General features: G+C 34.4%; 3 protein-coding genes across 3 annotated transcripts; 1 reads left to right on the top strand and 2 right to left on the bottom strand.

Moving 5' to 3' along the window:
- The first annotated feature begins 4594 nt into the window (after positions 1-4594).
- On the top strand, positions 4595-20684 carry LOC123662650 (Krueppel homolog 2). Its single transcript, XM_045597460.1, has 6 exons — positions 4595-4755; positions 5336-5520; positions 9172-9239; positions 10156-10289; positions 18504-18725; positions 20047-20684. The coding sequence occupies exons 1-6, from the start codon at positions 4595-4597 to the stop codon at positions 20048-20050; spliced, it is 774 nt and encodes a 257-aa protein (XP_045453416.1). The 3' UTR covers positions 20051-20684.
- A 5415-nt stretch (positions 20685-26099) lies between these two features.
- On the bottom strand, positions 26100-30128 carry LOC123662863 (40S ribosomal protein S3). Its single transcript, XM_045597648.1, has 4 exons — positions 30030-30128; positions 29421-29724; positions 28199-28419; positions 26100-26301 (listed from the first exon to the last, which is right to left on the bottom strand). The coding sequence occupies exons 1-4, from the start codon at positions 30060-30062 to the stop codon at positions 26128-26130; spliced, it is 732 nt and encodes a 243-aa protein (XP_045453604.1). The 5' UTR covers positions 30063-30128; the 3' UTR covers positions 26100-26127.
- Positions 30129-35158: 5030 nt separating this feature from the next.
- On the bottom strand, positions 35159-119646 carry LOC123663038 (neurobeachin-like). The gene is made up of 16 exons (XM_045597779.1): positions 119590-119646; positions 116710-116827; positions 110885-110987; positions 63152-63267; positions 53222-53334; positions 52124-52264; positions 43556-43675; positions 43018-43237; positions 42563-42873; positions 41972-42095; positions 41039-41197; positions 40678-40807; positions 40010-40143; positions 39187-39383; positions 35874-36025; positions 35159-35461 (listed from the first exon to the last, which is right to left on the bottom strand). The coding sequence occupies exons 1-16, from the start codon at positions 119644-119646 to the stop codon at positions 35371-35373; spliced, it is 2286 nt and encodes a 761-aa protein (XP_045453735.1). The 3' UTR covers positions 35159-35370.
- Positions 119647-123099: the final 3453 nt, after the last annotated feature.

Raw genomic sequence — 123099 nt, 5'->3', positions numbered from 1 at the left:
AAACAGACGGAGCTACAACAAAAGATAAGCAACTAGCTTGGCACAACTTAGAATACAATTCGTAAACGACATTCTCACCAAGAACTGCCGAAAACTTGCAGTCTTGCTATAAAATACCAAAAAGTTAAAGTAAAAAAAATGAACTCCAACGAAAAAATGGCCATCAATATACTTCAGCGAAACCTTTTCAAAAATTCGTCTCCTCGTAATGAGTTGAACAAATCACTTTGAACGAAGACTCTTCGAAAGAAAAACGGCGTTTCCAAATACTGTAGGATTTCTTCGTCATCATCTGATAACAAATCGTGCTCATGGTCCAAAGGAAAATCCATTTTTTTCGTAAGACAACAGAAAGAAACAAACAAATAAACAATAATGTCGCGTAGGTATTCACAAATGATGGTTCACAAAATCGAGATTTTATTACGCTAAACCGACTCTGGTGCCGATTTAAGTTTGACGTTTATTTGAATCGAGATTTAAGCTAAATCGATGACGTGCAAGACATTGAATCTGATTTAAGAGCCATTTCACAATTTTACGCTCTGCAAGTTTAGGTAAATTTGGTCGCATCGCGCGAGTCGTACGAGCCGCGCGATCTTTGTGCTAGTACGTATAGTGTGACAACCAAAAGAACATCGTGATCATTTTCTGATGTATAATAAAAATTATAACTATGGTATAAAATGTTTTTTACTTAATTAATTTGTTAAAAATTTCAAGTATGTTATATAACAACAGTCAATAACTTTAAAATAAAATTAAAAAAATCAATTTTATGAAACAATTTTTTAAAATTGATTTAGTTTTTTCAGTTTACGAATGAATGTAATATTTACGATATGAATAAAAAAGCATTTAATGACATCGACACCGAAAAAACATATTAATTAACAAATAACAAGACAAACAGATTGAAATGCCTATTTGTATTGATAGTGTGAGAAAAGAAAATTAAATTATACATTTGTTTACAGAAATTATCATTATATTATTTTACAGTCATTTTCGTAATATGTTTATTTTATTTATATTTTATTATGAAAGTATCAAATGCGTTTTATCCGCTATAACAACAGGCGCTTGGCGCGTGTGAGCGAAAGAGACGGCTGCGCAGAATTTGGCGTGGACCTTACCTCTAAGAGCGCTAGCGCTCGACTGATTTACCGGGCTTGATGCGTGGCAATATATACTATCTTTTTATTATTTAATATAAAATGTATTAAAAATAATTACATCTTTTAATTATTTTTTTTGTATTCCTTAATGATGTAAGTTTACTTTGATGAAGATAGTTCGTTAAAATTTCTTAGTTTTTTAAGAGAAATATCGCTTTTAAAATTGTACTTATTTGGAAAATATTCGTAACTTTAAATTTTTTTTATCGTTTAATAGAGATACAAATGGAATAAAAATCTATGATAGTGGACAACAAAATTATATTCCACATATTATGATATTTTTTTAAAATGGTTTCAACGTAGAGGTTATTGAAAAGTAGGACTTCAAAGTATACATTGTGACCGTTTACCCAGGGAGGAGGCTGATGAAAAGGTTAATAATTTTATACACATAATATAAATCAAAATTCTGATCTGACTATGGACTACAACAAAGGTTGCTCTATTATATTTCAAGAATATAAATTACATTATTGCATCCAACACTGAGATTAACGACGTCAAAATATTACAATTTCGCGGATTGTTACCGATTTTTGTGAAATGGCTCTTAAGACAAGCTTTAATGGTTAAAATTACAAATAAGTTTTTAAGCATAAAATAATTGTATTGTCAAAAATATTTTTGACAATACAATATACAATAGCATATGCTTACAGACTGGTAAATTATATAAGTATATGATTCAGTTTGTAACATCCCACTGCTGGGAATAGGCCTTTTTTCCCATGGAGGAGTAGGATAGGAGCTTGATTCTCAAAGCTGTTCTACTACGGGTTGGCGGGTGTGATAAAAGTATTTCCTCTCGACCAGGCTACGTGCTTTATGGACGCTCCCTAATGAATTATGACTCATTGCTTCTGTTGATTTTTTTTTAATTCCCATATTACCACTATTAGGTGTAAATTAGGTTCCTGTTTTGTAATGTTACTTTAAACAGCATAGGTCATAGCAATGTTTCCATTCTAATGTATGAAAGTAACATTGTTTGTTTTATGTAAATATTTACGCGCTCCGACATATTACTAAATAAATATTTTCTTTATTTAAAATGTATCGAGTGAATTTGTTAAAGTCAAATACATGCAGCTTAAAAAATTCTTACGTTTTGTGAAACTACACTTTTCTGAGCAATTTTATTAAATTCTCATTCCATAAAAACCATCTAAAAAGCATAAGAAGAACATAAAATACCCGAAATGTTACCATCGTTCCCGAGTTTTGCGTTTTGCGACACATTTAGTGAATAATTTCTTTTTTATTATATAACTAGGTCGGCAAACAAGCGTACGGCTCACCCGATGGTAAGCGATTACCATAGCTTATAGACGCCTGCAACACTGGAAGCATCGCAAGCGGGTTGTCGACCGTAACCCCAATCGCCCCAGGAGCTTATTCACCACAGGAACACAACACTGCTTGAAAACAGTGTTATTTAGCTGTGATCTTCTGTAAGGTCGAGGTCTACCCCAGTCGGGCTGCTCCATATTTTGAGCAGGAAATTTCTTGCTGTGCCCTACCTAAGTTGAAAAAAAAAACTATTTTTATAGATTTATTGTACCGTCGGCCAAGAAAGTGGTGTACCACCACTCTAAGGTTGAATGCCGCTTTCAGATTCATAGGTGATAAAGATTAGTTTCGCTTGCAGATCGATCTGACGACTTCTATTGCCGTCTTTATCTGATTATTGATGACGATATTATTTAAACTTAATAGGGTTTAAAATGTCATGTATAATAACGACGTATGAATACTTATCAAATAGGTTTACGTCATTATTAACGGTCTCTTTCAGTAATATCTTTTAATAACGAACCTTGTTGTAATTTTCGATGACCAGGAAACTATATCGTAACTGGTACACCACTTTCTTGGCCGACCGTACATTGCGTCCCGGTTTATCCGCATAATTTCTTATCTAATTGGATATTTTGGTAAAATATAACTTGTTTTTGTGCTATTTTTAGATCTTCAACCATATACGTAACAAGTTTCACCCAAAACCATGCATCAGCTTTGCCGTGACTGAGTATCAAATATCTAACCAAATTTTTGCGTTAAAAAAAAGCAGTAAGATATTAATTTACTACAATATCTAGACTTTTTGTTGTAATTTAAGCGTCGCGTACATTCATACGGATATCAAAAATCAAGTTTTGTATGAACCATATAAAGTAAATAGGTAAAGTTAACATACAAGCGTTATGTTGCGAAATCTCAGTGTTATCTTTTCATAAATCTTTATCTTACATCAGATGTATTATTATTTGCATTACGATTTAATAGACAGAGAACATAAGTACTTGGGACACTGAAATTTCTTTTAATTTTAACCGATTGCTCTAAATATATTACAAGAGTTTTATTGTTTTTTATTTTCATTAATTCGTTGTCTGTTTGTCATCACTACATAGTATAAAACAAAGTCGCCTTCTCTGTCCCTATATCCCTATGATATTTATGCTTAAATCTTTAAAACTACGCAACGGATTTTGATGCGGTTTTTTTTAATAGATAGAGTGATTAAAGAGGAAGGTTTATATGTATAATAACATCCATTAAATAGTGGAGAAATACTGTTATTTTTGAGGTTTCTAAAGTGATGTCGTAAATAATTAAATTTTTTCCGCTTACATTTCAAACGCAGGCTTAACCCTACGAGATTTATCAAAATAATGTACTAAGTATTGTACGCATTGAAAAGGTTTACAAAAAACTCCGCTATGGTATATGTCTATGCCTTATGGATATCCAACAATAACATTTTTTTGTTATTTACTTTTTACGACAAATAATGGCTAATTTTCGAAGCGATTTTAACCAATACAGCATTAATCCTTATCTAATTAAATACCTTAAATACATTGTTGATTTAATATAGATCTATATGGCCCTTTACAGCATATGATTTAAATGAATATTTTCGAAGATATTACAGATTAAAAAATTGCGAGACGTAACGTTTGCGGCGATTCCGGCCGGCTTTTACAGTAATGAATAAATCAAAAGTACTGGATCGATTTTAATCATTTTTTCAGTGAATGACGTGGGCTATAATTATATTTTATACCCGTGCGAAGCCGGAGCGGGTCGCTAGTTAATTAATAAAACAATGTGAAGAAATTTCTTGACACTAAATGGTTTAAGTTAATTTATAAGAAAATTAACGAAAAATACAAAATACGTTAATTAAACGAAAGTCAAAGGCGTTCTTATCACCTTTAGTGATTTGGTTTAGACTAAATTTCTAGAAAGGAAACATCGGTGACATAACAAGACATGATAGGCTGACGGTGCTAAATATCTTTAGAACCTTTAAAGTAATCAGAATGAATTTAGTTTTTTTTTTTGCAACACAAGAGTAGGTTTTCCATTCGTGTGATATTTACGTCATGATTGGATTGTTTTAGAAAATGGCTGACTCAAACCCACAAGCAGGAGACACAGGCCCGCCAAAGGGCATCCCAGCTCTGAAAGCGCATGTCATAGCAAACAAAGTGGACGTAGCGCTTTGGGGAATACGTCTTCTCACAGTTTTGTTTACCATCGGCTATGTCATACCCATATTCAACAAGTAAGTGCTTATTTAGTTTCCACTAGTTGTATTTTTCAGTTCAAATGCACTTAATTTTATATTAAACGTTTTTTTTTGCCAATTAAATTATTTCGTTTTCAAAATTATCATAATTGCTTTTATATAGAGGAACGTTATTCTCAAGAGATCAGTTTTTTTTTCTATTGAAAAAGCATATCTGTATTAAAATGTATCATATGGTAACTTTTTATTTTGTCTCAATGATATTCGATCTAAAATACTGTGACAGGTCTTCGACCTGTTACATATTGTATGAGTTAAAAGTTTTATTTTAACGATTGAAGTTCAGTTGTTGTACTCAGAAAACTGTTCGTGCTGCTTACGAACCGTTAAATTTTGAGCTGAATTTGATTACATAATTTGATTTAGAATGACTTTATTCTAATTTTACCTTCTAAAAAAATATTTATGCTATATTGGTACTATTTGAAACCGTTATAACAAAGGACCAAATATAAGTTTAACTGTTCGTTACTAAAACAAACCGTTATATAAATATAGCAACGGTATAAGTGTTCAAAACAGAAATATATTCGTCACGACTTCATTCCTCATCCAGCCCAGCATCAGCGTTCTTCAAAGCCTTACTGGCGAATGCCGCAACTTCAGCGCTTAGACTGCACCAACGCATCCCGGCGAGGGAGATCGCTCTCTCACGGGAGTTCCTCAACCGATTTTTCCTAGAGGACAGCGCGCACTACCTCTTCTACTCGCTGATATTCATGAACGTGGCGCCTAACTTATGTATCCTTTTTATTTATTTCGACAAACAGTTAATAAACGTCTCACACTCAACGGTCCACATTAGGATTTACTCCTATATCGGGGACCGGAAAGACAATACACAAACGCCCAGAACACGGCAAACATCTGTAGGGTCAATACAAACCGTGTAGTTTTAGCTACTTTTTGCTATTTACCTTTTCTTTATCGAAAATATGTTAACAATATTCAAGTAGTAATTAAAATACTCCCCTAACCTGGCAAGATAAGTTCTAATCCCACTCTTTTTTTTTTGTTTTTGCAATATGATTTTGACAAAGTAACAACTTCGTTAATAATAATTATATTTGCATGCGTTCATTTTTAGTAAATATTCTAGCGTGGCTGCTTCAATAGTCGAAATACACGTAATACCGGTTGAAGCATTGCATTGACGAGCATATCGACTGTCCTCGAAACTAATTATTTGTAGCAAATTTACTTTCTTTTTCACATAATCACATACAACACTATTGTAGCAGTTTATAATTTTATCATATATATGAATACGCTAAAGTTAAGATGTTTGCCTCCCTTTTTAGAAAAAAAACCTCACAATTAATTCACGTAAATTATATATCATTTTACAGATAATTGCTTGCTCTTCCGGCATCCACAACTAAAAAATTTATTGTGCTTTTGTTTTTGTAAATTAATTAATTATTAAAATTGTTTATATGATAGCTTTAATTTTGAAACATCGTCAATATGATTGAAGGTCGATACTTTTTTTACTTATTTAGTGCGAATTATTCGCACGGCACATGACAGGTATGTAACGAAGAATAGACGAGAATATGTATATAAGAATCTGTCAATCACATAGACTCTCATAACCCTGTATGAGAATTTGGTCTGCATTGGTCCATGTCTTACGAGAATAATACGATTTATGAGAATATATACCTATTATTATACATTAATGGGTACAAAAAATTGCTAAGTTGGTTTTCTTTACGAGAAAAAAAAGTCGTAGAGTATACGAGGAAAAAAATAAAAATAAATATGTCCGCGATGAATAAACAACAATAAAAACTTGTTTTTATTTGTGCATTGAGTTAAATTATATTTTATTGACTCTGCAATTGACATTGCAATCGATAAAGTCAAAATCAAAAACAGTTTTATTCAAATAGGCTCCAAGAGCACTTTCGAATCGTCATTTTACAAATTAAAACTTTAAAAACAAATTATTATTTTTATAATAGTGAAGCTACCACCGATTCGGAATGTAGATTCTGCAGAGAAGAATCGGCAAGAAACTCCACAGTTACTCTTTTGAAAATAATATATAAACTGTGTTTTAGTACAAAATTAGTAACATGTTGCATAAAATACATAGTCCACACATCTTTATCAACTATGTAATCCTGCACCGAGTAATAAGCTTTATCTATTAATTTTTTTTTAAATAAAAACTTTAAATGTATGTTGAGGCAATTCCAAAATCGTTTGTAGTGTTTTATTATACATGCGAATACCATGACCCAGAAAAGAAACGTTTACTTTGCGCAGTAGGAAACTTGGAGTTACAATTTTGTTATTCCTTCTCGTGTTTACACTGCGATTATTACTATTTATTTCAAAACAATGAATATTCTGGTGAATATACATAATATTGTTATAAATATACTGCGACGCGATCGTTGATATGTCCACCTTTTGGAAAACATCCCGTAGGGAGACTTGAGCTCCAAGATCGTAAATGCCGCTAATAGCCCTTTTTTGCAAGATAAATATAGTCTCAATATCTGCAGCATTACCCCACAGTAAGATGCCGTAAGACATAACACTCTATATATATATTATATTCTCTAATAAAATACATATATTTAAAATAAACAAAACAAGTAATTAGATAGGCGATTTATTTATTTATTTTTGTGGTTCAATATGTTTAGGCAAAGTGGCTGACTACTCACTACTGGCTCAGAACAACAGATTTATGTCTGGTCTTAAATCTACTAATAGAACAAAATTGAGCTAACTTCTAAGATAATAGTAGTGTAAAAATATCATTACATAATTCATAGCAACTACATAATAGCTATAAAATATATAATAAATAAACGCTTTACACTCAACGGCCTCAATAGGATTTTCTCCTGTGTCGGGGGTCCGGAAACACTCACAATACACAAGCACAACGCCCAGACCACGGCAAACATCGCCAACATATGTCTATCGTGAGCGGGAACGAATCCGCGACCGCCAGCGAAACAGCCAGTGCTTGTGACCAGTGCCGGTGAAAATGCGGCGTTCTACCAACATACTCTAACATATATAAATAAATAAATAAATAATATTATAGTTTTTAAGCCTTACGTTAAAAGATGGTGGTCAGTTTTGTAAAAAAGGCGAATTACTATGAAAAAAGTTGCCATATATTTTGATGAAACTTGAACGTTAAGTGTAAGGTCGCGGTACATGTATGTAGATGTCAAGGTGATCGAGTTGTTAACCAACGCTTAATCGACTTCGAGTTGACATTAACTTTTAAATACCTGCCGAGTTTAAAATGTTATACAACATATTTAAAAAAAAATTTTAAAGGTTCGTTCCCACGGGTCAGTTTAATAGAATAATTTGAATATCTACAATGATAATTATAATAAAATGATAATAATAAAATATTAATATTTAATACGGCAAATTTTAACCATCTTATACAGTAAATTTTGTGCTGTCATTGCTGTCAAACAATCTTTAAATATCACACACACGTTCAAAGACCAATAAATACTAGTGCAATGCTATTATTATTTCGTTGGTTTGCTTGATAATTCTAAAACATCTGAACCGATTTTGATAATTTCTTTTCATTATAAAAATAGACATATTTACAAACTACAAATTAATAATTCACTACAATTTACGAAACGACAAAGCGGGCAGAGAACTATTAACACGTTGAACGCCACGGGGTCACCAGTTGGGCCTCACTTGTTTAGTCCATGGGGCCAGTTTAAAAGTCCTCATTCACAAAATTTGTATGATAAGTTTTTATTGCACTATCACACCCACTCTTAAAGATCTTACTTATTTTTCCTTACACTATATGACATATTTTTTTAAGTTGACTCTGGCTCGCGGTCATTTGTTGTCCCCCGTGGCACGGACGGAAGAATTGTGTGTCGACTACATGGTGTCCCCCATGGCCCAAACAGAAAAACTAAAATATCAAGGCGGCGTTAAACGTGTTAGTGGTCAAAACGAAAATTAAAAATCAAATTTTATAGATTACTAGCTGACCCGGCGAACTTCGTGTCGCCTAAAACAAACTTTATCGTATCGTATTAAAGTTCAAATTGACTTTTAAGTATTATCAAAAATCTTTTGTATGGGAGTATTGAAAAGTGTTGTTTTTAGACTTTTTCAGGAAATTTAAAATTTTTTTTTTTAGAATTTTTCTCTCCGTAAGAACCATCCTCGTACTTCAAGGAATATTTTAAAAAACGAATTAGCGAAATCGGTCCAACCGTTCTCGAGTTTTGCGCTTAGCAACACATTCAGCGACTCATTTTTATATTATAGAAGATTATCAACGCGTGTTACTATTATACTTGCCTGGTTTTGAATATAATTAATAATGACTTAAAATATATAGAAATAATATCTTTGACTGGTAATCAGTAATTCTGACGCCGATCTTTCTGTTCGCTCTGCTGCACGCCGCCTCGTACTCGCTCACGATACTCGACGTAAGTAACATTTATTATTCATTCATGTCTTTAATTACTGTTGAAATAATTACTTTTATATTGATTAGTCTAATTCCTATTAGATTTTTAATAGTATAACTATAGTAACTTTTCGTTTTGTAAAATGAAAAATGGTTTCAATTAAAATTAATCTACGGTTAGGTATTAAAAATTGTGACGCACTAAGTTACGCTATTTTAATTGTACAACCTTTGAACAAATGACGCATTATTTATAGATATTAATTACTTAAGGAATTTATTAAAGGATTTTGTTTAATAAAGCAAAATATGATATTTTCCATCTGCTGTTTATGTTCCGTGTCGAATACAAATCAAGCGATAGGTATACCTACAAATGAAGCCTTGTCCAAAAAAGAATATTGTAGTCTATTTTGTATTACGAAATATATACACATTTTGAGGCGTCTATTTAGATTTTTGTAATACAATTAATCTCTACTAATATTATAAAGCTGAAGAGTTTGTTTGTTTGTTTGAACGCACTAATCTCAGGAACTACTGCTCCAATTTGAAAAATTCTTTCAGTGTTAGATAGCCCATTTATCGAGGAAGGCTATAGGCTATATATAATCACGCTAAGACCAATAGGGGCGGAGCACCAATGAAGAATGTTTCAAAATCTGGTATTTTTTCCTTTTAAGAGCTTCTGCTGTGTGCGCTGCGTAAACAGTTGTGTGGGTTAAAATTAGCGTTAGTCCAAAGTAACTATCAACCCAGACGAGGACGCAGGCAGAAGCTAGTATAGTATAATTTTGAGTACTTTAACATAGAAGTTTGTTATTGCAGAAACCTTTATTAGTCTTTCAGAAATTTTTACATACCAGTTACAAGACTTTTAGCTGACAAAATTGTCATATTTAGGTACTGGTTACAAATGACGTTACATTCCTCAGACCCTCGGTCAGAACTCGATGTGGGTGGCGCGACTGCTCATTTCCCTGGTGGAGTTCCAGTCTCGCAACATTCTGCGCGTCGCCGCTCTCGCGGAGATCGTGCTCTTCCCGCTAGTCGTGCTCATGGCACTCATGTGAGTAACACAAACACACACAAACAAATAGGTTGCAGACTAAAGGGTGCAACAGTCGAAGACACAAAAACAATCTAAGTAAAGTTAGTTAAAAATATGATTTAAAATTGAGCTTTTTTCGTTATTTTAACCCCCTATTATTTATTTTAAGAAAGAAATAGAAAACTTTAGACTGGTGAGTTTACGTGATATACAATAATATATAATATAAATTATTTATCGTTGTGTCCATTTGTTATAAGTATTCTTTGACGGTTCGCAGAAAAGTAGCATAAGGTGCCAAATCAAACCACTAATTGCAAATTCATGTGACGTTTCGATCCTTTATTGGATCATCATCAGGTATCTAAAATATGTATAAATATTGAAGAAAGTTGTACAACATTAATTAATCTATACAACAACAAAACAAAGAAAACCAAACCATTAGTACCTTTACACGTAGCAGTCAATCGACATCTCTTCATTAAAGTTCTTTTATTATGTAAGATTCTAAATCCAAATGCATTATATATTATTTCTAAGTTACGTTTAAAGCTGTATTATATGAATTTTGAAAATTTATACTAAAACATTTAAATTTAAATAGGTAACAACATGCACAATTTTAAGTTATTTTTTTGGTTTGTACATTTTCAAGGAATCAAATTCTCAGAACTTGACTATTGAACTGCATCTAAAACATCAATCATATATTTACATATAAAACTATAAAAGACTGATAATGCCCACACAACGATCACAAACAGAATTCTATATATTACCTTTACATATACAGGGTTACTTGTAAAACACCAGCATCCTTGCAGGACAAGATAGCTAACATCATAAGTAACAACATTTGTTCTACGACTTTTCATAATTTGTTAGATTTTACTTTCATACAAAAAAAAATATTAATTTAATTTTCCGTTTGAATGTTATAAACTGTACGCGCATCCCAAATATTAGGTAAACAGTTACTACTTGCGGGTGTGAATGTGAGGGGGGAAGGAAGGGCCGCTAGCGCCCTTGAACTTGAACTATTTCGCTAGCCGAAGCAGTTGGCGCGGCGACTTTGATGCGCCCGCGTCATATGATTTTGTGTGCTACTCGTATTTATTTTACTCGTATCGATCGATGTATTGTATATGTACTAAAATAATTTTATAACCATGGCGTACTGCTATTCTAATGTCGAATACACGGAAATGGTGAAGATGATTATTATCAAATTAAAACGAATTCGGAAGTGTTAGTGAACAGCTGATTTTTAGGTGTGGTGTGTGTGTTGATTGTGATGGTGACTATTTTGAACGCTATGTGCGCGGTGTAGAGGTAATAAAAATTTAGTTTGTAAATATAATTTTATTGTCAATTATTTTTTATTTTTTAACTATTGTAAATACGCTGATTCCACTTTTTTAATTCGCCTGCATTAAACAATGAAAAGTGAATAATACCCAGCTACCAATATTTAATATTAGTTTGGTTTAATTAAACTTTAGTAAACGTTAAAGACTAATAATTAGCTAAGTTAATAATTTTCACATATTTTGGATGTTCAGAATTCAGATAGCTAACAAGCATACACATTTACCTAAGTCACTGCGACATACATACTGTGATACTGCCTACAAACCCACCAAGCAATTTATAATTATTATTAATTTATTTATTTTATTAACTAGAATTATCGGGCAGAGAAAGTGTTATTTATTATTATTATTAGCAGTGCAAAAGCGCGCGAGCGTCGCGTCGTCCTTTCGATAATGAATGAATCAATGAAACATAGACTTACAAATGTTAGGACCGTACAATAAAAGCTTAAAAAATAATTTTTAATTAATGTATTGAGTTACGTCAAAAGTCGTAGAACAAATGTTGTTGTACATAATGTTAGCTATCTTCTCCTGCAAGGATGCTGGTGTTTTACAAATAACCCTGTATATTTTTTTTAAATTTCTTTCTTCCTATTTTAATTTTTCCTACATGTATTTTTCTTCAATGTTATATATAATTTTTATTATTAATCATTACAATTGTTAAATTTTAAAAATTTGTCATTTCTTATAAAATTATGTAATTTAAATTAGCTAGTTAAAGAATTTTACGTTACAATTTCTATTTAATAGTTATTACTTGTTGTATTGACATCTTGTTCTCAAAATTTTTTCTATTATCGTGTCTACAACAACAAATTATATATGAGATATAAACGAACACGCTGCATTGTAAAAGATCAAAATCTGCATACCCATCATCAGATAATTTCAACCTCGTTTGGGGATTTTATTATACATCCGAATACCAAAAAGGAGACATTTTCTTTTCGCAGTCGGAAATTGGAATTACAAATTTGTTATTCGTTCTCGTGTTTACACTGCGACCATTACTATTTATATCAAAAAAATCGATATTCTTGTTTCAATATCCATAATATTGTTATAAATATATTGGGACGCAATTGTTAATGTGTTTACCACATTAAAAATATCCCGCAGGGAGACTCTAGCTCCAAGATGTTAACATATTTACTTCATCAAAAATATCCCGCAGGGACACTCTAGCTCCAATATCATAAATACCGCGTAAAGCCTTTTTTGCAGAATCAATATAGTCTCAATATCTGAACATTATACACCACATTAAAAGACCGTCAGACTATGGAGATAGCTAAAATGTATTAGATGCGCATTAGCAACGTCGGTCAGATGGTGAACTTTTCTAACTGCGAATTCACAACATCAATCGTGATCATTCAAAGATGACAAATCGGACAAGCATCTGATAGCCTAAATCACAAAAATATATGAGAAATAGCAACTAGTTATACCATATACCCATAACGGCCTTAAAATATTGTTTCAAACTAAGGCTAAAAAACAATTAGATGATTTGGGAAAACAATTTAGTAAAAAAGGTGTAAAACAAGGACTCTCCGTCGTCAAAACCATTTTCTGTAGGACAAGAATAACTTCTACAGATTGAAGTATAACAAAAACGTCATAATTATAAATAGGTTAAAATTGGATCATTTAATTTTTCGATTCCGACGATCTTGTAACACTTGACGGATGCACTGCAAATTTTGAACACATGATAAATTATTATATAGAGGATGAAAGCATGAAACTAAGATTGCTAATGAATACAGCAAGACCAAAATAATGACCGGTATACAACAAAAAAGCGTCCACTTTGAATACGTGGAAGACTCCTTCTATATGGATAACACCGTATTTACTGAAGATCAAGTCTATGTAATTTCTTTAAAAAAGACTATGTAATTCGTTTTAGGGATTTTTTTTAAAAGTTGAAAGAAATATTGGTTGTTGAAGGACATAATAGAATTTATTAACAAAACCTTGTCTAGTATATGGATGGGCAACCTGAACCGTAAATGGAGCCTTGAAAAACACACGACCCAATGAATCTATGGAAAGAAGTGGACGTAGATGAGGCATATTTACATCTACTTGTTTATTGTATGATGCGAGATAAAACGAGAAATTGCAGTAAAAGAGTTACTGAGTGTACCCTAGGACTAAGCTGGATTCTTTTTATACGACCAGGCCGGACGTTTCAATTAATGGTATGCGGTTACCGTAGCCTATAGACATCAGCAACACCAGAAGCATCGAAAGCGCGTTGCCGACCCTCCTCAGAAGCTCTGGTCTCCTTACTAAATACAGGAACACAACAGTATTTATTTATTTATTTAATAAAAAGGTTTACCAACAGTGTTTGTACTAATACATTCATAAAATTAAAAAAAAAAAAAAAAAAAAAAAAAAAACTAACAACTAACACTAAATACAAAAACCAATTAAAGGTAAACACGGCATGCAAGTATACAAAAAAAATTAAACAATTTTCCGAATATCAGTCAGTACCTAACTGTCACTGTATGCTTTTACTACAATATAATAGTCACTATTGGTGAAACTTGGTCAAATAAAATAAGCTGTTCTCGTGACCAAAGTTCGCGCTGAATATGTCAATACTACTGCTATAGTGGTTGACTATTCTACAGAGTCTAGGGATAGCGGAGTTGGCTCCTAGGACTGTACGCCGAAGTGGAGGGCAAAGTGGTGTTATAGGTTTTGTGGGCGCCTACGAGGAACTCTAAAATTAATTTTTTCTAACAGTGGCGGACAATCTATTTTATTATTAACTAGCTTCTGGATGAAGATAAAATCTATGTATTCAAATCTTTCGCTCGTAGACGGTATTTTAAAATACTTACGCTATATACGCTCGTTGTAAGACTTCAACTGATTTGTCAGTCTCTGCGACCAGGTAAGGTGCCACATAAACCTTTTCTGAATCCGTTGAATTCGAAGCATATGTACAGCATAATATGGACGCCATACTTTTTTTTTTTGATATCGCAGGGTAACCCATTTACGGGTGATATCCAGGATGCCCAGGTAGGCATTCCTAGACCGTATGTCGGCTTCAGCACTTGGGGGTGCACTACCGACCAAAACCCCTGCGGGAGTCTTCAGCCGCTTTAATTGGAGGGTCCCGGATCTGCAGGCAACAGGATCCCTGCAGCGACAGGCTGGCTTCGGCGATAAGACCAGACTTCTCCTCCATGGGGACTGTCCGGCTCACCTCTGAACAATCCCGACGACGCCATGTCTAGCAGGACCGAGTTCTATCCCGGCCCGACATGGGCACAGGGGCGTTACTGGAAACGCATTAAGTAGCGCCTCCTACGCACCCCCGTTCGTCGCTTGCGGATGGATTCCTCGTCGGCGGCCCCCTCTCATCCGCTCGTCGTTCTCCTTCTGGGACATTACTGTCTCGCAGAAGGAGACCATCGCCTCCCAGGACTCATCGTCGCCGAGCATCGCGGTGATAACGCTCGGCAGTGACAAGTCCCCTCCGAGGACTGTCGTCAGATCGCGACGTAGCGCCGCCCATCTCGTTCACACCTCGAGGGTGAGCTGGGCAGAGTCCACCGCCGCGCAACAATCGTGACATCCAATCGTCGGCTCCCTTTGGGCCGTCCGACACAAGTATTCACCAAAGCAGCCGCGCCCGATGAGAACTTGCGTCAGACGGAAGGTGGAGGGTTTGCGCTTACGGCGCATCCACCGCTCAAGGACCGGGCGCAAGGCAGCCGTTACGCGTGTGCCATGGACGCCATACTACACTAGCATATTCCAACAGGCTTTGCACAATATTAAAATAGAGAGTTATCCTTGTTTTGGGTCTCCTAAAGGCTCTTTCATTTCTAATAATGAAGCCCAAAATCCTCGATGCTCTCTTTACAGTGTCATTAATATGTGGGACAAAAGACATTTTTTTGTCGAAAATAACACCTAAATCTCTAACCCCTTTTCCTCTAATTCAACACTACCAATAAGATACTGGGTTCGTATGGGCTGACTCTTTCGAGTGAATGTAATTTGTGAACATTTACTAGGGTTAATTTGCATACCGTTTTTGTCATACCATTTCTTTAAATTATCTAAATCTTTCTGTAACAGATCGGCATCTGTTCTTACATTTATAACTCGTAGCAGCTTAAGATCATCAGCGTTTAAAAAAGCAGAGGTATTTTTAAAGCATCGGCTTATGTCATTCAAAAACAAATTGAACAGGATAGGCCCTAAGTGTGACCCCTGGGGCACACCAGATGTTATTATAAATTTATCTGATTCAAACCCATTAGCTATAACATAGAAATAACGATTTGTCAAATAAGATCTGAACCAGTCTAACATCGAGCCTGAGAAACCGTACAATGATAACTTCGTTAACAATGCGCAATGTAGAACCTTGTCGAATGCCTTACTGAAGTCAGTGTATACAACGTCCACTTGAGTATTTTTATACAAAGCTTCGACTAACGCATTCTCGAACAAAATCAAATTAGTAACCGTTGATCTTGCTTCAAGAAAGCCATGTTGATCTTCTGAGACGAATTTTTTGCAGTAGGATCGTTAGGGCTCAAATATCTTTGCAAATATAGACAACATAGATATTGGCCTATAGTTTGTGACATAGTTTGGATCTCCACTTTTGGGTACAGGAACAACCTTAGCTATTTTCCACCGCGAAGGATATACTTCAGTTCCGATCGACTTATTATAGATATATAATAGTGGGTCTGCTAAGACGTCTGCGCAAGTTTTTATTAAGGTTGGCGGTACATTGTCTGATCCTGGACCTTTACACTCATTAAGATTCTCTAGTTTTTTATAACTACAGAGTCTCGAGTGAATCATACAGTGGAATAGTTGTCATGGTGCTTGCCATCTGTTCGTAAGTCATCAAGCTCACTTGCATTTAGCTGTGATACATTATAGACGGATGCAAAGTATTTTGCAAAATGCTGACATATATCCATTCCGTTTTCAGCAGTTTGTTCTCCATCAGATATAATTTTAGGATAGGTATTATTTGTGTTACGTTTGTTCTTCACGTATATCCAAAAAAGATTTGGGTTTTTTGATATATTATCTTCCACACTTTTCATATAATGATTATAAGAAGCAGTCGTTAGCACGTTGCACCTAGCTTTTAGCATGTCTAGGACTATTTTATCGATAGGATTCTTGTATTTATTGAAGCGTTTTCTAATGTTATTTTTTTCACGAAGAAGATTAATTAATTTTGATGTGAACCACGGTGGATATTTACGTTCAGTCTGGGTTATAAGAGGCACGTACTTTTTGATAACAGCCCATAATACTTTGCAGCTCCATTAATTTAATTAAATCTCCTAATTGAAGAGCCACTTGAGGGTCTGTAGAAGCTACGGTGTCGCTGGTGGGCGTGGTAAGGTGGGCGGATCCAGTGGGTGTGGCTTGAGACAAAGTGGGCGGGGCCTGAGTCTGAGTAGGCGGGGCCTGAGCCCGAGTGGGCGTGGCCTGAGCCCGAGTGGGCGGGACCTGACTCCGAGTAGGCGGGGGCTTGGGGGCGTGGTCAGTGGGCGGGCCATGATAGGTGGGGTCAGTGGGCGGGGCTTGGCCCACGGTGGGCGGAGCTTGGTCTGTAGTCTCTTGGTTGGTTGGGTTTGTTGTGTGTTGAAGTAATATCCCACTGCTGGGCAGAGGCCTCTTTCCCCATGAAAGATCAGAGCTTAATCCACCACGCTGCCCTAATGCGGGTTGGTGGATATGTTCCCTACTCGCTCAATCGGTGCTAACTTATTGTATCACGTCCTGGGGTGGTGCACCGAAAACCAGACTGATTTGCCTGGAGAGAGCACAAAGAGCTATACTGAAGGTATCATTATTTAAACCGTATCGTTACCCCACTGTATTGTTATACAAAGAGTGCCAGGTCTTAACGGTGCGCCAATTGTTTATACTTGACACCCTACTAAGACAACACACACTTCTTGAATATCACCCGTCAGTGTCAGACGCCAAAAGGCGGTACAATCCTGTACAGTGTACCAAATTTTCCACAAGGTTCTCAAAGCGATTCTTTTGCAGCTTCGGTGGCTTTTTGTACAACAAAATCAATAGATTTCTGCCTATATACAGCCTCACTAAAAATAGGTGTAAACGGAAATTAACTGACTGGTTACAGAAATTGAACTATGATGACACGGAAGCGATTCTTTCTGCCCTAACTTAGAGTACTTCTAACATACTAGCACCCATGCCCACACAACACACACACACACACACACACACACACGCACACACGCGCACACACACAAATACACACACACTACCTAACCCATATCGTACCACGAATAACATAAAATATACTAACCTTAGATATATAAAGTTACTATCTCATATAATATTGTTTACAACAAAATTGTTAATGCCCGTATGATGATATTTGAAATGTACTTTTTTAAGGGGTGGAGACCTGGTGTCCTGAAACACAGGCCTCGAGCCTAGCTTAGGCACCAGTCTCCCACAATATTAGTGCTCATGTTATTATGTACCTATCTAATGTCCTGTTAGCAATATTGTGGTGAGAAAATAAATAAATATTATTATATTATTATTATTACTAAGAGTACCGATCGCTATCAAATGTATGTGATACACGGGACACGGGACTCGGAGAGCACAGTGGGCAGACCCACAAGAACTGCACAAATACCCGGACCACGGCAAATATTTACACGGCCAAATATTTTTTATGTGCGGTGATCGAACCCGTAACTGCCAGCGTAACAGCCACAAACAAGTGCTGTGACCGTTGTGCCAACGATTACATTTTTACCCATTATGTTTTTTTCTCATATTGCAGCGGCTTCTGCGGCCTCATGACTCCGTTCGTGTACTACTACTTCGTGACGTGGCGCTACGCGTCGCGGCGGAACCCGTACACGAGGAACACGTTCCGCGAGCTGCGCGTGCTGGCCGAGCGCACCGCCGAGCGGCCCGCGCTCCCCGCCGCCCTGCGCGCCGCGCTGCTGGCGGCCGTGCGCCTCGTGTGCCGCATGGCGCCGCCCGTCGAGACAGTGCAGCAGTCAGTATAGCTCCCTCTCTCTCTCTCTACCGCCCCGCGGCCCGCGCTCCCCGCCGCCCTGCGCGCCGCGCTGCTGGCGGCCGTGCGCCTCGTGTGCCGCATGGCGCCGCCCGTCGAGACAGTGCAGCAGTCAGTATAGCTCCCTCTCTCTCTCTCTACCGCCCCGCGGCCCGCGCTCCCCGCCGCCCTGCGCGCCGCGCTGCTGGCGGCCGTGCGCCTCGTGTGCCGCATGGCGCCGCCCGTCGAGACAGTGCAGCAGTCAGTATAGCTCCCTCTCTCTCTCTCTACCGCCCCGCGGCCCGCGCTCCCCGCCGCCCTGCGCGCCGCGCTGCTGGCGGCCGTGCGCCTCGTGTGCCGCATGGCGCCGCCCGTCGAGACAGTGCAGCAGTCAGTATAGCTCCCTCTCTCTCTCTCTACCGCCCCGCGGCCCGCGCTCCCCGCCGCCCTGCGCGCCGCGCTGCTGGCGGCCGTGCGCCTCGTGTGCCGCATGGCGCCGCCCGTCGAGACAGTGCAGCAGTCAGTATAGCTCCCTCTCTCTCTCTCTACCGCCCCGCGGCCCGCGCTCCCCGCCGCCCTGCGCGCCGCGCTGCTGGCGGCCGTGCGCCTCGTGTGCCGCATGGCGCCGCCCGTCGAGACAGTGCAGCAGTCAGTATAGCTCCCTCTCTCTCTCTCTACCGCCCCGCGGCCCGCGCTCCCCGCCGCCCTGCTGGCGGCCGTGCGCCTCGTGTGCCGCATGGCGCCGCCCGTCGAGACAGTGCAGCAGTCAGTATAGCTCCCTCTCTCTCTCTCTACCGCCCCGCGGCCCGCGCTCCCCGCCGCCCTGCGCGCCGCGCTGCTGGCGGCCGTGCGCCTCGTGTGCCGCATGGCGCCGCCCGTCGAGACAGTGCAGCAGTCAGTATAGCTCCCTCTCTCTCTCTCTACCGCCCCGCGGCCCGCGCTCCCCGCCGCCCTGCGCGCCGCGCTGCTGGCGGCCGTGCGCCTCGTGTGCCGCATGGCGCCGCCCGTCGAGACAGTGCAGCAGTCAGTATAGCTCCCTCTCTCTCTCTCTACCGCCCCGCGGCTATTTCTGTTTCTTTACTCCAACCACTCCCATCCGATGATAATCCTGCCGTAAATATTATTTTAGTCTGTATCTCGAAAGTTTCGTTTTTACCGTAAAACCGAAGACTTTCTTCCCTTTTTAATTTATTAAAAGCAACGATTACTATCAGAGTCCACAACAACTAGATTGTCAACATTAGAACAAACTTTTATCACAAATACATCAAAGCGTTTGTTATAAAATATTTTATAAATAAGTATAATCAATTTTCAATTTCAGATAACGCGCGAGATCAGTGTAAGTGCGCGGACAATCATCGACTACATCACGAAGTCCAGTTGCATATAAGGGTTCTCGAAAACTAAAAAATAATGTTTTAAGTTTTCGCTTCCCACAGACCTACTGCGAACAATTTCTACTAGTTATTTTTAAGGAAGCCATTTCAAGGCCGTGGATTCAATATGCAATCGAATGGTATAATGTTTTACACAAATAAAACTAATATAAGTACACAATGTATTTTTGCAGTTTCACAAGACTCGGTTGTAACGATACTATTGTAAATGGGATAGTTATGGTATTACTTTAAGTTTAATTATATTTAATTTTGAGAAGTAAACGATTTTGGTCCAATTTAATTTAGAAAATAAAAAATAAACTATAAACTAAGAAAATAAGCGACATGGTTGTTTTACGATGTATTTTTGTTTATATTTATTTAAACGATTATCGTTTACATGTGTTTAAAGCTCGGTTATCATTCCAATTATGAACTGAGAGTATTTTGTAAGTCGATTAGAAAAATTATACCTTTTCACGACTACCTTTGAATTTTTTGCGGTTTCAATTTATGTTTTTGTGCACGTGGTTTGGGATGGATGTAACCTGGATTTTTAAATAAAATGTTATTAATTAAATGATTGTTTTATTTATGAGCATTATTTTTAGTTTAATTAGGGTTAACGCAAGTAACTTTAAGGGAGCCAGCCATATCTTCTGTGGGATTTGAATGCGATGACTTTATTTTGGCAAAGTATGGACTAGCTACAATACGCTATTTTAAGTATCACAATAGTCATACCACTTCACTTCTTATAGCAATACAGTCATACTCTAAACTTTACAACAGGGACCACTGAAACTAAAGGCTAATTTAAATTAAAATAGAGCTCTAGATAACCTGATAGTTTCCTTTGGTAAATATTGTTAAATTAATACGTGAAGCGAAAACTTTGTACCCCTTTTTACGAAATTTTTTACACTTAAAGTTTATATAGAGGAGTGCAGTGCTAAGAGGTACTTTTTTTTTAATTATGCATAAAAATACATTAAATAAAATTAAAAAAAAAAAACTACACACACTAACCATGTATTTGACGCACGTCTCACGTATGTATACTACTCTTTTGCTTATTATTATAGAAGTCTTCGACAGCAAAATCTTCATAATGTACAAACTTAGTTTAAATTAATAATGGTCGAATTTGGTTATCTCCGATTTGGGAACCGAGCTGAATTTTTTGTTTAAGTTGAGATGATTTCTAATATATGAACTTCAATCCTAAATAAGTTTTATGTTATAAGCATCTCATATATCGTCAATTATTAACAGGTTTTGAGTTATTTACTTAGATTGTTGATGCTTGCAAATAGTTGCGCGATGCTTTGGGTGTAGTCTGCGATTTGTCGAAAACATTTGACTGTGTACATCGTGACGCATTAAACAGAAAACTCAAGTCACTATCGCATTAAAATCGCGGTAAAACTTCTGAGTTGTTAGTAATATAACTCAAAAAGTTGAAGTAAATAAACATCTTCTGTATCTTGTTCGGATGGGGATACCGCAAGGCTCAACTCTGGGTTCTTTCTTACTTTTTATTTAGGTACATGAAAGGAGATCATTGTTAGATGTTTTAATTTAATTTTTAAATTGCTCAGAAAAGACACAAACTAACGCTCTCAATGTTCTCTCTAAAGTGGTGCACTGGATTAGCGTGAATAATAACTTAATAGGAAAAAAAACGAATTGTATCAAATAACCCTATATAAGAAATCTTGATTCCGTCATAAATGACAATCATTTTGGCATCGGAAGTGACAACTTTCAAGTACCGCGCTCATTAGTGTTATCAGTGAAGTAATTAGTCACTATATTTGTGCCCTTTCAATTCTGGGAAAAATATCATTGTGATTGTCGTTATAACGAAGTTAGAAGATCAAGGTACATATGTACGACATTTACCATATTTTTAATTTTATTATACTTATGACGTACTTGATGGTGCTAAGCATAAAAATAGTATTATTTTTTTAGATTTTTTTTTTGTTATTAAGCTTTTAACTATGTTCTTAAAAAAATTAGAGATGTATTTTACGTCGATATGTTCTTTAAAGCTAATTTAGGTGCACGAAAGTGCTCTGAGCTCTTCTAGGTAGCTTGTAGCAATCCTGCGTAGGTCTCCTAAGTGTTACGAACATGCTACAAATGTTTTTTTTTTTTTAATTTCAAAGATTCTTAATTCTTCCAGATACTTCTTATAAATGCACATTTACTCGTATGCCTTTATTATACGTATGGAAATCGATAAAAGAGAGCATGTCGGAAACAGACAAGATTCGTAGTCTTACACGAGTTGATGAAATCTATTCCGGACTTCGAGAATGTGGATTCCGAAAGTCTACTGAACCGTGTGAAATACATTTGCACCAGGGATTTATTTTGAAAATAGGTTAAACGGTCAAAGACGAAGACTGTCGAAAAGGTTTTTTTCGAAAAAAAAAACTAAGTATCGAGGATGGTAATATATTTGTTACCTACTTTATATGTTCCTCTACAGTTAGTTTGTAAATCAAACTCCTCAGACCCTAATCGCAAAAAATGGAAAAATCCTCGCCCTTCATTCACTAGATTTTGTACACCCAATCGATTCCAATTTTCCAAAGAAACTAAGTACCTAGTTTTCTGTGCAAGAAGAAGCTAACATAACAAACCAAATCATCAACTTGCAATCAACGCATTTTTTAAACGGTTTTATTTAGCTCACCCCGTTTGTTTTATTTTTTATTTATTATTTTTTCGATAACCGTCAAATAAGAGAACAGTATTCTCGGCAACTGACCATGGTGGAAACATTTTCTATAAGGTGTTACATATGTTGTGCAACACCTAAGCAGATGAACGACATTCAAAGTTCTTTGAGCAGATCTGTAAATTCCTCTAAATTTCAGTTCGGCTTATGTTCACTTCATTTATACATAAGATTTTTCGAATATTTCATATGCCTTTCATATAAACTTCAGATAAAAAATGGCAGGCGCGTTCCGATGAAGACAAGGCTCTTGTTACATAGAAAAAGTAACTTGTTCAACAGCACTTCAGAGATCGATTAGGTTTAATAGTTGACAAATCGCGTAGTGTAGGTAGCGGCACCTCTAATGATGGATATAAGGCGCGTATTTTTTTTTAAAACTGCAATTTCAACTGAAATTACAGGGAATCGAAAGATGTTGTCACTTGCTGCAATGTCTTTCATGATGTTACTAATTAATACAAATAAATTTAAAGAATACGCTCTAAAAACTGCTGAGAAGCTTGTCCAAGCGTATCCTTGGTATAATATACCAGCTTCTGGGCATAAAGTTTTGATTCACAGGTGATTTGACTTTGCCCTTTTATCAATGTGGTGAACTCTCTGAAGAAGGTGGAGTCATTAATAAATAAGAATAAGAAATTGCTTAGACGACAGAATACTCGATAAAAATGTCATGAGTTTTGACGAACACCGACCTTTGCAGATTATTAAATTCTGGTTTTTTTACATCAAGTTTACGAAAATTGCCAAAAAAATCTTTATTCTTTAGAGGAATAAATAAAATCTATAAGTTAAAACTTAGCATTAAGTGTATAGTAGGTACTTAATAGTAACTTTTCATCCTTCTACATTTTTAACTTTTATGTTCTTTTTTAACCGACTTAAAAAAAGGAGGAGGTGACTAAATTCGACCATACATATGTATTTTTAATTAAATTCGGGGATAACTTGGTCATTTATGAACCGATTTTGATAATTCTTTTTTGTTGGAAAGGAAATATCCCAAAGGTAGGTATAAACATAATAAGGAAACCAGGATCTGATGATGGAATCCGAGAGAAATCGAGGGGAACCCTCGAAAATTGTAGTGTCGACTAGTGAGTTGGTTAAGGTTTTCGTCTACTTACGCTGTATTACTTGTCGATGTAATTGAAGCCGGTTTTTTTCGTTTGCTAGCAAACACAATTATTATAATTATTTATACGAATAAATGTCTATTTATACAAAATATACTGTCTTTTAGTTGTAAAACTGTTACCAAACTATACTTTTACTAACATTAGCACACAGTATCAATGGTAATTCTTAAATTTACTTCCTATGACCGCCTTACGTTCTTACAGCGCGGAACCACTGGACGTGCCCCGGATAGTACGGGTGTGGGCATGACAAAGGTCCCGGTTTTTATCACTTACACCTGATAACGATCATTAGATACTCATAGTAGGGATTATATACGCCAACCCACATTAGAGCAGCGTGGTGGATTAAGCTCTGATCCTTCTCCTACATGGGGTAAGAGGCCTATGCCCAGCAGTGTGCTATTATGGGCTAAAGCAAGTGCAGTTTCTGGAAATATGTTATCATGGAAGGAAAAGACTCCATAAAATCCTTCCGTTGTACCTTCAATAATGGGGCTCGAACCGTAGGCTGTTGCGCTCACATAGCAACTATTATAAAACCTCCCATCAACAGAAATGGGAGACATATTTATAAGATTTGACAGTACCGATGAAGAATCTTCGCAGATATAAACGTCAATTAAGTTACCAATGTTGGGTTGCCTCCCTGCTGATAATTCCTCGTTTTTTAACCGATTTCCAAAAAAGGAGGAGGTTCTCAATTCGACTGTATTTTTTTTATGTATGTTACATCAGAACTTTTGACTGGGTGGAGCGATTTCGACAAATTTTCTTTTAATCGAAAAGTGGTGTGTGCCAATTGGTCCCATTTAAATTTATTTGAGATCTAACAACTACTTTTCGAGCTATATCTAATAATGCGTTTTTACTTGATGCTTTTTTTCGTCGACCTACATTGTATTATACCGCATAACTTTCTACTGGATGTACCGATTTTGATAATTCTTTTTTTGTTGAAAAGGAGATATCCCTAGTTTGGTATTATGATAAGGAAACCAGTATCTGAAAATGGGATCCCAGAGAAATCGAGGGAACTTCTTGAAAATCCGCAATAACTTTTTACTGGGTGTACCGATTTTTATAATTTTTAATTTAATCGAAAGCTGATGTTTGTCATGTGGTCACATATAAATTTCATTGAGATCTGATAACTACTTTTTGAGTAATCTTTGATAACGCGCAGTTACTTGAGTATTTTTTCGTTGATCTACGTTACAACGTCTACGAGTAATACATTACTCGTCGATGTAATTGAAGTCGGTTTTTTTTCGTTTGCGAGCAAACACAATTATTATTTGAAATTTTCAGCAGCTATCATACGGCCACTTCGAATAACAATGAAACTATTTTTCCGTGAATGTACTTGTAAACCCCTATTTGTTAGCATGCGATTCATCAATGGAATCACCATGGCTCAAATCGGGACACGGTTCTTTGTATCGTTAAATGTAAGATGTGAACCAGAACAATGGTTAACTGAACTTATCGTTAATCAATTCAACCATTTTTCTTGGAATCAGAATTGAATCAAAGTTGCAGTAGGGACCTATCTGTCAATAGAGGAATAGATAGTTCTACAGCTTATGCAGTTACGTTTATTAACGAAAGTCGATACAGTTAGATCAGTATATGTCTGCTACTTTCATATTATGATGTCCTATGGAATTTTGCTTTTGAAGTAATGCAGCCGATATGAATGCCGTTTTCATTATGCGGAAGAGCTATCAGTTATACATTTAAAATTGACATTTGTTTTTAATTTCCATTTAACTAACAATTAGATATATTTCGTAATGTCACAAAATTTTGGACCCCTCCCCACCCCTTGTCACATCTCATCGACCCCCTGCCCCGCTAATAACGATGGACGTGATTTATGGATGGCCCATTTTTAATTTCTATACCACTTTTGCTACAGAGACTGTGATTTTAATGATGTTCGGTAAGTTTGTATAGCCTATAGTGATATCAAACATTTTGAATTAAATGTTTTCATGTCAATCATTATATTAAAATATAAGTTTCTTTTCTAGTTGACAAAAAATTACTAAAATCATTATTTTCTACGCATATCGGAGGAGTAATGAAAACAAACATGTGAAATTAATTAGTTTATTAGCTTAGACCTAAGCAGTCGCAGGTACGGGCTGCGGTAGGGGCGCTGGTGCGATGGAGCGTACGTCGGATGTGGGCTCCAACGGGACGGGCTCGTCCTTGGGCTCCGTAACCAATATGTGGTCGGGCTGCGGTTTCTTGGGTCCGTTCTTGCCTTGTTGATCCCAAGGTAACATGATTTTGACCTGTAATTTTATTTGGAATTAAATGTCTTATACCATAAAAAAAATAAAGTTATAGATACACAATATAAGGGCCAGTTTCACCAGTTTTGGAAGTTTATCCTGCAAATAAGTTACAAATAAAATGCTGTTAACAGCAGGTAGTAGAAGTCATTAGGACTTGTTGCTCCCCAATTAATAATACACTACAACATTTAGTTTCATATTGGCAAATAGAACAAAAAGAACAATGTATCAAAAACTTATCATCTGTTAAATACGGTCATTCATCAAATAGCGCTATCCACAACGATATATAATGAAATAGGCCTTGAGTTTTAAACTCAGTATGAATAGTTGTAAATGACACAGATATCTTTGTCATTTATGTACCTAAATGATTACTAATAACTAATCTATACGAATAAATAAAATAGAATTGAAGATTTTTGTATAGATTTTTTTTGATTGATTTAATTTTTTACTAAATGCATATGGTATTAACGGTACATATACCAAAATAACATTTTTTACAATTTTTGTTTGTCTGTCTCTTCGGGCTAATCTCTGAAACCGCTGGACCGATTTTGACAGGACTTTCACTGGCAGATAGCTGATGTAATAAGTCATAGTTTACTCTACTTGAATTTTAAAAATTTATTTATTTTATAATTCTGCAAAATGAATTCTAACTTTTTGTTAAATTCGACGTGGACAAAGTCATGGGCACAACTAGTTTATGTATTCAGAAATATGCTCTTCTAAAAAATTACATATCAAGATATTTTCTTGTATTGTCCAGTTTGTGCAACAAGAGCTTGTATTAACTAACCCTCAAATGAACAAACTGTTTACTCTCCCACTACAAATTAGATCACACACTACGGAACAGTCTGCAATCCCTGATTGTGTGGTTATAGTAACAGTACACGAGTTAAAACTTGTGCCGCATAGCTTTTCTAATATCAAGTTAGATATTTACAGACGCTCTTTTAATTGTGTGTGCATGATATAGCAAGGCTGCATTACATAAGTTTTTTTAGGGTTCCGTACCCAAAGGGTAAAAACGGGACCCTATTACTGAGACTTCGCTGTCTGCCCATCACCTGTCTATCTGTCACCAGGCTGTATCTCAAAAACCGTGATAGCTAGACAGTTGAAATTTTCACTAATTATGTAATTCTGTTGCCGCTATAACTACTAATAACAAAATAAAATGAATATTATGTAATAAATATAAAAATATAATATACATTTAATAATAATAACAAAATAAAATAAAAATTTAAGAAGGTTCCCATACAAAAAGCGCGCCTATTTTTGATCGACATTAATAAATGGTAACAGGTAGGCACTTGAAGTATTCACAAAATACTTCACTGTATATTTACTTTAATAATCTATAATATAAAAATGAGTCGCTGAATGTGTTGCTAAGCGCAAAACTCGAGAACGGTAGGACCGATTTCGCTAATTCTTTTTTTAAAATATTCCTTGAAGTACGAGGATGGTTCTTACGGAGAGAAAAATTCAAAAAAAAAAAAACAATTTAAATTTCATGAATAAGTCTAAAAACAACACTTTTCTATAATCCCATACAAAACATTTGTGATAATACTTAAAAGTCAATTTAAACTTTAATACCATACGATAAAGTTTGTGTTAGGCGATACGAAGTTCGCCGGGTCAGCTAGTAAAGAATAAAATTAAAATAAAAAAATATTTAGACAAAGAAATTGTGTCTAAATATTTTACCTAGTCATTGACGCAAGTCCTACTCGCACTTGGCTGCTTTTTTTCTCTATTATTAACCTAATTTAATATTATTTTAAAAATTTACTGTCTTACTAACATATACACTATTAATATTTTATATACAACTATTTATATTAAAAATAATAATAAAAGTGACTAAACTAACCTTAATACCAAGCACTCCTTGTCTGAGCAACACATGGCGAGTAGCGGTGTTGACATAATCATTGCAAGGGTCTCCAGAGTGGATCATGAGGCCGTCAACGAACTTCATGGACTTTGCACGTTGACCTCTGAGCTTGCCAGATACAACCACCTCGCAACCACGAGCTCCAGACTCCATAATGAACCTCAGCACACCATAGCATGCACGTCGGACAGCCAAACCTAGAAAATATCAAATTGACTAGACTGCTAATTCTTTTGATGGCTCTTATATAAAATACAACATTCAAGGGGTTTAATTATATCAAGTGATAATTATATAGGAGGTGAACCTGGTTTCAAAGTAATGAAATTGATATCATTATAATACTTAGTGAAGGCATCTCATTATTCTTGTTCAAAATATTTAAATGTATTTAAAATATTTAAACCCCTTTGGAAACTTCCTGATGAATTACAAGCCTATGCATATGCCTTCTTATTTATAAAGTTAAGTTAAGAAATGTTTAAAACGATATAATACTATTGAACTTGAAATTTTTAATAGGAGTAAATATTGAATTTGACAGACTAAAAATACTATTTGAGAGAAAAGTTTGGATTTTGACTAGATATTATAAATATATAAATTTTTAGTGTATTACTTCATCATATTTCACTGGGTACATCAATTTAGATCATTCTAATTTTTTAAATCAAAAGCTGGTGCATGTAATGTGACAGATACATACGGATATTTATTATGCTTTATGTATACCTACTAAATAAAGCATAATAAATATCTTAACTAAGATCTCTCTAAGACCTCTCTCTCTCTAAGGTCTCTCTCTACCAAATAGAATAATAATAACTAAATAACACACATTTCTGTCCTTAAATTTACTAAGTAAACTTATTGATCCATTAATGACCAACTTCAATAACCTTTTCTTTGTAACAGTTGGTCTATTTTTACTAATATACCTACCCATGATTCTCACTGCAATATATCTATACTAATATTATAAAGCTGGAAAAGTTTGTTTATTTCGTTGTTTAAATGCACTAATGTCAGAAACTACTATTACGAGTTGAAAAAGTCCTTTAGTGTTGGATGTATGGATATTTAATTCATCGAGGAAGGTTATATGCTATATAATGATTATGTTAGTACAGTTTTTCCTAAAACTAACGCGGTTGAAACCGCGGGGCATAGCTGATATATAATAACACAAAGATCTAACCTCCAATGAGTTTGTATCTCAGAGATTCAGCTTGAGCGATGGCGCAGAGACCACGGGTGGCAACTTTCTCTGCATAGAGTTCGACCGATTGCTCGGGGATGTTGAACCTCTTCTGGACGACGGAGGTCAACTCACGAATCCTGCGGCCTTTCTCTCCCAACACACTCTGTGTCCTGGTAGCCATGATGATGATTTCCGAGCGGGTTGGGGTAACACGCACTTCAACGCCGGAATACCCATCCTCAGCGAGTTCCCGAGTGAGGAACTCATTCAGTTCCGCCTTGAAAACTCCATCGCCGACGAACTGAAAAGTACCGTACAGGTTACGTTTTGAAAACGAATTTTATAAAATTTAACAACAGCAGTACCACTGAAGAAAATTGTGGTAAATATAGAGAATTCACAAATGTTTGGGAACAGGTTATCATTTTTAAATGAATAAGTACGAAACATAATACATTTGACAATCATCACTTTCTCGGACATCTATTAACATCACAAGAAGCACTTTTAATAATGGACAAATCTTCTCACGAATAGTTCCGTGTGATATTAAATATTGCAATAATATACGTATTTATGTATTTTAAGTCCATATTTTCAACATACTTTGCGCTTTTTAGAAATGTTGTTCACCGCCATGGTTGCAAGTTGATGGAGAAAACATGAAAGAGACAGAAACCGCACAAACAAACGTCAATGTCAACTGTGAATTTCGATGCGTTCAGAAATGTCGAAACGATAGATAATAAAGATATTAAACTCGACTTACTAACTCGAGATGACTCGAGTATTGTTCTTATCTCGAATTAACTTGAGTTGAATTTCTGACTCGAATTTGACTGCATAACACAATCTTACACTTATACACAAAATCAAAAACGTGACAGTTATTGTATCAGGAGAAAAAATCTCCACAAGCATCTTTTAATTATTCATCTCGTTTTCGGACTATGATGGCTATTGACAACAAGATCCCAGTGACAATAGTAGGAGAATTTTTAAACGAGATTTATAGAGCACTCTCAAAAGCTAAATTTCTTGACTAAAAGGTTTAGAAAAAGATTTTACGCTAGATGAATTTTGAATATAAATTATTGCGCAAATGTGGATAATAAAGAAAATGTCAAAAATTTACATCAATTAACCTGTACTCCATGCTATAATCCGTCCAATCGCTTATTTTCTTTTTGACAGCTCATGCCTATAAATTACGGTATTTTTTTGGAATAATGTACTATTAAATTCGACAGTAATGTCATACTTTATTGACGGGTTATGATTAGTAGTGAAGTGCCCCGTCCATAACAAAGAGCCACAGACTATCAAACAGTTCTTGAAATACAATAAATCGATCATATGATAACTTTACGTCAAGTAATTATTGTTTCTATAAATTTAATGAAAAAAGGAAATAAAATAGTATCTGTGACTCCAAGATTGATTATTTGCAAGGAAATCTTGGAATTTAATTTCAAACCAAAAAAAGAACAATAGCTCTGTTCATTCATTTATTTATTTTTTGACGGCTGCCTTAAAATGTAACTATGCAAGCGTTAGTGAAATTTAAGTTTAAAACGCGTGGTCAATAAAGTCTAAATCTAGTTTATATGAAGAGTTATGAGCATATATACTTGGAAAATCACATACTACTTATTATTTAACAAACTAGGCACGTAATTGGGTATACTAATGAAACAAGTAAAATTATTAAATAAACTAACAAAACAACAAATAAATGAATAAATAATATTTTTAAACTAAAAATAACAAAGTCGATTGAAAATTCTTCTTAAATAAAATCGATTATTACTTCAAATCGAATTGGTTGAACTATCAAAAAGAAAATAAACGAATGGACGGAGTGTACCAATTTGTAGTACAAGTATCCAAGTACTCTCATTGCTAATGCAATTGATATTGGTAAAAAGACATTTTGAGACAGAGTTGAAGATAAAAAAAAAATGTAGTCTGGAGAGTAATTCTAAGCCAACTTCATAGACATCTGCAGCTTTAAAAAATAATATGCAAATACATATTACTATACCTAAATAGAAAGAGCGATCTACTTGAGTTTTGGACCAAGTAAAAAATTTTGTTTCCGTTGTTACATAATAAATATTCTCCATTCAGAGCTCATTTTTTAAAGTGGAAATTTTGTGCGATGATGGGAGAAACCGTCTAAAAAAAAAAAAATATATATATATATATATATAAGAAATCCTTTTTCAACAGCATGCATACTATAACTAATTATAAGTATAGGAAGAACTGACTTAAATATTTTTTTATGTTATATAACTTGTAAGAAAAAACAATGTTGTTTTTGCTGAAATTATGTACTTATTTGTACGAAAACTTAAATTGTCTTAATAAATAATAATGATTATTAGTGGAGTAGTTAGTCATATTGTGTGGTTACGGCAGTAAACAATATAGCCACCCCTTCTCTTTCTGTGGGTGTCGTAAGAGGCGATTAAGGGATAACACAGTTCCAGCATGGTGACTATGGGCAAAACACGTGAGTTCACGCCGTTTTTGGCGTGAGCTTGTGGAGGTCTATGTCCAGCAGCGGACTGCGATAGGCTGAAGTGATGATAACGAATGATTGAAAAAAATCGTAATGTTAGCTAAGATAATGGTTCTTTTTATAAGGGGACAAAAAAAATTAAGTTAGCGTAAACAGGAAATTTAGAATTAAATATGATACTAATTATCAATAATATGATACTAATTATCAATTATAAAACTGATTTATTCCTATTTATAGTGAAGACAAATAAGGTAAATGATTAAAACAATTTATTGTTTACTCAATGCAATTTATTACTTAAGATTTTTTTATTACATACAAACGCACCATATACTTAGCATAACAATTTATCCCTTAACTTAAAAAAAATATATATAAATAAAGCAAATCAAACTCTTGTTAGTTAGATTTATACAACGAATATTTATAAATTAGAATTTTGTATCCGGTAATAGAATGTTAAGTTATATCATAAGAAGCGTGCGCAATAAATTCAAACGTGAAGAAACTTACTCAGAAAAATTGAACGATAACTAATAATTGATTTAGCATTATCTACTTACTACAGATAAATATAAAATATAGTTCATATAGACAACAAATTTAACAACGAAAAAACGATCATAACTTTTATTACATATTTAATGAAGATGCACTTCACTAAGATGTAATATTTTTTTTTTAAATAAAACAAAGTCTAGAAAGAGACGACGATAAAACATTTTCAACAATTTTCTCAAATATCGTTCGTTAATCTACAGCGACTACGATCCTAAAATAACCTAGGCTATGTTTCATTGACTAATTAATACGTTCAACAACAATTTATTATATAGATATCACCTAGACTAGACTAGATATCTTCTGGATGGTCGGTAATTCATAAAAAAAGTCTTATTATTACGTGAATAATAATTAGAATTAAATTACAGAAGAATTTAATACAAATACAATTGTACGCGTGAAAAGCGAATTTTAGGCATAATGCACGTGCCACTGTCTAAAGCTTAATAATAAAAAATATATTTCGACACTTCTGTATTCACTTCACGCCCTTTTCATCGTACACATTCACAAACAGATTGAATTTGCTTACATTTAAATGGGCAGGACAGTGATTATTTATCGAAATATACAAGTGACCTTAAACACTAAGAAATAAAGAGCCTTACACTTATAATCAAACATTCGCTTCTTATATTATCTTACTTTAATGGACAGAATTGCGCATAGCGTGCCTTTTGTATTAGCGTGCGGCGGGTGATCGAGCGGTCTATAGACGTTTTAAACATTTAATGGTAAAATGTGACTAAGCATTAACTTAATGTTAGGATTTGATTATTTTTACGGTAATAGTTATGTTATTAATATGGGTCTAGATCTAGAAGAAGTATTAAAATATTTAGTGAAGGATTTCTTAAGGCAATGATTTTGAAGAGACAATAGAGGGTAGTAGGAAATATGAAATTGCATTGAAATTTTGATGGCAGTGTAGCGTATGCCTTTAGGCCGTACACTCACGGGCGACTTCTATCATTTTGAATATAAAATAAATATGGGTAGATTACGTAACACTATAAATTTATCAATCTATATATTGTTGTTATCTTTATTACTGTTTATATAGATAGACGTGAAGCGCTAAGAGTAGCTAGTATAAGAATCTACGAGAACAGAACTACAATATGTAGTAGTTCTACTACAGTGGGACGTGAGACAAGGGTTCGAGGGTAATTTGTACAATTATCTAGAAGAGTCTAAGAGAATTTGATACTAGAATTGTCTACAATATTCTTTTAAGATTTCAACGTCTAACCTAGACTTACAAGGTATATAGATAGGAATGGAAATGAAGGCAGAGCGATAAAGTTCTATTTCATATGACAAGTGTTCTCTCGACGATCTTTATTTTACAATAGTTTTGGCACAGTTTGACATTAGAAGATATATTTATTTCTAGTGTGCGGTTTAAAGCCTAAATCACAGAACGGAAGGAGCGGTGCCGGTGTGGTGATGAAAAAATATAGATTTTTTTTAACGATTTTTTTTTCTTTACAATTAATACAATCGCGTAAAAAACTAGTCTGGTGTGAACCCAGCCGTAACACAATCATTAGCTTTAATATTACAAATATCATCTAACTCCTCCTAAGGTATATTGACATTTTTTATTAGCAAAAATGGCTACATCATTGGCGGTTTCCTATCGCTTACCTACGCGCAACTTCGGCGAAGCAATTGTAAATAGAAAAATAAAATATGGTAGGTTATAAAAAGGAAAAAAAAAAATGAAAAACAAAAATAAGTCAATATGACTATTTAATAAAAACAAAAAAATGATAATGATTACAACAATATGGATCAATAATTTTTTAAGTTCTTTGCCTAGCCTACCCTTCACCACAGAAAAAAAAAACAATAATATTGGAATGTTTTAGAAATCAATAAAAATGTATACATTAAAATTAATGACAGTCTAATATAAGTACAATAATAATACCGAATGTGTTTAACTTCTTGTAAAAAAAAAAAAGAATAAATATTGCACAATAAATTATAAAGTTAAGTACATCAAATCACGAAAAAAATGTAATAGTGTAGAGTAAAGAAATTTGTTAATTAATATAATCTCTAATTCATTTCGAAGTCACTTATGGCACTAATAAAACAAAATGGACGTTTAAAATATAATTTAATTTACATAAATAAATTTAATTATATATTAATAAAATTGGAATGTTAAACATTTAAAATTATTTTACTTACAACTACATACCAACTGCTTGCTGCCTCTCGATTTTTTTAAATATTATATGAATGCTAAACATTCCCAACATTTAATCTATTATATAAATATGACAGTATTCTCTACTAATTTTATTTATTTTTAAATTAAAAAAAAAATCATTAGATACTTCAAATTTGCTTATCAAATGTATTAATATATTATCTGTTTTATTATTTAGTTTTTAAGCCTGTCATTTAAATTATGTTTAAATATAGCTGTTTATAAATAAACAGTAGAGAACAGCAAAATGTCAAAATTGTAACAAGACATTCTGCGCATACGCACACTAACTTTAACTACAGCTTACAAACGCGTTAGCAACCCTTACTAAATTCTAGGCAATAATTCTTAAATATCAAAAAAAAAAAAAAATATACAGTCGAATAACTTTGCTTCGTAATTGATTAATAGTACCAAATTTGTCATTTAAGAATTACCGCGAATCATAAGATAGTATCTGGCAACATTCATTGTTTGTCACAAATGTCACGAGAAGTGACGTGTACTTTGGGCAGTTGTCATCTCTGTTGACAAGTCACGACCGATAGATGGCGTTTAGTGTTGAGGCCGCCATAGATGTTGCCATGTTGCGATGTTTAATAGAAATTAAACCTAGGGTACTCCCAGCCTCAGTACCGCTGTTGGTACTCGTGGTGCCATCGATTGAAGTCGATGTGGAACACAACGAGTGACCCGTTCTCCAAGCCTGCGAGTAGGAACCTGCAACACATATTTGTGAGGTGTAGTCCATGAAGAAAAATAGGACAAAATATTTTATTTTTAACTGTGTTATTTTACATAATTATATTAGCTGCCTGGACAGACTTCGTTTGTCAAAAGTTAATAGTAATTTTTTTTAGTACTAAAATCCTCCGTGAGTCTTAAAGAATATACAAAAAAAAAAATAGCCGAATCGGTCGAGTCATTCTCGAGTTATACGCTTAGCAACATTCATTTACATTGATAGAATTCACATTCATTCACACTGTCATACTCTCGCACTCACACACACTCACACACACAGACAGACACACACACACATACACATACACATACACACACATACACACACGCGCATACATACACACACACACACACACACACACACACACACACACACACACACACGTACCGCTGGTCGTGCGACAGCGCCAGGCTGCACACGGGCGCGCCGGCGGGCGGGAACGCGTACAGCGGCGCCAGCGTGAACGCGCGCCACACCTCCACCACGCCGGCGTCGCCTCCGCACACCAGGTACTCGCCGCAGCGGGACAGCGCCAGGCACTGCCACAGAAGAGAGATGCGTAAATACGGATCTAATTTTTGACGTGACAACGTCTAATAAATCGATTAACGCCGGCTGCATGCACGAAAAAGGATGACTCATTGTCCCGTTACGCTCATTGTCACCGCATCTATCTCCATTCGATCCATTTTCCATTCGATCGGCCTATACGTCCAAGGAGATGTTTTGTTATGACGTTGTCACGTTAAAATATCCTCCGTAAAAAAAAAATACAGACAACCAAATTTTTTTTTTTGTAACAGACTTGTAGGTTTTAAATTAGGGATTGCAATCCGGTGTCGTTTTCAATCCGGCCGGGTCGGGTCGAATTTTTTTAAATCCGGCCGGATCCGGTCCAGATTTATCAAACCATAATAACCTAATTTTTTTTTCAATTATGTAGTTGTTAAGTATGTTGATCGTTAATGAAGTGAAAAAATAGCATAGCGTATTAGCATTTTACAAGAAATTATTTTTTAAACTAAATCTCAGTTTCAAAATATATTATATATCAAATGAAAAGCTAAATATATTTAAATCAACTTATATTAGAGCTATAAATGTAGCCGTGGGAGTAATTTCTGTGTTCATATATGCCGAATTCAGTCATACAAATTGAATTAAGCCGAGTTTCAATTTCGACCAGCAGGCTTACTCTTGAAACTCAATCCTATTTGAAATTTAGGATTGGGATTGAGAACTTGTCAATCGGTACTCTTGAACACTACACTAGCGCACGATTTGACTCAATTACAGTGGAATTTTATGTAACTAATAGAAATTGGGATTTCTCGATCTTAAGCATTTTTTGCACTCTTGACAATATTTTGACGTTGACTATCGACATGGAAATCGTGTTTGGGATCGAATTTACTCGTTTCAATAAAGTTAACTTTTTAGTGTTCGATTGTGTATCTTAAAGTTTTAATTATTAAGATAATGGCGCGACTGGCGCTTATTTATGTATATTTTTATATTATCAACAATATCACAATCACAGTATTTTGTTAAAATAGAACTAAATACTTAACAATTAGCTTTTTATCCTCTTTTAACCTAAGGTAGCAATTTTTAAATATAAATCACAGTATTTATGTTTCTAATATTTAAATAAAAATCACAGTATTTAAGTCTCCAATATCTTTTGTTTTAACAATATTAATAAACTTTTGTATTCACTAATTTAAGCTTAGCACTGGTAAAATTGCAGAAATTATTACAGTAGTAAATAAAGAAAGAAGATAAGTTAATTATAAATATAAATTAAGAAAATACGTAATCGAGATAATTTGGAATTTAGAAGTCTCAAAATGGCGCCAGTCGTGAGCTTTTTTTTAACAACAACACACATTATGCCAGAATGTATAACATATCTTGCGTTTTTATGCTTAAAAAAATCAGTTTTAGGTTTAATTTAACGAATTACAATATAATAGATAATAATTTATTATTGGAGACAAATTATAATTTAAAAACATAAAATTTTATGAGTTAAATTTTATTTTCTTATTATTTTTTATTATAATGGCTACATCGGAAACCGATCGTCAATTCGATTCCAATTTCAATTCAATTGAAAGCTCGATTTGGTCAAGAGTACCAAAATATTACAGATTGGAACTGGAACTGTATTGAATTCGTGTTTTTGTGAGATTGGGATTGAAGTCAAGAGTAAGCCTACAGGTCGTTTTAACACGTAGTGAGACGGATCAAAGAGCTAGATTTGTATTTTTTGTCCAAAAATGTAATGTAATTTTTTTCTCTTCTTTTTCTTTTACAAGTTTTACGCTATCTGTCAAGTTATTACTTGGTTAAAGCTTCGGTTACGGATATTTATAGATATGATAATAAAAAATATAAGATTTAGCCTGTACCATCTCGCTGCTGGGCATAGGCCTCTTTCTCCATGTAGAATAAGGATTGGAGCTTAATCGGCGGATATGTGCCCTATATGTATGCTCTACTTTGATTAATGATGGCTATTTATTTTTTTATTTTTTTATTATTATTTTTTTTATATACAGGTATTTATGATAACAAACTGGATCGGCAGCTTAGGTCCCACGATGATTTAGTTGCAAAATCGACTGACTTCATAATAATGAAGAACGCGCTCAGCTAATGTTATTTAACCGGAAAAATGTAAAAACATAGTAAAAAAATTTAGTATATAAATTCCCTCTGCGATAGATCCCTGCGAAATTATCCGAAACTTTTATATCGGTTTATGGTACGGTTACGGATAATTTTTTATTGTGTATAGCCGATAATTTGGTTACGATAAAATAACATCCCTAGTTTCAATCTTAATATTTCTAGGTATTTTACAGGTAATTGCAATGTTGAGTTATTTAATACGCGCATAATAAGTCGAGCAACTTCAGTGTTGTGTCAGATGATCCGGCACTTATCACCGGATCCGGTAATTGTGAAATGATGCCAGATCCGCCAGATTACCGGATCCGGTTTTTGGATTGTAAACCCTAGGTTTCATATACATGTAGCATTGGGCTGGCCGCTATTGTCACTTATTGTCAGTCGAAGTAAAAAATAGAATGACGAGTATCGAATATCGAGTTATCATTCTCTCCACAAATAGAGCCCAACAGGATATAAGCTTGCTAAAAAACAGGAGCAGTCCGAATGGGGAAATACTTCAACTTCCAAGATCACAGCTAAATAACACTGTCCTTAGGTAGTGTCGTGTTCCTGTGGCGAGTAAGGTAGCTCGAGCTCCTGGATAGGGTAGGCCACGCGCTTGCGATGCTTCTGGTATTGCAGGCGTTTGTAGGCCAGGGTAACCGTTCACCGTTGGCTGGACCGTACGTTTACTTGCCGATCTAGTTGTACAAAAAAACTCTTATCGAAGGTATTTCTATTTTCCAGGGTCACTGCATACAGCGCCAACAAGCTGGTCAAATTTTTTTTTTTTTAATTATGTTATGGGCTTACTCTTGACCTCAGTCTAGCTCTAGAGCACAGACGAGGTCGGAGATGGAGCGAGTTCGTCCAGAAGAAGCCTGTTCACTCGCGCTTTAAACATGTTCGGGTTGTATGAACTCGGAAATACAGACGCCGGCAGGGAATTCCATTCCTTGGCTGTGCGCATTAAAAAAGATGATTCGAATTGCAACAGTAGTGCTGTAAGCACCTCGCCCACCTGGAAGTTGTCGTTGTGCGTCTCGTGGCGCAGGCGGCGGCCGTTGAGCGTGTAGGCGGCGAGGTGCCCGCGCTTGTAGGCGACCACGACCACGCCCTCGCGCGACAGCGCCAGCTGCTGCGGGCCCGCCACGCCCTCCGCCGGGCACAGCGAGCGCAGCAGCTCGCCGAACGTCGTGTGCACCAGCACGGGCCCGTCTGCGGGGGGGGGGGGGGGGGCGGTTAGGTCGAGCTACGCATTGCTGAAGTAACAGGGGGCGGCTGTTAGGTCGAGCTACGCATTTCTGAAGTAAGACCTATTTACGCACGCTTGACTCGGGGAGAAGGCTGGTGGATGCGTGACGAGAGCGTTACGAAAAGCGTGATCGCGCAAGGCGAACGGAAGTTGAGAGGAAGATAAGTATATGTATAAGTTAGCAAATTTTATTTCAGTCGTGTGGTCTAAAGCACCCGTTACTTTTTTTTTCAAATTATACTTCTGTTGGCCCGGTAGGGAAAAATGGTGAGAGTAAATTTTTACGATGCGTGCGGACACCGTCACAAAAACTGACACCCCGAAGTTAGCAAGTCCACGAAGAAGAAATTAGTAATGTGAACTTAACTAGCCAATGGAGTATAACTTCTTACGTGCGTATATAGGTATGGAAACACACTTTTTTTCTTACATTTATGTTAAATCACAAACTGTTACTGTAATACTCTTTCCAAAACTAAAGAAAACTAAATTAGTCCTTACATCTTCAGTACCAACATAATACCTAAGGCGGAACAATCCAATAAAGTGGTCCAGTTACTTAGTATGTAAATTTCAAGGTGATACTCACTGACAGAGGAAGATATGACGAGCCCCAGTTCCGCAGAGACGAGCACGCCGTTGAGAGGCGCGTCGTGTCCCGTCAGCGTGACACGCGGCGCGGGGGTCTCGCCCTCGCCCACGATGCCGCCGTGACGCGCAGACCTGCGGGTCACAGCTTATTTGTAGATGAGTACGTCTGATGTAAAAACTTTTCTCTGATGTTACAGGCTGAATGATTCAATCAGTATGGATATTAAATATTCATAGGAAGTTCACTTCAAGTTCTGTTGATATATAATCACCACTGTTCAAAGAAAAAACCTAATTCTACAGGAACCATATTTCGTCTTTTGATTAAAGAGAGAGTGAATTTCGAGGTAGACGAGGATATCCATTGATGTCTATAGACAAAATGCCTTCAGAAAAAAGCAACGAAATCACAAGTCACTTTGTTAGGCGTAATTTCTTTTGAGAAAATGTAGATGACGTAAAATTATAGAATAGTTTCAACAGTAAATGAGGTGTAAAATCGGCAGCTAGTTTTTGGAAGCCTAGTTTTAATAAGTGACTCGGAGATGATATGGAGTGATAGAGTGCGGCTCGTAGAGTGCGGTCCGTAGAGTGCGGTCCGTAGAGTGTTCAAAGAGAGTGTTGTATGTAGTGTGGCTTTTAGAGTGCGATTAGTGTTTCACTCACCAGTGCCACAGTAGCACAGTGCAGTCCTCAGAGCCGGACGCAATGTAGCAGTCCGACGTAATGTTACATTCCGAGCGTGACACGCACGTCACCACACCGTAGTGGCCGAAGATTATTTGTACTATTTTCGCTGAGAGGACAAAAATGTGCGTAATGTAAATTGCATCCTACTGAAAAATAATAATTCTGAAGATTTTATAAAACTTGGTGCGCAGATCAGCTAGAGATCCAAAACAAAATATTGGTCACTTTTTATTGAGAAATTTACGTAATTGGAAATTACTCTAACGAAACCGCGAGATAAGAACAATTAGTCTTTAATAAAAGTCAACAAGAGTGCGTAAGAAAGTGTCGTCCGTACCGGTCTCGGTGGAGAAGACTCGGAAGCTGTTGTCCCAGAAGCCGGCCGCGATGAGGAAGCGCGAGTCGACGGTGGTGACGAAGCAGTTGCTGCGCGCGCGCACGCGCTGCGAGAAGTTGTCGCCCAGCTGGCGCCGCGCCACGCCCGCGCCGCCCGCCGCTGGAAGGGTACGTTTTATATTTCTAACTCTTATAGTTTCGGCTTCAAATTGAAACAATCTATGGATACTGTCGTATATGTGAGTTATAGCCTCGTTTTTCTTCAGAGACAATCTTTTGAAACGAAATGAAAACATTTATTTCGTCATAAGGTGATATACACACTTAACGAGTCGTATATGTGAGTTATAGCCTCGTTTTTCTTCAGAGACAATCTTTTGAAATGAAATGAAAACATTTATTTCGTCATAAGGTGATATACACACTTAACGAAAGTCAAAATATTGTCATTATTTTTTAATTAGTAAATTCATTATCGTGGCCGTCATACGTACGCCATATGCGTAAGCGTTGTAGGTGTCATTCGTTTTATTAGCTTATGAGTACATATAAAACATGCAATTCAACCAAGTTACTGGGGTCAACTGCAATCGTCATGAAACGAGTATAATATTATTGGGTAGGTAACAGTAGTAATCACTCCGCGCGGTGTGTACACGGTGGCCAGTACACAGTGGTAAGTACACAGTGTGGTAAGTACACAGTGGTAAGTATACAGTGGTAAGTACACAGTGGTAATTACACAGTGGCCAGTACACAGTGGTAAGTGCACAGTGGTAAGTACACAGTGGCCAGTACACAGTGGTAAGTACACAGTGATAAGTACACAGTGGTAAGTACACATTGGTAAGTACACAGTGGCCAGTACACAGTGGCCAGTACACAGTGGCCAGTACACAGTGGCCAGTGCACAGTGCTAGTACGCAGTACTCACCCCACACGGGGTCCATGGAGAGCGGGTGGTGCGGCGGCGGGTGGTCGGCGTGGCGCGCGGGCGCGGCGTGCGCACAGCCGCCGCCCGCCCAGCGGTGCGCCGCGAACGCTCGCGCCGCGCTCACCTGCACACACACGCGCTGTTATTGGGGGCTCGGGGTTGTTTCTGGGAGTGTTTTATACGTCTAAGTTGCAAACAAACATACGGCCTAATGGTAAATAATCATAGCAAACACAATTATTTCGTTTGTGAGCAAACAATAATTGAGTGTGTGTATGATTACGAGTATGTGTGTATGATTACGAGTATGTGTGTATGATTACGAGTATGTGTGTATGGTTACGAGTATGTGTGTATGATTACGAGTATGTGTGTATGATTACAAGTATGTGTGTATGGTTACGAGTGTGTGTATGATTACGAGTATGTGTGTATGGTTACGTGTGTGTATGATTACGAGTATGTGTGTATGGTTACGAGTGTGTGTATGATTACGAGTATGTGTGTATGGTTACGAGTGTGTGTATGATTAGGAGTATGTGTGTATGATTACGAGTATGTGTGTATGGTTACGAGTATGTGCATGGTTACCGTGACAGCTGCCGGCATTGCGAGCTGCGGGTAGGTGTTGGCTGACACGTGCACCACGGCGGCGTTGGACGGCAGCTTGAGTCGCAGGCACACGTCGTCGGGCGCGGCCGCGAACATTAGCGGGGCTAAGTGAAGCGCCGAGGCGCGTGGGGGGTGCGGCTCGGATAGTAACTGAGCCGGAGTTTGTCCGAAGCTTCGGATCTGGTCTTCGACGGCGGTTCGAGTTAGCGGTTCAGTTAGTGACTCCAATCGAACGCCGCCCTCGTACGTCAGGTAATAGAACACGTTCGTGGCGCGTACGGCCTCCGGACCTGCGCGCAAGAGCGTCTTGTTGGTATTTGCACGGAGCTAGTGATCTCTAATTTACAATTATAATTATTTCCAAATACTTGTCAGTTACATCAATTTGACTAAGACTCTTCAAAATTCATATATTTTTTTACATAAACACCAACCTCTCTGTTTGTAACCAAAGATCAAATCGATCCACTGATGTAGTTGACAGCTGACGAATTCTGACTCTAACGCCATGCGGTTGATCCTCACAAATTCTTCCGCTGAAGACGCCCAGGGCGGTAGGATGACGTCACCGGACGGAGATTCCGGAATACCCAACTTGTATCCGGAGCTATTTACCAGCATTTCAGGCAGGAAGAATAGTTCAGGGATCAGTTCCTGAGAACAAATATTGATAGTTCAAAAGATTTCCGAAGTTTTCTTTTTCTTTCTTTTTACAAAGAACAGTTCTTGACCAAATTGGAACATATGTAATCTGTTTTAATATAGTTGTATTGCAAAAAGTAGTTTAAAATGTAATTAGCATGCATTGTTGGTACATAGGTTTGTGACACGGTTACAGATAAACTGTGCAAAACAATGAAACAGCTATTAAGAAAGTATTCGCTCTGATTATCGTGTAAATCTCTTATGTCTATTTATCTTTATTATGCATTCTAATTCCTTTTATAATGGACATATTTGTTTTATAAATACCTTTACATCGGAGGTGTCTCTCTGGCAGTTTTTCCAGGACATAGCTATGGACGAGAACAGTCGGTTGGGGTGGTCGAACTTGCCACCGTGTAGCGCTAAAAACATCGTTGTCATTGGTTCCTGTAAATGGAGATGGCATTTAAAAAATCAAATCTAAAAATGTTCATTTTGTACTAAGAACAAATCCGAATTCTAATCAAATATACTGATTGTTCAGCAAAATAGTTATCATGTTATAGTTAGCGTATTATAGTTTGAATAAAGCTACTTTTGATTTTGATTTAGATTACATAAAAATATTATAATTGTAGCAACAATTTATGTTCGTGGCTAATCGCTATTTATTTAAATGCTTTTTTTTATAAACGCACATCTAATAATGACCGGCGCGCAAGTAAACTTATTGCATAATTTCTTACAAAACAAATACTCAATTTTTTATCACGTACTGCAATTTATGTAGTGGAACCACATTATACATATAAAAAAAAAAAAAAAATATTAAGTAATTATTACACATTAGTATCAACAATTTATTATAAAATGCCATACAAACAGTGAGAATAGTGCAGTGCCATACAACTAAAATTGTAACAGCAAATTTTGCTTTTATGATACGTCCACGTTTTCCTTTTTTTTTGCATACATAGTTCTTGAAGAATTGGGTGCAGATACGTTTCCCATTCATTCAGGCGTCTATTAGTGTGGACAACACAACTAATAAATTTAATTACAAAACAATTAATTTAATTTGTAATTCTCGAAAGTGATCCAATCTTGATCAATCATTCAAACAGCGCAGCAAACACTAGGGTCCATTATGTTAAGTGATTTGTTGTAATATTTAATAAAACCGGCGATATAATACAAAGACGATGACTGCCGAGACATTAGAGATTAGAACAAAATAAAAATATTTTATTTTTATTTATTTATTTATTTGGGAAACATACAATATAAAAATCACATACAATTAATTTTCTTACAAAAACACATTAATCACTAAAGTTTCCACTAACAATAATATACAGACATGTCATTTGTCAAAAGTCGTAATTTTAAATCAATTAACATAATATAAATTAAATTAACTATCAAAAAAGACAAAAAATCGCTTAATATAAAAATTTATGTGATTTATAAAAAAAAGTCACAAAAAGAGTCGAGCGTGTCAATTATGTCAAATGAAAGGATTATAATCTAAAAATAAGTCAAAGATTAGAATTAAAATTAAGATTAATACAAAAATTACTGTAATAAATTAAAGGGATACAAACAACAAACATATGGTTATTTATTTCCTTACGTGTGTACATAACCTAAGTTTTTAATGTAGGTACCTCATGTTAATATTGTCGCAATTTTTAAATTGTTAGTTGATTTGCTACCATGACTTGTTTTTTTTTTATGTGGAGTTTTTTGACGTTTTTTTGGCGAAATAAATATTTTCATTTCATATAATTTCGAACTAATTATCTAATGACACAGAAATCAACATTGCGATATTCACAATGACGAGGCAATGTGATAAGGAAGTAAAAATGTCATTTAGCACTTGGTCCACAACATCTATAACAAATAATGCCATATAAAGACATGTGAATTTGCCGAGAATTTTAAGTATTTTTCACGTACAGTCTGTTTTGATATACTAATAGGAGAGTTCAAAAGTTACCGTAAGAAAAGTTATTTCTGCTCCAAGGATAGTTAATTTGCTGTGTAATCGGTATATGCATTTATTATAAAATTAGATTATTTTATTTTAGATTATTATAAAACAATTTTTTTTGTCTAACGTCAGAGAAAAAAAGTACAAGAAACTATTGATTTAATTTTTTGAAATATTTGTAACGTTAGTTTTGATAGTCAATTGGTTTACTTCCTGTAAAATAATTTATTTGATGTGCAATTAAAAATATCATTGAGTGGCCGTATACTCTAGAATAATGTCATTATTTTATATGAGAATTAAATACTTATATGACAGGAGTTTGGCATTTATACCATGTAAGAACTTGTTGAGAGACAGAGGGAAAGAAAAGAGTATTCAATAAAAAATCCAAAATGAGGATTACGACTAGTAATTTAAAGAAGTACTACTTATTTGATTACTTAAATTATTTATGTCAATATGCAGTGCTCGGTATTTCGACATTATTTTATTTATATTTATTTAAATAAAAAAAAAATAATAATAAAAAAATAAAATAAATACATTATTTACGAATGTCTTGGTCACGAGTCTCGAGCTCCGCAAAATAAATATATAAAACATGGTAATTATCCCGTTTCAAATAATTTTAGTCATGAAAATAACCATTTTAATTTAAAATCTTCTTGTACTTATTTGATGATTTCATTACTTAAAATCAGAAATAAAATGTCTTCTTACTAAATGTTTATCCCACACTTCTTATTTAGTCCTCTGCCCAAGGGTTGCCTGGAAGAGATCGCTGTATTAGCGATAAGGCCGCCTGTTGCAGCTGATGCAAATTTTATTTTTATATTTCATTTGTTATGCTATTAAAACCTTGTATTAGTGTGCGAAAGTGTAAATAAATAAATAAATGTTTACCACTGATAGTATTCAAGAAAGTTTTTTATGAATTTCTGCTAAATAAATTGTATTATAATGTTAATGACTACTTAAATGACCATATGTGACATGGATTTTGTAAAAATGAACTATTTATGTTACATTTAACTAATATTTGCACACCGAAAATCGGTAGAATATGCTGGCTAACTATTAATTTGACAACCTGTATACCATATTTTGGCAAAACAAATAAACAGTGATGTACAAGATACCTCAAATAAAGTATCTCGAATACCAAATACAAAATACTTTTAAAATAAGTATTTCAGATACCAGATACAAAATAACTTTCTGTAATGGTATCTGAAATACTAGATATAAAATACGTATATTTCAAATACTTTTTATAGATAAAATACTTTTGTAAAAAAACAACATTATTTTTAATGAAAGTTTAATTTTTTACATATAAATCGCGTTGATTGCGCATCCGTGAAACAACATAATATTACATTTTTATGGTTTTAATTGGAACTTAAGTAAAACTAGTCCTTAAAAGTTTATCACTCATTTTCCTTCGATGAGGCCACATGATCATACCTCCAAATGAGAAGAGTCGCTCCATAGGGGTAGAACTTGGCAAACAGGTGTTGTATTTCAAAAATATTTTTTTATTGTAGGAAAAGCATTTAAACTCTTTATGTTGGTATCTTTATTATTTAAATATTGCAATGTTTCTAAGTCAGCGGTGCTGCCTGATCCTGTGTTTTCGGCACTTGCAACAGAGGAATCTGAATCCTCTAAAAACATGTAATAGGATAAAAAAAAGACAATTCTTTTTTTCTATAAAATGTTGCCACGCCACCTATCAATTTGACCCTAAAAAACTAAATCATGGGACTAAAGATTCAATAGCGCGTTCAGTTTCTGCGCCAACATTAATATTTAAAATTAATGTCACCTAGGATGTCACAATAGAATCAGTTATCTGTTACTAAAAGTATCTTAGCAAACATAGTATCTACAAAATACTAAGATACCAAACAAAAGGTATTTAAATACAAGATACAAAATGAATTTTTAAAAAAGGTATTTAGTTACAAGATGAAAATACGTATTTTGTATCTTGTATCTGTATTTCAGATACTTTTATCTTAGATAAGTTACATCTCAGCAAATAAATTATTATTCAAATGGATCTAAAATCACACTTCTTATTTTTACGAAACGTACAAATAATACTGGCTCAATGGAAGTTGACATTACAATTCGTACGGAATGAAAATAGTTAAACAGGGCGGACATTCTATTTCCAACACATCCAAAAACGGTAACAATTTCCCCGCGCGTCACATAGAATCTTGCACACGCAGCTAGGGTTGACAGGCATCCGGATAAAGCTGGGCGTAGTTAGGCTTATTGAATGCATGTCCGGCAAAATTAAACGCTGCCCGGTTTTTTAATTTTAACTAGTCATCTCGCACCCCCGAAGCCCAATTCTCGAGTTAGGGAATTTTTTTATATACCCAGACACAAAATCCTTAATAATTTAGGGTGCCTGGTCTTTTTAACCAAATGTCAGGCCAAATAGGCTATTCTGCCCGGCTACTTGGTTTGACGACCTCGCAACCCTACACGCAGCGCATCTGTTTCGGTGCGTCGTCTCGCGTGCTACGATTGTTTTGACGTGGCGCTGGCGTCGCGTCGAGTTAATGTTCTCCGTAATTCAGTACGACCGCCGTTACTTACCCACTCTCGCGACTTATGCTTTGATGCGGGCAATAGTTTAGTGACGCCGAAACGGAATGAAGGTGGTCGTGGAATTCGAAACACTAATGAAACTTAACATGATGAATATTATTTTGCGGAATTTTCATTTATATAAATAGGCATGAATCGTTGAAACGTATGTACGTGCGTAACTTACGACCGACACCAACAAATTGGATAATACTATTTTTTTTTTGTGTTTGAAGAAAAGAAAAGACGACATATACACAAAAAAATATGACGGTACGAAGTTCGATTGGTCATTTAGTTAGTATACTATTGCATAATATAGCCTATATTATATAGGTGTACATTTGAAAAGAAAAATATTTTATTTAAAACGATTGAATCACTAAATGTCACTCTCATAACAATGTAAGAGAACATCGATTTACTTCAGACTTATTGACTCCACTTATTCAAATAAATAAGGCAAATAATGAATTAATGATAGAAATTAATTTATTAAAAATAAACGAGAACCAAATTATTATCCAATTCACGTAAAAAAAATCTAATCTAAATATTCTTTAGTTCCAGTATAAAGTGTTACAGATATTGAAAATTTTATCGTTTGATATTTACAAGTAATTTGGGACGGCACATAAATTGAGATTCCTTGTGACGGAGCGTAGGGCGCGGTGTCAAGATCAACGGACACAGTAACATATCATGTGCAAGTATTTCATATACTTATAAATACTATAAGATTATCTAAATTACGATGTTTACTTTGTTGATATTATAACTGTTGTTGTACAACTTGATGGAGTTGACTCACAAATAAATGACATGCGAGGGAAGGTAATGGTAACCAAACCCAAATGAAAGTCGATTTAGCACTAAGTTGATTAGATTATTTTAAGTATATATAGGCAGGAGTACAGACGTCATATTTGCCGTATGTATCGTCTCTAAGGTATGCTCAAACAGCAATTTCGTAAGAAATAACCTAAATTAAAGGAGGTTATCAGATAGCGAAGACAATCACATTGCTGAATGTGCAGTAACCCGTACAGTTATTATTATTAATATCATAGTGAATACATTTTAAAATTTGTAACTTGCGACCCGCCCCGGCTTCGCACGGTTGCAAAAACTATCAGTGTCCCTCTACTATATTATGCATGTATTATACATATAAACCTTCCTCTGGAATCACTCTATTTACTAAAGAAAACCGCATCAAAATCCGTTAGGTAGTTTTAAAGATCTAAGCATACAGACAGCGGGAAGCGACTTTGCTTTATACTATGTAATGATAATTAATCAGTGAGAGATGAGTGATCTAACTATGTAATGTTTTTAGCTAGCGTCACTGATTGCTTGCATTTGGTTTCTGAGTTTTTACAACAATTTCACTTCGAATTCATCTTATATATCGTTGCTTTACAGACTGCTCTAATGATCCAGAATCAATTACATATTTTAATGAATACTATTAACTCGGCCACATCCTCAATCCTACATGACACTGTCCAAATTGTTCATAATATTATGGTCTTCTTCATTTTACGTGACATTGGCGGAATTATCGTTGATATTTTGGCACAATTAAAAGCTATCTAGCCAAATTAATGAATTAAAGTAGTTTTGCAGTACAAGTGACACCTATAAAACAAAATGACATACACAAAAAAATATGCTTTTTTTAAAGACAAATCTTTAAAACACTCGTGTAACTTAAAATTATAAAAAAGCTATCACTGTGTCCACACCCTTCCCAGTCGCCTTAATGGCGCATCGGGAGTGTTTTATTAAGACAATCCCGTTCTAAATCCGGTTGAATCACCGTTAAATTGTTAATCGAGCAAAACAAACGAGTGGAAATAATTAACACATTATATTCAGCTAATGTTTGTTGCAGTCAGTTTAAGTGAATTGTTTTAAGCGATTTTAAATTTATGTATAACTTATCTAGGCATATACTAAATTAAAAATATCTTTATACAAATAGGCATCAAAAGCACCTTCGAATCGTCATCTTACAAAATAAAAATTAAGTTATTTTTAAAAGTGAAAAGTAGATTCTGCAGAGAAAATCGGCCACGAATCTCCGCAGTTACTCAATAAATTGCATGAAATGCAACGTCACAAGTCCACAAAGTTTATTCATTTATTAGCGACCCGCCCCGGCTTCGCACGGTTGCAAAAACTATTAGTGTTCCTCATCTATATTATGCATGTATTATACATATAAACCTACCTTTGGAATCACTCTATTTACTAAAGAAGGCCGCATCTAAATCCGTTGCGTAGTTTTAAAGACCTAAGCAAACAGACAGCGGGAAGCGACTTTGTAAGCGACTTACTATGTAATGATGTATATAACACAGTTCCACTAACACATTGGAACTTAAAAAGCCGACCGATGGCGGGATAACCATCCAACTGCTGGCTTTGAAATACACAGGCCGAAGACGGGCAGCAGCATCTTCGGTGCGATAAAGCCAGCCCTGCGGTCACCAACCCGCCTGCCCAGCGTGGTAGTTATGGGCAGAACACATGAGTTGACGCCATTTTTGGCTCGAACTTGTGGAAGCCTATGTCCAGTAGTGGACTGCGATACGCTGATGTGATGTGATGAATGATATATATAGTACATATATTAAGAAAATAGTTGATTTTGTTTAAGAGTTGTTAAATTACTAGTAGAGTAGCCCCCCCCCCCCCCCCCCTCCGCTTCAGCCTGTAATATCCCACTACTGGGCATAGGCCTCTTTCCCCATGTAGGAGAAGGATCAGAGCTTAATCCACCACGCTGCTCCAATGCGGGTTGGCGGATATATTCCCTACTATGAGTAACGATCGCTATCAGGTGTACATGATAACAACCGGGACCGACGGCTTAACGTGCTCTCCGAGGCACGGTGGGAGACCCACAAGGACTGCACAAACACTCAGACCACATCGCATCCTCCCCCCTAGGGGGGAAAAACATTAGCTGCCGGTCCCGGTAACTATCATAGACACCTGATAGATATATCGTTACTCATCATAGGGATTGTATCATCCAATCTGAAGTTGGGAAGCGTGGAGGATTGACCTCTGATCCTTCTCCTACAAGGAGAAAGAGGCATACGCCCAGTAGCGGGATGTTACAGGAATTAATGAAAATCAACCAATACTAAATTGTCATGTTAACCCTATCTTCTTATTTTATGTCGTTTAGTTCATAGTATGATGTGAAGGAATTTTAAGCGTATTGGTGTGTTCAACGGAAATAATCTATTTTGACCTATTCAGTCAATCCGTTCTGAATTGTATAGCTATAGCACACATATCTATATCATTAAATTCTCAATGATCTCGCATAGAACATTAAGGTTTCTTAAACATTATACCTATGTCCTTTACGATACGAACAACTTAAAAGTATTTTATTCTAGTGTTTTCTAATTTGACTACAATAAATTCTGTGCAGTCTTTCGTGCAGGATTTTATTAATTTTATAATAAAACATAACTGCGGAGTTTTTTGCTGATTATTCTCTGTAGAATCTTAATGCGAATCAGGGGTAGCTTCACTTTTACACATAACTAATTAATTAAAAATAATATAATTTAAAAATGCTTTTAAACTCAACTTGAATAAAGTAATTTTTGATTTCGACTTTACAGGGATACATTTTTTTAATTATATATTTTTTGTATTTAAGCTTAGTTGAAAAAAACCTTAGCGTGAGAAAGACTGTACGTGATGTATATTTGTAGTTCTCTTACAGAGGAAACACAGTTTTCAAGATATAATTTACATTGAGTTTCTGGAAACAGATTATTATTTCCATTAGAACTCGTCACATACGAGCTGGAGTCAATTAAACTGCCACAATATGACCCATTTCTTCTAAATTCATGCCATCAAATCTTGCAGGTACCATATCGAATAGTTTTCAATAATGGCAAGGATGTGTCTCTTTCGAGCAAAATTTCAATTGAACGATGACTTGCCTCAAAATTGTCACTTGTTTAAGAATTATGAGTGTATGGGAAAGCCTCAAAAGATGAGCTAGTGACAGTGGACCAGGCAAAAGTTGAATCTAATTTACCTTTAAACTTCTCGCACGTTTGAAAATTACGAATGTAAGAGAAAGAGTTGGGCTAGTATAAGTTTATGGTCAGTTTATGGTGTAGTGTATGGGCAAAACATATGAGTTCACGTTATTTTTGGCGTAAACTTGTGGAGGCATATGTCCAGCAGTGGACTGTATAGGCTGTAATAATGATGATGATGATGATGATGAATGTAAGTTTACTTACGATGCGCACGAGCCAGTTGAGCACGAAGGCGGCGGTGGAATAGTGGGTGCCGTAGTGGAAGGGAGGCGTAGACTCATGCTCCCACGTGTTGTAGCGCTCCTCGAAGTACGCGCGTCGGCTCGGGTTCAGCGCGCCGATCGGCTAGGGATGTTTAATAGCTTTTAATATTTGGTCGAACAATTCAGTAATCTTTTTAATTATATGCATGGTTTTTACATGACAAGTGTCAAGTGTACAGCCCACCTGGTGGTAAGCTGTTACCGTAACTTATAGACGCTTGCAACACCAGAAGCATTGCAAGCGCGTTGCCGATCCTATCCTTGTTCTTCTCCAGTAGCTCTGGCCACCTCACTTACCGCAGGAACACAAAACTACTTAAGATGAGTGTTGCTTCTCAGTAGTGAGGTTAAGGTACTTCTGTAGACGAGCTGCTCCAGACTTCGAGCAGAATATTTCCTGCTGTACCTTTGGTACATTATATGGATAGGAACTAAACGTTATGGAAGAGGAAATCCCGTTGCAATTAGAATCTTTGTATTGCAGAACTTATTTATTAACTTTCATATATATTTTTTTTTTTCAAAATCCCTAATGTGTGGGTAAACACAAAAATAAAATCGTACATATTAAGAATAGCATGGTGTCGTCTCCTGTCAAAAAATTTTCATTGTAATATGAAACTTTGAATAGTTACGGGTCTCTGTAAAAGAACTCACTATAGACGGCGCCACGGTTCGCTTAAACCGAAAATACAAATCATCATATCAAGAATTTCGCTCTGGCGGGTACATCGTTCCATAGCTTAATTGGCTAGAGCGCCGACACGGTCAGTCGGAGACGCGGGTTCGAATCCCGCTGGAGCGGTCAATTTTTGATATGATATTCAAAAAATGTTTAGAATCCCTAATGTGTGGGTAAACACAAAAATAAAATCGTACATATTCATATATATTTACCTACGTGTACAACTTTCTTCTAAAAGATGATCTCAAGCTCGTTTCGATTAAAAATATGTTATCTTGGGGAAGATTAAAGTTCTTTTTAGCGTAAATTAAGCTTCAGAGGAGAAGTAGATGAAATTGAGTAAATATATGTTACCTTCGACAAATCTCTGTAGTTGGACGGCTGGCTGAGGTCCAACTCTTCGCTCTCGTAGTTGGTGAGCACCCAGGGGAACACCGGGTACTGGTTCAAATCGTTGTACGTACGACCTGATGACAATCATTTTACAGTTACATATATTGCTAGGCGCAAGTACGGTTGCTGGTTTTATGAAGGGCATTATATTTAATAAAATTGAACCGATATAGCCCACAGAATTAGCAAGTTGAAGTGGCAGTGGGCTGGTCATCTATGTCGCAGGACCGATGGCCGTTGGAGTAGACGGGTCCTAGAGTGGAGACCGTGTCTTGGCAAACGCAGTGTGGGACGTCCTCCAGCCCGTTGGACCGACGATCTACGTAAGATTGCCGGTGTAGGCTGGATGAGGATTGCGGAAGACCGGGATGTGTGGCGCGAACTTGGGGAGGCCTATGTCCAGCAGTGGACTGCGATAGGCTGAAGTGTATATTTAACAGATAATAGTTTAGTAAAATAATGAGAAAACGTGTTTAGGTAGTTAGTTACATACGTTATATACTGCAAGTAAACATACCCGTTTTCTTTATAGTTAGATATAGAAATATAGCTTATGTATGGCTACTTTATAAGTGTAATAAAAATTGTCAATTGCCCAAACTAAAAGTTGTTCAAAATAATTGAGGGTAAAAAATTGGCAAATCATTGGTCAGTATCATAAAGTGGTATGTCATGGCTTGCCATTGCTTGTCGAGGTCAAGAGAAATTTGTCCTATATAACGATACCTTTTGTCTTGTAAATATTGCTACAAAGTACAGAAGATATTAATGCATTACTATCATTTATTATTTATAGGATATTCAAATATAAATAGAATACAAACAATTATTGTCTTATTTACAAGATTAACCTAAGTTACGTCAAAACGAACTTTGGTTTCTAAGCGAGACGTTACGAGTGGTTATAGGAAAAAAAAAATTAAAACATAAATTTGAAAAAAACGTGGTCTTATTGCAGGTATTATGCAATGGTATTTATCTAATACTATTGCGATATCATGCACTTTGACCGACACGAGATGTTTGTGTTGGTCAAATAATGGCCACTAATCGTATAATGTCCCACTGTCGGCCTATTGTATTTTTCACGTGACCCATTCTACTTTTCCCATCTGATAGTCGAGCGAGGCACTCGTGAAACGATTGTCTACTTTTGTGGTCGTATGTATCGCGACTTAAAATTAAAAAGTATAGAAAAAAAAGTAACGAAAGAGGTGAGAGTGTTTTCGAATGAAAGCAAAATTTTGCAACCGTTACACAGATAATAACGGTCTGTGAAAGACGTGGCGGTCCGCGCGCGAAAACTTTTACCTTATTTATCTGTGTTTTTTGTTACTGTGATATGCTAAGAATACGCGTCATTGAAATGTTGAAGAGGTAAGTAAACATAAAGGTAAAAAATAAAAAGGGAAATAGCTTTTTAAATAATTATGTTTTTTTTTTTTTGTAAGGAATGACTATTGTTTGCGAATAGCACGCGATATCGGATGTCACTGACCTTCCGCCGATGATCGCTTGAACAATGATGATTGTCAGTTGTTTGAGATGTGTAATTATTGTTCGATAATTACTATTAAGTACCGCCAATATTGTACGTTATACTTCGATGAAAAAAAATTATAATTTGCAAAAGGATATTACAATAAGGATTAACTAGAGATGAGGGAAATTCAGAAGCGTTTGTTTGTACGTATAGTTATAACCATTTCATGACATTTTGCATCAATCTCAGTTAAGCAGAGAGTATTTTTTTAGAACGGTAGAAAACTATTCCACAGTGCTGTTTCACTATCAAATTTTTTCAAACTGCAACTGGAGTTTTCTGGTGTCATACACCTCGTTATTAACGAAAAAAAAAATTTTTAGGAATGCTCCTAGCGGTATAAAAATATATAAAATTATTAAGATACATTTGTTCAATTATAAAATAATTTTTGCAATTAATAAAAGAATAAAATTTGAATTGGTCTGATTTCGCGATTGACCTTACGCTTTGATAAATTTTGATAAATTCGTTAATATTTACGAAATTGCAACATTAATATATAAATAATGAAATCAAATTTTTTGCTTGCGAGTAGTAAGTACATAAAACTTATTATTACTTATACACTTAAGTAATATTATCGTATATATTTTTTACTGAAATAATATAAATCCGACAATTTCCATATTTTTAAAGCTCTTATTTATGATAATGTTCATCATCATCATCATCATTCATCATTTCAGCCTATTGCAGTCCACTGCTGGACATAGGCCTCCACAAGTTCACGCACAATATATTCAATATCAATATAATTTCTTTCATTTATTGTCATAAGGTAAGACGCGGCGTGTACTTCTTCTAAATATTTACACTAAATAAGTCCCTTTATTTTTTTACCATTAAATATGTACTACTAAATTTGTATTGTAATATAAAATATAATAGTATGTTTTTACAATTCGTTGTTCGCATTATTTGTTATCATAGGCAAGCAAAACAAAAGTCTATCATAGTTCTGGATCTCATACAAGACGTTCTATTGAATTTATACTAATTAAGAATTAATAATAATCATAATAATATCTACAACATAATCTAGGTGGTAATCGAATCCACAACCACCGGAGCAGAATGGAGGGTCACCACAAACTGCGCCAGCGTGTTAGTCAAATTGCTTATACACGACAATATTGATAATGGTTTTCAAATATTTCAACAGCTACAAACTCGAAATTTCAAATACGCTTAATTCGTAAGTGTGCGTACTTGCCCTATGTCCGACAGTTAACCTTACCACTAAAATGGGTACGTTTCCTTGATATCGAACCGAGGACAATTCTTAATAGACTAGAACGGTTTATTGACAAATTCGTGAAGAAATGGCATGGAAGTAGTTTCGAAATCCTACATTGTCCCTCGAACAATCAACTGCCGTTGAGTAAGTTTACTTAGTCGCCATTAAATATTACAGAAACGTTTATGATCGATCGTAAAACAAGTGTCACAATGTCATTTTAATGTCGAATATTATACTAATTTTTAATACTTTATTTATATGTAATTTTAATCAATTTGAAACAATATTGAGAAGACAAGTATGTACTATGATGAGTATTTTGAACTAGCCTAGAAACCGACAGACTTTGCCATATCGTAGCTACGAATATTTATTTTAACTGTAACTGCTAAAGTCCCAAACTGTTAACCGTAAAACACGACAACTGTCAAACGCGCAATGTTTAAGTACGCTTCAGCCTGTAATATCCCAGTACTGGGCATAGGCCTCTTTCCCCATGTAGAAGGATCAGAGCTTAATCTACCACGCTGCTCCAATGCGGGTTGGCGGATATATTCCCTACTATGAGTAACGATCGCTATCAGATGTACATGATAACAACCAGGACCAACGGTTAAACGTGCTCTCCGAGGCACGGTGGGGAGACCCACAAGAACTGCATAAACACCCAGACCACGGCAAACACCTGTATGGCCAATACAAATGTTTGTCATTGCAACAGGCACAATCCATAGCTGTGACCGTTGCGCCAACGCGGCTATTAATTAAGTTTTCTAAAAATTTCCAATATCCAGTTTCATTTTCTTAATTATTCACCCGTAAGAACAATCTTAAAAATGATGAATAAAATCGATAAAATTTATTCTCAAATTAATAGGGATAAATTTTTCTTTGTGCGTTTGTTTTGCCTTGGAGTTATTCTGACTGTAATCAAGACAGGTTAAATATAAAAGGCTAATAAACCTGCGTAATTATAGTGATGAAATTACCATTTTGACTCTCATAGTTAACAATGAATGTTATTCAATTTGTACGCAGCATTGTCCTGCAGTAAATGTAATTATGTGACAAGCCTCCAGTCACCAAAATATTATTTCTTTTCAACGTACGAACGATAATTGTTGTTGGATCTACGGTTTAATGTCTTCGGTTGACATATGTACAAAATTATAACTAATTTTCAATTTTTAAAATGACGATTGAAAAGTGCTTTAGTAGGCTATTACTTGACAGTTTTCATTTTGTTTTTGACGAAACCAAATCTAAAAACGAAAAAGAGTGTGTTCCTATACATACTTTACAATGTATTTCCCAAAAATTTATAAAATTCTCTTCACAGATTGAGAATACTAAATTAACGTATAACAACAAAAAAAAAAGAACAAAATAAATTAAACATCTCACTTTAAATAACTTCGGTCATGACAAAACCAAGATACAATATTATGTCTGTGTTAATTAGTCGTCTGTGTTATGTATATATTATAATTTGTAGAATAACAGTAAATACAGTATAATATAATTAGTATGATCGAGACAAGTAATACGATAATATACTACTATCAAATAAATATACATATATTCACATCAGCCTATCACAGTCCACAGCTGGACATAGGCCATAGGCCTCCACAAGTTCGCGCCAAAAATGGCGTGATCTCATGTGTTTTGCCCATAGTCACCACGCTGGGCAGGCGGGTTGGTGACCGCAGGGCTGGCTTTGTCGCACCGAAAACGCTCCTACCCGTCATCGACCTGTGTATTTCAAAGCCAGCAGTTGGATGGTTATCCCGCCATCGGTCGGTTTTTTAAGTTCCAAGGTGGTAGTGGAACTTTCTTATCCCTTAGTCGCCTCTTACGACACCCACGGAAAGAGAGGGGGTGACTATATTCTTTACTGCTGTAATCACACAGCATACATAAAATCAGAAGTCACAATTCATTTTGTTACAATTTGGAACACTTAACATCTTTAACAGTTTCCTGGGTTCTAAATTTTTTGCCGCATCTAGTATTTGTAATATTGCTATTCGGTAAGAGCCATTGCACTGTTCGATTAGATAAGCGCTGTTCCCTCGTTTCAGCAATGACGCGCGATGCCGCGCAATTAGTACATTACCGATATTACGTTCGCGGACATACAAAACGTCGAGTTCCTCATTAATACGGCAAATTATTCATTTAGACGGAACGCGCTTTCTGAAGACGTTAGCGAAATTTATTTTTAGATAGATATGTAGAATTGCAGTTACGATCGATTAGACCAACGATAAAGAAAAAATAAATAAAATGTCTTCTTTGTATTGTTTAACTGCATTTTTAAATGTAAAGTAAGAAAAGGAATATACCAACGAACGTCTTTTCAACTTTACTTACCTAACCCTTTATCATAAATGCAAACAAAAAAATATATATATATATAAAAAAGCATTTGAGCAGCATGGTGGATTAAGCTCTGATCCTTCTCATACATGGGGAAAGAGGCCAGTAGTGGGATATTACAGGCTGAAGCATAAAAAAGCATTGTTCCTCAAACAGATTTCTTCTGGATACTTTTATAATGAATTTCAACAAGAAAATAGCAATAAAAATAGTACAGACATATTATATGATTTCAGTTCACACCTTAATTACAGCGTCTATGTAAACAAACAACAGTTCCTCAATAAAAACTGTACAATGAATTTCATAACAAGAAGAAAAACCTTCTCGATCTATAACAATACCTTTCTTTTAAAATAAATCAAAAGGTCAAATAAATCAATAGTTTTAATGAAAAATTATATTAGAGCGAAACATCAATTAGTATTGCATCGACAGTGATGAGATAAATTGATCTTGAAACGTATACCTTTATCATTTCAATGAAAGGATATTTTTCCGAGGATGCCAAGTGCGCGGTAGGTATTAATTAATGTCATTTTCGTCAAACAAGATGCGGGAAATAAAATTTAAATAGAAGCAAAAGTTAGTATTGTTTGTGGAGAACCTTCGTTTACTGGTTATAATGTATGATAGGGACACTATAGAAATATATATCTAATCTTAATATATATAAATCTCGTGTCACAATGTTTGTCCGCGATGAACTCTTAAACTACTTAACCGATTTTAATCAAATTTGCACACCGTGTGCAGTTTGATCCAACTTGAAAGATAGGGTATATTTTGTTTTGATATATGTAATTATTATATTTAAGAAAAAAAAAATAAGGCGATACGAAGTTTGCCAGTTCAGCTAGTAATATTATAAATCTGAAAAGTTTTTATAGCGAAAAAACTTTTTCGGGTTTTATCGCGGTTTATTATGTTTTTAACATGCCCGGTATTTTACAGCAACAGCGAAAAAATTGTTTTATTATAATGAGTGAAATTCGCGTAAACATTATTATGCAATATGCTGAAATGTTTGTTTGTTTAGACGCGACTAATTTCAGGAGCCAGGTTCGATTTGAAAAATTATTTTTGTGATGCGTCAGCCCAATCACCGAGGAAGGTTATATATATATATATATTTCGGTCACCAACCCGCCTGCCCAGCGTGGTGACTACGGGCAACTTTTGGCGTAAACTTGTGGAGGCCTATGTCCAGCAGTGGACTGTATAGGCTGTAATGATGATATATATTTATATTTAAATATTATATCAAAAATCCGACCGTTCCAGCGGGGATCGAACCTGCATGTCCGACTGACCGTGGTGGTGCTCTAGCCAATTAAGCTATGGAACGATGTACTCGCTAGATCGAAATTTTTGATATGCTGATTTTATATTCGGTCTAAGCGACATGTTTAGAATTTCCTAATGCGTGGGTAGCACTAAAATAAAATCATACAAATTATATATTTTTTCCTCAAATTAGCGTCTGTGAAACCGCGGAGTACAGCTAGTATTATTGTAGTTAGATTTCAATAAGATGAACAGTATTTACTATGTAGTTATAAAACAGGTAACTAAATATATGTGATAGTATAAGTACCCAAGTGATATATGACTATTATTATTACAAATTGAAACTTTGATTTGATGCCCGTTTGTTATTTCATCACTCTCAAACGGCTAAACTGATTTAGATGAAATTTGGCACAGAATTATCAATACTCTGGTATAGCGCAATGCTGTAGCTACCATTTTTATACCGGAAAAAAGTAAGGTTTTTATGGGTTTCATTGTAATACTTATAATTATGACATTTTCGCTGTCTAGTATTTCAACAAACAAAAAAAATATATAGTTGTTAAAATCGCTATTATCAAGTAACCTTAAGTTTGTTATATAACAGCGGAGAGTTACTAAAATGTGTGTCATACTTTTCGATAGGTCACCATTTCATACTACGAGTATTTCATACTTCACGTAATATCTTTAACATTGTTAACATATGCAAAAAACATCGGAATACGAATATTTTCATTATAAAAGAAATTATAATTTAAAAAATATTTTACATAATTGTGTTTGCAGGCAAACGAAGAAAACCGACTTCAATTATATCGATATACTTGTCGATATAATTGTATGTATACAACGTAGGTAGACGAAAGTATAGTCAAGTAAATACGCATTATCAAAGAGTACTCCAAAAGTTGTAATCAAATCTCGATGAAATTTAAATATAACCACATGATAAACATCAGCTTTCGATTAAATTAAAAATCATCAAAATCGGTACACCCAGTAAAAAGTAACGCGGATTTTCGAGAGCTTCCCTCGATTTCTCTTGGATCCTATCATCAGATCCTGGTTCCCTTATCATGGTACCAAACTAGGGATATCTCCTTTCCAACAAAAAAAGAATTATCAAAATCGGTTCATAAACGACGGAGTTATCCCCGAACATATATATATATATATATATATATATATATATATATATATATATATATATATATATATACGGTCGAATTGAGTAACCTCATCCTTTTTTTGAAGTCGGTTAAAAATGTGATTATTATTTATGTAGCGATGTCATGACGCCTCGATCTTTGAGAATAAGGTTGAGGTTGACACAGAAAGACGAGAGAAGTTATTTCGTGTTAATTCAAAAGATGCAACGGGTGATCGATATAGGGCTTATGCAATAAACATATTGTCCAATCATTCTTAAATAATTTTTTCTTGCTTTTATCCAATAGGTACTTAGCACAAATTTTTAATAATATACTCTTTCATATGAAGGAATAATTCGTTTATTAGTAACAATACGTGCTATCGATTTTTATTATTAATAAACGTGTATTATTTTACCTAATGGAACCAGCTTGGGTCTAAAAGTATTAAGTGGGTCATGAAGCGGCAGTGTGAAAATTACCGAGAAATGGCAGAACAATGTTTGGGAAACACTGCCGCAGTCTATGGACGCTAGCAACACCAGAAGAATTGCAATTTGCAAGCGCGTCGCCGACCCTAAACGCCGACCCATCCCCGTAGCTAATTTACTCACCACCGGACCACAACACTTCTAAAGAGCAGTATTACTTAGCTGTGACCTTCTGTAAGGTTGAGGTACTTCCCTAGTCGGGCTGCTCCAAATTATGAGTGGGATATTTCTTGCTGTGCCCTACCTCAATAGAAAATAGTCTATTGACGGATTATTCTCCAGTGATATATCCTAAAGAATTCGCTTTAGCCTGTAATATCCCACTGTTGGGCATAGGCCTCTTTCCCCATGTAGAAGGATCAGAGCTTAATCCACCACGCTGCTCCAATGCGGGTTGGCGGATATATTCTAGTATGAGTAACGATCGCTATCAGGTGTATATGATAACAAGCGGGACCGACGGCTTAACGTGCTCTCCGAGGCACGGTGGGGAGACCCACAAGGACTGCACAAACACCCAGACCATGGCAAACACCTGTATGGCCAATACAAATGTTTGTCGTGTGCGGGGATCGAACCCGCAACCGCCAGCGCAACCGGCACAATCCATAGCTGTGACCGTAGCGCCAACGCGGCGTCAAAAATCGTCCTAAAGAATTACATTTACCAAAATGTTGAATTGCATGTGGTGTTCACCTTAAAAAATTATAACACTTAGCTGTATAGTATTTATTAAGATTAAGTTTACGTTATTGTGTAATTAATAATAAAATAAATAAATAAATAAATTAATTAATAGATTTATATTATTTAAGGACAACGATGCGTTCAAATGTTAGGTATTACTGTAATGATTCATAAACACATTAATATCAAAAGGAATGTAATTATTATTAGTAAATTATTGTACATTTTCTTGTCTCTTCTCTATTGTTTGCGTTTCATTGTCGCCGGACTGGACGCATGCTATCAGTTTGACGATATCTTGTGACGCGGAGAGTATCTTACGATTAGAAATATTATGTTCTCTTTTACTAATCAAACGTTTGCAGGGGTTCGAGTTTATATACGTTATTTACTGTAGTATTACTTAATATCGCCTAAAGTTTTATAGCCTACAATGTCTCTCAATTGCAGGCTGTTTCAGGCTGTGGCCTACTCTATACATATTTAAATATGTATAGAGTAGGACAAGTAAAGAAATAAAAGAAATACAGTACTGATAATATTTATTGATAACATTTTTTAGTCATCAGTAGGCTGAACTGAACTGAACCTTTTTTTTCAAATTTACCCAGGTTGAACCGCGGTTGACAGCTAGTGATTACATACCTACATGTCTAACGAATCTCATATCTATGCAAGGAAAAGCTATAAACTATACATAATTAATGTTATACACTAAAATTTAGAAAAATAAGTTATTTCTTGATAGAAGTATTGTTGCAAAATGTAAAGCATTAGACTAACAGAACTGTATTTTATAAACCCGCTTTACCGTCAAAAATAATATGTAACAAAAAAAAACCAGAGTTAAAGTTTCAAATAGTTTCATTAATAAATTAAATTCAAAAATGATCGTTTTCTTCAAATCTTAGACGTATAAACACAAGTGATGATAATAATATAACAAAATAAAGCAGTCACGTCGGTGTCTTGTGAGCTCTAATGTTTTTCACACGACACATCACGTCTCTATAAAATGATACGTACCTACATTTGAAAAAAGCTAGAGTTAAGTTATTGTTACAAAATTATATTATTAAATAATAATAAAAAACTCACCTGCGATAGTGTTCAGGAACATGAGATACTCGAAGTTAGATATCTCACGTCGCTGCCACTTCTGCGTCATGTTGGAGTTGCGCATGAGCTGACGAGGAGACATCATTGACGCGCGCCTGGGGACAACAGATAAAACTTACTTTTAAAAACGAAATCATAATATAAATTTAATTTAGGTACTAAATCAAACCGATCGTGATCACGATTTAAACTGTAACATCCCACTGCTGAGTTTAGACCTTTTTCTCCGTGTAGGAGAAGCTTAATCTACAAGCACAACCTAAGTACCTACAGATACCCATTACATGACGAACATCTGTATAATCTATGCCCCAACCCGCGGCGTGTGACGCCGCGTTGGCGCAGCGGTCACAGCCATGGATCGTACCTGTTGCGCTGGCGGTTGCGGGTTCGATCCCCGCACATGAAAAACATTTGTATTGGCCATACAGGTGTTTGCCGTGGTCTGGGTGTTTATGCAGTCCTTGTAGGTCTCCCCACCGTGCCTCGGAGAGCACGCTAAGCCGTCGGTCCCGGTTGTTATCATGTACACCTGATAGCGATCTTTACTTATAGTAAGGAATATATCCGCCAACCCGCATTGGAGCAGCGTGGTGGATTAAGCTCTGATCCTTCTCCTACACGGGGAAAGAGGTCTATGCCCAGTAGTGGGATATTACAGGATGAAGCCTAAACCAGAATCTACTTTCCAAATCGCTGGTAGCTTAACTTTTAACGATAGTTAAAATAAAATTTTATTCCAAGGTGATTTTGAAGCCTATTGAAATACTTACGTTACTTTTGTTTTTGATTTTAAAGAAAAAAGTAATTATTTTTGAGTGACTTTATTTTAATTACATAGAACATTAACATATCACTTCTTGTGATTATGCACAATAAATATAAACTGTACGTTAAATTTTGCATTGTAAATATGTGGTACTAGTAACTTAATAATTATTTAAAAACAACATCTATCACAATGCGAAGTTTAATATAAACACAATAAGCAAATTTTTAAAGTAACAAATTAAAACATTTTCATTCACAGTTCATTAGCCACACATTATCGTTTCGCGTGTAACAGCGTTACTTAAGTATTAAATAAATGCTATAAAGCAAGCGGTACTTACACTAACAACGCACAATTAAATTACGATAATTAATATTTCAACGCAATCTGCACTACGATCGCTGTATTGTCGCTTATAAATACATTTTACTGTCGCAGCACTTACTGACGTTATTATTGCTGATTTTTATACAGCTTAATTATTTTAAGCTGTATACAAAGAAATATGCAGCTTAATATGTGGCAACTTTTTATTAGCGTTTTGTATTTCTATTCCGTATTAAACATATTTATTATAAGTTATAAGCTTTCCAAATAAAAAAAAAAAACAAATATTTACACATATAAGTATTTCCATCACTAAAAAAATTAATTTCGTTCTGACTCTTGACCTATTTCCGAAGCTGTCGACCTGATATAAAAATAAAAATCGTAAGGAAGTGGGTTCAATGTAAAATGGGTTCAAATCCACGATCACATGCAAATAAAATTTTTATAAAATATAAAGCTAGTGGCGAACCTTGGCGCCGCTAAATCGAGCGAATTGGAATATTGTTTTTCCGTGTTCCGTAGGTTTTGTGAGTGGGATTATTTTTTGACTTTGATAATTCATAATTTGTATTGTTTGGATGTTTTCCATATCTGCCTTTTAAGGAATTTAAAAAATATTTTGTTATTTTTATGTAATAAAAAAGAAGAATAATGCTGCGATCAATGACATGGAGATGACTAATATTTTACTGTTATTGAACAATTTTTCCTACTACAGAAGTCAAAATAGTAACTTAGACAATTTTACGTTTATTGATTATGTATGATTACTACCTGAACTCGTGATAAATTTTTGCATTGGCTATTTACATATTTATCGTAGCCTAGTTATTTGTAATGTTTTGTTTTTTTCAGATTTGATACTTTATAACAATACCGTTAAGCGTAACGCATTTACTTATTGTACTCTACTTAAAAATATAGCAAATAATATATATATATATATATATATATATATATATATATATATATATATATATTTATACTTATATATTACTTTAGTATATTATATATATATATATATATATATATATATATATAATATACTAAAGTAATTTTAGTAAACATCGTTTAGTAAAATACATAATCGTGAGTGTCTGTGCGTTTCCGCGAGCGCGAGTGGGTCACGGCCGGCGGGTTGACGACCGCGTCGAGCTGTCTGGCACACAGCGGTCGATTGTACCGCGATATTCGACACTATTATGTATAATGTTTAAATTTGGTACTTGTGAGAGTTTTCGATTTATATACATAAAAAAATTAGTATAGCAGTACATTAAAATCCCGTTGTTGGGATTGCCCGGAACAGTTACTATTTGCAATTGTTCTCTCAATACTTATTACTGAGTATGACTACTTTCTCGATTACAATTTATTGGTAGGCCGGTCATCGATCTAATACTTTGAGAATGTTTACTTTTATTGTATTTTTAAATCAATCGACAATACAGTTTATATCTTCAATTTTTAAATTAAAAAGACTAGTCTAGACCAGCCAGAAATATAAATACATAAGTGGGTATTATAAAAAAATATATATCAAAAAGTACGTCAAAAATCAACAATAAATAGATACTAGAAGAAGTCTTGTTGATAATAACGGTTCAAGATCAACTGTACGATACAATGCGATACAACTGCGGTATTCTAAAAACTTGAATTTGTTGTTGAATTTACAAAAGGTCTTAAGACACCGTTGTTACTTAAAGCTTTACGCTCTTTTAGGTATGATCAAACTTCCAGAAAGATAATGTGCTATTATGTGTATTTATCATGTCATATTGGTCACGTTAATTTTGCAATATGATGTTTATAGGTTATATGGGTCATAAGTATTTTCGATACACTTAAATTACCGTTAATTGTAAAAATTAATCAAGCATATTTTACCAAAAGATATATTACAAAATATGTGACATTTAAAAAAATTACAAATACTTATATTAAGTCATTATGTATTAAATTGTACTTTTTATAAAGTCAAGGTGTTTACCGAAATTTTGTAAGGAGAAATTTAAAATGCCAGACGGAGGAAATGATCGTTGAAATCTTTGTAAACAAATGATACTAAATAATAATAATAATAAATACTTGAGGACTAAACGGCACAAATATTCGTCACTAATTCCAAATTACACCTTTGTGCCATTTGCAGACGAAACACTTGGACTTTGGACCAGCAGTCGTGAAAAAAAAATAAAAGATTTAACTCCTCGTCTTATTGCCCTGCCCTACCAGTGTCAAAAGTGCTGGTGCATTTTTTGTCCAGAGAACTGGCATAGCGATTCAACGGGGAAATTCTGCCAGCATTCTTGGCATCATTCCACTGTTGCTATATTACTAAGGGCCTCTTTCATCAGTTGTGGATACAGTTTATCCTGCAGATAAGTTACAAATAAACTTTAACAGAAGTTAGAATGAGCCATTAGGGCCTGCTTCGCCTCAAATTATTAACGACATAGATTATTATATATTATATATTTACATTTACATTTTATAATAGAAATATATCAACAAATATATAGGAATTTGATGGTGAAAAACTTTAATCTGTTGGATAATGTTATCCATCAAATAGCGTTATCCGCCACCAGTTTATACGGCCCTAAGTGATTATCAAGCTAAGAGATCCTATAGGCACCGAATTGTCACTAACTGCTGATAAATATTCTGACTGATGTTGATTCTAAACAGGTTATGGAAAACTAGTATCGGAATACCTTCTTATGAAACTTATTCAAATAAAAGCAATCAGACAAACAAACTTCCTCCTTTTTAACATGAACGTTACAAATCACGAGCCACAAAACAAATAATTAAATCAAAACAAATACAAACAAGGCGATGTAAATTATTCGCCGGAAACAACTCCGGCCAAATACTTGAGAAATATTTAAACTTTAAATTAATCACAACTTGAAAAAAGTGAAGTTCTTATGTTTATATTTAAATAAGTTATTGCCGGCATCACTATTGTTGTTGACTTCCTGTACGTACATATATGTCGTTTTAATCTTATATTTAAGTAATCCTTCATGAATTTCATTATGGCCAAAGAAGATTTCGATGTCGTTTAAAGACTGAAAGAATAAGAAAAGTAAGTTAAATAATTATTTTCATCGAATCTTATGTACAGATAATGATGATGTTGCTTCAGCCTGTAATATCCCACTACAGGGCATAGGCCTCTTTCCCCATGTAGGAGAAGGATCAGAACTTAATCCACCACGCTGCTCCAATGCGAGTTGGCGGATATATTCTCTACTTTTTTTTTTTTTTTTATATATATAGACTAGCGCTTGACTGCGATCTCACCTGAAGTCAAGTGAAGATGCAGCCTAAGGTAGTGCGCGCTTGCCTAGAAGATGCCTATTCACTCTTGATTTAAAGATACCCAAGTTATAGTTCGTTGGAAAAACGGAAGCCGGAAGGGCATTCCAAATTTTAGCGGTGCGTATTAGGAACGAGGTAGCAAATCGTTTAGTGCGGATCGACATCTACTATGAGTAACGATCGCTATCAGGTGTACATGATAACAACCGAGACCGACGGCTTAACGTGCTCTCCGAGGCACGGTGGGGAGACCCACAAGGACTGCACAAACACCCAGACCATGGCAAACACCTGTATAGCCAATACAAATGTTTGTCATGTGCGGGGATCGAACCCGCAACCGCCAGCGCAACAGGTACAATCCACGGCTGTGACCGCTGCGCTATCGCGGCGCACAGTGGGACAGAACCGTGCGTACCGTCTCAAAAATAGCTTTTCGTAATGTTCTATATTGAATATTTTGTTAATGCATATGTCTAACTGAATGTTCAATGCATATTATATAGCAGTTGAAATACACTATTTCTTATTTTTTGTATTAGAATAAGGCTTGCAAGTTGACGCTCAAAATTATGTCAATTATGTAGAACACAATTCCACCAGTTTACATGGTCATATTTGCATTACTTTACCAGCAAATTTGTAAGTGTGATATATGGTTAGAATGGTGATAAAGTACTCTATTTAAAAATAATTTAAGTGAACCATTATGTGAAACCTGGGGAGGCAAAGAATTTTTATTTCAGGACCTAATATTCTATCCTTATTAGAAACTTTGCATAGACTTTTGAGAGTTAGCGGTGTCTGCCCATGTCGTAATTTTGATAGCATCGTATAGAGCAGTTAATCTAAAAGTCAGGGCAAAAAAAATTGAGTGCCTGAATCTGCCCCCCTTGAAATGAAACGAAAAATGGCTAATGGGGAGAAAATACAAAATATTCCAAAAATAATTTTAGTTCTGATTAATGAGAGTTTTGGATATTTAGATCACTTTTGACCTTTTTTTCTTAAACAATATTATCTATTTACTCAATCTTTAGGTAAAGTGGGAGTTTTGGGTAATGTATTAGTATGTAGTATATTTTTTTTATCGTGCGGTCAGATGTGGTTAATGTTTTGTTATCACTGTGTGAATTACATGTTTCTCATATAGTTTATGTATTTCTCTATCGCGGTGAAGGAAAAGGGATCAAGTGGTATCTAGTTATAGTTGTTAGTGTACATTATCAGTACCTACCTACTACTAACCACCTTCATAGATAGTGGTTAGGAACTTGATAATGACACTAGATAGTAATATTTTTTCACACGAAATTTCAGTATAAAAGTTATTGATTTACGTTGTCATTTACCAGTACTTTAGTGTGCTTTAACATAATATAGTCTTTACCAACCTCGGTAAAAAAAGTAGTTAAAAATAAAAACAAAATGAGTGAATTTGTTGTGCCTCGACGAGTATTATGCGAATTTTTTATTGGCCATGGAACAAAATCAGAAGATATTCAAAAATGCTTAGAACAACACCACCATTTGTCGTCTGAAAAAAGTGAATTAATTGTGAAACGTATTCAAAAAACGCTTATAACAGCGTTTAACGATCGGTGGACCAAATCTAACCGAACTAAAGAACGTTTCTTTAGTAATAATATATCGTGGTTAGACGGTGAATTTAAGGTACAATTCGAAGAAGCACCGATGGATATTACACCTACAACATCTGAAGAACGTGGACGTCCACCAAAGTCTTATGAAGATCTATTAGAGAAATCGAAAAAAAGAAAGAATATGGAACAACTGTACGTAACAAAATATATGTGGTATAATATGCCTTCTTCAGTAGATAAAATCTTAATACATAGGGAAAGTATAATAAGACATTTTGCTGTTCTGCCCATTGGTCATTTATCTGAGGATGCCCAAGAATTGCGTAATAAAGATTACAAAAAATTCAGATTGCATCATGCTAGAAAATGCTCTAGGTCCGCAACAAACGAAGACGTATTTCATGGTCTTCTATTTACGTCAGATCCTTATATATCAAGTATCAGAAAACCATCAGTCACTATATCCAAGAAATCGTTAGAGGAAGCTAAGAACCTCTTAGCTATTTAAATCGAAATAATTTCGTACATTATTTGTAAAATATATTTTTGGAGTGGGTTATTATATATTTGTCATTTATTTAAATGTAAGATTCATATGTAATATAAAATAACATAAAATAGGTTTATAAATATCCTAAAACTGTAAAATTATAATTCAATAAGTTAACCAAACCATGGTTTAATATTAAAATAATACATTTTTATTTTGTTTTATTTTATTTTATATTATTTATTAAATATTTTCATTATATTGGATTGTATGTACTCTGGAGACACTACATACCAAATTTCAGCGATTTACTTCAATCAACAAAAAAGTTACAGATTTTTGAGACGGTACGCACGGTTCTGTCCCACTGTGCGGCGTCATAATGCAAAGATTATTTGATAGAATTGAGAAATCTAATAGACAAGTAAATTAATATTTTGAATTAGAAACTATATAATTTTTTTTCAACATATTACAGTTTTGTCATATCCATGTACCTTCTACTTTTCTAGTACAATTTTCTTACTTCAATTGTTTCGACTTATAGTAATTATCAAAATATCTCAACAACTTTACATTAAATCAATTTTGACCCATTTCAACGTGACGTAACAGAATATATATGTATGTTTGTATATATTTAATTAAAAATGGAGTAGTCATATTTTTAGTATCTTGTATATTCCAACTAGTTGTGTACTTCCTTTAACAAGAGTACGAGGAAGTCACGTGGTTCAGGTTTTTTTTTGCTACAATGTCTAATTACGGTTAACAATTACGAAAGTTCAGACGCAGTAAGCGTGCCGTTATTTAAAACGGCAATATATAAACAAATTGTGCGACCATTCGGAAGTGTTAACTTCCTATTAAATCTCGACGTTTATTTCGCGAACCCGATTGCTAAGGACGCGCGCTGACTTAAGACTTTCGAATAATTATTGGACTAGTTATTTAATTATATATATTCCTTATTGCAGTTTAAAAAAACATAATTACAAGACATTTTTAGAAAGGATGTAAGAGATCTCTACCAGTCTACCCATGGTGGTGAGAAATGATGTTACCGCGGGAGTCATAAGAGCAAGAGTGATAAAGTGAAAAAAAAAACTTAACAAAAAGGTTAAAAATAATAAAAAAGCTATATACTTATTTTGCAACTACATTCGAAATTAGTGATATAAAATAAATATATACTTAGCTGCATACATACTTAGCTACATACATACACATACATACTTTTATTGTCATATAAAAATATTCATTTATTTTGGGCTATTTACGTTTTATAATAAGCTACAAATTAATTTAATGATAAACAATATACAATTAATTATCAAATTAAAATAAATAAGGCCATTTAATGACACACATTTGAACTTTTCCAATTTAATGACACACATTTGAACTTTTCCAATTGTTCCATGATGATGTTTTATTTGAATTTTATTAAATGTCATTCTTGTTCTTGTTCGTATCTGCTTTGAACTTATTTCTACACGAGGCTGTATTAAATCAGCGTGAGCTACACACGGAGACTTTGTATACACGATCATATCCGGTAAACATTGACATTGAAAACTGTACAGCAAAAACATACACAAGAACAATAATTAACAGGGTCGATTAATTGAGGTAAACATATAAAAAAGGTCTTTACTAACTAGAAGGGGATCTTTAAAGGAATAGAATTAATTAAAATAACTTATTTCTTAAAATTCATTCAATAATATACAAAAAATCATGCCACATTTTTATACGTCATTAATTAGTAAATCGCGCACTAATGTGTTAAAAACAAAAGAATATCCGTATTTTGTCACCGTTAACATTTATCGCACGTTTTTATTGACGTTGTTCTAGTATTACAATTGTAGACGTCCCCTGATACTGATACCGATTTATGTGGAATTTTAAAGATGTTTAAGATTTATACAGACATGTGGCTGATATCCATACAATGGCAATTTGTTGTTGACTTACTGCGCGCATACTAAATACTGTCAACAGTACAACAGCATGTATGTATGCTTAAACGATAACATCGATAAGTGTAAGCGGAAATTTGAAGCATTGTCATTATAACAAAGCGACATAACAATCAGTAGATTAAATCGGCTATTAACTTAGATTTTATCTGAATTTATGGTTAAGTAAAACAGACTATAATTTATATGGAACAGCGGGATTGACACTTAAGACGTAAGCATTGATAAGGAAAATATGGCGGAATCAACCGTGCTACTTTGGCACAACTGAAAGCCATTAAACTAATCAATCGATAAGGAAAATAATCAATGTTTTTCGAAAATTAAATAACTTTATTAGAACGGAAGTTTCTACGAATATTTTTGAATTTTTAAATTTTATGATCTACAGATAATCACGATTGTGGTATAATGGATTAATAGAGTGATAAAATAAATTAAACAATGTGGATATTTAAATGTATAAATGTACACGATCGAGACCTAGAAATTCCCTGAGATACGTTAATAATTAATATATAATAAAAACAATTGAACAATTAGCGAAGACAACATTAACGAAAATATTTATAATGTAGTAAAAATATTTTCAATAAACACAGGAAAAATAAAGAAATTGTGATTATGTTAATTATTTTTGTCGTATTTATTAAACTCCAAATACAAAAGTCGCAAGATACTAAAATTACTCTTTTTTTTAAAATTGAGTAACAAATAGGCCGACTCAATAACATAATAAATATAAAAAGCAGGTTCATGTACGGTCAACGTTTTACACGGGGTCAAGAGCGTTTTACGTTGTTTTATTGTTTATGGAAAATATTTATCGGCGACAAGACGCACTTGACCATCCGATTGAGTGGGCCGATTTTGAACATACGTATGCGCTATTTATGTGATATTATCTGCGAGGTCTAAGCGACTCTTGTATGAAATTCTTAAAGTGACTAACACAAAAGATAATATAAACAATATGTTATAAAATATTTTGTAATAAAGCATTTTTAAAATAAGTACGCTTCAGCCTGTAATATCCCACTACTGGGAATAGGCCTCTTTCCACCACGCTGCTCCAATGCTATCAGGTGTACATGATAACAACCGTTACCTCCGTGCTCTCCGAGGCACGGTGGGGAGACCCACAAGGACTGCACAAACACCCAGACCACGGCAAACCCCTGTATGGCCAATACAAATGTTTGTCATGTGCGAGGATCGAACCCGCAACCGCCAGCGCAACAGGTACAATCCATGGCTGTGACCGTTGCACCAACGCGGCGTCAAAATAAAAAAAGTAAAAATTTGTTAAAAATATATTGCAACTTGATTATCAGTAGATTAATTTTTAACCTTACACTATTATAATAAGCTTAAATAGTTTGCACGTTCGTGCGTTCAGCGACTTCAAGATTCCGATATAAATTTTCTTCTATTAAAAACTTATTAACACAACGAAAGCCTTGAAACTTAACACGACTTAAGTTGCAAAGGTCAGTTAGTGCATTTTTTTCTTTACATTAGAACATAATTATAACTTAGTATTTATTACGTTTCTTCGAGCAACTCGCAAACCGTTCAATTAGGGAAAAAAGTGTTAAGCGCTCTTAAAGCAGAACGACTTTAATTATAACGTAATAATATTTATGGTATATTTATTCTATAATATATATAATTATTTAAGTATATATAATTATAATATTAATTATAATTATATATACTTCGAAGATTCCGCAATGCTTGAAGACTAAAGTTTTCGAGCAATGCGTCCTGCCTGTGTTAACATACGGAGCCGAGACGTGGACACTGACGAAGGGACTGGTCCATAAGTTTAAAGTCGCTCAACGTGCAATGGAACGGGCTATGCTTGGGGTCTCTCTCAAAGACAGGATTAGAAATGAGACTATCCGCGAGAGAACGAAAGTAACCGACATAGCCCACAGAATTAGCAAGTTGAAGTGGCAGTGGGCTGGTCATCTGTGTCGCAGGACCGATGGCCGTTGGAGTAGACGGGTCCTAGAGTGGAGACCGCGTCTCGGCAAACGCAGTGTGGGACGTCCTCCGGCCCGTTGGACCGACGATCTACGTAAGATTGCCGGTGTAGGCTGGATGAGGATTGCGGAAGACCGGGATATGTGGCGCGAACTTGGGGAGGCCTATGTCCAGCAGTGGACTGCGATAGGCTGAAGTGTTGTTATTCTATAAAGACGAATTCGTGCGTAACAGCCAACTATCTATTAATTATTAAAAATAAATATCAAATTGTATTAAGGTTTGTAGTATTCCTTATTTTAAACACTATTATAATTTTTTTTTTATTTCACACATTTAAATAGCGTAGATATTTAACATTTATAAATTGAAATACCAGTTTATACGAACCAAAAATAGAAGGGTCGATCCAAAAACTTAGTTCCTTTGAAATGTGGGTTGAATATAAGGAGTGCGGAAGATGATATTACATTTTGTTGCGGGTGACTTAAGTATTTCCTCGAGATTAATTCAATAAATCATCTTTTATTATTATTATAATTTAGAAGTAGTGTAATTAGATATTTTATTTGCACAAATATTACATTTCGATCTGGTGTCTGGTTCTTTTAGGCCTACCTACCTAGGCGTTTACCAAACAACCCTCAACGATTCCTTTGTTACCAAATTTTACAATACTCATGTATCTCAAATATTCGACACATTCAATCTCCGATGCTAGTTCCTTAACATTACTCTATTTAGTTATATATCATTGTATCTTTAAGCCTCTGTTTCATAACTATTTTTTTAAATCTTAAAACATACTAACTAAAATACGTACGGTCGTCTATCTCTATGATAAGCAACTAAATGCTTGTTTTACAGGTAACATCCGACTGTTGTAACTATTTTTAAATATACATACATATAATACTTATATAAAAACAAATATTACACCCAGAATCAGGCGGGAATCAAACCCGCGATTCACGGAACAGAAAGCAGGGCCACTACAAACTGCGCTAACGGGCTAGTCAAACTCTTTGTATTTTTATCAACAAGTTGTGTTAATAAAGTAATAGTTTTTAAAAAAACGCTTTTCCCTGACCAAGTATCAATCGCAGGTCCAATAATAAGTAAACGGTGTGTGTTTTGCAGCAACCACTTTAAAAAAAATACTTATAGGCTTATGGAGATATGATATTTTAAGAATGACATTAAAACAAGAATAAATATTATTATATTAAAGTGACGTCAAAATCCTTTATCAAAATCTAAGCGGTGTGTTTTACACACCGCTTGTAGACATAAAGTTTTTAACAAAGAACCATGATCTTGATATAAGGACAATAAAGAAAAAAAAACAATTTTTCCATTTTGTATAGCAAAGGTAAAAAAAACATACAAATAAAACAAGGGTTCTAAAAGATTTTCCATTTAATGTTTTGCTATTTGTAGTTTATGCTTACGTTTGTGTATGAATATTTTAGTACAATTAGAAAGTTCTATAATTATTATGGTTTTAATTTTATCTATATCAATATTACGAATTGCAAGTTACACTGTAAAATTACTAAACCGATATTTATAATAATTTTAACGTCAATTGGGGAAAGATGTGGGTAGATGAAGAAAGATTTAGAAACGCTAGAGCTTAAAAGCTTTTGGAAATGATTCACAAGCAAATATTAGTCACAGAATTAGCATTACTTAGGTTTCCTCGTATTACTTGAATGACTTTTAAGGAAAAAAGTAAATAAACGTATGACCGCAAAATTTACTGTAAAGTAATTGTAAAAAATGACTCCAATGCGTGACATATGAATTTCAATAGGCCTGGAGTAAAAACCCACTCGTTACTATATTAGTTAAAAATAATCATTTCGTAAATACCTTCATTTACCTTAAGTGTTGAAGTAAGAGTTGAAGGATGCTCACAATTAAAAAAATATCGATTTAGTCTCTAACCGACCTCTCTTGTAGTATTCTAGTAGTCTGTAGTCAAGTTAATCTAATTCTTTTCTCCTAAATACTATTAATTAAAGAAATAATAATAAGTTGAACTGTCACTTACAACAGCAACTTAGTACAAGCAATTGATACGATAATGGTATATTGTAAACGATTATAGTAAAATTAAACAATAAACACATTACTGTGAGAAATCATGTTAGTCATGGTCATGCTTTAATGCAATATGAAACAAACAAAATTATACAATAAATAAAAATGTCTTTTTAATCGGACACCAAAAATATCCATAAATATTCGTAAAACGAAACCTTTATAACTAGTGTTAGTACTTAATAACTAAAAAAGACCTAGTAATGTTACAAATGTACACAAAAAATATAATAAAACATCAAATTATAGAATTTTTTCTTGAATATATATCACAGTATTAGCTATTGTCCGCGATTTCCTCTACGTTACTTACTAAAAGTGTGTAAAAAAACTTCGAAATGGTTTCACTACAAATATACATAGAAAGATGAGATGTAGCTCTTGGTACTCCTAGATAGTATATCAAGATGCCGAGAACCTTCAGGATCACAGCTGTGAAAACTGTATTCAGTTTTATACAGCGGACTTTGTGCGACGAAAAAACGAACATACAGATACACAATTATAAAAGAAATTGTTATGGTTTATTGAACTATCTCTCATGCAGATTGGTGTGTATATAAGTTTGCCGTAACATTATGACGCAAAAGGTTAAATCAATCGTATAATCGTTTTATTTTAGATAATCGCATCGCATATCGTATTCAGTCTGTAACATCCCACTGCTGCGCTTTCTCAATGTAGAAGAAGGATTGGAGCTTGATCCACCACGCTGCTCCACTGCGGGTTGGCCGATCAGTTCCCTATTCTGAATAACGATCGCTATCAGGTATTTATAATAACAACCGGGACCTACAACTTAACGTGCTAAATTGAAATATCCATCCCGAGTGGGAATCGAACCTGCAAACCATCGGTGTTTTATATACTACTCGCACCGCTACACCAGAGCGGTTGTTCATTCAGATAATAAAAAAAATGCTTTTAAAATCGAAATTCTCATAACATGTCAAAGTTCTCTGTCAATAAAGCTTTGCTTGCACTGTAAGTCGTGACAAAAGGATATTTTAAGACGCTGCGGTCTCATAATAAGAGAGGATTAAGTTGGTTTTGACATAACAGGCATTTATATAAAGTGACCTTTACTTATTAAAAATCCAGTGAAGTAGGTAATTGACGGCTTAGTAAGGTAATATGATCTCATACAAGAATGACGACATAAAGAAAATTCAAATTTGTATAAAAAAAAATTAATAAACATATTATATTTCTTATTCCAAATAGGGAGTGATTGTATAACTACAGATAATTTCACAACACGTGGTAATAATTCGTGTATAATACAAGACCACTCATAAACCTATCCTGTCTACACGACCACAGGAAATATTGATATTACATTATAATTATTGCGATTATAATGGTGTAGTGGCATTCATGCGCTAACGACACATCAGTCAGGCATGGTGATTTCACGGGGATCAGGTCCTCGTATGTGATCGATAGCGTTTCATAACAATGATCGGTTTACACCATTTTTATTGAAATAAATAATATCTATTTGTAACGACATTAACTATATAGACTGATCTGACGACTACTTTTTAAGTAATCTTTGATAACACTATTTCATTGTCGATGTAATTGAAGTCGTTTTTTTTTCGTTTGCGAGCAAATACAATTATAAACTTTATATATTACTGTTTTATGTACAGAATAGTTTATAAATATTGTTCCTTATTTCTTTTAAATAAATCTTATCCATTCAATGTCAATGAAAATAGGAGCAATCCTTTACGTTTTTTTGTATGTATATAAATTACCTATAAATGTATGTACAAATAAAATAAAACAAATTTTACATTATGTATTTAACGTCATTAATGCCACATTACATCTATTCCTGAAGTAGGGCACAGCCGGGAATATCCTGCTCAAAATCTGGAGCAGCCCGACGGGTAGTACCTCCCTCCACCTTACAGAAAATCATAGCTAAAAAACGCTGCTTTCAAGCAGTGTTGTATTCCTGTGGTGAGTAAGATGACCAGCGGTCCTGGAGGGGACTGGGGGTAGGGTCAACAACGCGTTTGCGATGCTTCTGGTGTTGCAGACGTCTATAAGCTACGGTAATAGCTTAACATCAAGAGTACCGTGCGCTTGTATATCGACCTAGTTGGTTGAAAAAAAAAAACTACAATACGTCTACGGCGTAAGTCATTAACTTGACGTTATTTAATCATAAAATATACAAGTTTGTTTGTGCATTTTACATAAATAATCGTTGCCTTATATACACAAACATGAGGTGTGCAGTGAAATAAGTAATGTAAATAACGAACAATTTACTTGAAGGGACATGACAAGATCAGAACAAGGAAATAATCGGTACTGTCGAGTACGGAGAGCTTTTATTAAATAGGTTTAATTTATTAAAATAGCAATAAATATATTTATTAAGATAGTGCACAAATATTGTGTGTATAATTTCTTTGTATTGATTCATATTCAGATAAATTAACTATAATAATTGCTATACAAAAGTGAAAGTAATGTTTAGAAAAAAAAAATATATATTTATAAAGGTAAATAACACAATAAAACCTTGAATCTATTCTTAGTAAATACAAATGACCAATATGATAAACGATCAACATTCTAAGCTACGGTGTCGCGGAAGCGGTTCCGATTTCCGCATCGACCGCACTGTGGCGACGACTGTACGACGCGAGCCACCGCACCGTCTAATCTCCGTTTCCTCGCGAAACTGACGTAAACATTTAATGATATTTAATTTTATTGTACTAATTTTTTTTTTTTGTTTAAATTGACAAAATGACAAAACTAACAGATTAATAATAATTTACGTTATGGTGACTGACTGATTAAATATAAGTTTCAAGGATTTTCGTATTGGTATACGTAGCATGATTTTTAAATTTTGTTCTAATTTTTTGGTTAAATCATTACTCAAAATGATTCTCAAATATTGTGACGTTTAGAGTATTACGACAAAATGATTCAACATATATTGTCACGGTTTTTGGTTAATATTGATATTCTAAAAAAAAGTAACGCTTAGTTTCGAATTTATTAAGTATACTTCTTACACGTAGGAATAATATTTCTTGTAGAAATTTAAGTAAAAAATAAAAAGTAGGACTAAACGGTATTTCAATTGTATTGGACATATGGCTAGGAGTGGAATTGGTATCTCACTATTTATAACCTAAAGATTTACACATGACATTGAGAGGGTTTTTATTGTTTTTTAAAATTTTTAGAAAATTAAGTGAACGTATACATATTGGCTTTAGTTTTCAACATTTTATATTTACATTCTGATCCATAAGAGTTGTTCTTATGTGAATTTCGTTCTTATATTATGGCTGTATGTTCTGTTAAGTCAATCACTGACTCAAAAGTTAAAAGAAATACAGTTGACTTTACAATTTTTTTTTATGAGTACAAACGTAAAATTACGACTTAATACTAATTTCATTTGGTAGTTGATTACACGTTAAAAACTAGGTGCAATGACAAATTTTATAATTTTGAAATTCAATTGACATTTTTTTTTTGGTGCAACGGTCACAGCACCGATTTGTGGCTGTTGCGCTGGTGGTTGCGGCTTCGATTTTCGCACGTAACAAAGGATTGTATTGGCCATACTGATGTTTGCCGTGGTCTGGTTGTTTGTGCAGTCCTTGTGGGTCTCCCCACCGTACCGTGGGAGCACGTTAAGCCGTCGATCCCGGTCGTTATCATGTACACCTGGTATCGATCGTTACTCATAAGTATCCATCATATATATATACGTCAATTCGCATTGGAGCACCGTGGTGTATTAAGCTCTGATCATTCTCCTACATGGGGAAAGAGGCCTATACCCAGCAGTGGGATATTACAGGCTGAAGCTATTTTTAAAAATAGTGCTATTAGAGACGTGTAATTACGTTCGTTCTGTCGAAGTCACGAATACAGTAATTACTATAAATGCATATCATGTTAATAACACTGTCTCACAGCGTGTTCTTTATGAGAAAATTCTCGATATCTACTCGCACTTACTTGTATGTATGTTTACATTCTATTTTTATTTATCTGTGTGTAATCTTTGTTTTTTGAAAAGAGTTTGAGACAAATAGTTTTTAAGTGTTTATACATTAATATAAGCCACTCATGTTAATTAAAACACTTGGTTTGACTGAATATTATAAAATAATTATAAAGATTAAAATAGTTTCATACAGTTTATTACGGCGACACACGTTTTGACGCAATATGTATAGAGCTCACGTCAAAATTCTATCAATAGTAAGCAAAATGTTAGGCAAAAAATTGAAATTGGCCGTAAGTGATGGTAACGAAAAGCGGAAAAACCACAACTTAATAATAATGGCTTGTGACTGAAAAGTATAATGCCAAAATGGTTATACTATTAGATAATCCCACTAATCTTACCAATTCTAAGGTAAGTAAAGATGGATGGATTGTTACTCTTTCACGCAAAAAGCAAACCTGCGAAGCGTAACTAATGTTTATATAATTTTATCGTATCATTATATTCAAATTATCCCTAAGTAAATAGAGTAAATGACATTGATAATTGAACTAATACGTACTTCGGAGAATATACCAATTATTTGTTATTTATTCTTATATAATATAGACGAATCATTAAACATTTATGTAAGTAAATAACGCACTTATCGTCAGTTATCAGATAAAGACAATGCGAGTGACGGAGCCATCACGAACGCTATAAATACCGCGCGTGCTCTCAATACGATGCTGAGGCCCTCCACCGAGCAAACAGCGCTACGCAGATCTATATATATATATATACATATTTATTTATCATAGTACATTTAAGTCTGTTGGTATCATAGTACTTTTTACTTTTCTCTAGACTCTTTTTTCAAACATAAACACACGGTCGCCTTTTTTCAAAAGGAAGCAGTTACTGCCTGCTCCTCTTGTGTCAGATGACTGATATATAACACATTTTTATTTAAGTATATATCTATACATAAATATATTGTACTTGAATTAAACTCATATGATTTGAAAAATATGTGTAATTCATCATCATCATCATCATCATCAACATCATCATCATCATCATCATTTCAGCCTAAAACAGTCAACTGCTGGACCTAGGCCTCCACTAGTTGGCGCCAAACATGGCGTGAACTCATGTATTTTGCCCATAGTCACCACGCTGGGGAGAGCATATGTGTGATTAACGGTATTCAACTTTGATCCCCGTATTCTGTAACACATTTTATATAATTTGTAATAAAGTATTCTTTTATGAATTTACTATATCAAAGGTGACTAATAATGTAAGCTAGGTTTTCAGAAGCAATATATATAAGTATAACACATAACGTCATACCGATATGATGAATCAAATAAGCCACTAAACATACATATATATTTGACTCTGATTAATTTTTAACTTGGCGAATCTCATGGCCTCTTATTATTATTTTGTCGTGAATATATCTGCGCGTATGTGTATATATATACTTATGGTCTTTTAGTCACAGCTTTCTTGTTTCTTTATGATGACAAGAGACAAGAACAAATAGAAGTTTAGTATAGCTATGTACGCAGTGGATTATAACACATATGTATATATAATATTGTGTCAAGAGCACTTATTTATTTTGCGGTGCAAATTTACATACAAATAAAATGTCAGTCGTTCATCGTTAGATTCGAACTTTCTTTCTCCGAATCGAACGGGAAATATAAATTACGTTTAAGATTTGTGATGTGTTTCGATTGATAATCTCAAGATCAAAATGTTCTTTGTATATGTAAAAATAATAATAAGCACTTTCGAACCGTTTTTTAATAAAATTATTATTACGTTACTCTATATAAAAACCAGAATATTTAATAAAAAAATGTAATAAAAATATAATTACTAGGCATGTATCATCAAATCAATTAATGCCGTGTGGTGTCGGTGAGCACCACCCCCATTCTTCCCGTGGGGGTCGTAAAAGGCGACCGAAGGATAAACCTGGCCCAAAATCATCAGGGTTCTGGAGAAGGAAAACTTCATTTGAAACCCGGAATGGGGTCTCCGTCAAGCATTCGTGGCATAGCTCTAAAATGCGAAAGCCTCTTGCAGTCGAACTGGCTCCACACGTATCGACTCGTCGTTCCTGTGGGCGTAGCCAGTGAAGTTGAGAGGGCGGCGCAGAGCTTAGGCAACTCTGCGTTTTCCTGAAGAGTGACCTAGGCGACACAGTGTTTTTCTGACACTGTCTAAATCGTCTGCAATAGACGGACTAAGGCCAATGAGAGATGAGATCATCAAATCATCTTAAACTAATATATTTTTATTGCAAATTAAAAACACGAACACTCAAATTCATATACAGCGTCTCGTACGCTTGATTTGTTTTAAATGATTGCTTTTGTTGTGAAAATGTCTACTCCTCCATATAAGAATTAGTGCAAAAATTGTATACTGCCTTAGCATAAGTAAATTTTATAATCGATAACACTTGTTAAAAATGTTTATTGAAATAAAGCATTAATTTAAAAAAAAAATACTAAACACATACAAGTAAAATAATAACAGCACATAATTAAAGTTATATTATGTGGTAGCTTGTTATTAGCCTTTTTATTTTTATTCTGTATTAGCTACAGACATATATATATATATATATATATATATATATATATATATATATATATATATATACTAGCTGACCCGGCGAACTTCGTATCGCCTAACACAAACTTTATCGTATGGTATTAAAGTTCAAATTGATTTTTAAGTATTATCACAAATCTTTTGTATGGGAGTATAGAAACGTGTTGTTTTTAGACTTTTTCAGGAAGTTTAAAAATTTTTTTTTTTTTAGAATTTTTCTCTCCGTCAGAACCATCCTCGTACTTCAAGGAATATTTTAAAAAAAGAATTAGCGAAATCGGTCCACCCGTTCTCGAGTTTTGCGCTTAGCAACACATTTTGCGATTCATTTTTATATTATAGATATATATATATTATAAGCTGTAAGGTATTCAAATAAATTAATAAAATAACGCAACATAAAGCATGTGGTTACAAACACATCCTTACCTGTACATACTTGCTTGTATATTTGGTTCTATAGTACAATTGAAATTAAGCAATAAATAGAAATATCTCTTAAAACCTTGAAACGGATAATAGGAAAAAGAAATGTCATATACTTGAGCGGCATATTTCACAATATTCTTTTGAGAGATGGGAAATACGCGATGCTATAATTGATGGTATGTTAAATTTTCATAGATCACTCAAATTATTTGTATATAAATATATAAATTAGCTTGATAACTTGGATTAGCGGTAGACAAATAGTTTTTTTTTTTTAAACTCAGTATTGTAGCAATTAGCAAGTACGCTACGCGCTACGCTTCAGCCTGTAATATGCCACTGCTGGGTATAGGCCTCTTTTCCCACGTAGGAGAAGGATCAGAGCTTAATCCACCACGCTGCTCCAATGTGGGTTGGCGGATATGATAACAACCGGGACCGACGGCTTAACGTGGTCTCCGAGGCACGGTGGTGAGACCCCATAAGGAGTGCACAAACACCCAGGCCACGGTAAACATCTGTATGGCCAATACAAATATTTGCCATATGCGGTGATCGACCCGCAACCGCCAGCGCAACAGCCACAAACCAGTGCTGTGAACGTTGCGCCAACGCGGCGTTTCGGCGTCAATTGGTAAGTGCTAACACGTAACTTAAATGATAAGCTTTTACGTAGATAAAAGGATCACCTTAAAATATTTGTATACGTATATAATTTATATTTTAAATTAGCGTAATGGTAATTGGTAATTATTTACTTTAAGTATATATATTTGTTGATAGTATTTCCAATGGGCATATTTAACTAATGTCGGTATTTCAAAAATCAAACTTCTTTGTAAATTTTACCTCCCCCTAATATATTATATATCTAAATACGTATATTATATGATATATATAAAACAACGTATATACTTAAGTTCGTCGTCGTTTTCTGATTTATTCTTTTAAGCCGTACAAAAGATTTTTATATAGGTACTAGCTGACCCCGCAAATGTTTTGCCATATATTTTATTAACCTTCTCAATCCCCCCCCCTCCCCTTATAACTTAGGGGAATGAAAAATAAATGTTGGCCGATTCTCAGACCTACCCGATATGCATACAAAATTTCATAATATTTTACTAACCCTCTTAACTCCCCCGCTTATAGCTTAGGGGTATGAAAAATAGATGTTGTTCGATTCTCAGACCTACCCGATATGCACACAAAATTTCATGAGAATCGGTCAAGTCGTTTCGGAGGAGTTTAACTACAAACACCGCGACACGAGAATTTTATATATTCGATTTTAGACAGTTTTAGTAAATATAATCGTCAAAGAATTAATTTTAATGCTCGGACATACCGCGTCGGATGCAGCTTAAGAGGTACATAAACACATACCAAACAATTGTAATTATAATAACACGGTCATGTATATTTTCTTTTAAAGTAATAATTGTTATCAATTCAAGTAAATAAACAAACTCAAACATGAGATATTCTAGATAACAATATCTATAGGTAGATATTGTTGAACAGAATAGGTCGAATGGCTCTCTCGGTGAAACGAATTCTTATACATTTCTGTTATCCTAGTAACGAATACTTAATTCTGTCACGACAAATACTATATTTGGATCAGATTTTCAAAATATTACAATTTATAGTTTAGTTCTTCATATATTATTATCATTCTAGTTTCCATTTTAGTTGCTTATTATAATATATTAATTAATTAAATTGTATTTAATTACCAATGTTTTACAGAAAAAAAAATTTGCGCCATTATAAATGACGCGACCTTAAGTTATCATACGACGTCACGTAGATAAAAAAAAAAAAAAATTAACAAGTTCCCTTAACCTAATGAACTAGTTCTTTTACTGTTTAATTGACTATTTTCTAATAAAGAGTCCTCTTATCTATCTATACTTAAAACATCCTATACATGTAAACCTTCGTTGATAGATTATCGTAGGGGTTCCGTATAGGAATCATCGACCTTATATCATAGTTCTTATCGAAGTACCTACACGTTCACGGCGACAAACAGCACTCGACACACGTTTAGTCGCTGACAACAATGTTGATACGTAACACTAAACAACAATAGGATTATTAAGATAATGGAATGTATTAGAACAATTTGAATAAGGGATAGCTTTTTGATCCTGTTTATGACACTAATATTTGATCTGCAAATATTTATCTGTTCGTGCAATGAGAAGAAATACAATCACAATTATGATTTTTATAATAAATTATATTAAAAGGCGTCAGTAATTAATAAACTACTTGTAATGAGTAATCATTTTAAATATATATCCTACTAATATTAATTATAATTGCGAAAGTTTGTGAGGATGTATGTGTGTGTGCGTGTGTGTGTGTGTGTGTGTGTGTGTGTTTGTGTGTGTGTGTATGTTTGTTACTCTTTCACGTTAAAACTGCTGGAGAGATTTTAATGGAGATCTAGAATAGACTACTTTTTATCCCGACATTCTCACGGGATGGGAAATTACGCCGGCGAAACCACGTGCCGCCGCAGCTAGTATGTTTTATAAAAGTCAAAGTATGGAAGTAAGTTTTAAATACTATTTATTTTTTATTTTATATATCAAAATTTAATTGCATACATAAAAAAGAAGATACATTTTGGATGTAAAAACAAATAATGTATGCAAAGGCGGCCTTATCGCTTATAGCGTAGGTTTATATTACTATACTATAGTCTTAATACATTCTGTTACGTTTTTAACTTCAACAATAAAACATATAAATCTCAGGATATAGTGAGTCAACCGTAAAATATATTTGAGGTACTAAGAGCATGTTGTCTAGAACATTCTGAAGGTACAATCAAACCACATCCCTTCTCTTAGGCCCTTGTGCGACAGTTTGTAATTAATATAGAGTCATGAGTTAATCTGACGAGCATTGCTTCTTACGATACTTCAAGATTTTTTCCTTATCCACAATTTCCAAGAAATTGTTATTTAATTGGCGCAATACCAAATAATTTATATTCACTATATTAAACTTCTATGTAGTATTTTTTTGGGGGTAAAACCCAAGTTAAAATATACACAAATCCGCATAAATTAATATCGTTATATAATCTGCAATTAAAATCACTGACGCACTTATTCGAGATAACGAAACCGAAACAGCGTAATGATGTTTGTGTACTTTAAAAAAATAACATCTTTTGTTATACGTTTCTCTGTTACAAGTTAGCATATTAGGAAAAAAAAAATAACAGAGATGACACGTGCTTACCGTTACTATAGCTGCCGTTTAAGATAACTTTATTGTTGTTTACAGATAATTAAATATTTTTAGGTTAATTATATTCTTGTTTACATACAAGTAATTACTTCTAGTTCCTTAATATTAAAAAACCTCATACCTCTTCCTTATTAATAAATAATATCAAACATTCAAACGTTTGATATTATTTATTTGTAAGCAGCCATCAACTCGATTATCTTAACCAAATTATTTTATTTATTTTATTATTATCTTATACTTTACGTGGAGTATGACTTTAAAACAATGACAAAAATTAATATTATTAATAACTTGGACTGATTTTTCTTTTATTACATTTTTTACGCATATTTGTTTTTTGTTTTCTCGTACGTCAACAATCGCGATCGTTAGAGACGTCCCTTAATCGGTTATCAGCATCACGGCCGGTAAAAGTTCCATCGGCGCTGCGTTATAAAACAGACTGTGTGAACGAAAAGCGGCTTCAGTGCGCCCGCGATCAGCGCAAGGTCAAGAACGTACAACTCTTTCGAAAACAGTCGGTTGTCCGGCTCTGTGATGTGACAGACGCAGAAAATAAAATATAAAATAAAATAAATTTCGACTAAAAAACCATCATCTGTGCCGAATTTAAGAGCATAAACACGAGTTGGAAACGCACGTCCGTTCCAATTTTAAACTCTGTGCCTCGCGAGTTTTCCCGCGTTACGAGTAAACATGCTAAATGTGCTGTGAAGATTTTCACTAGGATTTAACAGGGAAATTAACTTTATGTGAGAATACAATATACAATCAAGTTGGAGACTTTAACGGACGATCATATAAAGTAAGTTGATATCTATTACACTGAGACATCTCGTGTACGATCATATCAACAGTAAATAGTGATGATAAAGAGATAAGTCCTAAATATACCCTATTGTTATACATTTTATTATAAAAATACATATTTGTTTTAAAAACAAAACACCACGACCTTTAAAATCTTCAATAAGAACTATTAATAGCGCTAAAAACAAAGTAACAGAATTAGAAAATCGAGCGATTGAATGATGTTTAGTAAAAAAAAAATATTTAGGTTTTCGATTCTAACAATTTTGTTTTCAAATAATAATTATCGCAGTTATTTGGTAGTTGTCTTTACTAAAAAATAACGTTAACTTATAAATATTTTAATTTTTATGCAGTAAAACTCTGTATAATAATAATATATAAAATTATTTATAATACAAAATTTAATATTATATCAGACCAGGAAGTTACTATATAAGTCAGTTCTATTTCAATTAAATACTATTTTTCAGATAGATTTGAAAACGACGTCGACGCCTTAGTTTATTTTGCTACGATACTCGGATAATCACTGTTGTAGCTCTCATTTTTATACATTTAAAGTAAAGGCACAATCATTTTTTTTAATAGGATATACGACATGTAATTTAAAAATAATCCTTATTAGTGTCAAAAAATTTGCATTGTAAGAAAAAGTGTCAAAACAAAATATTGTTTTATAGAGGAAAAAAAATTAAACCGGCCACGTGCGAGTCGGACTCGCGCACGCAGGGTTCCATATTTAAAAGTAGCGTCGGCACAATAATTTCGTCAAAATTTTCACTGAACATTTTCATTGAAACTTGACACACGTGAAAATGTTAACGAGATTATTATGACGACGCTACTTTAGCAAAATTACTTTATTTATTTATTTATTTTTATTTTTTTTTATTTTTTAAATAATCTTAGTAATGTATACTTATTTTATTAGACAGCGATAGCGCGACGAAGTCAAGATTCGCTTGACTATCAACTGTATACAGATAGCGTATCAAGTGTAACTGTTGTACCTAATACGAATAGCAATCCTAATGCTGTCGAATATATCTTTTATTTGAATTTTAAATGAAATAATTTGTAAAAAAAATTAAGTTTCTATATGTTATCGTTATTAAGATCAAGAAAAATTTTGGAAAAAATCACGTTAGGTTAATGGGAACCCTTTTAAATATTTATTTTATTCTGTTTATTAGTCTTTGTTATTATAGCGGCAATAGATATACATCATCAGTGAAAACGGACAGCGGAGTCTTAGTAATAGGGTCCCGTTTTACCCTTTGGATACAGAACCCTAAAAAGTATTTTGTAAATGTAGTAAGTACATGTTTTACGCAAGGCATAATAAATTGTGAAATGCCAAAACGACACTTAGGTATAAGGAGAAACGATGGTAAATTTTTAAACCTTTTAATGTCCTATATGCTAAAACATGACACTTAGGTATTATAAGGAGTAACGATAGTAAAAAATTTAAATCGGTAATATTATTATTACGATAAATGCGTTACCTATACATAATATTAAGCAAAACATAGTTATTGTATACATAATTATTAACATTCAAATTTAAAATAAATGCAGTGGCATTATGACCACTACGCGATGGTACAATAGTAATAAAACGCTACACAAAATCTGTTTGTTAGTTTGAAAGCGATATACAAAATTAATATTTTATTATAAAACCTACTTATTACGTACAAACCTAATGTTTTAACAATCAGATATTAACATGATGTAATATTTAACTGAGTTCGAAACGTAACTTACGTTAATATCCGACTTTCTTCACGCCTGTAAGTGACTAAACTGTAACAAGAACATTTCAATAACGAGGCGTAGCGAAGGACCGGAACGATATGAACTACCACCGCTATGAGACCGAGATATTAAAAAAACATGGCTATAAATTGTACGTTGTTTATTTTATTTAATACCTTATTGTACATTTAAAGTAATAAAACAATACACTAGCCTAACAAACAGCTAATGCGGTCTTATCACTAGCAGTGATCGTGTGAGCTGTTGTTACTAGTCTTTGCATTTTGATATATCGAAGAGTTATAAGCTAATAAAATCGTCTATGCTAATCTTACTAATATTAAAAGAAAGAATATTTGATTTTTCGTTTGTTTTTTTTTCTTTCTTTAAATATTATTTCAACACTACGTTATGATTGACATCTTCTCCTATATAATAAAAACGAATGTTGCTAAGCGCATAACTCGAAAATGGCTCGACCAATTCGGCTAATTTACTTTTTTGTATGTTCGTCATGACGAACGGTTTTAATACAAAAAAAAAAAAAAAATACTTTTAACTTTTGACACTTCTACATGACATTGGCGAAATCATCTGTGCTCATTTGGCACTATTGAAAGCCATTTTAACCTGAAGAAGAAGAAGTAGAACTTTTGACAGAACGACATCTGTCCGGGCAGCTAGTAAGCTATATTTTAAAGGGCGAAAACGAATCAGCTAATATCGCGTATCCACGCGAGCGGAACCGAGAGCAGAAAGCTAGTCGGTAATACATAAAAACGCACACCTTTATACAAAATGGTATTTAAACATAATTTAACACAAACGAAATAGCGAGTCGCGTCTAGTTAAAATATAAACGTGTCTGGAAATACGATCGCGCCTATATAATCTTGCGCGCTAAACGTTGAACTTGGAAATACGTTCGTTATTAATTTACATAATAACATATTAATATCAATCAAAGAACTAACGTTGACGCCTTTTATTTCCTCTGTGTGTAACTATTTATACGAACTACAGAAAATACTAAGTTAAAAAATGTCGGTAAACTCATATTATTAATGAAATAATTATCTTTTTTATATTTAATGGAAATTAATTCATCTTAAGCAATTAATTGATAACATACGCGTATAGTTAATTTACTATTGATAATTCATTATTTTAAGGAATTGTAATGGCTTTCGTATACCATATCATACATTTTATATACACTACATTATATATGCCTATATTAGACGTGCACCTGTATTGTGCATACTATACAATAATGTTTCATAAAATAAGTTATTAATAATTTATACATTCAAGTAAGTACCATCAAATTATAGTCTTAAGCCTTTTTAAATGAAATAGTTTTATTAACTTTTCTTTTAATATAATGTTGGTGTATATATTAATATATTTGAAATGTATTCGTTTGTATTGCATACATTGTGTGTGTGACGCGATTGGTATTATGTACACCTGATAGCAATCGTTACTCATAGTAGGAAATATATACGCCAGCCCACATGGGAGCTGCGTGGTGGACTAAGCACTGATCTTTCTCCTACATGGGCATCCAGCAGTGGGATATTGCAGGCTGAAGCGTATAGCACACAAAGAACGTACATACTACCTTGTATTGAAGAAATTTTATATTTCCAAGTGAACTATTTATATTAACCGTAAAATTGTAACAATGTTTTGTACACAATACGATATTAATAACTAATTACGAATTAAAATAAAACAACACGGATAATTAAAACAATATATAACTCTACTAATATTTAAAAAGCTATTTATTTGTTTAATGAGCTTAACTTAAAGGCTAATCAAAATTTCATTGTCCCGTGAGACAGGTAGAATATTAAGTTAAACCTGTCAATGGTCTTTTCATGTCATTGAATATGATAATTAATTAATTTTTTATCATCATAATTTATTACGTATTTTTTGTTACCATTTTATGAGATTATACTTGTTTCTAATTTTAAACATTTGAATAAAAAATAAGTTGAATTCTGTTTATATTTAAGTAGAATAGGTATTACATATATTTTTTTACAATTATGAACGATCTCGAGATTAAATCACAACTTTTATTACAGCAGTCGTATGAGTAGTAATTATGGTAACCGCAACCCCGTCTTGTTTGAGTGTATTTACGTCTTATTATACAGTAATTTGTAATAGAAAATGATTTTTCATTACGATTATATTAAAAAAAAAAAAAACTAGATCGACAATTTAAATTTTTTTTATATGACTAAATCTGCAATTAAGGGTACGGCCGTAGTAGATACGGCCTACCAAATTACGGTTACCATAGCCTAAGATATAGGCGCCTGCAACACCAGAAGCCGCGTAATACAATGATAATTTGTCGGTTGTAGTGTTGATTTCCGGTGTGAAAGGTGAGTGTGTGTTTATTTGTATGTGTTATACAGCACCTACGACTTGAAGGTCGATCAGGGTTGGCTATTCGATGTCGAAATTAAAATTTTCTTTTTCACAAATTTTATATTTTCATTTAAAACAGAATTTTTATTTAAGAGATATCTTAATTAATACCGGTTTATCGGTTCTGGTTTGTAAATTATAATTAGAACAAAAAAGGGGTAATTGCTACATGCCTTACAGCAGAAAAACATCTTTGAGGTAAGAAATTTTAAATTTATATAACTTTAAAATGAAACATCCAGAACTATCTATTTGCATAATAGATATATTTTACAATTTGCAATTCATATATGAAAAGGTAACAAAAAAACACATAACCACCGACACAAAAAACAGACATTAGTTAAAATAAGTAAATACAACAGGCGTTTCTACGTTTCGATAAAATTAAAAAAAGTTTGAATTACTTTTAAAAGAAGGACGTTCTATATTTGAACACTTTAACAATTTACACACGTATATTTTGGTCCTTCCAAAACGCACAATAACAAAAGAACACAGTAGCAAAGAACACAGAACACATACTCTTTCTTTCGCGACAGTCTTTTTCTCGTGTCTCATTGTCTTCTCGTTTCTCTTTACAGTATTTATATTATTTACGTGTGAGATTAAGCGGGAATTAAAATATAGGTTAAGCAATAAACCGGGAGCTGTAGAGCTATAAAGAGTATGTACAAGAAGACGCGTATTCGCGAAGGTCTTGGCAGTGCGAGGGTAAACATTTCAATTTGTTCTGACCTCAGTCGCGCGATAGCCGCCGACCGATACCGAGTTAACATTGCATTGATCGCTATGCAATTGTTTTATTTACGTTTATTGCATATAATTCATTTCCTTTTCAACTAATTCTAAAGGATATCAATAATATATTTATTAAAAATGAAAAGTATTTAGCAATAATGATGAAAATCTGTAAACGATTGTCTTTGATTATTTAATTTATAAATGAAAGTAAATTAATACTTATTATAAATATACTAGCTTCTGCCCGTGACCTCGTCTGCGTGTAATAGGAACAATTCTGTCATACATGATTTTTGCGAAACTGCAATGCACGCAGCGGATCTCTCAAAAGGAAAAAAAACCGATTTCGCAACATTATTCATTGGTGGTTCGTTTCTATCGGTCTTAGCGGGATCTATAGCCTTCCTCAATAAATGGGCTATCTAAAACTGAAAGAATTTTTCCTGAGATTAGGGCGTTTAAACAAACAATTAGACAAACAAACTCTTCAGCTCTATAATATTAGTATGGATAACTGGTGAAATAGTTGAAACAAAACTTATGACAATAAATCTACAAAAAAAGTCAACACTATTATTAATATACAAATCTATTAATTATTAAATTAATTAAAAATAACACAGTAAAAGCTTTTAAACAATTAAATCGCATTACTTGACATGAACTTTAAGTATGAATTTCCTATTCGCAACTCGGAAACGAATGCTTGAGATCATTTGTCGAGGAAGTGAATGTAACAAAGCTTGTCAACTTAATATATTATATATAATTAACAGGATTATATAGTTCATATAATTAACATTATCGTATTTGTTATGTATACCGACACTTACTTTAGGAATTTCTGTAATATTTTGATATACAGAACAAACTCAAGGTAAATTGTTAATGAATGGTAGTAACATTTGACGACCGACATACCAATTATTGTAAGCCAACTTCCGTTTTTATTGATATTTTATACTCGAAGACGCGCGCTTTCATTTTTGTTTATGTCTACTGATCAGGCTTATGTGTATTGTTTAATTGCCAAAATATTCCGTATTGAAACGTCATAAGAAATTTTTAAAATCGAAACAAACCAAATCTCCCACTTAATCATGTTATTTATACGTAATGTACGTAACATCCATTCTGGCAACTACACCCACAAAGTACTGCGAACTCTGGCCATCGTTTAGTATTATAAATATGTATGCTAAACATTACTTACACATGTATAGGAATGTTACGGACGTCACAGGGAGGAGAACATTAGAAAGAATCGAAGAAAAAATTGCCTTTTAACGACATCAATCATTACCTCTTATTTAATTTAATGTTATTTTTTCATAATATGTGTATATTTTTAACCGACTTCCAAAAAAGGAGGAGGTTCTCAATTCAACTGTATTTTTTTTATTTGTTTTTTTATTAATAATTGCTTGATATTTATTTATCAACAATAATTCTAAATCGTTTAGATTTAACATTATTACCATGAAACAAGTTTTTTTTTTGGATTTTATGGCGGTATATTAAGTCTTTTAGATGCTCGACGTTTCGGATAACTTTACAGTACAATTATTGTTTTAATTAAAATAATTCTAATCGAATATCAATGTGAATGGAATCGCATTTGGAAAAAGAAATGTACGAGCAATAGTCCACTTGAGTCGTATCAACGCAAGATGGATTTATTTATAAGCGTGTTTTTATCGATTTAGACATTAGCGAACGATCGTTGAGTATGTTGTAGAGATAAAATTATTTGTTTTAATCTAGATCAATGAATATGAAACGCCGAAGTGTGTGTAAATACGAATATTTGCGCATAACTAAAGCGAATGCGAAATTGCAAAAAAAATATATTTTGTCACTGCGACGCTTTTAACGCTTCGCACGGGTGCAATGCTGATACTAAATATACTACAGAATGTCTTTATTTGTAGTGTGAAGCTAGCTTATAGCATGGTTATTAACATAATAACAACAACATTTAAATATGCGTCGTTAGATTACGCGTTGTTACAGAATGCGTTGAAGAAATAAAGGTTCACTGCTCGTTCCCCGTAGGTGATGCGTGATAATTTGTAGCCTATATGTTGACCCGACTTCTTAATAATATTCGTGCCAAATTTGAAGTAAATCCATGCAGTACTTTTTGAGTTTATCCCGGACATACATACAGACAAACAGACAAAAATTCTAAAAACTATATTTTTGGCTTCGGTATCGATTGTAGATCACACCCCAAGTATTCTTTTAAAAAAATATTCATCTTCGGAATTGCCGGCTTACTAATTTTAACTTTTTATATACGATTTGAAATCGAATTTTTATATACGATTGAAAATCCGAAAAAGTTGTTTCATTATAATGAGTGAAATTCGCGTAAACATTAGAAAACTAATTGATTATTTTGATTTATAGTTTTGATAAGCACGGAAAGATCGATAAAGTTCTGTTACCAAGAAAATAATTCGTATATTTATAATATGCACAGACTTTTTGTCACCAAGTTTCGTTTTTCCTTAGTGACTGACTATAATTGCATAACATTTAGAGAATAGAGATATTATTATTTTTCAACATAGTTTTTTTATGTTCCATAGCAATAATTCATAAGTCTGACAGCATCCTTCAATGATAATGCCTTGACTGCATCTTGTCTACGCTCAAAGGCGACCTACTTCGAGATAAATTTTAACCGATAAGGAACGATAATAGAATGTTTTGAGTATCGCAAAACACAATTCTGCAATAAAATCACAATTACATATAAATTTAAGAATATTTCATTAAAATTTTAAAATAGTGTTAGTAACTAATTACGTATGTAGATAAATGAAGCTATTTTTTGCCTCAATTACTAAATTTTAAGGCAAAAACTACAAATGTTGATGTAAATGTAATTATATTCTTTTAAATGTTTAATAGAACATAATTACTGGAGAAGACAAAATGTTACAGAAATAAAAATAATAATAATTATTATTATTACGGGTATTTTAGAAAAGAAATCATTATGATTACTGAAAATTTCGAATACTTTCGAAAATCAGTTACGCTGTCTCATAAGGAATTATTAGTTTTACTTAGTTTTATGAAAATTTCGTAAATAAAAGTAACCTATGCATCTAATTCGAATCTACTTGTTACAATGTTCATTAAAGGGGAACAAACTACATTTCAAGTTTGTCGTAGGGTTTTAGTTTGTTAGAGTATCATATACCTATTTATGTATCCATGCATCTTTAATTGTTTACTGCCTTTTGGGTTATAAGTAATACTGTGTTTGTTCGCAGGAGGGTAGCAGCGGCGCGCTACGGCGAGCGACGCGCGCGCACCATGCTCGCGAGCATCAAGGGCTTCTGGAAAGTGTGTCGTTATGGCGACCTTTACATGGTAAGCTTGTTTAATACGTATAATATTATTACACAATGTGTTTTATAGGACAGTGAATCTTAAATAATATTAAAATATTATCAAACTTAAATGTTGTCAGTTTTTTTTTAAAGTAACTAATGTGTTGTGACAGAAAGATAACTAACAGATCATTAAAATGTAGAAAAACCGTTACAAAAGTTTCATTGTATCAAAATCCTTGACATTCAACTTGACAGCAGTGAAACACAATTTTTCACTTAATTGTACATAAATAAATATATTTACAAAGTAAACGGCAACTAAATAACCCTCCTGATTACAACCAAAGTCGAAAACTTAGAGTCTGAGAGAAGAATTACAGACTAAACAATTTGTTAATTCACTGTTTTGTAGATCAATAATATTATAATAATAATTTCGTTTATTTTACTTACAATGTAAGAGTAATAAATTTTTATAATTAACCAATGTCAGTTTTTTTATTCGATGTGATATCATCAAACAGAAACTTAAGTATTTTTATATGAACCAAATTTTCCATTATAAATATATACCCGTAGATACGGTGTACGATTCTAGTGATTTCTATAAAAAAAACTTTAATACGCATTCCGTCAGAAGTTCAAAAACGTTATGTTTATATACCTACTAGACATGGCACGCCATTAGCTAACTCGCTTGGACGTTCGTTTTCTATTTGCCAGCAATGTCCTATAATTAGATCCTATATTATTGATCCTATATTTCTATAATAAGTTTATACTGTGATATTAATAAAAGTCACTAGTTCAATAGTTTTAGAATGAATGGTTTAAAAACAAATGAACGAAACAAATTATTCTTCTTCATAATATCTGTCTATATATACTAAAAAGCACAATTAAAACTGCATAAAACGACCACCGTCTGATGTCTCATCGGTTATATTAATACTTAGTACTTTATAACAAGCAGCGAATGTTAGATCAAAATGATAGTATTCTTACTTTATAATTTGGAGACGACGGTGACCGGATCCGATGCAATAATTATATTCTAAAATGTTAATGTGTTTTATAATTATTATTATCTATTCTTTTATGAACTGAGGTAGGGCAAAGCAAACAATTTCCTGCTCAGAAAATGGAGCAGCCCGACTGGGGTATTACCTCGACCTTACAGAAGATCACAGCTAAATAATACTGCTTTCAAGCAGTGTTGTGTTCGTGTTGCTCAGTAAGATAACCAGAGCTCCTGGGGGGAATTGGGGATTGGGTCGGCAACGTGTTTGCGATGCTTCTGGTGTTGCAGACGTCTATAAACTACGGTAATCGCTTACCTCGCTCGTTGTATAAAAAAATTATATAAAAAGCCAGCAACTTCATTTGTGTGAAAATCACGTCATGCGTACATTTTTTCCACAATGAATATTAAACCTTTTGTTACTCTGGACTGTAACCAATGTCTGCTAAATTTCATCGAGTTCCGTGTAGACATTTTAGAGTGATTGTTTAACAAACTCGATCCACCCAAACTATTGCGTTTATAACGGTACTAGGACAATGAGGCTATAATTGGCATCATCTTGACGCGGTTTGAAGATTATATATGAAATAATTATTTGTACATTACTAGGTCTAATCAAATGCCGTAATTAGTTACTAGTGTCAAATTGTTATCCTTACTATATTTACAATTGTTTTCCCACAATACCACGGTTATTATTTATCAATTTATATATTTAAGTGTCTACTTGATAATATATATAACAATCAAATATGTTAAAATTTATTATGTTAAAATTAAATAATATATCGGAATAATAATAAGGTTTACACCGGAAGTAATAATAAAGGTTGAATATTTTCAACATTAGAATTTAAAATAATCAATTTACTACCAAATCAACAGAGTTGAAAATTATCTTCCTGTTTAGTAAACCAGTCACTTCACTAACTACCGTTGTTAGTTTTCTATTAAAATGTAATAACTAGTATTAAAGCACACACAAGTATGAAGTGGTGTGATAAGTATCGTTATTGAACTTGAACTGTAGTTAGGGTTACTGACATCACAATTCAAGGTATAAATACGTATATTTCGAGGAAAAATGTACGAAATAAACGGAAGTAGACAAAAATGTTAATAAGTCATTTTTGTTTCGAATAATTTATAAGCATTTCCACATTCTCATCACAGGGACAACAACTTTGATAATTGTGTTTGCTAGCAAACGAAAAAAACCGACTTCAATTACATCGACAAGTAATACAACGTAAGTAGACGAAAAATAATAACAAACGCACTAGTCGCCACTACGATTTTCGAAGGTCCTCATTTTCTCTGGGATGCTATCATCAGATCCAGGTTTCTTTATCATGGTACCACCATATCTCATTTCCAACAAAAAAAGTATCTTCAAAAGCGGTTCATAAACGACGAAGTTATCCGCGAACAAACATAAAATATATATACGGTCGAATTGGGAATCCTCCTCGTTTTTTCAAGTCGGTTAAAAATAGACGATTGTTTGTTAGATTTTGGTAATTTATATTTACACTATACAACAGTATTCAAAGTCAAAATATTTTAAATTACTGTAATTATACTCTTATACATTATCGTTTCGTTAGCAGCCCTAACTGTAGATAAACTGACCGCCATGTCGCGACAGACGCGCGAACCGTAAACTCGTTAATGTCAAATGTAATTCGACGATGTACTTAAAGTTGCAGGCGTTCGACGATTTGAATATTTTTAGTTTGCTAGGTAATGGAAATCTATGTTCCTTAATTTAAGTCATATTATTTTAAATAGTAATATTAAATTTTATTATTGGTCGATGCGCTAGTGTTAACCTTTATGAAACCAGTCTGTATGTTTATGCAGACTTGGGAAAATGTAATCAGAGCAATGAATAGGGAAAAATGTGTAATCTGTAATCACGAGCACAGAATAAAAAAAAATAGTCAAAAAAAGTAATCATATTCACTTCAGCCTATCGCAGTCCAATGTTGGACAAAGGCCTCCCCAAGTTCGCGTCAAACATTATGGCATGAACTCATGTGTTTTGCCCATAGTCACCACGCTGGGCCGGTTGGTGACTGCAGGGCTGGTTTTGTCGCACCGAATACGCTGCTGCCCGTCTTCGGCTTGTGTATTTCAAAGCCAGCAGTTGGATGGCTATTCCGCCATCGGTCGGCTTGTTAAGTTCTAAGGTGGTAGTGAAACTGTATTATCCCTTAGTCACCTCGTACTACACCAACGAGAAAAGAGGGGGTAACCACAGTAATGATAACTATTCTGTAATCGTAATCTTATTTACTTTTTTTAATTGACTAAGACCAACAGTGAAGATTTTTAAAATTAAAAAAAAAACAGTTTAATAAAAATTATCTGTATTTTTGTAATCAGTCTCATATATTGCAATTACAATTGTGATTGTTTGCTAAAAACACTACGTTTGTCTCACCTCATCTTAACGTAACATCTCTTCAAATAAAATAAAAAACAAAACAATTAACACGTGCGTATTGTGTGGAGAATACGATGGTAACGTTGAAAGTTCACATACCAATTCTTCATCGTAAGTCAAAAATAATCATGTAATCATGATTACTAACTACTGAAAAAAAAATTTAAAATCAAATTTAAAAAGTAAATGAGTAAAAATTCTTTTTATCAGCAAAGACTTTTACTCAGATTAGTACTCCGTGTACAAATGTAGCTTGATTACATCCTGACCACTCCTTTGATCCCATCTCTTTGTTTATATACATTGAATATTTTATTCTTATTTTCCAATCTTAATAAAACCAAAAACAGCAATCATCATCATCATCATCATCATTCCAGCCTATTGCAGTCCACTGCTGGACATAGGCCTCCACAAGCTCGCGCCAATAATGCGTGAACTCACGTGTGTTGTCCAGCAACAGTTATTACGTATTATGTAAGATTGTAAATAGCTTTACTGTTAACTGTTATTGTAAAATGTATCGTAATTTGTAAAAAAAAATTTTTAATATTATAGAATAAAAATACAATTTCCAAACATTTCTCTCAGAGTTCGTGGAACTGTATCTAGTTCCTGACGGAAGTTCGATAAACGCAGTCTACGAGCGAAGGTCTGTAGCGCGCAGTCGCGGTATTGAACTTGACCCGCGGCCGGATGAGCTCAATCAGCGACGTACGTTGACAACTTCAAACGATTTTTTAATGTTATTTCGGTAATAGCTATGTGTCATTAAATGGATTGCTTTTAATAAAAAAAAAATATAATTTCGTATGAATAAATCGTAGCGATAAATTTTATGCTTTAAATGATTTTTATCTTAATAATAAAATTTGCTTGTTATATGCTATTGTAATAAAAAAAAAACATTAAGTAGTTTTTGTTTGACTTTGTAAACTCGATATTTTTAGTAACAAATGTAATTGAAATGAACTGAAGCTGATTTTGATAAAATTTAGCTAAGATCGATTAATAATATAGATATCTACTGGTTCAAATTGGAAAATCCTCTTTTGAGTGGATAGTATATGTTATATACAATTTTATAACGTTGTTTCCTCAAATTAACGATAGTAAAACCTCGAGACACAGCTAGTGATATATGGCTGGTAAAACAACCTCCTGCTACGATACTAACAAATGTAAGAAAGCGCGGATTGGTTAGCTAACGCGGGGCTTAAAGGTTAAAAAGGTTTTATTATATAGAGCAACATATGTTTGTTTACATGCTACCAATTTAAAAACAAAGTAGTTACAATATATTATGTAATTCTTTGTTATGAGTTTTATATCTATTTAAAAGGAAAGTCTATTTGAATTTAGTATATTTATGATACTTTTTATAGCCTACTTTAGCTAAACCGCAATTAATGGCAATAAAGAGCTGGAAATTAGTTTGAATCTAAGACAATGACAGATTGCACGATGTAACATGATTCTACGTTGTCGCGTAATTACGACTAGTGTATTATGTAACAAGACACAAGTAATAACTTAGTTTATGTATTATATGAATGTATACTGTAAAGAACGATTTTCCTCATCTAAATATTTCTTTTTCTTATAAAGGTATAGGTACTGTAAGCAAATTCTCTTAACTTTAAATTTGACATAGAAAATTAAAATTGTTTTAATTTTGTTTTAAATATAATTCTTAGAAAACTAATTTGTTAATAATGTTAATGTACATTGAGATAAACACTGTACATTTACCTATACAAAACATATATGTAAATACCTACTACACTACGATTACATAACACATCATGAAGTAAGTTGAAACCGTAGTTTCATGTCCAATTCAAAATTCCGAGTTAATATTTTTAGACGCGCATTTATAATATTAATAAAATACTAATTTTATTTACATTTTTTTTATAAATAAAAATAAATCGATCTGTTAATGTTTCCGGAAACATAATCGAATGTACATAGACGTTCTTCATCACCTTTAGATAAAGATTTTGTTTATTATTTGGAGCTATGGCGATGTTAAAACCTGAACAGACCAGTTATTACACAATATTGCATCATCCCAATTGTTAGAGGCCCAACTATACTTTTTATTAATCTTTTAATTTTAATAGAAAATATTTCTAGATTAACTTAAGCATTACCGCAATAAATAATGACAGAGATAGGCATAAAAGGCAACAAAGCGAAACGTTCATTCAAATAAATGATTCAGACGTAGGTTATTTTAATTATATTACTTTACAAAACATACACACACACATCATTTTTTATTATTGAGTTGTTAATTATACATATCTAATAATTGTTCGTATTTTGGAAGTCCGTAATTACGTTAGATTAAAACGCTAAAAAGTTTGACATCAGATGACCTAAGATAGAGAATGAGACGTAATTTAATACATTATTATGTTCTTGTGTTGCAAGAAAACACAAATTTGCTATCTAGAAATATGTACATGATTACGTTTTTGTTATCACTTAAAAAATTCGCTTCCGTTTTTTTTTTTTTCTTTATTTCAAGAGCAATAAATAAAACATCGAGTTCAATGAAAACAATGTAATCTTAAATAATAATCATTGCAGAAAATTCATTTAGTAAGAGTACTATGTGAGAAAAGTGTCTGCGATTTTGATATCAATTTCACAAGTATGATAATAATTACTTATTCATTAACATCTTGTCGCTTACAAGATATGCATCTAGACTTAATTAATGTCTATGAATCATATTGAAATATTATGAATATATTTTTTCTATAATAACATCATACAACGTACGAAAGTATTTTTTGTACTGAAACTCAATTGAATATTAAATTCAATAATAAATAGAGAACAGATAATAAGATCTACTAAATTAATACCAAGATTCTGCTAACGTTCTGTCAACAGTAAAAAATCTGCTTAAAGCGATTGAAACCGCTGCAAAGGTGCCGTTGCAAAGTTTTTACAAACATAAAATTGAACGTGCTTAGGACATTATCTTTATATCACTTAATGTCAATGTATTAAAAGACCTTTTAAAGGGACATCGAATACGTTGATCCAGTATGATCTAGAAGGTTTTTATGTATTATGAAACAGGTTTACCCCCATCTACACTTAACATCGTGTGTTATCTCTCTAGATGTCAACTTCGCATTAATTTTGTTTCGAGAATAACTAATCCAGATATTGTTTTGTTTGAAAACTTTTGTTGATACTTCTCAAATGCGTATTATTGATCTTTCTTCCTTAATACTCATTCATTTTCTCGATATTCAACGATAATAATATAGGTTAATATTAATGACTGGCATTAAGTACAAAATTAGCATGAATAATTGTACAGCAATGGTAAAAGATTATTTCAATCATACAACACTGGAACGCAACTTGTTTTTGACGCCATTGATAAATGTGGGATACACATATTTACAGAAATATAAGAATAACAAAAAGAACTGAATCAAAATGTTATCCACATTAAAATAAAAACATAATTATTTTATTCTACTTATCTCAAAAATTTCAACATAGATTTTTTTATATATTATATATTTAATATATAATAAAAATTTTATATTATTTCTCTTATTTTTTCTCTTATAATATTCATATTAAAAATTAATTTCATTATTTTAAAATAAAAAGTTAGAGTATTTATGTAGGTATTGAATATTATCTAGAAATATCACTATAATTAAAAGACACACACGTGGCCTTACATTCACTCGCCATTGCGATGATAGTAAAACTATCTAGAAGTGAAAATTGTTACTAACAAACATAATTACAAATAGCAATTCTTTATAAGCAACAATATTTTACCCACGCATACAAATAAAAAAAATATAAATGGATATCTGTCCATGACAGATATTTAGAAAAGCGAGAAAAGAAAAAAAAATGAGTTGTGTAAGTCTGAGTAACTTTTGTTCCTGTTCCACGATAAAATCATCCGCATGAAATAGCATGCGATTGCCGAACTACTTATTCCGGAGATCTAGCTGAGAACAAGCTTAAAATCTGGCATGGGTTTCATATTGATTTATCATATAGAAGTAAAGTTATTACTCTATAAACATTAGTAGTGAATTTGTAACGAAATTGTTTTGTTCTTTATTAAACGCAATGCAAGATAAGTCACGAGATCATCCAGTATATAAGTTAACAATGTACTTATATATGTATGTAATACCACACATAAGACATGCAATTTTTAGCAGATATCAAGCATATATTTTAAAAAAATCTTAAATAAATTGCTTGTTTCAGGCTATCACAATCCACTTCTGTAGATAAGCCTCCCTAAGTTTGAGACCAAACTTCTCGGTTCTCCGTAGTCCTCACCCAGCCCCAAATAAAAAAAAAATTATAGAAACAAATTCTTCAAATTTACAATATTAATAAAAAGATGCGTATATCAATTGACTGACCCAAACTAGCATTTATATAACGAGTTCGCACAATTTGACTCATCCAGTGGTTTTATTTCCATGGTCGAACCCATAACCTTAAATACCTTCGCGGTCGCCCTACCTCAATACCGCGGTGCCACACAGTCTGTAATTAAACGCACTGGGATGCATACGTCGAAAAAAGAGATTTATTTCGAATCTATCGGAGTTAATCTCACTGTAAGTAGTGTACCTACAATATGTATAAGTATTAATAGGCGTAGCTAAGATATTTTTTATTTTCTGACATTTATACCTTAAAGTTAGTTGGTTGGTACAAGATTCACTTTTAAATAATTCAGTAAAACTGGATCCAAATAACAATAAAATTAATTATATATATATAAAACTAGATACCGATATAATATATACAGTAGATTTATTTCTCTACAATATCTTGTGAGATATATTTCACTTAAAATTTCCCTTTTACGCTCCAATCGATCACACATTACGATTTGTGATGTAACAAGCTTTTGACAATATCACGATAAGTTATTCTTCGTAATTGCGTCCGATTTTTATTATCAACAATTGTACAAATTCAAAATAATAGCGGTGCAAAAAAAGTGAATTGTCAAGCAGATTTAGAAATATGAAATACTAGATGTGCCTCGCGGTTTCACCCACGTTAATTTAAAAAAAAAGTTGAACTAAAATATTATATAGCCTCTAGCCTTCCTCGATAAATGGGCTATCTAACACTGAAAGAATTTTTCAAATCAGACCAGCAGTTCCTGAGATTAGCGCGTTTAAGTATACAAACAAACTCTTCAGCTTCATAATATTAGTATTGTAGATACAAGTCTTTTTAAAAGTTCGATGGAAATAAAAGTAAATAGCGTTCTCGGGATGTTTTCCTCGTCATCTCGCGTAATCGTTGCTTAACAACAGCACAATCACACATCGGTTTGCGCTCCGTTCCGCTGGTTAGGTGCGATTATTATATATAAATGTATAAATGACCGCTGCACAGTTTTGCACGACCGTCCGCGTATCTATTTCACGTCGTGCGGGAAATGTTCAAGTTAGTACAGCATATAAATAAACTAATTTATATCATTACAGCCTTTACAGTCCAGTACTGGACATAAGCCTCCACAAGTTTACGCCAAAAATAGCGTGAACTCATGTGTCATTTTATATAAATTAAAAACTAATTTATATAAAGATTAGTAATAAAAAAAAAAACAGTATAAGCACATAATACAAATATCATAATGTATAATGAAAATTTTATAATCTCTATTGAATAAAATTTGCAAAAAAAAAACTTGATGGAAAAACAAATTCGTTTAATTTATTTAATTTTGACATAATTATGTAAGCTTCGATATAAAAAAAAAAAAATACAAATTAATCTCGAACATGTCAAACATAGACATGGTTAAATTACGATTTACTAATATTTAAATTTTTAAAAGCAATAAAAAAGAATTTACTTATATACAAATACTCGTACAATCTTTTAAAGAGTTATCATTTGAGACAACCCTTTTACGACTGTCGTGTCCGAGCTAGTGGAATGACAACAATCTTAAGATACACTCATGCGTCCCTAATACTATGCAATTAACGTTTAACGAGTGCCACGTGGCTCTCACAGTGGTCAGGTCACGTTCCTTGATACTAATCTATTTCAAATTATAAGAATAAACAGCGGAAAGCGTAATTTGGCAACAAAAGCGTTTTTAAAAATACTTTTGTGTCGATGCTCCGTTTACACGTGTTTATGTTTAATTTTATTCTTTATGATGTTCGACAATCGACTATTTTTAACCGACTTCAAAAAAAGGAGGAGGTTATTCAATTCGACCGCATATATGTTTTTTTTTTAATGTATGTTCGGGGATAACTCCGTCGTTTATGGACCGATTCCGATAGTTCTTTTTTTGTTGGAAAGGAGATTAGGGATATCTCCTCGTTTGGTATCATGATAAGGAAACCAGGATCTGATGATGGGATACCAGTGAAATCGAGGGAAACTCTCGAAAATCCGCATAACTTTTTACTGGGTGTACCGATTTTGATGATTTTTAATTTAATCGAAAGCCGATGTTTATCATGTGGTCATATTTAAATTTCATCGAGATCTGATTACAACTTTTGGAGTAATCTTTGATAATGCGTATTTAATTGACATTTTTTTGTCTACCTACGTTGTATTACTTGTCGATATAATTGAAGTCGGTTTTTCTTCGTTTGCCTGCAAACACAGTTATCGTTATACGTCATAAAAGCAATCAGCAATATAATAAATAATACGTTAAAATTTGTATATATTTTGGTGTTATATAAGAAAAAAAAATTATAGCTTTTAAGCGTAATTAAAATTTATCGCAACATAAGATCCAAACAAAATTAATTTAATCTGTAAATTGGATGTTGTTTTAATTGTTTTTACGCTGTGTTTTTTATCGATCAGCGTGATTTCGTCAATTGAAAACATGCCAATATTTTAAGCAAGAAACTTTATGAATAACAGGCGATCATAACTTTCCAGGTGCTTGCGGCTCTCGCAGCTCAGTCAATAAACATATCGGTTGGTTTCTGCCAAGGCTTCTCTGCGGTTCTACTACCCCAGTACACGCATGAACACCCTACAATATCTTATGAACAAAGCTCATGGATTGGTAAGTGGAAAAATATTTTTAATTACAAAGAAAAAAAAATACACTTTTTATCAATAATAATCTAAAATATTCACTCAAAATTATTTTTTTCGTTATCTTAAAACGATTAAAATAGCCGTCATTCGTGGTGAAGATTTGAAGAAATACAAGTTTTATTTATGTGTTTATATCAAAGAAATCGAATTTATTTTGAAAAAAAAAACTTATATTATCCATAAACTTTATAAACATTATACGCTTTTAATTATAACATTGATCGAATTGCAAATAAACTATTAGTCTTTAAAAAAAAAAAATGACCAAAACGAAATAATCGATTACGTAATAATTAATTTAGTTAACTAATCTAGTTCAGTTATTTTCATACTATAAGTTCTGTAATCATTAAATATTTATCAGAACAAAAACAACAGTAGTACAGTACATTTGACTGTATCTAAGTCACTGTAACTGCCCTCGCTTAATATTTACAAGCGAAGTAAATATTTTAATGCGAGCGATGCTAGAATGTCAATATTGGTAGCGGGTGTGCAAACACTCGATAAGAGAGCGCTATGTTCTGCAGCACTTTTGTCGCTGATAATGAGCCGCCGCTGAGCGGCAACATTTATTTTTGAGCACGTTTTCAGTTGAAAGGGCATATATTTGTATTTAACAGATTATTATAAGAGAGTTCAGCTACTTACCTTTTTGGATACATTTCAATTTGGCTCACATAGTAGCAGTGTTTTTTTTCAAATTGCACAACTTAACAACGATAAGATCGGATAAGGAATAAAATCTTTTTTCATAGCTTAAATATTATTTTAACGTTAATATTTAAGTAATTAAAAGTCGCGTTGGCGCAACGGTCACAGTACTGGTTTGTGGCTGTTGCGCTAGCGGTTGCGGGTTCGATCCCTGCAAATGACAAATATTTGTATTGGCCATACAAATGTTTGCCGTGGTCTGGGTCTCCGAGAGCACATCAAGCCATCTGTCCCGATTGTTATCGTGTACAATCTGATAGCAATCGTTAGTCATAGTAAAGAATATATCCGCCAACCCGCATTGGAACAGCGTGGTGGATTAAGCTCTGATCCTTCTCCTACAAGGGGAAAGAGGCCTATGCCCAGTAGTAGGATATCAGAGGATGAAACGATTAAAAAAAAGTGTTTTAGATAAAACAGGAAACATTCTTAACATGCTGAAACCTAAATATGAAAAGTAGTTGATAGACCATAGAATATAATAAATAAAGGGCTATAATGAGTGAATTTTCGTCGCAGCCAGCCTGGGCGTGATATCGAACCCTGTGGGCGCGCTGTTAGGCGGAATGTTGGTGGACGCGGTGGGGCGGCGCCTTCTATTGCAGTCCATCGTGTTGCCCAACCTCGTGGGATGGCTCGTCATCGCCTTCTCGGAGACCTACGTCTTCCTTTGCGTCGGCAGATTCATCACGGGATTTACTATCGGTGAGTTGTGCCACCAGTAGTTATTATTTTAATGGTTTTATTGTGCCAATTGGGTAATCTGATGGTAACATTTCACAGCTCTTCTGAATCTGATGGTAACATTCTTGGCTAGTAGTACCAAACTTACACCTTTGTTGTATGTTGTGTGAGGGAGCTGGAAATATTTCTTGGAAGAAATCCCTTCAATCATTCTATCAAAGAGGATTTCAATCCTTTTTGGTCGGCATTACATTTGTCGCTCCTCCGGTGCTTCACACCTAAGTAGCAATTGTGATGTTTTGCTGACTAGTTTTAGAAGTATTTTTATTGGTATTAATAGTATTATTCAGTTTGGTTAAATTTTCGGTGGTATCTTTGTCTGTAACAGGGTTGAGTTTCATCTTCCATGAAAAGGGTTGATTTGGTAATGTTCACAATAGTACAATGTTTCAATGAATATTGTTTTATGTTGTAGGTATGTCAACCGCCTCCTACATTTACGTGGTAGAGATCACGACGCCAGAAAAGAGGGGAGTTTTGAGCGCTTTAGGTCCAGGACTAGTGTCGATGGGAATATTCGTCGTGTACTCGCTCGGGTCTTTCATACATTGGCGAAGAGTTGCGGCCATCTGCGCTGCAACGTCTCTACTAACGCCCTTCCTAATGTACTTCGTTCCGGAATCACCGCTCTGGCTAGCTTCGAAGGGACAGATGAAGGAAGCCTACGACGCCATGTTCTGGTTGAGACAGAACAACAACACCGCGCAGCAGGAACTCATGGAGTTCACCAAGGACCGCAAGCTGGACGAATCGATGACGTTTAAACAAAAACTTGGTCTGTTCAAGCGGAGAAGCGTTCTGAAGCCGTTCGTCCTGCTCATCGTGTTCTTCGCATTCCAAGAGATGTCCGGTATATACGTGATACTGTACTACGCGGTGGACTTCTTTAAGGCGGTGGGTACTAGCGTGAACGAGTTCACGGCGTCCGTGATAGTGGGCGGCGTGCGCGTGGTGATGGGCGCGGCGGGCGCGGCGCTGGTGGCGGGCGTGCGGCGCCGCGCGCTGGCCACGGCGTCCGGCTTGCTGCTGGGGCTGTCCATGTTGGCCGCCGCTGTCACAGACTCCTTGCACGGACCACCTCTAGTTAAGCTGGCCTGCATTCTTTTACACGTGTGCTTCAGCATGGTGGGCTTCCTCCAGCTCCCCTGGATCATGTCCGGCGAATTATACCCTCAGGATATCCGCGGAGTCATGTCCGGCGCTACCGCCTGCTGCGCTTACGTCCTCATCTTCTTCAACATCAAAACGTATCCTCAGCTAGAAAAACTGTTAACCAGCAACGGAACTCTATACCTGTTCGGCGTTTGTGCGATCATAGGCGCGGCGTACTGCTACCTGTTCCTGCCGGAGACGAAGGGGAAGAGTCTCGCGGAGATAATGAGGCAGTTCGACGACGAAAAGAAGGAAGTCGACCCGGAGGTTGGTTACGAGAAGCCGACTAGTTTAGAAGCTAAACCCGTTCAAAGGAGACACAGCGCCGGGGCGGCCGTTTCCTTGGAAAAGAGCAAGGAGTTAGCTAATCATTGGATGAAAGGGAAGAGTCCGACGAGCGACCACCGGGAGTAGAATATATGGTGGAGGGATATAGAATATATAGTCTGAATGTCTGACCGACTATTGTCTGCATTTTTAGAGACTTCGATGTAGTAACATAACGCTCGATTTTTTTCGAGTGAACAAATTCGTCCTTATTTATAATAATAGTTAATAACCGTAAGAGATATATTTAATTTATTAATAATATATTGTGTGATCAGTATTATAGGTATCGAGTGACTACTAGAGATAAGGAAGTGATACATTCCATTGTGATAGATTTAGCTTTTACGCGGTGAATTTTTAAACGTTTAGTGTTAGACATATAGTTACCGTATGGAACGCTGTATTTATAGTAAATATCACGATGTTGCAATTATTTATATTTTATTTAATCGTTTGATTCACAATTTTATCTATTTTACTTTATAAGATCGAGTATATTTTGTTATTTTGATAGATAAAGACTATTACATATACAATAGAAAATAGGTTAAATAAATATTTCTTATACAAGAAGTATAAATCCGTGCCTATACATTATATTATTATATACAAAGTAGATGCTATAAACGTCTTTGAATTCTGTGATGTAGCAAATGACGGTGTGAAAAATAAAGTTTTGTTTTTACATAAGTTTTTTATTTACATTAGTAAACAAATCATTTACTAGATATTATATAAATAAAAAAAAAAAAAAAAAAAATAGAGAATTTTATATATATCCAATAAATGGCCTTTAAATTTTTTTTATTTCTTATGATAGGTATATCTTATTTTTTATAGCTTTATGACACCAATTCATAGCAACTGAAAATTACTTCATTGGCTTGAACAAGAATTTCAATTCATAATTAGCTTCTTAAATTTTTTCCTAATTATTTAGGACGCCGCGTTGGCGCAACGGTTACAGCCATGGATTGTACCTGTTGCGCTGGCGGTTGCGGGTTCGATCCCCGCTCATGACAAACATTTGTATTGGCCATGCAGGTGTTTGTGCAGTCCTTGTGGGTCCACCGTGCCTCGGAGAGCACGTTAAGCCGTCGGTCCCGGTTGTTATCATGTACACCTGATAGCGATCATTACCCATAGTAGGGAATATATCTGCCAACCCGCATTGGAGCAGCGTGGTGGATTAAGCTCTGATCCTTCTCCTACATGGGGGAAAGAGGCCTATGCCCACTACTGGGATATTACAAAGGCTGAAGCGTAATTAGGAATCCAAATAGTAGGCAGTATCCAAGAACAAGATTAACGAGATTAGTATATATATTTCCAAGGCATTTGATAATTGTACTAATTTGAAAAAAAAAAACAATTTATTTTAATATAAATCAAGAATATTATAAATACATATCGATAAGTTCAAGAAAAGTGACGACACTAAAAAGTTTGAACGCATTTCTACGTCCTCAAAGCAAATGAATAAGAATTTATATGCCTATGGTCATATTCTTTAAAAAATGTACTAACAGTTTAGTACAAATTATACTAAATATAGATTTATATTTTGATTATCTAAATATACAAAATACTCAAGTATAATAATTATAACAAATCAATAAAGATCTTATTGTTTATAGCACCATCTATGGATGGAAACGCGAACCTTGAAGAATTGATAAAAAAAAACTACTACAAACAAGCAGACCTCATCGACAAAAGCCTTTTACTACTGATGCTTGTTCACAGATGGCAGCACGTGTCCACTACTTTTAAGGAACGTATAGTTATTGAATTGTATTTTAGCATTAAGATATCTCTTCTAGTGGTAATTCCACATTTGTTTTGTTTTATTTGGTTTATACGCCCTAATTGAAATTAGAGAGCCAGGCATTTAAGCTAGTCATGGTGGATTTGATCTCGTGTACCTATAATACACCATAATTTCACGGCGCTTGACTCTGCTCGCCGATATGTAATTTGAGTTCATTAGCCCTAAAAAACACCTATTCTGTCTTTATATTCTATTGTTATTTTGTAGGTATCAAATCCATAAACATATTTATAAATAAAAAAAAAAATAAATTATAACTGCAATGAGTTCCCGTATGTAAAAAGTTGCACTGACCTGGTCTGCGGGATGCCGTACTTGATGCCGACACCAACCCTCGGCAGCGCCTTTATCACCTTCTTCACCGTCGCCTGGTCCGGGAACGCGAAGAATATTGACGCTGGAAACAATCATTAAAATATGTTACATTAATAAATTTAAAGTGTTTATTAATAATTGTGTTTGCTGGCAAACGAAGAAAAACCGACTTCAATTATATCGACAAGACAAGTAATACAACGTAGGTAGATGAAAAAATAGTCAAGTAAATACGCATTATCAAAGATTACTCCAAAAGTTGTAATCAGATCTCGATGAAATTTGAATGTGACCACATGAGAAACATCGGCTATCGATTAAATTAAAAATTATCAAAATCGGTACGCCCAGTAAAAAGTTATGCAGATTTTCGAGTTTCCCTCGATTTCTCTTGGATCCCATCATCAGATCCTGGTTTCCTTATCATGGTACTAAACTAGAGATATCTCCTTTCCAACAAAAAAAGAATTATCAAAATCGGTTCATAAACGACGGAGATCGTTTCGCGTTCGTAAATATTGATATTCGAGTGATGATTATTATAAGATTTACTAGCTGACCCCGCAAACGTTGTTATATATGTTTATATGTTATTAACCCCCTCAATCCCCTCCTTATAGCTTAGGTGTATGAAAAATAGATGTTGGCCGATTCTCAGACCTAACTTGCACAGAAAATTTTAATAAAATCGGTCAAGCCGTTTCGGAGGAGTATAGTAACTAAAATTGTGACACGAGCACTTATATATATATATATATATATATATATATATATATATTTTTAGGAGAAACAAACTTATTTATTAAAAAAAAAAAGACAGAACACCGAACACTTAACTTCTATTTATTACTCATTTTTACAAATATAACAATTATCACAAAAATTAACCTTAACCACTAACTTAATCGAAAATAATGACCGAGAATTACAATTTAAATTAACCAAGCAAACAACCGTTACTTTGAATATAAAAATGATCAACACACTCGTCACGAAACAACGACCTATCGTCCCGAAAGCCGACAAGCAAAAGAGCCCTCTGAATGGGTAGGGACTGCTTTTATAGGCGTTGTTGCATGACGTTACAAAACGTATTAGCGGGTAGGAAACTATTTTTATTAACACTTTTGCACGACGTCACGAAACGTATTAAAATAATCGATATTATGCTAACACGGCCTCTCCTGACCGTGCGCCGTCCCCGGTGCACATTTTCACCACGAACGCCATCGGTGGACGCTGATAAGGACTCGAGCTCGCCGTCTCCAGGAAGAACTCCTGGGGAAGCAGTAGCGGGAGCCGTCGAAGGCCCGATCTGAGCATTGTCATATTCATCGTCTGCAGCAGACTTATGTGATCAACGGACAGAGGCAGCATTACACGATACCTACTATGTGATCAACGGACAGAGGCAGTATTACGCAATATCCACTATATGATCAACGGACAGGGGCAGCATTACACGATACCCACTATGTGATCAACGGACAGAGGCAGTATTACGCGATATCCACTATGTGATCAACGGACAGAGGCAGTATTACGCGATATCCATCATGTGATCCAGGGACAGAGGCAGTATTACGCGATATCCACTATGTGAGCCAGGGACAGAGGCAGTATTACGCGATATCCACTATGTAATCAACGGACAGAGGCAGTATTACGCGATATCCATCAGGTGATACAGAGACAGAGGCAGTATTACGCGATATCCCTTGGGCAGAGGCTGTATTACGCAATACCCATCACACAACATTTACTTTATCTTACGGGCAGAGGCAGTATTACGCGATACCCACGATGTGATCCAGGGACAGAGGCAGTATTACGCGATATCCCTTGGGCAGAGGCTGTATTACGCAATACCCATCACACAACATTTACTTTACCTTACGGGCAGAGGCAGTATTACGCGATACCCATCAGGTGATCCAGGGACAGAGGCAGTATTACGCGATATCCCTTGGGCAGAGGCTGTATTACGCAATACCCAACACAACATTTACTTTATCTTACGGGCAGAGGCAGTATTACGCGATACCCACGATGTGATCCAGGGACAGAGGCAGTATTACGCGATATCCCTTGGGCAGAGGCTGTATTACGCAATACCCATCACACAAAATTTACTTTACCTTACGGGCAGAGGCAGTATTACGCGATACCCACGATGTGACCAGGGACAGAGGCAGTATTACGCGATATCCCTTGGGCAGAGGCTGTATTACGCAATACCCATCACAAGAAGCAGACAGAGGCAGTATTACGCTTGTCTCAAATAACAAAACGGTCATTTTGTCACGTCGTGCCAGCAACGTGCAGGTACCATCGCACGTGTACAGCTCCGCACCACACCGCACCACTATACGGTGCCATCACACGCATGACTACGCCGACACGCGTGACCACACGTAAAGGCAGCTCACATACCACAATATTCATGTACATTGCTGTAAAATACGGCAATTGGTTAGCTTGCTAATTCATGAAAAATATAGCAGTGTGAATATAGTACTGTGTGGCTACGGTACTAAGGAACATAGCCACCCCCTCTCTTCCCGCGGGTGTCGTAAGAGGCGACCAAGGGACAACACAGTTCCGTCACCACCATGGAATCCAAAAAGCCGACCGGTGGCGGGACAACCATCCAACCGCTGGCCCCGAAATACACAGGCCGAAGATGGGCAGCAGCGCCCCCGGCGTGACAAAGCCAGCCCCGCGGCCACGAACCCACCTCTCCAGCGTGGCGACCACGGGCAAAACACACAAGTTCACGCCACGCTTGGCGCAAACTTGTGGAGGCCCATGTCCAGCAGTGGATTGTATAGGCTGTAATGATAATGATAGCAGAGGCTCCACGTTTGCTTACCCGTACTGCTACCATGGCGGTGTATACCAACCGCTATCGAAGAATACAAAGCACGTGTCCGGCGTCCACTCGCCGAGCCACTGAACCATGTGTTCAGAAGCTGCTCGTATCGTCTTACCATAGGAGCCTGCCAGCAACCTCAACTCGTATCGGTTATGCGGGAGTGCGCTAAGCACACTGTAAGTGCTTGCTAGATTTTAATCACAAAGACAAGGTCCTCTACAGCAAAGATTCGCCGTTTCTTAATAATTTGGCAATAATGATATAGCCTGTAAGACCTAGAAATTGGTTAACCTGTCTTGCGTTGGTAGGCTTCGGTGACTGAATAAGTGCCTCAATTTTACTAAAGCTCGGCCTCACCTGACCTTGGTAAATTAATCAACCAAGATATTCTACCTGTTTCTAAAAAGATACTCGACTTAAAGCTGCTTCACGTTCTATCCTGCATCACACAATCATTTAACCACGACTGCGCTTCATCCCGTAAACAACTACCCACACGACCTAAACTCGCGACAGAAATTGAACGACGAACGATCATTACTGGTCCTCTCGTTTAATCAAATTTTGGCATCGCCCTTAAAACAATTAGCGACTCGCGATAAGCCCTCAAAATCTTTTCTATATACGTCTACTTCACGTCAACTTCACTATACCACGCTCTAAAATTGTGTACAGCTGGATCAAAATTTGATACATAACTCTGCGGCACTCGTGGACGCATCGTTCTCCACTACAGATACGTTACCAGTTTCGTAAGTAAGTTTGCAACAAATTTCGTGATGAGTTGACTGTCGATTGCTCGGTAGCAGACAGACGAGTCATAATCGCATCTATCGTACGATTATTCGAACTACTACATCTGCGCAAACGAGATCTACCAGAAAGTAACGAATACTCACTGCTACTGCGTGATAACCGTTCGCGATTCTCCGAACACAGCCTGCGTGGTCGCAGGGAACGTTCAGTAAGTTGACACGGCGCCCACTCGCGACGATTGCACGCACCTGAGATAACCTTTCATCATCAGATTCACTTCGCGATCTATGACAACGGCGATTTACCCGTGACGGCCTATTGCGCGTTTGTTTGTTCCTTATAGATTTACCGCGGGACTGCCTATTTTCACGGCTAGGAGTCCTGCCTGATCGACTATGTGAACACGAACCGCACGATCGTGAACGCGGCATGACGATTTCAAATTAACGGCTGTTTGCTTATGAAGTGGTGTCGTAAGGAGCAATCCCACTTCTGATTTTAGGAGAAACAAACTTATTTATTAAAAAAAAAAAGACAGAACACCGAACACTTAACTTCTATTTATTACTCATTTTTACAAATATAACAATTATCACAAAAATTAACCTTAACCACTAACTTAATCGAAAATAATGACCGAGAATTACAATTTAAATTAACCAAGCAAACAACCGTTACTTTGAATATAAAAATGATCAACACACTCGTCACGAAACAACGACCTATCGTCCCGAAAGCCGACAAGCAAAAGAGCCCTCTGAATGGGTAGGGACTGCTTTTATAGGCGTTGTTGCATGACGTTACAAAACGTATTAGCGGGTAGGAAACTATTTTTATTAACACTTTTGCACGACGTCACGAAACGTATTAAAATAATCGATATTATGCTAACAATATATATAAGTGTTTAAAACTGGGGATACTTGTCAAGTGGTATAAAAGGTTTGTTCTGCTTATTAAGTCGGTACCTATAACAGTAAGATGTGTATGATCTTTTAAAGTCTGTAATCGTAACGATAAAATGCAAATTAATACTAATTTTACTAAAGATCGATTCTTTATCGAGTACCCGTTAATTCGAGCTGTACAACACTATAATCATATCTTGTTTAACAGCTACGAAAGTAGCCCTAGACATTTGCCTAGAGTTTTCAGCTAACAAAAGTACACGGATAAGACAGAAAAGTAAACCTAGTAACACATGCACCTAATTATGTGTAACTTTATAACGCACTCAGAGGATGAATTTGGCAATCGTTGTAACTCTCTTTAAATGTTTGTGTGACAAATAACATCTGTTCAGTTTTTTTTACCTCTAACAATCCAAACTATACCCCCAGTTAGGTACAACGAATTCGATTGTAGGGAATAAGCCAAACCAATCCTTTACATATTTATAAAGGCTTGTATCAACAAATGTCTTTAAGAACGCCATTTGACAGACTTTTTTTTATGTTACTAGGTCGACAAACAAGCGTACGGCTCACCTGATGGTAAGCGATTATCGTAGCTTATAGACGCCTGAAACACCCGAAGCGTCGCAAACGCGTTCTCGACCCAATCCCCAATTCCCCCAGGAGCTCTGGTCACCTTACTCACCAGCAGGAACACAATACTGCTTGAAAACATATTATTTTGCTGTGATCTTCTGTAAGGTCGAGGTACTACCCCAGTCGGGCTGCTCCATATTTTGAGCAGGAAATTCCTGCTGTGCCCTACCTCAGTTAGACAGATGACAGTATCCAATGGATAAAACTTTATGATGTAGTATTGTTCTTCCCCACAGAATTCCAACTTCTTATTTCTATTTGTAATTGTGAATTTAGAATTTGTGGTTTCTTAACTGAATTAAGGACCTATCCTTATTCTACCTCCTGCTATTAAATCTTATTCAATACTTATTTGCAGGATAAACTTTAGCCACAAGCGATGAAACACACCCTAAATCTATGTAAGTTTCACACATTAAAATCACACATTAAATCAAAAATGTACATTAAAATCTATACTAATATTTTAAATCTGAAAATGAAAAACAAATTGAAAAATTAATTTTGTTTTATTTAATCCATTTCCCGAGGAAATAGGTTATATAATATTTAAGTACGATTTTTAATCAAATTAACGCGGTTAAAAAAGCGGAGGACAGCTTGTATAATTGTATGATACGTACTCCTGCTCGCGAGGAACATCTCGATAGCGGTGCTCTGCAGCAGGTAGCGGCGCGAGAAGATCGCGCGGATCTCGCTGAAGTACCATTTCCCGTGCAGGTGCTCGCAGTACTTCAGCACCTGGAATATAAGAACAAACAATTACATATTGCAACAATTCGAAAGATGTTAAATAAAACTTATTAATATTGTCGACATTAGGTATATAAGTACTTTACGATTTTACCCTCGTAATTCTTAATAAGGAGTTTTCGCACTATTGCTTCTAGACTATAGGTAGTTTTTATTGTAGTCAATTCAGTAGTTAGTTAAGAATTATAAGTATTCGTTTATGCATCCAGATACCTATTTCCCAAAACTTATTTAAACTAGCAGGGTAGGTTTTATTGAATTATTTTGCATTTTAATGAAAAACTAAAACTTTTAATAATCTTATGTATCATACTCTTTTGTTGATTGTTAAAACTGTAGTCAAATTGAATTTTTTTTTAATTTTTTAAATTTTTTTTTGTTTTTATTTAATTTTTTTGGTATGATCGAATTTCGACTCCCGGGCGACCACTAGTTATAACAATTACAATGTATCATTTTAACGAAATAATCTTAATGACTTCTTTCTTAGAACAAAATCGAGAAACCACTTATGTATTATTTGATCATTACTTGATGTAGCGTTCGTGTTACTTCAAACTGACATAAATCTATCTACAATTAAAAACGTTGAGATTATGATACGACGGTAATTAGAATAATTACGGAAGCATTTTAAACACCATACATAATTACATATATAATATAATATAATGCTTTTTTAGGACAATTAAGATAACTCGACAGACGTACGGGCAGATCTCACGCTGTAGCCCGACTATCATCAGACGTATGCTAATAGAGACGTTTCAGTGAAAAAATAAATTGAATACAAAAGATAACTTCCGTCCCGTCACCTCGTTAATGTTCCTCCTAAATGCAATGGTTTCGTGTGCGTCGAATAAATTTTAAAATAACATCGGCGTCGTAAACGCGAGGACGTCGTAAAATGTTCGTTAGCTCTTTATTTCGTTATATATGATCGTTATTAAGTAGTTCCTCGAGATGACCTAATTGGAATGAGTAACAAATTTGATTTTAAGTGTCTCTATAAAATTACTTTTAAGCGTAACTTGATTTTTATTAATAGATTACTACGAGTAATATTGTTAAGTGCGTAGCGTTGGGTACTTAAAAATTTAAATATGAACGAGTTAGGCGTGAAAAGACAGCTGAATAAAGAAAATGTTAATTTATAATACATTAACGTAATAAATGTTACGTTGATTATTTATAGCTTTTGATGTTTTATAAGAAAAAAAATTTGATTTTGTTGCTTGGTAAATTGTTAAATTTTTGAGAAAAACTTTAAACAACGTTTTAGTTAAATATCAGAATTAGCTTTGAAAGATAAGTTTGTAGGCTTTATTGTATACACATGTAAACGCACAATGTTTGTAAACGAATAATTGTATCGCTTCAGCCTGTAATATCCCACTACTGGGCATAGGCCTCTTTCCCTATGTAGGAGAAGGATCAGAGCTTAATCCACCACGCTGCTTTAATGCGGGTTAGCGGATATATTCCCTACTATGAGTAACGATTATAATTGTATACGTGTATAAAAATATTCATAAAGTATATACACACCAAACCAATCAGTCAAAATTGCCCGATTATAAAACTTTTAATAGCCCCGAGTTCAATCTAAACCTATTATCCACTAATCACTACAAACAGAATCCAAAAAGCAACAGACACAGCACTAATAGCTCAGTGCGGACTGCGAGGGGTCGCAGCCACCCCCGTGAGTCGCCGAGGGAGTAGCTGGGAGCGTTGATAGTAACATAATGCGATGTGTTCAAACATTACTTGCATGTCTCGTTTTTGTTTACTGTTGATTTATTACGATTAATAAAGTACTAGTGTGCTCCCATGACTCTACCGTATGGATTTTCATATATCTGTCTCCAGGACTGTATCTTTTACGAACTTAATTTTTCTTTGCCAGGAAAAATAAATGTGTATTGCAATCATCAATGATTATTTCATGACATAATATACAGACAGCAAAATTAAATAATTTCAGTCAGTCAGTCCAATCAGCCTATTGAAGTCCACTGCTGGACACAGTCCTCCCCAAGTTCGCGAAAGACATCCCTGCCCGCTATCCTCATCCAGCCTCCACAATCTTACGTAGATTATCGGTTCAGCAGTCCCCAAAATAATTTACTAATATTTAAAGTAGGAGCAAGACCTACTTGAGCCTTCAAGACCTATTTGAGCCTTCAAGGCCTACTTGAAATTATCAGGAGCGCATTCTTACACAAAATAAAGCAAAGCTTCTCTTACTATCACAATTTTTATATCATTTTACTTTTACAGTACTAGATATTTTTATTGAAATACTAACAACTTGTTTAAATGAGGGGATGAATGTCAAAAATGTATGATCGCGAATGTAGTCGCGAGCGAAGTTATAAAGCAAATAAACTATTAAATCCGCTACACCTTTACTTTTAAGTATATTCGAATAGATACAAAAATATAAAAAGAAAATTATATGTTATAAATTTCAATTTCTATCTATCCATGTTGGTATCTAAGTGTAGTTTATGGCGTTACATATGACGAGATCTTACACGATTTTATCTGTAAACGTAGCTTGCTTCTTATAAATACATATTTTTTTATATCAAAAATATAATTTTCAGTAAAATATTACAATAAAAAATAAAACAACTTCTTCGACTTCGATGATGTAAATTTAGATATTTAAAAATAACTAACACATTGTCCCCATTATTTTTGATGAAAATTTATAACTCCAACTGACGCATTGGGTTGGTTACGGTTATGTTCATTTTGTCTCGGTTTACTGTCAATTTAGTTGCATCTAAAGAAGGCATTTTTAAGGAAATAGTGACTTGATATAAAGTTTGACTTGTTTGAGCTATTACGTTTTTTGTAATTGGAATACAGCCTCGATATTAAGTACTAGCCTAGAAATAAAATAATGGCCGCTCCTTACAATATTTACTAATTTAGTCAGTAGTTAGTAGTGTCCAGTAGTCAGCTATGTCAGACGCTGTAAGACAATCTTAATATGTATGTAGACTAAGTTGGATCCCACAGTTATTTTGTGTACTGCTAAATTTATAAGCAAACCTATCTATTACCATGAAAACCCCTTTGTAGGTAATAAATCAAAATAAAATAAAAAGCACGAGAGTGAATCTAAATTAACAACAATGAAACACAAAGAACAACTACACCAAACAATTCATATTGTTTTCGTTGTAATAAAGCACGTATCTACATTACTAGAGAATAACGGAGGGCTTCGGAGATGGGGAGGGAATGTCGGATTCAATTCTAATGCAATTTGTCAACTTCGCCCCTCGAGGGCCCTTTGGTACACCCTCTCGATAGTGCAATGTGTTCTGGTAAACTAACAGGTGTTTTGATATGGAACGAGATTTGTTTATTGCAAAACAAATTATTTTTTTATTAACCAACTCTATTACAAAACTCAAATTACATTCACCACCGGTTAATGAAAACTATTAGTAACTATCAATATTTATCATTGCTTTTTTATTTATACCGTGTACGCCTCATATATAATTTAAACAGTACAAATTTTGGGTAAAATACATATATTAATATCTTTGATATTAATATATATTAGCACATATATAAAATAATGATCAATATAATAAACAACACAAACCAATTTGCAGGTATCGGTAATTAATAAACGTAATATAGTAGCAGACGATCTTAACGCCTTATAACGATCTCTTTAACCTAAGAGCTTTTCAAACGTTAAAAGTTATCGACTACAATAGCTAAATCCTACATTATTACAACCGACAAAAGCTACTTGGAGTGAAAAATTCTAAATTAATTACTCCGATAAACCTAATGCAAAATGTCTGAAGTTAACTTGATAAAGTTAAGAATTACAGAAGTACCTTCGGTTCATTGTAAACCTGACGGGAGAGTAGTACTCTTCATTCGATAATTATAAACATATCCAAAAATCTATTTAAAGTCATTCTTTGTAGTGATATTTATATGATCTGTATAAAAAGCTAAGAAGAAAAAAGGAATTTGGTATTTTTGTATTTCGAATATACTACTGCAGTATTTTAATTTTATAAAATTTAAATTGTATTATGATCGGTATACAAATGTGTATAAGTGACATGTGCAGAAAGCTTGTCGGTGATAAAAAAGTTTGTAGAGATACTGTTAAATTAATAAATAAAACACCGTAATTAATGTTGCCTCTTGCATTCATTTCTTTGGCAATTTACATCGAACACACTTTTCTATCATCTAGTTCACACATTAACGTCATCTTATCACTAATGGTCCACAGACACGCGAGCGTCACGAGATGAATGCGTTACCAGATTGTGGGAAACGACACGTGTTCACTGTAATGTATGGTTCAAAAAATTTAAGTGCCATTTTCATTTTTCATAATAGACCAAATACCATTAACAATGACAAAATTAATAACAAAATAATAAAACCAAAAAACCTGACGAATCAATAAAAAAGTATTTTAACGATTAATACAATTGAAAAATATATTTATTAAAATTAACACAAGGCGCGCAAGAATTAATTTAGCGATTTCGTGCCAGAAATCTTGCAATAAGATAAGTTAACTGGGAGAACAGAGTATGTGAGAAAGTAATATTATATGCTAAATCTTATTTTGTATGCGTAGAATGATACAGAGTTCTCCAGTTCACATAAATTGTCACATAATCTCACAGTTTTCGAAAAGATCTACCAAAAGATTAGCGTGAATTATCTCTTCACCGTGTGAAGAATACTAGGAAAGCAGACTTAGCGTGTAGATTTATGTACTCTATTTTGTTTTTCGCACGAAATGTTCGCTCATAGCATGCAAAAGTTTCAAAGTGATCCACAGACGAGGTGAATTTTATTATTCTGATTACAATGTAGATATTTTATTTAAAAAGGGATTCATTACCATTTCATCTCGATTTTAGTTAGTTTATTTTTGTTAAGTTGCTTGATTATTTTAATGTGTAGGTTGTGTCAAATTAAAAATTAAATATATTGATTGTTTAGGATTTTAAGCAGGTTATAATAAAAATTATTTTATGATAAGGACAAACGAGGGTTATCAATATCGAGTGGTTGTATGTACCAGGCGCGCATCGCGTCCGAGGCAGTCGATGGTTATCGCGTATCGTAAATAAGGCCCGGCCCGTGACAAGTGCCCCCATTAGGAACAGGCGGCAAAAAAACATGCGACCTTAGTACCGTTTGCATACAAAGATGAAGTCCGATTTTTTTAAAGTTTTTTTTTTCGATTCCTAATCTGAGTATTCTATAACCGTTTATACACACACACACACACACACAAACACACACACACACACGTACACACACACACGCACACACACAGACACACATATATATATATATATATATATATTTTTTAAATAAATAAACGCTTCAGACTCAACGGCCCACAGGATAGGATTTTCTCCTGTGTCGGACAAACGCCCAGACCACGACAAACATCTATATGGTCAATACAAATGTCTTTTGTGGGCGGAGATCGAACCCGCGACCACCAGCGGAACAGCCAGCGCTGAGACCGCTGCGCCAACGCGTCGTCCATTGCTATTGCACAAATTTCTAGCATTAATCAGTTGCTGTCCGTACCCGCTTACGAACAATAATGGTCGGAGGAAATGTAAAAGCGTTGAAATTGTCATCGGCTAGAGCGAGTAACGCCTGTAAATGCTCCTATCAATGTTGGGATAACGCTCGCTGGGGTGTCGCATGCTATGACCTCATTCGCATCTGCTCTATAGACTCGTCTTCTTAACGGCCAATTAAGTTTTTTAGAATATTTTTACTCATTAGTACATACGAGCTCCTCATTTATATAATTGGCAATTTATTTGTTTCTCGTCTTGGGACATAATTTATTAAGGGTTTATTTGGACGTTTCATGTAAGTGTTGGAAAGATTAATAAAATTCAATTTATGTAAGATGGTTTGCTTTGATAATCCTATCTTATACAATTACATTAGGGATGAAAGAATTTCTTATTTTATTTTGAAAAGTTAAATCGGTCTGAAATATTGGCGATGGTGAATTATATCACAGGATTCTTATATTACCTATAATATAACGACTATAATACGTCGATCGATGAAAGACATTACTTAACTTTTTTTGTATTATTATATATATATATATTTGAGATTAATTTATTCAGCCAGTAAAACAAACCAATGAGCATTGGCATCTTTCTCCATACAGGAGAAGGGTCAGAGCTTAATCCACCACGCTGCTTATA

The sequence above is a fragment of the Melitaea cinxia genome, chromosome 19 (assembly GCF_905220565.1).
Source record: "Melitaea cinxia chromosome 19, ilMelCinx1.1, whole genome shotgun sequence".
Taxonomy (NCBI): domain Eukaryota; kingdom Metazoa; phylum Arthropoda; class Insecta; order Lepidoptera; family Nymphalidae; genus Melitaea; species Melitaea cinxia.
Note: the sequence above shows the minus strand (reverse complement) of the source record. Positions and strands in the feature narration are given on the sequence as shown.

Excerpts from the sequence above, each read along its gene's own strand:
- LOC123662650 (XM_045597460.1), top strand. The coding sequence starts at position 4,595 with ATGGCTGACTCAAACCCACAAGCAGGAGACACAGGCCCGCCAAAGGGC. Across the intron at positions 4,756-5,335 it reads GTCATACCCATATTCAACAA|CCCAGCATCAGCGTTCTTCA; the intron begins GTAAGTGCTTAT and ends TTCCTCATCCAG. Across the intron at positions 5,521-9,171 it reads GAACGTGGCGCCTAACTTAT|TAATTCTGACGCCGATCTTT; the intron begins GTATCCTTTTTA and ends ACTGGTAATCAG.
- LOC123662863 (XM_045597648.1), bottom strand. The coding sequence starts at position 30,062 with ATGGCGGTGAACAACATTTCTAAAAAGCGCAAA. Across the intron at positions 28,420-29,420 it reads GAGATACAAACTCATTGGAG|GTTTGGCTGTCCGACGTGCA; the intron begins GTTAGATCTTTG and ends GATATTTTCTAG. Across the intron at positions 26,302-28,198 it reads AAGGAGTGCTTGGTATTAAG|GTCAAAATCATGTTACCTTG; the intron begins GTTAGTTTAGTC and ends ATAAAATTACAG.
- LOC123663038 (XM_045597779.1), bottom strand. The coding sequence starts at position 119,646 with ATGCCTTCTTTAGATGCAACTAAATTGACAGTAAACCGAGACAAAATG. Across the intron at positions 110,988-116,709 it reads GATGTTCCTCGCGAGCAGGA|CGTCAATATTCTTCGCGTTC; the intron begins GTACGTATCATA and ends GATTGTTTCCAG. Across the intron at positions 43,238-43,555 it reads GAGACACCTCCGATGTAAAG|GAACTGATCCCTGAACTATT; the intron begins GTATTTATAAAA and ends ATTTGTTCTCAG.